This window comes from Synchiropus splendidus, chromosome 1 (assembly GCF_027744825.2).
Source record: "Synchiropus splendidus isolate RoL2022-P1 chromosome 1, RoL_Sspl_1.0, whole genome shotgun sequence".
NCBI lineage: Eukaryota > Metazoa > Chordata > Actinopteri > Syngnathiformes > Callionymidae > Synchiropus > Synchiropus splendidus.
Window position 1 is genome coordinate 10,649,939 of NC_071334.1, and position 142,831 is coordinate 10,792,769.

Consider the following 142,831-nt stretch of genomic DNA (forward strand, 5'->3'; position numbering starts at 1 on the left):
CCGTCCGACGTCGTGACAGGGAAGAGAGCAGGCCTCGGTCTCCCTCGTCAATCTTTCCCAAAGAGTCAACACTGGGCCAGACACGCACGCACACACACACACACACCACAATACAGTGCCAAGAGGTCTGGGGCATCCCGCAGACAGCATCCTGTTCCCAGTCAAAGGCTCTTGTGTCAGAGGACAATCCGGCTTCTCCGAGTCGGCTACCTGCGCTGGATCTGAATGTGCCCGACTGACTTTCTGTGTCTCTTCCTCCCCTCTTGTCCTATTCTCTAGGTCTCAAGTGGTCCACACAGGATGTCCTGGGAACCTGGCCACTGACACACACACAGCTACACAAACCTTGCCTTGATTTAGCGCTCACACCGTCTGACATGCACTTTACGGCATTTTCAAAACAGTAAAAACTGAAAACACACACACATGAAGACACAGTGTGAACAATGGTGGCGCTGAATAAGCAGCGTGCCAGAGAAAGGGCAAGTGGCATGGGAACAGATCACATTGCCAAAACCCTTACAGGCGGCATATTTCCACTTGTTTCTGTCGGGGGGCCGGGAACTGACCGTGTCGTCTCCATGTGCCACTGACCACAGCTTGCTTGGAAATTATTAGCAAATTTTTTTCCTGGCATATTTAAGACTTCACCGATACCGATGTTCCTGAAGAGGAGTCAGGCTTCGCAAAAGTTACGAAAACCAGCGAAGGAATGAATGATGTACACTGTCTCCTTTCACACCGCTCCAGACCCTCTGCTCTGTGTCGGCACATGTGGAAGTGTGTAACAGTGAGTGTGGAGAACGTGGCAGCATGCAGCCATCCCCCCCGAGGCTCCTCACTCATTACCCAGAGGTCACAGCCCACGCCTGGCCACTTCCTGCCCGACCTCCCTCAGGAGAGCCGGCCATGCTGAGCTGCCGCTCACACGTGCGGCTCACAAACAATCCCACTTCCTGTCCCGCATCCAGCCGGAGACGTGGAGCACGCTCTGGCTTCTCTCTGCCGCTCGCTGTGCTCACTTCCTGCGCTCTCACGCTCGCTCTTATTCATTAGCCTCCTGACTATTCACCCCGGCCCGGGCGGCCCAGCATTCTCCACCGGCCGCCTCGCTCCAAACTTTCCTCCCACGCTCCGTCATGTGACCAGGTGACTCATGTGAGGACCGTCTTTTTTCTCCAGCGCTCAACAGAAAATGTGCATCGATGGAAAAAATTGAATATCCAGAACAAACATACTACTAATAACAAAACATTAAAAAGGAGATTTTCCTTTTCAAATTTCATTTTGCTGGATGCTAAGGAGAAAACAGTGAAATCTATTCAAGAAAGACTACATGCCTGCTTAAGGCTCTCGGTCATAGTTTGACATTCAAGTCATGAAAACATCACTAAAGCAAGAAGCAGGCAACATTGTTCTGTAGTAAGTGTCAAGAAGTTGGGATGCCATTCATACTGGTTCCATGCCTTGGATCCTGGGATTTTCACTTCCAAGGAACAATTTAAGAGCAATTTTTCTGCAGATGAAACATTTATATCCACAAAAAGATTTTGAACTTTTGAATGACTCTGGACTCAGGAAAAGTCACTTTCTGATGATGTCATGCCAGCCATGAACCATACTGTAGTTGTCAGTGCAGTACTAACTGGACACTTGTTTGCGCGTTCCTGGACTGCGCCAAACTGCTGTGATACCAATGTAGAACAATGGGGTCGTTGAGTCCAGTCTCTCCTGTCAGACAGAAGAACCACAAAGACCCCAGGCTTTGGCATCAAAGGCCGTTTCACCACCTAAGGTGTACATACTGAGCTCCTAGAATAAGACGATAATCTTAAAAGTGTTGAAAGGGTACGGTTCTTGAGATATTTCCGTTTATGTTGCCTGTTATGCCAATGGAACATCAAGGCCATCCCTACTTAGACGACTTAGTTAGGTCCACGGGGCCCATGAAAAGTCCTTTGATCCACCATGTGACAATCCACGTCAAGTTGTTGTCCACCTGAGAGAGAAAGATAAGATGTGGTTCACTTTTCACATCACTCTGTTGCAAGAGATGGCATGTGATTGACAGTAATGTTCAGCTGGAGCATCAGCAGGTCGGCGACTCCGTAGGAAACTGGAAACGCAGCACCAGTTTTTGTTGGTCGGGAATATTGATGGTGCTTAAAAAAAGAATTCAGACTTGACATTTTATTGAATTTTGAGTTGAAAACAATTCATGTATTTCATGTATTTCAAGGCCTGTGTAAGGGTTGTCTATGTGCTGGTAGTGACAGAAGATATCAGTTTTCTTTTTCTATATACATGTGCATCCTTTACCGGGCGTAAAGAAGGTTTCAGGTCCTCTGAGAGACGCATCTGTCCTTGTGACTGATGTGTGAGCAGCGGCTGCTGAGGACACACATCAGTCGGGGTCACTGAACAACAGCCTTCTTCACGTGCGTCTCAGATTTTAAATCAGCAGCATCTGTCACTTTGTGAGATGGGACCAATCCAGAGATCAAGACGAGTCCAAAGCGAAGTCTCAAGACATCTTATTGCTGGCAGATGGTCTTTGTGAGATCAAGATTGGCCCCAAAAAAGAGACCCTGCACAAACATTATTCTTTACTGGTGCCGAGCCATTGTGTGTCCGGCGTCTGTCGCTGATGCAGGAATATCCTGCCAAATGAGAGTGGAGCTGCAGGGGTGTTGTAGCCCTCTCTGTCCCTTCAGGACCTGTTGGCTTGACCACTAACTCCTTTATCGCCGGCTACAATGTCTCTCCGGGAGTCTGACCTCTTACCTTCTGCACAGAGCCGAGCGCGGCCTGAGCCGGGTCAGAGCAGCACGGAGCTGGTGCGGAGGCCGGTCCATAGCTGTGAAGTGACCCCGGGCTGCTCCCCTGCGATGGGGTCAGTCCCGGGGCTCAGATGACCTCCATCTCCCGCTGAGAGCAGGAGATGAGCAGCCATTCAACTCAGCTGAACCGGGAGCTCGTGTCCGGCTCAGTGGTGACCGCTGGGGACCGAGCGGGTCAGCTGGGCCAAGTTCCTGCTGCTGGCCCCGGATCAGAGAGCCGAAGCATCTGTGCTCATTAGAGGGAAGGCTCTCTGTCCCGGAGAAAATGTGCGAAAAGTCCCAATTAGCTGGAATTAGGCCGCAGAGTGAAGCGACGCTCCCATTGATCATATTGATCAGAACTTCAGTCCAATTCCTGGGAAGCAGCAAGGCGTGATGTTGTGGAATGACATAAGCCGTGCGGCGTAAAAACACCTGAGGGACACCCAGATGGTGGCTCAAGTTCCTTCACACACACACATCCAGATATTCCCCCCAGGACGTCCTGGGTGATGGATGAGGCTCCTCTACCTGCCCACACCTTTAACCCTTGATGCGTGTGTGTGTGCGTGTGTGTGTGTGTGTGTGTGTGTGTGTGTGTGTGTGTGTGTGTGTGTGTGTGTGTGGGCTGATCTGCATTTCAGAAACTATTGAGTTCACAGATTGATGTTCGAGTGCAGATTTCTTGTGGGTAAACTCAGTGTAGAGCCCCGAAAACCTCGGATTTCACCAGCCCACTGCTTGTACTGCAAGTCCCATGATGCACTAGTTTTGTTTGCCAGTGGTGCTGAACTTTTGCATTTTCACTGTCAGCAACTTCAGAATGTTTGTTTTGGACTATTTCGGTGGAGTTTGTATGACTTCCTACTATCCAGCTGGCTCACCTCCAGGCACTCTAGTTTCCTCCCACATATCAACATTCCACATTCAGTTTTAGACACTAAAACAGTGATTTCTATTTCTTATTTTTTCGCCGACTTCCGCCTGAAGTGCTGATCACCTCCAGCCCACAGTCACTTGGGATTCCTTCAGCACCCGCTTGCACAAGATGCAGGTCACGCACAACTCCAGTTTGCCTCTCTGCCCTCCGGAGCTACAGGTCACACACCAAAATTTCCCGAGGTCAAAGGTGACACGATAACACAAGAGGACAGTTTGAGTCTTGTTTCACCAGAGACCCTCGTGTCCATCTGCCTCACGTCCATCCATCACTCAACTGCACATCCATCTCTCTCCGTCAGCGCTGCTTGGTGACCTCAGGCCTGCGGAGGAAGCTCTTGTCAAGATAGACTCCTTATCACGAGCAGCTCGGCCCCTCTTACCGTCATCCATCAGGAGAGCAACCAGCTGGACGACTGCTGACCTACGTCCAACTGCTGGAACGGTGAGGAGAGATAACGGAGACCGCGGTCTTTTCTTTGTCGAGCTTCTCTCCGTCCACCTCGGCTTCTTGACTGACCCCTGGATCTCCTTAGAGATGCCACCTTTCACTTTAGCCCTCTTATCCTCCTCACCTCCTCCACCTGCTCTGTTTGTTTGCCTCCACCAGGATCCCAGAAGGCTAAATTATGGATCAACACAGAAGCATCTATCTCCATCTCCCCTTCGCCGCCGCACTCACGCTAAAATAAGTGGCCAATTAAGTGGCCGGCGAGCGTGTGCGCCCGTCCCCATCTGACTGCAGATTAATGACCGGCCAATGGTTTCCCTCCACGCTCCCATTTATCAGGACCAGCAACTAGGTCAGCTGATGATTAAACGTCCGGACCGCCGGGGCCTCCTGGGGCCCAGGTTCTCGCACGGCTGTAGCTGTGAATTGGATTTAATTGCCGGCCCGTTCTTTTGACTGGGAGAGGAGACGCTGGCAGCGCGGTGTCCTATTAGCGGAGGAGGAAGACAGCAGAGCTGAGATGTCACACATCTGCTGAAGAGCCTCCTTTATTAAATCTCACCCACTTAGGTGGAGTAGGACGTTTTATGTGAAAGCCTTGACATGCTGTGATGAGTTGCTGCTGGGCTCCTGACTGAGAAAAGGAAACCTCTTTTTCAGTTGCAGAAACAAGTTTTCTAAAAGATATTTTCTATTTAACACCAGTTTGTCTGCATTTGTTGGTGGTGAGGTCAGGACTGCAGACCGCCCAGGCTGGGGCTCCTGCCTCTGCCTACCTTTGTATCTGGTTCCTAAAAAGTTGAAAGTAGCAGACTGGCTTTTGGAAAGATAAGTTATGAACAGTTAAGGAACTAGAATCAGCTTTATTGCCAAGGTCAGTGAGGACCCCACCAACTAGGAAAGTGCTTTGGTACATTGTGAAATAAAGAACAAAACAAACTTTTTTTTCTCTTTCAGCTTCTGCCTTCAGTGGTGGCCACAGTGGATCATCTTCCTCCATCTCACCCTGTCCTCTGCTTCCTCTTCTCTCAAACCTACAAACCTCATGTCCTCCTTCACCACCTCCATTTATCTCCTCTTTGTTCTTTCTCTCCACCTTCTGCCTGGCAGTTCCAACCTCAACATCTTCCTACCAATGTACTAGCTCTCTCTCCTCTGTACATGTCCAAACCATCTCCATCTAGCCTCTCTGACTTTGTCTCCTAAACACCTGACCACATGTGCTGTCCCTCTGATCCTATCCATCCTGTTCACTCCCAGAGAGAAGCTCAGCATCTTCATCTCTGCTACCTCCAGCTCTGCCTCCTGTCTTTTCCTCAGTGCCACTGTTTCCAAACCATACAACATTGTTGGCCTCACCTCCCTTTTGGACACTTTCCCTTTCATCCTTCACCCTTTTGTCACACATCACACCTGACACTTTTCTCCAATGATTCCATCCTGCCTGCACCCGCTTCTTCACCTCTTTATCACACTCTCCATGGCCCTGGACAATTGAGCCCAAGTACTTACAATCCTCCACCTTCTTTATCTCTACATCCTGTAACTTCAACTGTCCATCTGGCTCCCTCTCATTCACACACACGTGTATTCCGTCTTACTGTGGCTAACCTTCATTCATCTCCTTTCTAAGGCAAACCTCCACCTCTCTAGCTTATCTTCCACTTGCTCCCTGCTCTCACCATAGATCACAATGTCATCTGCAAACATCATCGTCCAAGGGGCTTCTTGTCTAACCGCATCAAAGAACAAAACAAACTAATAATAATACAATAAAGAAATAATAGAAGTAAGTAATAAATAAATAAACCACAAACAACAAGGAACTAGGATGAAAAGAATAGAATCAAAAGAATTGCAGAATCAAAAACTGCCCGGTGTCAGATGAATATGGGGTGATGTAGCTGCAGCAGGTGGACATCATCCAGCTCAGTGATTCTCAACTGGTGGCTCAGAACCCAAGAGCGGGTCGGGAAGCTGCTTTCAGTGATCAGTCAAAAAATAAAGTGCTGTTACGTGTGTTTTTGTATGTGAAACTATCGAGATGTTTGGTATTGGATGTGAGGTTCCTGCGCCATTTCTTCTTGGTTTGGGTCACACTGTATGTAGCGTGTGAGAGTCGCGAAGTCAAACCAGTTGGGACCCACTGATCCAGCTGAAGTGGTGAAGGAAGCATCAGGAAATCCTGAATGCATTTTGACTGTTGATTTAAATTTGAACAGTCCAAGACGTGGCACCACAACAGAGACAAGTGCAGCAGCCTCCACCATAAGGAGGCCCCTCCTCCCCCTCCACATCCCCGTCTCTGATGATGAGTCGGTTCGTGTCGATTCAGTGCTCAAGAACGAAGCAGTGACGTGACCACTTCATTGATCAGTGGTGTTTTCTACGAAAATGTGATTAGCTTCCGAGTCAATGAGGGACATTGGAGGCCGGCGGACGGTCCTAATACAATTAACATGTGTGGTCAGACTCGAAAGGTCAGAGAAAGACTCACCGCCGGCTGAGTGCTGGAGAGTCTTTATAATGGAGTTTCCAGTCAACAAGTGCAAGTGTGGGGTTTCGACACGTTTCCTGTTCATCATTCAACTGGACACTAATGTAGATTCATTCCACATTCATGAAGCACTTTGGCTCGAAGTATAACATTGAAACTGTAGCCATGACTCAGGGAAAGCTCAAGGGATCGATGGCGTCGGGTGCCCGCCGCTCTGACCCCGACCCTTTCTGACCAGACCGGACAATACCGGACTCTCCTCCGATCTCCCTCCGTCCTCTGAGCCGATTAGAAACCGAACCCTAGCCCCTGCTTTTGACGCCACCCACGTCATACAACAAGCCGGCGAGCGACTCGGCAGCCAGGGGCCACGGTCACCGGTCAGGCTGACCTCTGACCCCCGGCCATGTTTGGACACGTCCGCACACAATGTGAGCCCAAAAGCAGCTGATTAGAATATGGATGGATGAAAGAGGGCAAAGGGCTCCGGACTGTTGCGGGACTTGGTTATTGTGTGTGGTTGGCATGGTGACGTGGTCAGTGTCCGGCAGGCCCTCCCCGCCGCCGCTCACCTCCCCAGATGCACAGATCTAGTCCCGAGTCTCTTAGTCGGGGGCAGAAGGGAGGAATTACACCAGGGATGATCCCGTATTACTGAGCCGTTCCGCCTTTCAGGTCCGGCTTAGTTTTGTTGCTCTGGTTTGACCCCCCTCCCAGTGTCCACTCCCTGAGCCCTTTGATGTCCACAACACTGACCACCAGAATGATATGCTATTGAAATATAACCAAGTAGAAAGGAACCCGTGTTTATTTTATCCCGACATTATTGCCCTACATGTTTATAACAATATAGTTATAGAAAAACACCTCATCCTGAAAGAAATCCAAGTTGGAGTCATTTTGTTTTTCAAACAAACGGACAGAGTGCAAACATTCTGATGTGGCTTCATGAAACCATGTTAGAAATGATCACAACAACTGCACAACCATAAATACCTTGTTGCATCACCTTGTTTAAGCCTAGTCTGCAGCACCTTCGCTTTCCTCAACCGCTGGACCCGTCCTCTCTCCGCTCCGATTGGTTCTGACCCCAACAGTCACTGATGCTGACAACCTGGTTGCACAAATATCGTGGGCTCTTCTGAAACTCAGAAGTAGGAACCAGCTGTTTTTCACAAATAACACCAGAACGAATCACTGCTGTGGGCTGTTGCAGAGCAACACATGCTGAATATGCTCCTGTCAGAATGTTTTTGGAGGTGGATGGTTTGCTCAGTGGAGAAGGAGCAGGATTAATGGTGTCATAGTGTCTGTTTAAGTCCTCAGTGCGATGCACCAGCTTAACATGAGGAACATCAAAGAGTGACGGTGACCAAGACAATGTTCATAAAGGTTGCAGCGAATGGAAAAGTGCCTGGATGAGAAGAAGCGTCTCCACCACACTGATGGATGAAGTTCCAGCACTTCAGTATGGAGAAAGAATTAAAGATCAGATGTTGTTCCTCCCTCTGATGTTGGAGAATATTAATAAAGATTGTTAAATGTTATGGGGTGTGTGCAGTGTACCTGGACCACCATGGAACACAATATTTATTCATATTGAATTCCCCACTGGCTTCTCAAACACAGCGCCCCCTGTTGGCCTGCAGCAGTCTAGTGACCTGCAACCTGCGACTAACCTCAATAAGCATTTTGTGTGTGTGTGTGTGTGTGTGTGTGTGTGTGTGTGTTGGAATATGGCCGGGGGTCTGGCTCTGGCTCGGCAGTGTGTACTCATTCAGCACAAAGGTTGTGTGTCAGGGGTCAAAGGGTGTTTGGGGTGGAGGACGAGGTGGTCTACAGAGGGAGAGGGGGACGGACGGCGCTCATGCCCTGAAGGTAGACAGACAGACTGTTTTAATTGGACTCTGGAGACCCCGGAGATGGAGAGAGTGTTTGGTTGTGTGTTTCTGTTAAACTGTTGTGTCTTCAGAAATGGTATGATGATCATGTTTCTTTATCATCTTAGAAAATATTGGTCATAAATAAGGTAGATCCAGGACTTTTCGTCCGAATGATTGAAATGGTGTGTGTGTGAGTGAGTGTGTTGACTCAGAGACAGTCGCCCACATCATCCAGCTATTAAAGTCAGTGGGTTATTTACCTTCCTCCTCTTGAGTGGACGTTGTGTGTCCAGCTGATAAAAGGCTGCAGCTCCTCTACAGTGCTGAGTGTTGGCAGAGCAAACATTCCTGCTCCCTGATCACACGCGCAGACACACACACACTCAACGCAAACTTCAGTATTCATGACAATTAGGCCTCTTATGAGCGAGAAACAACAGAAGGAAGCCAGTGAAGAGGATTACAGCTGTTCTGTGGAATCACTGTGTCACACACAACACACACAACCGTTGTTGTTGTTGTCGTCGTCTCACGTTTTCAACTTGTCTGAGACCCATTCACAACACAGTATGACGGACGCAGTGCAAAGTTCCCAAGTCACATGACCAGAGTGTTAGAATGCATATTGCTCCCGTCAAATTAATGTGAACTAGTATGAGAAACGAAACAACTGAGCTAAGTAGAATAAAAATAATCCATAAGTGAAGTATGAAATAAAAAGTCACAAAAATACGAATACGAAATAAATATGAAGATGTGAATCAGCGGTATTAAGTCGTCAAAGTATTACAGGTCAAAGAATGAGTTAAAGAAAATGCTGCAACAGAAGTAGTTGAAAAGAAGAAAGAACATTAGTACTATAAATAGTAAAGGAGGATGAAGTACAACAAATAGGAGATGGAAAAAGTAGTTTTACTAGACCTAGTCTGAGTAGAGACAGTAAACAGTAGAGGAATTGTGGTTGCAAAAGGTTGCAGTAGTAGTAGAAAAACAAACTGTCAGAGAGTGGATGAAAATGAGTTATAGAAGTGATGCAGCGATGCGTGGCAGAAAAATGAAAAGAAGAGAGAAGTATTAAAAAAAAACAAGTTGATAGAGCAAACAGTAGTTGTACTGTGAGAACAAGTAGTGTAAAGGTATGGAATATGGTGCAACTGGGGAGTGATAAAAGTGATAAAATGAAGGAGTAGGGAAAAAGTGGACATAAAGAAAAATGATGAAGATACAGATGAGAACATGATGAGGAAAAGGATAGTAGTTGTACTAAGTTACAGGAGAAAAAAGGGTAAAGAACGAGTGGAAGTAATTGTGGTGGTAGTAACAATAATACTAGAACAAACCAGAGGAAGAAGGAGGAGGATAAAGAAGACGAAGGGGAAAAATAGCAGTGGTTGTACTAACTGTAGTAGCAGAAGATGAAATAGAAAAGACAAAAAAAGAAAGCTGTGGTAATAGGAGACGTATGAGAGGAGGTAGTAATGGAGGAAGTAAGAGGTAGCACAAAGAAGAGCAATATTTTACTGACTAATTTTGTGCCATTGTGTTCCTGCTGTGTATTTCCGAATGGTTTCACTGAAACTCCAGACCCAGGGACACGGACCGGAGCTCTCACATCCACTCACACACATTATTTACAGTCACTGTTAAGCCGAGTGCACAGTGGGAGGAAGCAGAAGGGCCCAGAGAAAACCCACGCAGCTGTGGAGAGGCTGCACAGCTCCACACAGGAGTTCAAATCTGTTCTGCAACACAACTGTTACACGCTCCCTGAAGGACGAAGAGGAGCTCAGTGGAGGTTTAGACTGACATGTCTATATGTTCAGGTGACCCCAGTCTGTGGTGAAAAAGGAATGGATTAGACACGCTTCTGGTGTGGGGCCAGCTAGTTAATGATACACCGCCTCACACCTTGCAAACACGCACAAAAGCACGGGGGCTTTGTCCAGACCTGCCACTGTTGTCCAGCGTCTCTGGCAACAGTCAAACACTCGGTGGGCAGCAGGGCAGCCGAGCGTGACTCTGACTGACTGGTTCAATATTTGCCGGTCCAGAGAGGAGGCGTGTGGAGGCTGCAGCGGGTCAGGAGGTCAGCGGGGCAAGGCGGTGGCCTTTCAGCGCGGACACCGCTGACCAGCAGGTGAACAAACAAGAGTGGGAGGACGCCACATGATCGGATGTCAGACGCGGAAGGGTCCTCTCAAATTTGGAGCTGCCGCTCCAATCCGGCGGTGTTGCTGAATGTTTTATTGTGTGTCGGGCTCATTCGCGCACAACACATTTACGGCGTGTTTTTCTACTCAAGCACTTTACCCCATCATGATTTCTGTTAAAAGACTGCTTGTACACAATGACCAAAAAAAAAGCATTTTGTCTGCCTAACCACGGGAGGGCGCCCTGGTGCAGATACTATAGAGCATTATTTCCGATCATACATCCGAAAAGTGAACCTAACGTGTTGACAAACCAGACTCAACAGGAAGTGAGACAATTAAACAGTTAAACACCGTCGGATTTGTAATGTTGCTCCGAATGTTGAGCGGGTTTAACGTTCTCCACTGTACAGAACATGACTCAAAAGATCTTGTCAAGAACATGTCTTCCGTAAAATATTTTTCATTCTGAAAATACTGCTGGATTTCTACCAAATCCTGGTAGATTCACCTAGCTCAATGCCATGACGTGACGTCTATAAAAATCGAGTGAGTCCATATCATGTGAACTAATAACAGAGTTGTAAACACACCATTCAGCACCATTGACGTGACCACGGTGAATAACTTCCTGTGAGAAACTCAAACATGAGTGCAGCGATCCCATAAACCCTGAAGAAGGAAATCCGCTCAGGTTCCATAAACACATGTAAAAACAGCCCTGAATAAAAAAACAAAATCTCATTGAGCGAGTTAGCTCAGCGACCATCGCGTATCAATCCCCAAAAAAGGCCGATGATCTCTCCACCAGCCAAGAAGCACATTCACCGTCGGCTGTTTGCTTTTGGTTTTAGCGCCGGCTGAGGAACCATTGACGGCTAGTCAAGTAATGTCACCAGACTGTTTTTGGTGGGGCTGCCTGTGGCACTTGTGGCCATGAGAGTGAGTCCCTGGTTTCTTCCCCCTCCTAACTCCCTGCCTGCTTAAGAGAGCCTGACTGACATGAGCGTTGTGGTCCGATACAATTTCAGCCTGGCAACGCAGATCTGCCCACAGCTCTCTGTGTTTACCGAAAAGCTCAGGCAGCTGATCCCGGGCCTCACCTGCTGGCCTCACTGGTCACCATCAATGGAGCCAATAATCCCGCTAAGTCCATGCCAAAGCAGAGCTGCGGCTCGTTCTGGAAGCTCCACTGAGGCTCCATTAGGAAACAGTTGTGGAGACGACGCAATGGTCCATGGCGACTTAGAGTTGATGAGGAGGGCGATTCTTCTTCATCAAGCCACTCATTGCTGAACCATCAGAACCGGGACAAAGTGTAATAAAATAGTTAGATTAAACTAAACAACTTCCGAAGAGATTTCCTACTCTTGTACAACTGAGGATATTTTGAAAATCACAGAAGATGCACTGAAAATGTGGGTACCATGAGAATCCGGAGGCTTTACTCCATGTCTGGTCGGATTTTCATGTGTATACAGTAAATGGTTTGAGACTGGTGGCCAGTTGAAACAAGAGAGATTTCACTTTTTTCCTGAAAAACAGCTCAAGAACTTAAGTTAACAGGGTGGAGTTGGCCGCACATTTGAGAGGCTCAGGCAAATTCAGAAAGTTCCATAGGTTTACTGAGTGCATCAAACAAGAGAGGACAAGTGGGAATACAAAACTGGAGAAAACCGTTTGTCTGTGACTCACCGTTTTCTCACAGCCAGTCAAGAAAAACAGCTTCACCAAAATTCAACAGTCTCCCACTGTAATCACGAGTGACGGTCCGATGAAGCTTCACGAAACAGTGTCCTCATTTTCAGAGGCAGCAAGGTGGCACTCTCTTCTCATAAACCATTTTAATGGAACCTCACGATTTTGAACCAAAGAGCGCCACCTACTGAGCTCTGAAAATAATGACACTGTTTCATGAAGCCTCATCAACACCTGACTTTTTCACTACATCTCACGCTGTTTGATGCAGATCTGATGAAGAGCTAAGAGTTGTGACAGATTTTTAAATCAAGACTCCAGGTGAAAATATGGATGGGCTTCATGATGAAAAGTGTGGGAGTCGCGATTCAACAATTGTAGCAGAGAAAAAAAGTGGCCAGCAGAGTATTCACAAGCATAAAGAGCCAAGCTCACATGTGAGAATCAATGCACTTCAACTCTCATTCACGGCACTTTTGGGATGAAATACACATACAAGTAGTAGAAACAGACATTCAAAAATGAGTTTAAGTCTCAACCATGTTGCTGAACATTCATGTGTTTGAGGGCTGACAAGCTAGATGGGTTTGACCAAGTTATGAAGTTTCGGATTCAGTCATGAGGTTGAGTGAGCGCATTGAAGAATCCTCGATCACAGTGTGGATGTTGGGCCCGATGCACACGCTTGTTCACAAGCGAATCTAACTGGAAACAGCAGCAAACTCACAGAGATGACAGCGAAGGTTAATGCCGTTTATCAGCCATTATTATTAGTATTTCCCAAAACAGCCGTGTGAAGTCAGCTCAACAAAGACCCACTTGTGAGGGTGTCCAAGTGGGAAGTTGTGTATTCGGAGGAAATGGTTTGAAAATACAGACATCGCTTCAGAGATTTATGAGCCGAGGCTGTTCCGCGCCACAATGGTGGAATTCATCAGTGACGTCTCGTGCTGCGAGAGCATGAGGTCATTTTATGGATTCATTCAGGCTGGTGGATGATGGGGTGGTGAGAACATGAGTGATCCGCTGCCCTGGCATCCCAGCGCCATCGCACACACATGTGCATGTCTCAACGCAAACAGGACCACGAGACCATTCACGCAGGGCCGCTACCCCACAAATGCATCCTCAGAAATAATTTATAGCTCACACCCAACAAGACGGAGGCTGTTTGTGTGCGTGTGTGTGTTTTGGGGTGTGACAAGGCGGGTCACTGACCCCTGTGACTCGGCTAAAATCCCTTTGGGCCTAATTCGGCAGAGGAATGGACCTCACAGTGCACTGGGAAGATGCCTCCAACATAATGAAGACAAAAGCCAATTGTGGCGGGGGTCTCTGTGGGGCCGACATGAGCGGGCCCCGGGGACAGTAGCCGTGTTGTCCGGTCCGACTGAGACTGAAGCCTGTTGCTTGTACCAGAGTGTGATAAGATCCAAGCTTCCTCTCCCACAGTGAGAGATTCTCACGCTGGAGGAGCAAACAGCCGAGCAGATTGAAGTTTTATTGTGGGACGGTGCCCGGGCTGAGATGTGATGTTCACATTCAAAGACATGAGGGAAATTAGATTTCAAACTTGGAGTCAAAACTGCTCAAGCACTCTCAAATATATTAAAATATACGAATGTATGAAACATAGAAGTTATATTTTCAGTCAACTGAATGGAAACATTTATTTAATTGCTATAAGTTGATCAATTTAAACAACGTATATGATCAAAATTAAACCCCTTAAATGCACTTAAAGCATCTTACAGTGAAAACAGTTGATACAATTTAGGTGCTTCAGCTTGGTCTAAAATGTAATACATATTTATAAATATTTAATTTAAAAAAATATATATGGTGGTTTGCAAAAAATATATGGTAAAATCGGGGATAAGTGAATATGTTTATTTTCTCATTAGAAAAACAGAAATAAAATAATAGGCAAGATAAGTCTCACAGAGAGACAGCACATCATGTCATACTCAAGCTAATACTGCAACCATCTACCACAACATTGTTGATTTCGCCACGTCCTCTGGAGTCTTTCCCCGACCCCCATCATATGCTCCCAGGCTCGGCCCGACCACCAGAACAAAGCTGGCAACAACAAGACGGCGAACAAACGGCGACACCACCGCCGCTGCCAAAAACAGGCCTGTCCCCTCGATTTATTGCCTTTTCCAAGTTGGGTTGAAGGTTTTCGTCATACAGCGACCACCGCCCCCCCGAGATGAACACCCCCGGAATGTCTGCCAAGAGATGAAGCGACAAGCGCTTTTTGATAGCGAAGAAAGAGTTCAAAAAATGAAGCTTTGTTTCCGTCCACATTTGACAGGTCTACCACCGTGGCTTTTGTGTCTACGGCATAAAGGCACACAAACTGGACCACTGTGCTGTTTGTGGCGAGCACTATTAGTCAACGTGACGGCCTTTGCAGATGCTAATGGAGTATAGTGTGTCCCGGTCAGACCCCCCCCACCTCCTCCCAGAACGTGGCGATCTGATAACACAAAGGCTTTGTGCTGGAGGTTGACTTTTCCCCCGCGCTTCTTTCACACCGCTACATTCTCATTAGCTTCTACTGACTCCACACACGGCGAGGACACGAGGTAGTTTGGGCCTCAACGCCCCGCTTCCCCCCCGCCGCCTCCGCCATCCCTCGGAGCGGAGTGGAGGTAACAGACAGGAGGAGATGACCTCCGTTCTCTGACTCACTCCTCAGACTCGGCTTCTACCTCAGGCGGCGGCGCTTCTGAAGTCTGGAGAAAACAGAGTTAAATATCTTCAGGTTCAGGGCAGAGCACTGGAGGGGAAACCCCAGCGCCTTAGAAACAGGGTCACCACAACAGTCCAACAGTCCGGCGCAACCGACTCACAGAGAAAGTGCCCCGATCTGAAGTTAGCCAGAGCAGAAGCAAAGGTGAGGGACCCCTTATTTACTTGCACCGGATCACTGCAGCGTTTCTGCCATGTTCCAACAACACAAGGTTAGGAAGAGAGTAGTGTCCATAGATATGACAAGAAGATCCAGATCACAACAGCTGGAGTTAGAACCAAGGCTCATGATACCAGCTGGCAGGGAGGAAGGAAAAGAAGGAAGCAAAGAAAGAATGAACTTCTTAAGTTCAAATAATACATTAATAACCACTAGAGACAGGGAGGTTTAGAGAGGAAAAATAATGTGGATCGGATATAAATGTACATTCGAAAATATTAAAATAGTAAAAAATAGAAATGCATTATATTGATTCAAATAGGCTGCATTTCAAACAGTGTTCAACTGTGAACCAAAGCAAACCAAAAAAATGTGTCATAAACGTACTGATTCTTTAATTTGTCGATTTTATTTTAGAACTCCTTTTCTCCATTTAGACACAATTTAATAAATAAAAGACATCTGATGACCATGCAAACATAATCTTTCTACAACATAAACTTTCTAACCAGCACATGGACAGGTGCTGACAGCGGGAGCTCCCGTCAACACTTCCTGTATGGGACAGGTGTTTCTTCAAATATACACAGGGAACTATCGAACAGTTGCAGTCAGATACGGTGAATCAAAGAGGGAGCGGGATATGATGACGGAGGAGGAGACGGACCTTGTGATGGTGATTTATAATGGAAGAGTTCAGTGAAACTGTTGACTCGTGAAAGCGAGTGTTGAGAGGTGATGAGGCAAAGAGGCAGCACTTTATTTTGTAGAACACTGGAAGCCATGGTGTTACATTGAGCTACTATTATTATGGTACAGTTAAGTAAACACACCACTTTTAAATGCTTCATGTTTGCTTTCCCCTGGAGACCAATTCAGATCAGACGAATTATCAAGTATGTGGTGATGCTGATTATTATGACATATAATGGGAGGGGCAAAATATTAGGAGAAATGTGGTGAGAAGAGAGCAAGTCAAAACCTGAGGGGAAAATTAAGTGCTAGGGAGTTGAAGTGCAAAATGACAAAAAAGGAGGGGTGACGAAAAGGTGCAAAAGACAGAGCAGGAGGGATAAAAGGTCTGTATTTATAAGGTTCAGTTTGACGATAATACGGTCGATTGTTGATGAGTGACTGTGGTGCACGGGTGTCCTTCAGGTCGGTTCATGATTCCAACTCCAGTCACACCCTGTACTGAGAGCGTTCCACCAAAAGTAAAGAGGTTGAGGTCCGTCTGAGTCCACTGATGCTGAGGTTGCAGGAAGTGAAACCACTGGAAAGGGGCGGGGCCAGAGAAGGGTGACTTCGGACATGTCACCCACAGTGCACGTAATTGTCACGAGAAAGAACAGATCCCCTTCCGGTCAGTAGAGAAGCTCGGGACTGACCGTAATATAGCGACGTGCGGAGAAGCCTGCTGGATAGCTGGCTCTCATTTCTCCTTGTGAAGAGCCTCGATGAACGCTTCCAGCTTCTCCTGGATCTCACGAACTTTCTCTGCAAGGACAAAGGAAGTCAATGTAAGTAAATGCAGCCATGTAGAGGGAAACACTTCAGAAATAGATGGTGCAGCTACGCGATGAAGTGACTGCAGTCTCACACATTCTCATACAGATCAAGTTAAGACATGGCAAACAGGGACATCACATAGCATAGTGGTTAGCATTCATCCTCGTGGTTCACCTCCAGCCTCTTGTGGATTCATTTTTCATTGAAATTATCAAACTATATAACAAGGCCATTTACTATGTTTTTAACAACCAATGAACAAGCCGTTCAATCTCTAACCGTCGAGTTAGTTAGTTAATCAACAGCCTGAATCCTGCCTTCACTACCTCGAATACAATGTTCTCTGCTGCTTCCTTTTCATTTTGTTACTCAGCAAAAACAATTCATGCCAACAGCAACGACTCAGCTCTGACCTGAAGGTTGACAGATACCACATTTTAGTGTGTTAGATAATGTAATGCCAAGGTATGGAAGCCACATGAAAATGGTGCCACTGTTCTCACACTTCACCTTCTGTGTCTACCCCACAACTGCTTCAGAGTTACGAGTAAAAAAAAGCATTTTAACCATCCCCTTCACGCCCCAGTGCATCCAACTGAAGAACTTAATTCTAACACAAAAACACTTTTGTCACTTGTGGACAGCACATGTACAGCATGTATTAACACACCCATCCAACATGACAGCATGTTATTTTGTCAGCTATACTCAACAAATCGTTGAAGCCCTAATAAAATGAAAATCCTAGATGTATCTTGCAAGAATTTTGAGAACATTTCTCACATGAAGAAGGGGCCACATCAAAAGGGCGCAGTGCTGTGCTCAAGGACACAAGGAGGGAGCAGAACAACATTCCACATGAAAGCAGGGAATCTACTGTCACTCCTTCTCTGGATGGAAGTGCTGTTGTCAGGAGGTTGAATCCCTCCACCAAACATGTTGTGTCACATGAGGCGTCTCAAGCGCCTTAATCGCTGATTAAACATCGTCTGCTGGCCAAGGGGTTTGGCAGCTGCGGCGCAGAGTCTGGCTGCTTCTTAACATCCTCCAAGCTTAAACTCAAACAACCGCGGAGAACTGCGCTTGATCAATCCGTCTCACGGGATCCATACATGGCCTATTGACTAGATTGCAGGCCAATATAAACAGCTTTGCGGAGGACTCCATTGAGCGAGATAAATCACGCAGGTCTGGACCTCTGAGCGACACCGGCTTAAGTGTCCGTTTCAAGGTGACAAATATGTGCGTGCTTCAGACGGAAACTGAATCTGGAGCTGCAGGGCTTTGAAGGCAGCACGACCGCTAAGGTATCGTGTTCTTGACAGATGAAAAGCACAGAGAGGCAGCGACACCCACCCACACGTCCTGAAACATAATCAGAGCTCACACAACTCCTGACCACTGAAAAACCATTAGGCGCTCGCCCTCCTCCCCTTCCAAAAAATTCTCAGGACACACTCCTCGAGGATGTCAGAATATCATGGGGAGATTATGATACTTAATGTGAGCCACACTGACAAGTCACCAGAGCAGGTGTGAGGCTACATGAAACGCAACACTGTAGAGCGCCACTGCAGCACGCAGGACACCGCAGGGCAAGGCTCACTTGTCATATTCAAATGCCCTTGATTCAAGGATGACTCCTTTCAGGCTGATCCGAATGTGACTTCCAACATCTGTTGGATGAAAAGAGAGTGGAGTGTGTGGTGTAACAGAGGTTTCTGGGTATCACATCATTAAAACGGAGGGAAAATCCCCCCCCCACTTCAAAGATGAAGACGAGGTATGTGGCGTGGATCAAGTGCAACCTGACCTGGACAGGTCAAACATGAATGATCCTGGGAAGTGTTGGGAAAGTTCAGCTGAAACAGCGGCAGGTGGTCTCGTACCACAGCTTTTACAGAAAGAAAATCTCAGACATTCATTTAAAAAAAAAAAGAAATACATAAATAAGGCCTCAAAACTCCAACTTCATCGTCCAGTCGAACACTGGGGTGCCTGTTGTTCTCCAAAGGAAATTGGGTAATTTACTGTCATTGCGACGATAACAAGCGCGGTGATCGAATCACAAAGGCTGCTTTAACTGCTCAACATATGCCCGGCATATAAATGAGAAGCTGGGGCCGCAAAGATGTTCTCACAATGACAAGTCTGGACGACACAAACAACACAACTATTTTTACTAGAAAAAAGGCTGTTGAGAACCAGAAGAAGTGTTGCAGATGATTCTATAAGCAAAGTTGGCCAAGATAAAAAACAGTTTCACACCGCTAACTTTGGTCCACTGTACCACAAGACACTGGATATTGATAGGTAAACATGTTGTTTCAGTGTCAAGAGCCATATCACAAAACAATCTGATGTTGAACCGAATTTGACTCTCCACTGATGACAAGCAAAATATGTGGGCCAAAGAGAAGCTAGAATCCCCAGTGATGTCACTGCTAGTAAACACAGTTGTATCTCCATCTTGGCATTTTTCTCTTAGCAGCAAGATGATAAATGATTTTCAAATGAGCCCAAGCGGCTTTAAGGAGCACAGAAGGGCACGGGTGACACTGAATGGTGTCTTTCAAAAAAAAAAAAAAAAAAAAAAAAAGCCAATATCCTGCAGATAAAAAAAACGCTGAGAAACAGACAGTTATTTACCCCACTACCATCTGTTTGCCAGTTAAAGGCAGCACAGAGGGAAGAAAGGGCAAAACAAGGCTTTCTTTCAAGCGCGCTGTGGAAATGAAACAGAAAACAGTCACCATGTTTCTCATGTGCAGTGGGAGTTGAGACCTAAAACTCCATTTAGACTCCTGTTTACCTAAGAGATGAGCCCCAAAACACAGTCATTCAACCGCTCACCCCTTTATCTCATCATGAATATTCCCATAATCCTCCGGCCTCTTTTCTTGAGGCCCCCTTCTTTAAGATGTTGGGTGCTGTGCAGGGTCCAGAAGGTGGAGGGACCCTCGTCCATTCAGAGAAGGAGAGAGAAGCCTTTTTTCCACCAATCCCCTCTTTCAAGGCCTTCTATCGGCTGATCTCCACATGAAATGATATCTCATTCAGCCTGCGAAGTCCACTAAGCCAGAGAGAGACTGGCAGGAGGAGAGCGGAGCCAGAAAGCTGTTAATTGACCTGTAATTAGACTGTGAAACTGTGAGGCCTTCTGGACAAGTAGTTGAAGGAGGTGAGAGGAGCGCTGGAGGAAGGGGGAGGACGGTGAGTCACACCATTTTACAGTGGGGGACTTCTACATGATCCTCAACAGAGTGAGAGACAGACACATTCTGACTGGATGTGTGAGAACGTGTCAAAAGGGAAACTTCACCACATGAGGTTCCGCTTCAAGGTCGAGGAAACCGTAGCAGCACGCTCGCGGGGTTTCATGGCGACAACAACGGTTGAGTGCGGTCACGATAGACAAAGTGTTCCCGTCGGAGACTGTCCGCATTTGTGAAACAAATTATTTATATCTTATAGCAGCCAAGGCCACAGCGCTACGCTCTGCTCTTTCCATCTGTGTAAGGGAGATCTGTTAATGTAACAAACAGACTGCGCAAAGACTTGAGGTCTCACACGTTCACATCCGACCACAAACTCCCACAGTCGCTACCACTTGGAAACATTTTCTTTGAAAACAGTCTTTTTGTCACAGGGTTCGGTTTTGACCTCCAATATGTTCAATGTCTTCCTGCCAAGAATCATGGATACCAAGATATTCATGGGCCAGAGAGAAGTTACAGGCCCGAGCCAGAAGAAAAGTCTTAAAAGGAAAACAAACTTTGCTGCTGTCAGTTATTAAAAGAACTTCGACTTCATGTTTTCAATGAAGTTGGATGCTTTTTCAGTAACATTTTGTCATTTCATTTAACTTAATTGTGACGAATAATGCAATGTATGACAATATTGTGATTTTAATGATGATCATCATATATTATTGTGATGCATTTTGTATTATGCGGTTCTTGACAATTTTCACCTAAAATACAAGCATATTATTAGGCAAAAATGTGGATGAATAATCATCACATATGTTGTGTAGTCCCTGCTGTTGCACTTCACTCTGTATTTAACAAACAGTTTTAAAGTCAAAATACAACCTGAATCAGTTCTTGATGTCTTGACAACTAAAAAAGCAGAGGGGGAACAAAACCCATGACCCAGACAATGTCTTGAAGGACAAAAAAACAAAACTGCACACCTCACGGTATGCACACTCGACATAAATCTGGGATGTTGCACGATAATCTGGGGAGGAAAAGACATTGATGTCGGTAACATTGTCAGCAAAGTGAACGATAAATCATCACTGCCAAAAAACAGATGTGGGAGTCCGAACCTGACGAGAGACATGCAGTTGATATCAGAGTTTGAGGTTACCCAGAGGCCAAGTATGGAAAAGACATCTACATGCATAGGTGACAAGTGGTGCTTGGATTTGTGAACAGGTGTCTTCACTTTATCTGAAGAGCAGATGTTGCTGGGAAAACACTCCTTCTTGGGGACTCAGCAGGAATGTTTGATGAGCAGAGCTATTAAGAAAACGTTGCAGAGTGGACTGTCACTCTCACGGTCCCATGGACCTTGACTGTCATCCAGCACATGGTTTTTTTCCATCATGGAACTCTGGTTACACTACTGACTGATAAACCGTCAGACATGGAGGTCAAGGACTGGCTGTAAACAAACATGCACTTAGACTTGCCTTAAATACTTTTCAGCAATAGTCATGATGCAATCTATGTTGAATATTTGCGTTGAGACTCCCTGATGACCATAACGGAAGTGACTGTGGAAGGAGATGTGATCCAAAGATGTCTTCAGGATCCCTATCTATTCTCATATATTACCAGAGAGATATTTATTTTCAGAGGAACACTGACTTCAGATCCTTAAATATATTTGGAGTCACTGTCAGTCAACTCATTTATTTTTCAGTTTCTTGGGTGGATGCAATATTCTGTCAAACGTACTGCCTTAAATGCTGGCCGTTCATAGAAGCCGATCATAATGTTGAATATACGATATTAAAGCATTACACCATCCAAGGACCTTCAGTGCAAACTGAACATTCACCAGTTCTTCATGCTCTGCAATAAAAATTAGGGAGTGTGTCAGTTTTTTGGACGCCGTCTTCACACGACATTGAGCAGACGAGATTAGATAAAACACAGAATTAACAGTTTCATGCGTGTCAGCAAGAAGGCAACTGTGGGTCTGTTGTTTTTGTTCTCTCCCAGGCACAAAGAGCGACAGTTTGATAGAAACTTCGCAGGATGAAGTTTTCAGCTCACTGGGAAAACTGTAACACGATGACAGGACTCGGAGCCAAAACTATCAAATCGGGCCAATTATTCAGCAGCAATTGAGAATGCGGTGAAGACAACTTTACTTCATTTAACACAGACGGCAAGAAAACGCGAGTTGCGCTAAAGCTTCTGTGTTACTTGATCACTCACTTCAGGATGAAGAGGCTTTCCATACTCACAATGGATATATAATGCAGGTTTCATTGGATGTTAAAACGGGAAAGCAAGTGTCATAAAACGGTACTTTTCAAACACTATAAATGCAACATTAGCGAATGTTTTCCTCTGTGAAGTCATGATCAGAAAACTACAGGGATGAATTGAGGCTTATGTTGAAAAACTTGGCAGCAAATCCAAGATTTGCCAATGAGCTCTGTCATGCTGCTCATACAATGTCAAAATGTTTCATCTAGACATATTTAGTGGCCCAATCCAACTCTGACAAAATGAGATTCAACAAGGCAGAATTTTACACGTCTTCTTGTCCTCAATGACCACATCCATGAACCTCACCAGTTGTCTACTACTCCATTTACCTGGTGCTGCCATCCTGCCACTGAAGTCCATTATAATTTTCAACCAGTTTAAAGTTCAGATGAAAGCTCAGATAACCAACACTAAGTGTTTTTACATGTCAGATACTAATGTTAAACAGCACATCAAAATACCACGTGTCACAATAGAGCAAATCAAAGGTGGCCCCTCTGATGGAAAAGAATGGGTCAGGTCTGAATGGAGATCTTGAGGAAAGCCTGGAGATTATTCTACAATGGCTTATCAGAGATGACACAACAACAACAGTCATGGCAATATAAGGAATGAGATTCAAGGCTGTAACTGAGTAGACTGAATTTATTAGAACAAGTCAAAACTTTGAGGGGCTGAGTGCGAGTCCAAGACTGAGAGCAAACCGAATACAGGACATTAGTACATCTGCCATTCTAAATCCTACCTAACTGCCAGAACATCAATGATCACAAATCCCTCCTAAGTAAGCTGAATTTCAACCTATCAGGAGAGGAAATATGTGTTTTATTGTAACTCAGATTTTCACATGGACAAACTGAGACCCCTAAAACATAACCTCCATGATTGGCAGAGAAAATTCTTGGTAGCAATAATGCAGCATTTTGGGGCAGCTCTCTTTTTCCCTTCACCTCTGCCGTAAATAAGGTTCATTCATGGGCACGAGGGTAGCATTCAAAATCCAGCCTCGCCGAGACTGAGACAGGAAGAGTCTATACACAATGAAAGACCATGATGAATAAGGTCTTGAGTCCAGTCTTGAGACAGACACCAGTCTGGAGTATCAAAACAATATTGATCATCCTTCCTAATAAAAGCTATCTTCTTTATGTCCTCCTTTATCGTATCCCTGAACCTAAGCCTTGTCTTCCTCTTGTTCTGCCCGGTACTTCCATTTCTTCTTCATACGACACGCTCCCTGTGGGTCTACAAGAGTTGTCCCTCTGATATGCTGATCTTATCCATCCTAATAACTCCAAATGAAAACCTGAGCATCTTAAATTCTGCAACTTCTAACTATGCTTCTTGTTTTCATGTCAGAGCCTCTCAAACTCATACATAATGGCAGGTCTCTCTGCTGCCCCGTAAAGCCTCCCATGCACTCCAGATGACAGCTTCTCTCACAGATCATCCTGACAGTGTAAACAAGTTCATCATAATCATATGTAAAATTTGTGATTCATATCACATCTCATATCATATCGCGTATTTATGTGAAGACAATCGAGACACCAGAAACCAATAAGTCAAGATACACCTATGTGAGAAAAAAAACATCAGAGATGCGGCAAGTACTATGAAACACTGCAACACCGGAGTGAAATGAATCGCAAGGCTTGTGCAAGAGCAGACAACCTGCGGCTCCTCTCTAAACGCAGGCACGTGCGCACAACACCTTGAGCTGATGCGTCATCCCTCACGACAGCGGCCAACACAGGAGCACCTCTGGCTGAGCCCTCACTAATCACTCCAGGGCAGGTTGCTCAAAAGAGGATCTGAGCAGGGCAGGAGATGAAAGGAAACGGTGGGAGAGTAAGAATGAGAGGGCATTCCAGCGCGCAAGCCCGGACAACTCCAGTGCCATTGTGCTCCACCAAGAAGACGAGAAAAAGGAAGAGGAGAAAGTGATTGCGTGCACAAACATGCAAACACTTTACACATTATCACTGACGTGAAGAGCTGCTGCTGTTGACAACTTAAATACCTTCACCCCCAGATAGCCTCCACATAAAAGGGGAAATCACAAACACTCAACACAGAGCCTGAAGGAGAACTGGGGCAGAGTGAGTATGAGATGGTTTGGATGTGGGAACGCTACAGATCCGAACAAGCCATACCGGAGACGACCTATGCATTAATTGTGTTTCTATATTCAAACATCAGGCAGTGGAACAGCACATCCGCTCCAAACAGGATTAGGGGAGAAATAAATAAGCATTTAACCAGCAAGTGCAGACGAGTTATGAAGATAATAATGAAGGAAGAATGAAAACTGCCACCAGGCAGTGTGTGATCACTTTAACTGCTGAAGTGCGTTCAAGCAGGTGAAGTGGCCACAAAATGTACTGATGTGGTGTTACACCAGTTAGGTTCTCACTGACAGTGTAAATCTATACACGATGGAAGAAAAGACAAACAACCAAAGTAAAAGCTGCAGAGTGTATGTGTGAGTGTTTGAAGCTATATGCCAGACAAAGTCTCTATTAATCTCACAAACCACACAAACAGGGCCCAGCGGGGAAGTGAGCGAGTGGCGATAATCTGTGCATCTCTTTCATGAGTGGCCGATGAATGTGACAGAAGAGCAAAGGTGGACGGCTGTGAATCACCGATGACAGGAGGGAGAATATCGGATGAACAAACAATCAAGGTAGGGTTTCCAGACCGACAATGTGGACGTTCAATGGCGGGTCACTTTAGCAATCATGGGTCAAAAATGGAGAGGCAAAACAATAGAGGCAATACATCTCTCAGGATTGGAGACACCCACAAGTTATTTATGTAACTTTAAGGTTAATAATCTGAAGCATAACAAGCTCAACCGCAGTTGGAAAACTGACTACAAAGTGAAAAGTACAGTATATAACAGAACAAAATCTTCTAATTTGTTAAAATCTGTTTATTTCTATTGTTATTTGTAGATTTAACATTTGCTTTTCGGGACATCATAATGTCGCTTTTTTGTTGCCTCTTCGGTGAACACCCCAACCCCAAAAAAAGCAGTAATGAAGACACCATGAAAAGACAAAAGGTAAAAATGTCAGCATCTGCAAGTTTCGTACTCGGTGCTCGTAGCCTGAATAAAAAATGATATTGTGGAAGAATGCAACAGTCCGATGGATACTCCGGACTTGCCGTAGATGGTAGATGAATGTGGTTACGACCGAGTGAGAAAATGCAGCTCCACATCGAAGCGACCAAGCACCACCTGAGGTTTACATTATCTGTCATATTTTTTGTAACTGGTCATGAGACACCCCATGTGGCATGAAAAAAACTCAGCCTGGTTTGACCTCATAGTATCTTCCAACACACAACATTATAAACCCATAAATAAACCTAATAAATGGCGTTAAAACATGACTATTTGGACAGCGTTATAGAACCTAGAAAGAAAATTTTCCTTAATTTCATCATTCTCGGCTCACGTAGGATCAGTATTTGTAACTTGAGCATGACTGAATGTGTCTTCCAGGGGAAGCTTAACAGCACATAGCCCCCAGGAGCACATTTCTGCCTTTGTTAAGTGTGTTTATCCATCTCCCACTTCTAATCTCCCTGTCATAGGCTTATAGGTGAGGACGTCAGGTGAAAGTGGACTGTTTCCCATCTGTCAGGGCATGGTAAAGGTAGACGGAATGAGTCGGGGAAAAACTTGACAAAAGCTGAAAAAAGGGAGACATAAACCTGGATAATGTAGCCGGCGCTATTAGCTGCTGGTCACGTCGGGTCAGGCTTTAGTCTGGCCCTGAAGCTATGTGACCTGTTAAGGTGATGTGACCTGTGAGTCCTCTCTATCTGAGGGGAAGAGCATCTCTGTGGGAAGACGATGTATCCAGTTAAGACTCCTGACACACATATTTGCAAGTAAAACGAAACCAAGTGGAAACAAAGCAGCTTCGCAATCAGAGACAGTTTGACACCAAAATGTTCACCTATATTCAGTACAGATTAAGGCACTTTGATGAAGTATATGTGGACACTGGCAACTGAATTCTAACATGCTTTTAAAATCATTGCCAGTAAAATGATTTAAACTCTGACTCTTGCCCGTCAACACTCAGCACCACCAGTTACACTCAAGTGCACTAAAGTTGCAATTGGCTTTTGCCCACAGTGAACTTTATTTTACAGACTTTGCTCAAAGAAGGTTCCACACTTCGGCCTTTGAGGCGCGTCACCGTGTCGACCCATCAGCCGTGCAGTTGGGTCTAGACTGACAAACCCTCATGCTCACACCCACACAGGCCATATTACAGAATAGCCCTGCAAAGTGAAAGTGTCAGACAGCTAATGACCCAGATCTTCCACTCCACCACTAACTCACCCTGACAGATTGACAAAGCTTAAACTCTGGAACTCTTTTTTTTTTTTTTTTTTTTTTTCAGTAGCGCTGAGGAGAAACTTTGCCATTCCAGCTGATGAATGAGAGCATACATTGATGGACAATTTTAAACATCCTGAAATCTACACAAAAGAAGGCAGGAGTTTGGATAATCATGTCTATTTCAGAACTAATGACAGCAGGCAGGTGCAGCTCTTCCAAAATGTGACATCATGTAATAGTATCAGTACAGTCTAACTTCATGCTGTAAAGAGTATTGCCAAATATATTAAAAACTATCAACCCTGATTATTACAGGAAATATGATCAAATATGGCCTCAGAACATCAAAAGAAAAAAAAAAAACAGACTCCTCTCTATCTGTTTTTGGTTACGATTAATGCCAAACTGAAAAGAAGTCTGTTGGTCTGACTCATAGAATCCTGAACCGACCCAAGCACAGAAGTGAGTGGGACGAGCACTGGGAATATTATGTTTGCATGGATCTGGTCAACGGCATTAAGAAACAGATTTTAACTGTAAATGATGATTCACAGTACAAACAAGAGCTCGGCAACTATTTTCCATGTCAAACTGGTTCCATTAAGAACGTGTTAGTTTTCTGACGTGCATGGACTCAGCTGGTAGCAATGAAAGACTTCATTTTGTCAGCAGAATCTCTGACATTCAGATTCATCTGCACAATATCAAAAGCATTACCCATGTGTCAGCTTGATTTCAAAGTACTGATCAACCTTAATGCAGAAGTTTGACTGGGGATACATGACTCACATTTACAATGACATTTTCACATAAAACATCTCAGAATAAAGATGAAATTGTGGACAAACCTAAGGCCTAATGTGGTTATGAACAATAGAATAGTACTAAAACGCTAAAATCCACCGCGACTATTTTCACCATACAACAACTCCCTAATTTCCTCTTGGAGAACGTAACTTGCAGCCGGACAGAAAATGCCGTGGAGTTGCGCAATGGTGCCACCTTCTGGCTGAACACGGTACGGGTAAAGTAAGGGCGAGCGACAAAAACAACTGCAAGGAACAAGTGACAATCTACTACATACTTTTTGTATACTGTCACAGATACGTAAAGTAAACTAACATAAACGCATGTGAGGATGGATTAGGGCAGCTGGGCTCAGGATTTAGGAAAAAGTTCCACATTTAATCCCGATCGCTTCATTAAAACTTAAGATATCTGTTAATCCTCAAACATAAATGACCTAGATGAACTTATCAGAACTCACTGGTTTGTGGTTTCCCCATGGTGAAAACTATTAGCAGCCTGTAAGTGCTACTGTAACGATAATTTCACAGTTGAACAAGCTTTATGACTTACTGAGATCCTCAGCTAGTTGAACTCTGCGACCAGTGATGAGCTGAGCCTTCTTCTCAGAGTCTTCTCCAAAATCATCCAGCACCTCTTTGACGTTTTTCTCCAACCGACGGACTGCCCAGATAAAACAAACACGTAAATCATAAAAGTCATTTGAATGTAGCTGGACAGAAACTCTACTGCAGATGAATTTACTCAGTTTACAGGAAGTTTTTCTTCGTACCTTCAGTGTTGGTGAGTTGCTGTCGTAGAGTATTGGCTGTGATGACCAGCATCCTCTGGATTCTCCAGAACAGGACCACATCATTGCACTCCAACTGGGAAAAAGTGCAGGTAGGTGACAATATTCACAACAAATAACTGCGAGAGGGTGACAACAAGGCCCTTCTCCTTACCTCAGAGTCGACAAAATGCCTCTGGTAGTAGTAGAAACCTCTTTTGCAGAGGCTGCAGTGAGACAAAGCTTTCTGCAAAAAGTGCCTTCGATAAAGCTGATGCCACGTGTCTTTGATCTATAGAAGAAAAAAAGTTTTGTTTAAGGAAACAAACAACAGTCCAATTTATCAGTCAAAAAAACGTTTTCCTCTCACCAGTACAGGGTCAACTTCGACGTTGCGAGCCTCCAAATTTTTTCTCACCGTGGTCACCTCGTCATTTGCCAAGTAAGCGGTGTGGTCGTCGTGCAGCTTGAGCAAGCGCTCCAGCTCGGTTTTTGTTTCGTTTCGGATGTGCTGTCAGGGTGAAACACAAAGAAACTGTTGAACATCTGCAGCGTGCCATAACTGGACCGTGGAAGTAAAGCAACCTGCTCTGGTGTTCTGTTGGTCCAATTCAGCCACCTCGCCTTCCAGTCAGGACCGACCATGTCCTTGATTACGGATTCAGCTGTTGGAAACACCATTCATTTCAAGCGCCATTATATTCATATCACATACTTGTTTATTGACCCCACACTGCATCCTGAACTCCCAAGTGAAGGCACTAAACTCACTGTCTTTGAGCCGCGATTGCAAAGTTTCCTCCATGAACTGGATCGCTGCATCCCACTGAGGTTTGTCTGTAATAGATCGATCTTCCAGTGCATTGTGTTGGATCACCCGCTGGCACAAAAAAAAAACAAGGATTATGATCATATTATTATCCACAATCCAAATAAGTCAGATGTCTTTTTTGTGGCCGACTGTTTACCAGGCTGTCCATCGCCCTCTCATTCCACTTGTGTCTTTTTATGCTCTCATCCTTAACAGCCTCCTTCAGTTTGTCAAATATGTCGTCTTGGTCTTTGCCTTTGTACTCAGCCATGAAGCGGGCAAACTCATCCTGCAATGTCTCCCAGGCAACCTGACACACATGGGAGAGGGGAAGAGATGACCATCCAATAAATTACTCTCTCGACAATCAGTTGCAGCAAACTCACTCATTCGATTGTTAATACTGGACTCTTGCCAATCTTAGCAATAGCAAGCACCTTACTGCGAGCACAACAACAAAATCAACAAATGGCAAGTCATACTATACCTCCAGAGCCTTGTGTGGAAGTTGCTTATCGGTCCACTGTTTGAGCTTGATGTCGACAGTGGTGTTGAAAGTCCCTGAGTCCATTGTTTGGGCAGCAGGCAGGTAGATGTTCTCAATCACATGTGTCGAAACTCGCTCCCACAGTTTCTTTTGCAGGATAGCTTCCCTGAGGCAAAAGAGAACTCCTTTTAGTTACATACTTTATTAATGCATTTTAGTGTTGCATGGTTATTTTTTAAATCAAGAGATTTAGCAAATGTCCTGCTTTTTAATCTGTCCAGTTGTCCAGCTCAATTGGGGCAAATGCTCCAGGGGGACAGGAAACAATTAGGAGCACTGGGGTGATTCAAGCTGCAATTGCACTTGACTATAGATCCCAAAGCAGATCCAATATTCACTGTTCTCTTTACACACTCTGACAATGGAACAAAACCCCTCACGAGTTCCCCTGGGTCCAGAGCCATGTTGCTGTTTTCTCATTTATCATAACTGCACGCTCATATTTCATTAAGCTCTCTCTTTGTTCACAGAAGCCCTCCTCAGTGTCAATAAGCGTGATCTCCAATAGAGCGCTGGCTGCTGGCTGGCTAACAGGGCCACCCCTGTTCCTGTCCACGGACCATTCATCAGTCTATTGATCTCAAACAACTGATGGCACACACACACTGGGGACGACAACTGCACCGCACACACCTCATTTTGCAACGCTTTCTGCTGTGAGTGAGGCTGTTGAAATTATTTGTTATGCAATAGATGAATACACAAATAAACCAAATGGCTCATATTGAACCTGATCCGTCAGGATGTTTACCAAGTTTAACAAAACAACTCAGAGAATGAACATTATTTCAAGTCAATCTAGAAGCTCCAGTTTCTTTTTCCTGATAACAACAGCAGAAATGAATAGTCGATACAGTTGACTATCCTCCATTTTTACGTCATCACACAATCTACAGCAGGTGGTAGAGGCTCAAGGACCATCACAACCCATAATTTTGGATGTATATTACAACACTACGATTAGATGTATAAGCATGTTCACAAATGGTACACGTCATATGCCAACAACTGGACTTATCATTAAAATAGTCAGTGACTAGTGGACTATCAAAAGTTGTTACTCCCAGCCACACAGACCACCAGATACCACAGAACTTCAAAAGCGTCAATGTAATGTGTCTGGTGCGGCGTTTGTCCGGCACTCAGTTCAATCACAAAAAGCCATGCATAAATCCATAGTGTCTGTTCACATTGGCTTGCACTAGTCATGTCCATCAAAGATGCAAAGAGGCTGGAGAACCTCTTAAAGGCTTTCTTCACTTTAGTAAAATCTTTTTGACAAACACCGCTCAAAAACTTGACGCTCAAAACTTGATGCTTAAAACTTGGAATTTGACCAAGCACTTACCAGTGCTGAGGTGTCACTTGGCTCAAGCTTATGACCTCATCCAAGATTTCATTTTTGACCTTCTCATAAAGTTCATTCTGTGGAGACAAAGTAAAGAAAAGGAGCCATTCAACTCAACAGTGTTCCACCAATCCTGTAGATAATGTACATGGTAAAACATCCTCTACATCTGTTTAACGGAATGGATAAACATCAATGAATCTCACCCTGTCAAGCTCACGGACACGAGGGTAATTGTTCTTCCACTCCGTCTCCAAGTTGAAACGTGACGCTATGAATTCAGATGAAAGGAGAATACGATTAGCGTATAACAACAACTTCATTCCGTCAGTGTAACATTCATCTCAACCTGCTCATACACGCTTAACTAGTCCCTGAGGACGAGAGGGAAATCACACGCTCTTTAATCAAGTTTTAGCTCACATCCACATGAAACCTTTTACATCCCTTTCCACAGTGGAGATGAAGCTAATTGTTATATGTGTGGGCCACTGTAGCAAGTATGAAGGCCAGCAGCGCATGTTTTGATAGGCTAGGGATCGATCTGCCACACAATGGGCCTGCGGGAACTAAGCCTCACGGCCATTAATCTCTGCTGCTGTTAGCAATGGACCTGTGAACGTCCAGCATCGTCTAGACTAATTGTAGTTGGAAGTCAGACTTCAAAAACGGATGTAATGTATCCTGCCATTTCTTTAGTTCTTTTCATTCAGAAATCTTCAAAGATGCGTTATTCAAAAATGAGTTTGTAAATATTTTGGACTTCATCAAAGTCCACATGATTTTGACTGATAGACATTACTAAAACAGACAGCTTACCTTTAAATACATCCGCCTGCTGCTCCACTGACTCCCTTACCATCTTCCAGAAGCAGTCAGAAACAGCTAGACTCAAGTTTTTTGTGGTCACCTGATGGGCTTTCAACATGCCATCTCTGCAAACAGGAGGAAACAAAATCTCAGAAAAACAAGATTGACCACATCAGCTTGCTGCATAGTACTCCTTGCCGTAGTAATCTGGAGTTCTGGAAGAAGTCCTCCTCATAGTCTTTGATGGAGTCTATACTTTCAGCACTGCTTCCTACAAAGAAGAACACAACACCACAACAGGTGAAATAAAGTCTTGAACCACTGGTTGAATATTAACGTAAAAATAGATCTAATTTTGGGAGGTTTGATGAGTTAAATAAACACAGATGTACAGTAAAACATCCCAAAAATATTGCCAATTATTTTATTTATGTTGCTGGCGTTTACCTTTTCCAGTCACTACAGCAAAGTAGCCAAGAGCCTTCATCGGAAACAGCTTTCCTTCAACTATCTGCTGAATCTGAAAAAGAGAAGTTTCAAAAAGTAGGACCTGAGTTCCCTCTAGTGGCGAATATTAGAACAACGGCATGTTGGTTTTGCGTAAAAAATATAGTGTTATTTTCTGAGACGATAACTGTCTACTTGGGTGGCTTAATAGAATGACTATGATGGAGCATTACCCTGCTTGGGCTGGCCAGGTTCTTCTCAGCCAAGTCGACTTTGGTCAGAACAAAAATGGTCCTCTTTCCATGGGGGTCCATCTGGCTAACCAAGTCGGTCACAATGCTCCTCTCTGCGTCTACACTGCCATCTGAGACAGAGAGCACAAGAGGAAAACAATGCAGATGAATTTTACTGTTAATTTCAACGTAGCTGGTGAGATACACCTAAAAGAATTATTGAAAATGTAACCAAATACCTTGAATACAGAGAATGATGGCATTGGGGTTCTGCATATAGGCCCTGCTAATACTGAAGATGGTTTCTTTTGTGTCTGTTGCCATCCCTGTGGTCACCGTCTGCAAAACGCTGGGTTTTAGATAAGCTTACAGAGGTCTCTTTTGACAATCAGCAAAAACAATCAGCAAAAACCACATATGCATCTCAAGACAGAGACGGAGAGAATTTTCCACTCACACTAATGACACCTGGTAAATCGACCAGCACCATCCTCTGGATCCCAGGACCTTTGACACTCAGGGAAATTGTCTTTAGAAGAAACAAATCACAATCATAAATAAGTGCCTGTTCCTCTGAAATGTTGGCCACAACCGAAATAAGAATGCCAACCTCTGAGCTGACCGTCTGTCCATCCTTCACACTCTTCCTCATCCGCAGCTCAATTTCATGTCTCAAAGCAGCCAGCTGTGCCACATGAACCAGAGGGTGATCAGGCCATCGAATGGTTACAACACTTCATTTATGCGGTGGAAATGTGTCTTACATCCTCCTCCTTTGTCAAGTCAAATTCTCGGCCACTGTCTTTGAACATGGCAACGTGGTGAGGACCTTCACTGAGTGTGACCTATAGACAGCGGTATTAACAAACATGTCACTACCCTTTCACATTTAAACAGCAAATTCAGTGCTCAGTCAAAGCCTGAATTAATGTCTTTTTAAATCGTTTGTCTTGGTAACAAACCTTAACGGGAGAGCGGGTCATCATCTCACCAGAGCCCCTGGGGAAGATTCTGGCCTGTGCAATCATCTCCAGCACACTGGTCTTCCCAGCACTCTGATCGCCGACCACAACCACCTGGAACAGCAGAAGAGGCTTTTCAGGCTCAGGCTTTTTCAATAAAATATGTCAAGTAACAATCAAGAATTGTCAGGGTAAGTTCCTTACAAAAATATCCATGCAAAGATCATTAAAAAAAAGCATGGAAGTTATACATTTGCAACTCTTAGTTACTCAACCACAAGATCAATACAGTTCATACTCACCCTTGGTAGGTGGTCCTGAGTGTTGTAGTTGGCATCATAGTCAGACAGGATGTCCAGAACTTCAGAGTACAAGTCAATCAGAGATTTCTGCAACACAGGTGAGGACACATCAAGATGACAGCGGTCTCTTTCATTTTTCACTTTGAGATTTGCACTCACCTTGATTTTCCTTTGGTGAATGCCTTTATCGTCCTTCTGCAGAACTACTTTTCTTAACTCCTTATTCTCCTTCTCCAGCCTCTCCAGCATGCGTTGATACTTGAGCTACAGAAACAAGTAGCGTCAATGGATGGAAAAGGTCATGTTAGCACGGTTATTCATGGCTGTTGATTAAACTTTTTGTCAGTAAGACAGCGTTGTTTACTTATTTATTATAATATTATATAATAAATAAATATAATATTTTTAACAAACACGCATCAACAAATATTAAAACATATGTAATGGAAATAATGTATTTATAGAATGTGAATATCCATATAATATTCTTGAAGCTGAACAGTCAAGTTTTATTGTGCAGAAGGAAAAGGGGCAACAAAATGTGTGCAAAATTTAATCTACGCGTCCATGGCGAAACAAAGACACAAAAGTCAAATCTAATACAACAATCAGCCTTAATTTTTAGCTGTTACAACTTAAACTGCACCTGGGTTCGAAGGAGCTCCTCTTGCAGTTGGTCGATCTTTTCTTTGTCTGATGACTACATTTCATCGAAACCAAACATAAAGAGGAAGAAAACAGTTAGCTTTGATTCAAGGAAACATCACAAGGCACCAAAACCACCACCAAACCACATGCATGTCGTCTTGTTCAAAAAGTTGATTGGGAGGAAATCACGCCCTGGACTTCATCACAATCATCCCAATACCACACACATCACAAAATATTTCCTCAAACTTGACGGGCGATTCAATAGCCTTTGGTCAATTAAGAACATTACTTGCACACTTGACAGGACAGAAACAGAAAGTGGGATGGATGACAGATGAGAGAGGGAGATTTTGAACAAACCACGCTACATTCTGAATCACCTATCACACAGCACACAGTAGGAAACAAGCTCATATATATTTTATGTATTGCCAATAACATACTCATGAAGGTTTGGGCAGATATAGTTAAATAGTTCCGCTTCATGGGAAAACAAGTCCACTCTTTCTACACAGCCACTTGTTACTGGTGCAGCACAGCATGATAATGCAGTTACGGTGTAGAGCAGTAACACCGAGGTGAGCATACAACTGCTGCGGACAGTTTTGAATGAATTCACATTTTTACCAAGACAATTGACTCCAAAAATCACTTCTACTTCTGACAAACAACCAACACTCCTCATTGAATAGAATCCCTTGTACATTTCTGCAGTGTTAAATGTGGGCAGGAAAAATTCAAGATTTCATACATCGTGGGGTGGATATAGTGAAGCACAAACCATGCAGCAAATAGCAAACCTACAAAGCATCATGCATCTGTGAGTGTTTTACGGGGGAAAGCAGTCTGACAGTCTGCAGCACTGACTATAAAGACAGTCTCAACCAATAAATATATATCCCAAAATACCCCAAGAAAACAAATTAAGACAGATTTTATTTGTTTTTATTGTAAAATGTTTCTGTGTCATGACTTTCATGCTCTTCGCAACCATCAACACTACCTCCTCGACCTTTCCACATCCAGTCACTTGTCCTCCAAATCCTTTCTGAGCCACTTCTTTGTCAATACACTTCCTCTTCCTTGCTGTCTCCTGGAAGACTTTGCCTTCTTTTGTACCTGTTTGTAACTGTCCTGTCTTCTCTTTCCTTTGCGTGCGCTCATATTTTAAGAGTCCTTATTCATAAAAATAGATAATAGTAAAAGGGTTTAGGTTGCTGGAACCAGACCAACACTGAAAATCTTTTATCCTTGACAATGTGGGGACAACACTTGGACACACTAACGAAAAGTAGATACAATGATATATTCTTCACATAAAGATATGATTTCCTGCATCAATTCTAACCAACAACTGAGGCTCAGAATGTGTGATGTATTTAAATTGTACCAAAGGCTCACTAAAGGTCCTACATATACTTGTTCTAATTCTATTCCTTGGTAATTACTGCCTAGCAAAACAGGGCAGGGCTTTGCAGGATTTCACCTTATGTTGCGGGGGGCTGGGGCTCGGAGGTGGACTGGGTGCACTGGGACGCGTACTATGGGAGGCAGCGGCCCGCCGGACCTCCTCCTCGTGCCGCTGGATCTGTTGCTGAATAAGAATGAGCTCGCCGAGCAGACCCTGCTGGGGTATGTCATAGTGAGAGAAGAGGAAGGAGCAGCGACAATGTGAATGGCCGGTCACTTTGCTGCCATGCTGAATGACGCCTGTGACTTTGGGCAGCGTTGCTGCTTTGTTTTGTCAATGTTTGCCGCCAACATCAGTGTCACCCAACAGACTGTCTCACTTATTCACGAAGGAGGAGACGCCAAACTTTGCAACACTGACAAGACGAGGAAGCTGATACAACAACCAGTTCCTCTCCGCGAGTGGCAACGACTCTGATCACACTGTGACTGTCATTTCAGTTTTATATCAGTGGTTAAGGTCTGCGAAGCAAGCAAGCAGAGGAAGACTTGTCTATCAAGAGTGAAGCACACCGAGTGTCGGCAAGTCAAAGGCATGTAAAAATGTACATCTAAGGAACACATACAGGTCAATGTTGTTCTCCACATAAATGCAGACTAACTGCGCAGCATCAGAAATGGAACACCTTTACCTCAGCATATAATTCACTTTCCACTGTTTACATAATATAAATGCAATTTTGTAGCAAACATAAACAAGACACAAACATTTGACATGAGGGCTGAAAATACAAAACATGGATATGACATGGATGAAGACAAAAAAGCGAGACCTTGTTTTGTTCAAACCTTTATATGTCAGAAGAAATATGTGAGTGAAGGCAACACCAGGGGAAAAGCAAGATGACGGGAATGAAAGGAAGGATTGTACTGATGACAAATATTAGTGTGCCAGAACAACTGCTGGACAAGGCAGATTCATCTTTTATCACCTTTGTGAATCTAAATAGTATTTCAGAATTTACCTAAATCAAGTATTTAAACTATTTTATATTATTAATGCATTAATTATTTCAACAATGTATACATTTATATAGCTATGTCAAACCTGAATTGAAAAAAAAAAACATGAATCTAAGCACAGATGTTTGGTTCACCACTTGGTCTTTCCTTGCTGATAATTTTTTTTGTCAATGACATTCCACTTAAATCAGCACTGACCCACATGTGAAGCTTCATAGATCTTATTATAGACAGCATTTTTGGCCACAATCTTAGTTGCTCAAATACCTTTAACTAAACCACTTCAGTGGTTCACTCATCTTCAATTTCATTCACATGGCCTGTTGTTCACTCACTGTATATATTACATCCCAACTTCAAAATCCCTTCACATCTGACTTTGTTTTACAGCCAGTCTATGACCAATTCAGGAGTAACCATTAAAAAGTATTTCAACTGCCATGCCACTGTCATAATACGAAGCCTATCATTCGTACAAAATGACAGCTGAGATTGGCTGATGCAACAAGAAGCTAAACCTTTGTAATGTGGGGCAAACGTTGTGTCTGTAGGTTCATCTTAAACTTGCCTTTTTGTAATGTTTGTCGCTGGCGTCCTGCGCAGCTGAAGCAGAAGAATCTGTTGCCTTCAGCTGGGAATCAATCGAGGCATCTAAAAATAAAAATGCTGATTTAGACTTGAGCAACAAATGAGTTTGATGTAATGTAATGTTGATGATAGCAGTCTAGAGGAGAAAGGTATTATCACAATTTAAACGTGAACATGGTGAGGAGAGGGAACTGGTGAGAGACAAGTAAATGTTTGGAAAATCTCTATTAAAGATTGTGATTTGTGTGGGAATGTACTTTCACTTCAAAATGGCAGATCAGTAAAATGGCAACTATGTAAACAGGAATAGTCCTCGAAATGACTCACTGCAGGTGTGGTTTGGTAATATGTTTTTAATATTAATACGTTTTTTTTGTTTGTAAAAAGGTTCTTCCAAACATCTGCAAAAAGGAGCTTCAGACAAAAGATAGGGAAGTGCTTTATTTGCCTTGCGGTGCTCACATAGATCAGCAGGAGAGAGGGTGGAAGTCAAAGGAGACTAGTAGGATAAAGTGTTACCGAGGATCATCAGATAAAAAGAAACCAGAAAAGATTAGAAGAGAATACGACTAACACTAATGAAGGAGGCTGTCAATGACTTTAGTTGACACCCAGCGTTTGCTTTTAAAATGCAGCTGACACCCGTTATTCAGCACTACACCCTGATGTTAGTAAACAGTAGTAGACTGAAAGGGAGAGAGCGCGACAGAAAGCAGGTTTACACACCTAACAACAGATGTAGACCAGAAGCTCCTTTGACTTCACTACCCAAACTCACACCTGTGAAAATGTGGAGGACAGAAGGGCGGGGAGGGAAGGATATATGATAAATAGCAATGTTAAAAAAAAAATGAAAAAAACGAGAAGCAGAGGGGTGTGGTCAAGGCAGGAGCGAATCGTGTGTGTTGTAAATTTAACCAAGGTTTGCTGTAACTTCCACCTTCCTCCAAACACAGACACACAAGATAAAAGCACCATAACTGCACAACAGCACGGTCACATGGACTGCGATAAAATAGAGGCAGTACAATTGAGGTTTGTTAATATTTAATCTGGATTACGAAGGGCAACACAATTCGAAAAATTAAACACAGGTTACTAATAGCGCAAGACTATTGGAAACTCTGAATCAAAACCATGTACTGAATCCAAAATGACCATGAAATTGAGAAATTACCTACAATTTTCCGAGTAAAAAAATATTTTGTGTTCAACAGGTGAAACCTAAAATAACGAGCCAAAGGAATGCAGACTATTTTACTCAGTTTTCCAAAAAATGAGTAAAATAGAAATTTCATTGCAAAAAGTATAGTAAAATACAGTTTGGCTCACCAGAAGACAAGAGACTCTTGAAGAAGGTGAAGTTCTCGCCGATCTTGTCCATGTCAGGAAGAAGTTTAACAATTTCCTCCATCTCTGGCAACGCCTTGGTCAGCTTTTCTGTTTTAGTTGAAATGTCGTGTCAGTTAAAATGTTTAAAGATATATATATATATTTTAAAAGAGATATTTGATTTTAACCACCTTCAGGTTTTGCACAAAATACATAATAAAACAATTTTACTTACCAAAATCGATTTGTTCACTAAGCTCCCAGACAAAGTCAGGAATGACCCAGTTGTATTCACTAAAATCTGGTAGCATATCTTTCCACTCATCGTAGGTCTGAAGGTGAAAAAGACAACGTTTTGTTACAGTAATACAAACATTCTTTATCCTGCATGTGCTGACCACATGCTCTTGTGTACAGTTATGTTAATAAGTGAAGCGAATCAGGTTCGTTGAGGAATTGCCATGGTGACTACACAAATAGACGAAAGTAAAGTCATACTGCGCCATACCTTTTTCGCTGTGTATCCTCCTCCAACAGCACTGCCCAGTAAAATGTATCTCAGCCTTAACAATCTGGCGGCCAAACGAGCCACCCAGAAGTTACGTTGCTGCTGGTAGCGATGGCCCCCTGAGCCTGGAGGTGGTTTAAGCTGCCGCATGGGCAACCGTGACATGGAGGTGAAGTATCGGGCTGCCGTGCGATGAGGTGGTCGCTGAGGGTTGGAGTTCGCTGAGTAGCGATGATGGATGGCACGGGAGAGCGGATGCAACTTCTGGAGCGGGATCCGAAATCTCAAGCCCATGTTGTTGGTTACCATGGTCCTGCAGGCAACGCTGATGTAGAGACGAAAACTGACAATTAATAACTTTTCCATTTACAAGACGCAACTGGGTGAATGACACTTATGACGCAAAATAATTTAATTACAAAACAAACCACCGACAATCTGATCTGAATAGAGCTCTGATAGAGATGAGAAATCGATCACACCAACAGCACTGCCAAGTGTCATTCCACACATTCATGTTATTGTTCAATAATATACAATCTAATATTAATCCAATGAATTAAAAGGTTGTGTAAGCACTGCGTTAATGTTAGCTCATCAGAAACAACGGCTTATCACGAAGAACTGAATCGGATGAAGTAAACACAGCTACATGGCATCGACTGTATCGGCAAGAGTGTTGAATGCCTTTTACCTCACGTGTTCACGATCATATGGTTTACCATAGGACCGTTATGTATTAGAATATGAGGTATGAGGTGACAACACTCGCTGTCCTCGCCTGTCAGAAGCTACAGCAGCGGTTGCCATGACATGCTAACGTTCGTTATCTTGGAATAAATGCTAACTTACCAGGCAAATTTACTTCCGACTCGATACATGGCGCTGAGCACTGGACTAGCAAAAGGTTATTTTATTTGGTCTTTAGGCACAGTTTAATTCATCTTCACAGACGGTAGACATTTGCCTGTCTGGTTTGGCAGCTCGAGCAGCTCGCAAGCTAACAAGGACAGTCGGAATGACAGTTGACTTCCTGTGTAACGGTGCAACCCAGAACTCAGTCCGGTTACAACAAAAAGTAGTTCCGAGTAGTTTTGAAACTCATATATATAGAAATAGCGCATACACGCCGTGGAGAAACTCACCTTATTAGCAGTTTTTCTGACACACCAAAAACGCTCTTCATACAATGCCATGTCTCAGCTGTTTGAAGCAGCTCCAGTGTTGGTGTGGTATATCCGGTCCACCCCATAGATTCGCTCCCAGTAACATTTTCAAACGTCTATTCGTTAAGAAAATGCTGTCAAACTCTTTGATGTACAAATTACAACAGAGACCTGAATCGGTTCTGACCATCAAATAGCAAAATGTGAGCTTTGATTTCATTTTTTTTGCTTTATTGCATTCCCTTGGAATTGGCCTTTGAAGTTTGGTTTTGCCTTTGCTGCCACACAATGTATACAATTGTAGTATTATCTCCAGTAAGGGGCTTTGACCCCGACTACCAGCTTTCATTTATGTCCGGCTGCAAGTCTAGCTTGCAAAGATTGTTGTTCTTGTTCAGCTTCTTCTTGGTTACATCCACCTTGACTGCAGCACTCAGGATTACACGTCGACATAGAGTCCGTCCACTGTATTAAACCACCTTGAACGTTCTATCTCCCACGTCTTGATTCCAAGAACTCAAGAACGGACGATCATATGTTCCAAAAAGACAATTTATTGACAAAAGAGATTGAAAAAAAACAAAACAAAACACAAATCAAGAATGTAATATATTATTTAGAGGGGAAAATAAATAAAAATAAAAATTGCACAAACAACACAACTCTGCTCTGTTGATCCCGAATCATTTGAAAGAAGATGAAACTAACGTAACTCCTTTTGTCTAGCCTACTCCTGAATAGGTTTTAATATTAAAATGGCCCAATGGTTGCTTTTAAAAATAATGATTGATTTAGTGCAAACTTGACAGCAGAGCAGAAATACACTTGCAACGAAAGCACCAAATTAAATAGACAAACGTGGTGTGAAGACAGTGGTCTATATCCTTGAAACCAACCACATTTCATAATGTTTGAGTAGAGATCTTATTTGTCCTTTTGTTTATGGAAGATCAACTTTTGGCATTTGATTTTAACAGCAAATAAAGTGGATAGGACAAACAGTATATATACACTTATAGTACATTTATGAACAGTAAAAAAAAAAAAAAAAAAAACAAGCAATGAATGAGGGAAGTAAAGAAGCCAAAAGGAACAGCAACAAGTAGATTCCCTTATTTTGTGTGATCGGTCGAGCAGCTTCTGAAACTCAATAGCGACAAAATCCAACACAATGCCCTAAAGTTCCCCCTAAATAGCAAATTCAAAAACTAAATTAAATACAATAAAAATATATAAATTAGCAGACAAGACAATTGATTGCAACATAGTACCAAAATTGTGAAAAAAAACAGCCCTTTGATAACCCAAAACAGTTTTGGAACAGATTGTTTGTCTATTATATACAAAACACAAATGTACATTAGAACATTTAAAGAGGATTCTGACATAACCTCAGTTCACTCCGAGACAACAGAAACAAAATACATACTTTAAACTCTTACACTTTTAAACAATTATTCAAATACTTTATACAGACATGATTATGTTTTTCTTTTTAAATCTTTGGAATCCATTACAATTGCATTTCATGTGGAGACAAGCTATGTATTTAACATTCAGTTTCAGCATTTAAAAAAATATCAATCCCTGAAAATAAATACAAAAACAGATAGAATCCATGTTTGAAATTTGTGTCCACTGATTTTGCAAATTGGCACAACCAAGAAGAGAATCACACAGACCTTGCTCCATTTTCTTAAAATATTATTTACAGGATCTTTTTAGACAATCATTTTGATAATGACATGGCTTCGAAGTTTTAATGACAATGGCATAACCAAAAATACATGGTGACATACTGCAGTAGTTGCTTTTGTTAACGGAAATTACTACCAAACGTACAGTGTTGTGAATTCTCAGAATATTGATCACTTCATAAGTAGCTACACTGGTTGTAAAAATAGGTCCAAGAATAATTCAGTGGACAGTTGGGAGCTTTGTTCACACACTTGTCGGTTTGTTGTGACATATTTGACGTACCGTGAAGGGCAGAGGTTTGATGCCCACATTCAGCCTCCATACATAGACAAGACAGTAATAAACCATTAATTATGAGAAATGCTGTAAAAGGATTATTTGCCAAGAGCAGCGAGCCAGAGAGATGCATTCAGCCTGGTCTTAATATACAGAGCAGAGTCTTCCATGGGAAGAAATGTATTCAGCTCGCCAATATTCTAAGGAAAGGCCAAGGACTTGCTTACACATTAAAAAGTCTATATTTTACAATTGCATTTGTAATAATGTGCGACAGACGTGACACTGAAAAGTCTTGCATGCTGATCATGTCAGGAGTTACTTCCTGTGATGAATTTTCTAGAGTTTGTCTATTCAGTCCTCGAATGATTTTGTGCTTCACGTCTGCTGCAAATTTTGCTCCATTTATGCAGAAAAAATGACAAAGCACTGTCTACGATTCATTCTGTAACACCACAATAAATGTGTTCCTTAAATTCATTTAAAGTCGTGAATGTGCAAAGTTGACAGCGGTTCTACATTGACATCTAAAAAGAGTAGTTTAAGACATTTATGTGAATACAAATAACGAGAGCTATCAGCTGTTATGCCTTCCTTTTGGAGCTAAATTCAGGGTTGAATCACAGGGAAAACTCCTTTTGAAATCATGCATCAATGTTCAACAACATGCTGCCAGCTGAAGCAAAGATCTCCAAATTCAGATCTTGTTTAAGGTCCCATGACTTCTGTCTGCCAGGTTCTGCTTTTGGACCAGAGTGCTGAGGCTTTACTGGATATTGGAATTGAGAAACACAAGAGTGGGAGATGCTAGGAGTCGATCATGATCTGATAGTTGGACCCTTTGTCCAAGTGAGGTTTCGCTTCTGTGGTGGTGGTTGGTTTCGGTGGCCAGTCTGGGTCCACGCTGAGCTCCTGAGCCAGATGCATATAGCGAGCTTTGGGGGCCATCTTGCGTGAGCAACAAATCCTGGTCAAACACTTGTACGCCCTCAAATCAATGGCTCCCTGAAATGCCATAACCACATCAAGAAAAACAAGTCAACATCAGAAAATGGAACCTATCAGTAAGCCGCTGCTGGATGCTGTGGAGATGACCTCAACTATCATCTGACACAGTGAAGGGCCACAAGTGAAAGCTAAACCAGACACCCATAACATTATGAGCACTTGCATATTGGAGGTGCTACAAACTATTTTGCTGCAAGAACTGCCGCCTGGAATAGTCCTGTTCAGGATCCAGAGAAAAAAAACTGTTGACGCACTGCTATTGGTAGAAAAATATCTGGTTGGATAGCCATTGATGCTTTCAGCAGAGGACAGGAGCCATGCACGTACCAGTCACTCGCATAATAGGCAGGTGAGCTCTGGAAGCGGATCACTTTGTTTCTTACAAACATCAATTGGTGGATGTGACTTCAACCCAGTCCAGAAATTGTCCATGTGTAGAAGACTGTTGATAATTCTTGACTCCTCCAGTCAAGAAAAGGTCCCCAAAAAATGCAATTTGGGCAGCAAAAACGGGACCAACTAAATACTGGGCAAGTGGTCACATGATGTTATAGCTGCTCTGGTTTCAATACATCCTCTTCGTCTAATTGAACTGGTAAGATACATGCAGTCACTACAACAGCAAGCTTGACAATCTTGAGATGACAGAAGAGTGAGTCACAAAACAAGCGTAAAACAAGTAAAATCTCTCATTGTACTTTACATCACCAGTTGATATAATTATTGTGACGTGGTGGGGGCAAAGGCAGGGAGCAGAACAGGTACAGATGTCAGGAGTCGGCAGAATAGAGCCAGAGATGTTCCTAAAATAAGTGATCGTGCAATAGCATAAAATAACTTGGGAAAACATTTATTTAATTATAATAATAATTATTAATTATATTCTAATAATATTAAATTAAAATGGATAAGCTGCACAGTCGTCTCAGAATCACGGTGGATCGCTTCAACACAAGCAACAACTACTAATAAATTCATAAACCTAGCTCACAAGTCGTTTGACTTGTTTGTGGCAAATATTTTGATATGTTTACTTAATATAAAACCTTTGAAGGAAAAAACAACACTAATTGTTTGGTATTTCTGTCAGTTCATGTTCCGTCTAATCTGATTGCAAGTAACATTTCTAGAGTGAGACAAAGGATGTTGCGTTTTACTGTGTGTATCATGAGCAACAGCTTAACAGGCATTAAAAGACAAGAATCGTTTAACACTCGTGTCCTGGCTCAAGTGATTTCATTTAAACAGTTCTATAAATGTCTAGTGTAACAGCACACCATACATTTAAGATAGTAAAGCTGAAGAACCCTCGACTAAACCAGTGTACTCATTGTAATCCTGTTGCAAAGATATGTCATTTAAGATAGTAGAAGACTTATTTTGGGGATTAAAGAGATGGACGCTCAAACATCATCAGGGTATGCAACCCTTGCCCAGTTCTAAAGACCCCCCATTCACAGTCTTCAGGTAGAGCTGGAACAAAATCTTTTTTTTTTGTCAAGTCACCTCTGAAATACTGACTCATGGGCACCAGACTTGTGATAATGGGCAAGAAGCAGCTTTCTCTGAATATTTGGGGGCAGTCTTTTACCAGTGACAAGTGGGAATGAGTCATCAGTCATGAGTTAACATGACTGATTGGGATAAAGGTTGCAGGTCGGTTATTCCAGCTCATGTGAACATTGTTTCTTCCCATCGTTTGAACAACACGAGTGACGCAACAAGTCGAGAGAGGACAGATCAGGATGAGATGGAATGGCTACATGCTGGTGTTGGTTAGAGGTTTAGTACAAGCATGGTGTGTGAAACGACAGACAGAAGAGGAAAAAAGAGCGAGGAATACCACACATGGGAAAATAGAAAAGCCAAAAAAGAGGGTGACAGATTTTCCCAACCTGTGGTGGCAGGGCAGCAGGAGTGTCGCCAAAGCTTCCCTGTTTGTCTCGGCTGAACACAAACTTCCATAAGACGATGTCAATGATGAAGGTCTACGGAGCAGCGCAGTGAGCGGGGGAAAGAATTACAGAGGTGCTAATTTGATTCATACAGCTTCAACTCTTTCAGCATGTGATTTTACTGCAGTGCCATATTACTGAGGATAATCACGTAAAGAAACATTTATTTTGTTACAGTGTCGATCACAAAATATAAGTTCACTCAAGGTGCTTGTTGTTCAGGTTAGAAATATTAAAATGTGAACTTGAGTTGAGAGCACAAGCAGAGATTTGGTGGGAATTAGAATTCAACATCAAGTGACAGAGATTTGTACTTGTGAAAATAAAAACATCAAATATTCTTTCTGCAAAGCAGTGCACGTATGCAGAGGCAGCTGAGGGAGGCAAATGTCTGACTGACGTGCTATATGACACATGATCTAACGATTGATTTGTCACGTACAGCTGGTATACTAGTGTGTGGTGTCACACACTAGTATACCAGAGATTACTCAATTTTCCACTCTCTAAACTAGATTAAAGTAGATGTATTCATATTCTAGTTCTTGACTATCACTAGATTATGAAGTCTAGTTTTAATCAGTCTAGTTTTATTCTATCACACAGACTTTTTCCTGGAGTCATTGTGTATAGGCCAATGTGGCCTAAGAAAAAAAAAACTGTGGCCTATACACAATGACACCATCCCAGCAGAACTGCGAGTTAAAAACTCTGTTGAAATTACTTTAGCCTTAGGAAGTGTAGTATTTACAGTACACATGAGTCATGAGTCACATTTGTTTCTGGATAATATTTTTACTGTTGTCATGATTCTATCATCATCTATGACTTCCTTTTCTGGTCTTAAACTGACCTGAAATGGCCTTTTATAATCCATGATTAGAAATAATGCTGATAATAACACAGCAAACTGAGCTCCGATATCGGATTGGAGTAGTACTCAGTACTAGTAGTACTTAGTACTCAGTAGATATTTAAATTGAGGTATTGGGATCGGAAGTGTTTATCAGTGCCAAGAGAATAATCATTTAAGAGTTAAGAATATCAAGCCTTCTTGGTCTAGAAATTGCAAAATCTGGACAAAAACAGATTATCATTATGTGTGTGTCCTCCATAAAGCTAGAATTTTTGAGTCATGACCTCTAGAAGGATTTCAATGATATAAACAAAATATTGTAACATGGTCATATTGCACAGCTCCAGGACAAGCACGTCTAGCACTGCACTGCGGAAGCAGACAAGCAACACCTTCATCATGCTGCAAACTTAGAATGAGTCATAACAACTAGCAAAATAGCAGAACTAAGCTTAAAAATAAAAATCCTGTCATCATTAAGAACGCCTTCATCCTAAAAAAAAAAAAAAAAAAAAAAAGTCGTAACTATTAGCAAATCTACATGTGTATCTTACCTCTACCAATATAGACACAGTAGCATTGGCTAGCACGATTAAGAAAAGTTTGATCCTCCAGTCAAGTGGAACGCACACTACCTGTACACAAAGAAAAACACATTTTCACAGTTAATGATTAATTTGGTGTAAGTCTTTCAATTATGCTTGTTTCAGAAAAATACATTCCATTACTTGGGATACATCGAGAGTAGTTTCATGCCTAAACATGCTCATAGCTTTCTGCAAGCATTTCAAGCTGTAAAGACAACATAGTGGGCAGTTGACTGAATGAATTATTTTTGCTGCATGATTCTCTCCATGCTTTTTCACCATATTTGAAACATCTGGTATATTGTTAAGGCACTGCAGAAAACATAACACAAAAAGGACAAAACAACATAATGAACAGAATTTAGTTGTGTGTTTACCTCAAGAAAGTCGTCGATAGCTGCGACTGGGGTGAACATGATGACGACCAAGAAAGTGTACAATGTCAAACAGGACAGGACAAAGGGCCCTGCACATAACAAACAAGAAAATATAGATAATTCATTACATACAGTACTCATAATGTTGTGACGAGTATCATAGCATCCATTGAGGCTTTTGGTCCAAGGTTTTAACTCACAGTTCTTGTAGCTTGGCTGCCGAAATGGTTTTCCTTTTGAGAAGACAATGGCGACAATGAGGTATTGAAAGCAAGACACATAAAATAGGCTTGTGTTCTCATAGTTTTTGATGTTGTGATCGTCCAGTTCTGTGTTGTTGAGGTCCGACATGTTCATGTGTGATGACTGGTTGCAGGCACTAGGGGGAGATAGAAACAAGTTGATGAAAAACAGCTCACAAATGATTGACATGGCAACTAAGTGCAACACTGATCAGTGAAATTGAAAAACTCACTCAGAAAGTGGGGTCCAAACTGTGTACCAAGGCTGGTGTCTAACCCAAATAAATGCAATGGTCTGGAAGCCCAAACAGATGAGGATTTGGCTGAGCACAGAGAAGAGAAGTGGTCCTGAAATCAGTCCTGACGGAGGCCGGCGTGACACCAGTTCTTTCCACGCTGGATTCAAACTCACTGATGAGGAACAAATGCAGGGGTTAATGATGAAGAAGAGAAGTGTCCATCATGTATACAGAAATTAAGGATGAAAAAGAAAACAAGCATCTTGATAGAAATCCTTCACTTACTAGTGAAAACAATCAGAAGGATGATCGCAATATCAATGAAAAGAAACTGGAAGTCTCCAAGATTGCTTTGAATCTAAAGAAAAACAAAGTGAATCTCAGAGACAAAGAACATTTGACGCAACTTGCAACGTCAGGTGCTAAAATGCCAATGTTCAGCAATTACATACCGAATAGAGGAGAGTGACACTGATGTACTGGATGATGCTGTACAGAGCCATGAATTTGAAAACACAGAAGGAGGTGATAAGAGCTGCACGTCCCTCCCTGAAAAGCAAAACGACATCCATAAATCTGACGATTCAAACCGACCAAGAACTGATGTGCCAAATGAAAAAGTGAAAATTGACTTTAATTTGTAGTCAACCAGTAAACAACACTGTCCACAAGACTCTACCGTGAGCTCTCTTTAAAAGGTTTCCACGCCTGATAAGTCACCCACAAATGGACTTTCATACAATTGCTCAAGGGCATTGTGGTCTGACTCTTCACGTGTACCTGTTGCTAAGTATAACCAATGTTTTTCCTTCCTGTTTATTTTAAGCATGTCCTGGGCCCAAAGTGTTAGATGTTTTACGATCTTTGTCATGCTTTCTGCACGTATAAATTCTTGTCGTTATGGTTATGAAGCTTCCAGAAAATTAAATTAACTAAACTTGTGAGATTGACTCTTTGAAGGCTCCAAAGCAACTGTAGTTTCAAGCCACTTTTTGTAACGTGAATACTAGTTTGGGAAATCACCCTAATGCGAGCAATTTGTGTGGCGCGTGTGATTGTGTGGCGTGGCACCTTCAATTACCTGATGAGGCTGGGGACGCAGGAGATGTTCGGTGTCCTAGAGGTGAAAGGAGAAGCCACAGAGGCTTCAAGCTCCGACAATGATATTCCACTATGAGCTCTCTTTAAGGCCTGTGAGAAAATGAAAATATTCACACAACAGACCACAAGTGTGGGGCTAAAAGAAATTCAAAGGTGCACAACATACCCCGCAGTCATTTGCTCCATCTCCACACATGCCCACAAAATAGCTACAAAAAGAGCACAATATTTTGGGGATTTGCATCCATTATCTTGAACATAGCACCTCTAGGTTACTGAACATCCCGACGAGCATGTACTCCAACATAATGATGGCAAAGATCTTGGTTAGGCAATATACTCACTCGACGCCTTGGAGAGCTTCAATGAGCTGTGTTTTCTGATCTGGAGCCATCCTGGCAAACACTGTCCCATGTAGCACCAACTACAGTGTCGAAGATTAACATTTAATGGGCAAACAAATGTCTTCACTGAGAACAATTTAAACTACAGATTCCTGGGCAGAGAGACTACAATATGACTAAAAACAACCCTTACCTTTTGAAGCATGTCAGGAAAATGTTCTGCAATGACTGCAAAAGACTTTCCATTCATTGCGAAATGATAAAGCTCTTGTGTTTTGGGCTCATCTATGCGGCAGACATCTTCCATGCTGATGTTGATCTCCTGATGTGAGTATTTAACAAAAACAGTAAACAACTGAGGGGTGTTGGTGTAAGGATAAATTCTTTCACAATTAACTCAGTATGAGCAGCAATTGTGCCTGACATTGAAATGCCAGAGTAACTTTTATTACATACGGAGCAGCATTAGGAACATGGTCAATCAAGCTAGGACTTGAGCCAATTACATTTCGACATGTACATTTTTTTTTCTCTTTTTTTTTCCCAAAAAGTGGAGCTCTTCTATTTACTCTACTTACTTCTGTATTTGTTAATGCACAATTCCACCAGCTTACCTCCAGAGCTGAAGCCTTGCTTGGTTTATCAGCGTATCTCCAGATGATTTTGGCAGATTGTCCATCATGAGGCGGCAGAGCATCTGCAATTATAACCGTGTCCTTGGGTGGAATCATTCCACAGTCTCTGGCCACTGATATAGCGGTTAGCATATTGTCACCTAAAAGAATATTAAACAATTACCAATACGCTGACATTTCAATGAGATTCCAGAGAACAAGATTAGGTGCAACAAGCAATGCGGCTTCATGAAACAGTGTCCTCAATAGGTGGAGGTGTCTGTTTAAAGATGTGAGGTTTTCATAGAATCCAAAGATCCTAGAGTGCCATATAGTAGGCTCCGTTTGATGAAACCTTATCAGCCCATCACGCCTTACAACTGATGACTAGAGCCTGGATTTCATGAGCAAGAAAACAATTAAAACCAATGATGAAATGTTACCAAACACACTATCATGTTTTAATGGAGCAGACATTAGACATTACTGGGTTCTTTTTAAGGAGCACAGCGATTTCATTTTCATGCATTTTTAATTTTTTAGATTTTTAATTCCATAGAGCTTCTCGACTGAACTTTAATTAGTTTATGTAAAAACTGTTGTCTCACGCATCAGTTTAAGATTTCTGATGTTTTGGCTTCATTGCTGCTTTTCACATCGTCAGGTAGCGTTGATGTAATCAGTTTGTTTATTACACATTTAGTCGTCTGTTGCTGCTTAATAGGTCACAAAATGTTTTTATGAATTTGGTTTTGTATGCTCGTGGGAATGAAGCTCACCAGTAACCATGACTGTACGGATGTTGGCCTTGTAAAGATTTTGCAGGACTCCAGGCGTTTCTGCTTTCAGCTTGTTTTGCATGATGATCAGACCAAGAAATTCCATGTTAGCCTCAATGTGATCTCTGAGGTTGGAGAAAAAGAAGTACACTGAAATTGTGAAAACAATCTGCCATCATCTGTACTAGAGCTAAAAGGTGAATAAATACCTGCCGATGTTCTGCACTTTGTGCCAAGTTAGTTTAGATTCAAGGCGACGGTGAGCCAGAGCTATGACACGGAAACCTTGCTTGGTGTATTCCTCCAAAACCTCTCCAAAGTTTTCAGGCACTGGAGAGAAGAATTGTGTATAATTCTGATAGAATTACAGTGTTTAATTTATTACTCTTCAGTGCTTATAATTTATGCATCAAATTTTACCTGAATCTTTCTTGCAGAGACTTGCGACCACCTCTGGAGCCCCTTTCATGTAGGCATCCATACGTTTCTCTCCGAGAAGACGAGCTACCACACTCATCCTCTGGAGTGCAGAGGAGAAAGGGAACTGCCGCACAATACCAATCTCATACGACGACTGCACATACACACGTTAAGTCAGATTCAGTAATATGTAGAAAGATTTGCAAATTAATTACAGAATTTGACATGACATTTCAGCAATGAAACATTACTCACCGTGAGCTCATACAGCTCCTAGATAGGAAAAGAAAAGCAGGTTGAGTAGCGAAATAAGTTCAAAATTGTAGCGGAATTTAGGAATTTTATTATTTATTAAAAAGTTTTTTTTAAACACACTGTGGCTTTACTAACCATCTCCTGGTCCGGTGACACCACAGGCTCTGGTGGCAACAGCTGCTTCGGTGGTTGAACCACAGTGGGCATAATGCGGTTGTGGAGGGATGTTTCTTCCTCAGTAGCCTCCTCCAAAATCTGAGAATTAACAGAGAAAGTTAAATCTGGGATCTCATTGTTTAATTCTTTCTCACACAGTAGTGACTGCGCAGCTAGTTCTGCCGGTGCTCTTCGACCAAGGAAAATTTCATTTAACTCCAGCGCATATCTTACCCAGCCTGTAGCCTCAAACATTTTAAGATCCAGCGGGTCTCCTGACAGCTGCCCCTCTATTTTGGTAAGCGAGTGGCAGGTGGCCATGCAGGCCACAAACTGGGACTTGACGAGGTTCTTCTTGTACGCATTTTCCTCTGACATGAGAAAACTGTGAAGACAGGAAGAGACTACATGACTCACTAATATGTGAGTTATGTTCTTAGAAGACTCAAAACAGAAATCTAATAATCACTGAAAAAAAAAAATACCAACAACACCAACTTTGTTGACCATTTTGTAACTGATATGGGAAAACAAGGTTCCATTACGTAAGGTTCATCATAGTGATAACAACCCTAACAAACCTCTGTCAGAATAATTTCTCAGTCAAACTTCATGTCCAAAGGTCAACAACACTTCATTGTGAAATGGTTTAATGCTCATGAATTCAACTCAAACTCAGCAAGTGCAGATTCCCACCATAAATATGACTGCATGCAAATACAGTCCACGTCACCATGACTTCTGCGGAAGCATCTTGGGGCATTCATAACTAAAAAAAAAAAAAAAAAAGGGCTCACCTGCCATTTTCAACTCTTTGGACACCCCATAGATCCAAACCATCTTCAGTTAGAGTTCCAGTCTTGAAGGATGAGCAAAAAGAAACTCTTCATGTTAGATAACAAATTTGAGGCATATGAGATCAGTAACTGGCACTGAGAGAGTTGGGAAAAAACAAAATGCCGAAACAATAATCACTCACCTTATCGAAGCAGACAAGATTGATCTGCCCGCAGATATTAATTCTTTGCGGGCTGATGCAGAAAATGCCTATGTGCTTGAGACGCCGTTGGGCATACACAATGCCAGCTGTCATGGCTGCTGGCAACGCTGGTGGCACAGTGATGGTGATGATATCAAGCGACTCAATGATGATGGTCTTCGCTGGGACCTGCAAAGCCAGATCAAGAACATTAGCAACGTTCATTCTGCATCACAGGTTGTTCATCACTTAAGCAAAAACCTTAAGGGAAAAGCCATTATATCAGTACAGTCATTATAAGTATATGAAACATCAGAACGTCTGAATTAAAACCACAGTTAAACCCATAACAATATTCTCCATATAACATGCACTTTGTTGGATTTCATCAATGAATTGCTGAATTTACCTTTTCCATGATGCTCAGGACAATGGAGTAAACAAACCCAATTCCAGCCACAGCAACCAGACACAACAAAAAGAGGTAGGCATCTCGGTACAGCTTGAAATCAGTGGGTTTCGGGTACAGTATGGAGCGCACGAGCTGACCTTTGGCTGTGCAGAAACCTGGGAGGGCAGGAGATGAAAAACATTGCAGATCAAAACAGACTATCAGATGTAAGACTAGGAACACATTCGCAAAAAGACAGATGTCCATTTTGAGCGCATGGCTATTATTATATATGAATACCACATTATCAAAGAACCTAATCAGCACTTATACCAGATGCACAAGCTCACATCACTCACCTGTGCGGACAACTACAGCCTTGACCAGTTCACCTGTGTAAAACCGGGTCTGGATCACATTGGTGCCACAGAAGAGTGTGTGTCTTTTATGCACTTCTGTGCTATAGGCACAATCAGGCCCATCCCCCGCAGGCGTGAGGTTTGGGAGGTTGGTTTTTGTTACAGGTACACTCTCACCTGATGAGAGCAGAGTAGTGTTAGCTTTCCATCACTCATCCCAAAAACAGACTTAACAACATACAGCAAATGACCTGAACATTTCTGCAAAACAACTTTCGCACTCGTAAAACCAAAACATTGCCATGAGGCAGCAGTGTCGTCAGAAGCACAATCTTTAGATTTGGAAAAGAAATTGCTTGTTAAACCTGTGAGCATGCTTTCGTTGACAATACAGGTGCCGCTGACCAGCACAGCATCACAAGGCATGATGGTCCCGTTGCTGGGGATAATGATGACATCACCAGGGACCAGGTCAGTAGATAAAACCTCCTCGATGTCTGCATCACAGAATCAGATTTTGTAGACAGGCAGACAAGACGAACCATTTTTTTTTTAAATTATAGTGACGAATATCATATGAGGTAAATCTGCATAACAAAAGACAAACTTTCAAACCTTTGTTGGCGCGGCAAACAGACACTCTGACAATGCTGTGTGCTGACACCATGTCGTGAAGCATGACGTATTGCTGAAGAAAAAAAAATACAAAAAAATGTCACAACAGTTTCCCGACTATGAGGCTTACACACAAATTCCAAATATAACGCATCACAGCAAGTGCCACATGTCGAGTAAAGGACGAAGAATTTATCTCTTACTGAAGCACATTTTGCACGTCATAACTAGATAAGGTTTTGTTGGTTATAACTGAGAGGAAATGTTAAATCAGTCTGCTTGTTATTCAGATTATTTCAAAAGATGGACTCAGCCTGAAACGCCTGAAAAATACAGAAAGCCCACCTTTTTGATGGTGTATAGAGAGGTAGCTATGGATATGACTGACATGATGACGATGGCCGCAGCATAGTAATAATACTCGTCTGCACTCCACAGAATCACACTGAAGAGTTGGAAGATATAGAAAGGATTGAGGACCTGTAAGGAGAGATTATTGTATCATCAAAGTGAAATAAAAATGTGGAACATAAACATTACTGACACACAATCATTACAAGAACACTGCCCCTTTGATGGTTTAAATAGATGCTTTATCTATGTACATGTTTTACCTCTTTTATAAGCAGCTTGAAAACAGAAGGCACTTTCACTCCAATTTCATTCACTCCAAAGAACAGTTTCCTGAAAGAGGTTTAACAGAGAACAGCAGCTCATGCTTTGGTCTACAATACATCAATGCCCTTATCTCTTCACACAATAAATTGAATAGTGATAAAAAAATAAGTGGTTGAGTTAGAATAGTGTCAGGAAGCCACTAAATCTCTAAATTACACTTGATCTACTTGCAAGCAAACTCAAAACTGAAATAAAACAAATTTGTTTGTCACAATCAGTCACGTGAATTTAAAAGTGCACCGCATTCCTAGGCTTAACATGACAGCGGGCTGCACGGATGAGCAAACGATCATGTGTTCAATGAGGCTAACCAGATTAAAATAAATCAGTTTACATACGCATCTCATTCGATAATCTGGCGCAAACTGTAGTACAGTCTTTTCAGGGTAATTCAAACTAAACTCACCTGTACTCTTGCTGGCTCTGAGAAAGACCTGTGCTGTGCTCTGAATGGATGGTGGAGCAGCTGACCTGCAGGTCCTCCAGACCACTATAAGAAAGAAAAGCAGCACTTATTTCAGCTCAAGCATAAAAGCCTTCATGAGACCTTTAAAGGACACTTACTTTAAAACTTCAAAATTTTGCATGCTGTCATTCCAGTAATACTTTGTGCTATGGAAGGTGAAATACCGAATCTGTGAAAGACAAAACGGGAAATAATGTTATGTGCAAAAGAAAACATTAAGAAAACCCATCCATGCATGAAATGATGCAACCAAAACAACATACTTGGGTTGGCTGGTATTCTGCAAATCTTTTAATGAGCTCCTGAGCAGGGCTGCCATTGGAGGGGTGGGAGGCGTGTCCGTTGGCCAAAGATGGCGAGGCAGAAGAGGAAAAGGAGTCGGAAGGGGTAGAGGCGGGGGAGGGGGAGGTGGTCTGGGTCTCCAGGCTGTGGAAGGGGTTTCTTCCAGGGGCTAGCATCACTCGAACTTTTGCCAAGAACCAGCGACGGAACTCATCCTGGTCAAGATAGAGAAACTTTGCATTAAAAAGAGTCAACACACACAGAACAAATTATTCACTTAAAACTTCACAGAGCAGTGTGACATACTGTCTACTTTAACTTAGGACAGTTCCTGTCATCTCCTCTGAGGAGGAGTAACACATTGACGTTTTAATTACATGTACATCTGAGCAGCTAAACATATGTGTCAATCACAAGAAAAAAAAACAAGAGTGGCAAGCCACAATACGAAAGGTGACCGGGAAATGGTGAACACTTCAAAAGCTATATACTCACTGTAGAACGCAGCAACACTACTTCAGCATCACGGGCTGTGGTGCGGGAGCAGGTTGATTTGACGCACCACTTTGGCATCCAGTAGAGCAGCAGCAGGAGGAAGCCACCAGTGCAGACCACTCCCAGGCCCACAAGGGCAAGCCGCCAACGGCACAGCCTGTAGCCCTGAAGCTCCTGCATGACGAAGAAAGTATATTTAAAATGTGGGTAATGCGGGGTAAATGTGGACAAAGTTTACCATCTCCTCCTCCTCCCCTTTGTTGAGGATCTTAAGGTCTTCTTTCTCCATGATGCGCAACAGTTCGCCAAGCCCTACCCCTTCCTTACTGAAAAAAAAAAACAGAAATAATTTGTCAAATACTAACTACGCAGAGTCAAACTATTAACCAGGATGCAGCCATGTAACAATGAATTCGCATCAGAGAGATGGGCACAATCACTTTAGTCAAAACACAGAAAGTACTCTCCATAAGCGAAAAAAACAAATGAGCAGATCAACAATCATATTAATGCTTTCCCCCAGAATGTATTCTAATGCGGTGTGGTGAAGGATTTGAATTTTTGATTGATGTTCAGAAAGTACATCTGCTGTAGCAGCTTCACTCCGTAAATCAAAAAATCTGAACAGTTTATAGATAGAATAAATACATTTTCTTCTGAGCAGGAAAACATGGATTTCACATGTAGGAGAAGAGTGATATTCAAACCTAGACTACATGACACGTGAAGTGAGTAAAACTGACACTGAGACATGAGTCGTTGCTGGCCTCGTTTGAACTTCTCAATAAGATATGGTGCAGACATTTTACAAGAAAAAGATTAGGTTTGTAAAGACAGAGTTCAAAACTGTTAACAAGAGGTTACAAACACACAATCTCTGTCAGTTCATTGACTCCATAAAACTTGTTGATGTAGATCAAGTTTCACACAGGTTCCTTTTTTTTCCCCCCCAACATTGGGTGTTTGCCCTAAAGACTAATAGTTTAAATAGTTAAATCCACACAATCAGTCTTCCATTCTGTGCCTATAAGCTGCCTCCAAGACTCGATCTTATCTGCAACCCTTGTGGACTTTCTTTGGCACCAAGCGAAATATTTTGCTTATGACCAAGCCCTTCCTACCATTTTACAATAGCACCCCGTCCAGACTGCTGGCCAACATGAATACACCCTCTTTAATCTTGGAGAAGGGCAGAGACAGGCACTGGTTGATAAGAAACCATTTCAAAAGAAGTACTCAGTGAACCATCACAACTGGAAGCATGTCAGAATACAATAACATAACCATATAGTAAATAACTCGAAACAACCTTATGTGTTGGTCTCAGATGAAGTACGTAATCCCAGGCAACAAAAGCACTCAGTTAAAATATTAGCCACTGTGCGATCCTGACACATGCATTGCTCAATTTTTATCTGGTGCTACCTTGAGAGCCAGGGACTCGATGCCCCAGGCGGTGCCCTTTTGGTTAACTTGCTCTCTCACCAACCTGGAACCCTGTGGAACAAACAAGAAGAAAACATTCAACATAAGTTTAAAACAACCTTTAAACATTAAACCAAACGACATTTACAGACAAACTTCACTGGTTAATGTGTGCAAGGGCTGGAATGTCAGTGGTTACCCATGCCTTAATGACTTAAAAATAATGGAGTAAATCTTCAGTTTTTCAAGGACATTAAGCTAAGCAAAGAGACATTTGGATTACATCGACATGTTGGAATTGATTTCTGTTAGACAACACAAGACAGGAGTCTGCTCAAGCTACATTCTAGTTACGTTTGAAAATGTTTCTTTAGCAAGTTCAAAATATAATTCATTTCATATCCTAAATTTCCCGTGATGTGAAAAGCAACAAGCTCACCAGTGAATCCCTTGTATGCGACATGCCAGTCATCTAGCTAAAACACAAAGGACCCCGTCAGTGGCCTCTAAGAGCCATCGTCGCTCTATATTTATAGATCCCTGTCAACGAGCCCAGAGTCTCATTGTCGTCTTCTGCTTGATTAGTCTGCTACCGAGGGCTCTGTTTTGGGAGGAAAATACTAGGCAACTGCAGAAAAGAAAATATACACAACGATTACATAAATATTCATTGTTTCCAATAAACTGTGACAATGATAAGATGACAAAGAAAAGCTAATCCTTTAAAACTATGTTAACAAGCCTGGGATATAAATAATGAACTTTATGAACGCCGGAAAGGAAAAAAAAAAATTCCATTTTCTTGCGCAATCAATAGCCCGCCATATATAGTACAGAGATCACTATAGGGTTGCCACAAGAACTGATACTTCAGTACCAGCACATGAAAAATACAACGGTCCTAGCTTGTTTCTGCACCATCAGCAGCGGATACACCAGTCGACTCTTGGAGGTGGCATCTAAGGCAGTATACTTGTGTGCGCACTGAACCGTCAGCGCCAGAGAAGCTCTCATCTACCGTATTCAAAACAATGGCTACTGCAAGTGTGGGGGAAAACACAACACTTGTGCTTATTGATAGGCCAGGCATTTCAAATTTGGTTTGGAGATACTTCGACTAATTATTAACTCACACAAAGCGACCTACAAACGGTGTCTCCGAAGTTTTGAGGCGAGTTGAGTTTTCACAGTGCCACAAAAGTGTTGTGTTTCCAAAAAGAGATGCTTCCCGAGGGTTGCTGAGCAAAAGCTATTCTAAGTCAAACTTTTTGGGTGGCACCAACCAGAAGAAGCACCACTGTCGCAAATTGCAAATCTATGCATTGCCGCATCAAGTTGTGCTTTGTTACCTTACTGACATTCATTATTGTCTAATAAAAATACATTTTGTTTTCAGTGGCACTACTAATATATTCTCCTTGTTAAAGTAATTTATTGTCATTTTACAATTCCAGAACCTTTTCTCTGTTTCCCACAGAACTAAAATGAAGGTTTTTCTTTTTGCAATTGTTACGCACTTCATAGTTAATACCCTATGCTCATTCTTCAAGCATTTGTAGCATATTGAGATGAAAAAAGGCTAATGCAAAAAATGTGAATATCAACTATTGTTTTAAAGATCCAAAACATGAGTGATTACGAGACAAGACTTTTCCCTTTGTCTCGTTCTTCGACACAGACAAAAAGGAAAGTGGGAACAATGCACCATGACCTAATGACAAGAGTCTATAATTCATGGAAGCATTTAGAGGAAAAAGTGTTTTGTTACCATCATGATACGCACTCAATGTGCTTTCTTTATCACTTCCCCTCCAACCCGTGGAGTATAATAGCAAAGCTTTGTTCCTCGGCGTGGGTCAATCAAGCTGTTTATCACTGCATCCGAGCACTCTTATTCAAGCGAGGTGAAATCACCGCCTAACCTTCCTATCAAAGTCGTATACTACCAAATACAATTTTTCATGGGATTATTAGAAACTCCCAGTTACTTTTAGTCAACATTCCAGAGTTTTCAATGAGGTCAAACTCACCTATCCACGCTTCAAAAATCCAAAACACTGAAGGGAAGTCACAGTCATGATGCTCCTATCACTCACAGCCATTCATCCAGTATTTCCAAATTGAAATGAACAATTACAAGTCAATGGACACAAGAGAGGCTGAGTATGTGGTCTGCAGTTGGAAACAAACCCAATGGAAATGAAGGCACAGTGCTGGGAAAACAATAATCCCACAGATCAAAAGTTTAAGCATGACCACATGCTTGTGGATTAACAGTGAATATGCTCGGCTGATTATCAAGAAGCCTTGAAACCTTTGAGAGGTTTTAATTCAGTCTTCCTTGCGGAAAAAAGAGACTCACCATTCTCATCATTATTCAGGTCATGATTACTAAAAGAAGAGAACTATATTTTACATCTGGCCATGAACTACACGCCAAACATTTCAATAAACAGTTGACATAACACTGTTATGATAACAATAAGGTTATGATTTACCTGATTCGTTCGCCAACAAACTTTCATCAGGTCAAGAGATAGGGTGTGTGTTCAAGGAGCACGCAAAGGATCATGAGATCAATGTTGCACTACACTGCATAAATACCTCTGTGGATTCCAGGGAATTACTTTTTTTTCTGGAAGCATCTTTGTCTATGAGGGAGAGGGACACGCATTTTCCTTCAGACGGAGCAAAGAGGGCTCAGTGGATCAAATTTGTATTTCAAGCTGCCGTCAAGTTCACCACAACGTAACTTAGTGAAGACAGGCATTTCAAATTGTATTTTCAAGAAAACCTACTCATCTATCAATCTATAGAAAGACACAAGCAAACTCATTTAATAATGAGGGAATAACTGGGTAATCACATTTGTAATACGATCAATGCGACTCGCCTGCCTTCAAAGGATTCATTATTCAAGATAAATGGTTTTCACAGTAGCTAGACAACGAGGAAAAGCTTTGGAGATGCACTGTAAGTGTTCTGTAGAGTAGAATCACATAAAATTATTTGTTCAAATGACTGGCATGACAGTGTGTGAGATCACCAGTCAGATTGGTACCAACTCCAGACAAGATGACTTATTTGGGCTTAGTGAAGAAGGAGCTGAGCCAAAAGGCAAAGCAATTCCACTTGCTGGTCCAACTGATCACCTATAGTCATGAGTATTGGATACTGAAAGAACAAGTTACAAGTAGCTCAAATTAAGTTTCCCGCAGGGTGGTAGGACTTTGTCTTGGAAACAGGGCGAGAAGCTCAGTTATCTGAGGGAGGGTGAACTGGTGTCCCGCAGCAGTGAGAGATGCCAGTTGGGGTGGCTATGGCAGATTGTCAAGATGTCTCCTGGATGCCTCCAAGGTGAAGTAATCCAGGGATGTCCAACTGTGGGGAGTCCTAGGGCATATCGAGGACATGCTGGAGAGATTACATCTTACACTTGGCCTGGGATGCTTTGGCATTTTGTTGATGTTTTATAGAAGGACAACATAATGCTCAGATCGTATTGTTGAAGAACAGAGAGTGACAAGCCATGTTTTTGAAATGGACCCTAACCCTCAGTCAGGCGAGGAAGGCTGGCTCGTGAGACACTTATTAAGATTGCTCAGTAAATCAGAGATCAGATAATCCACATATATTTGGGCTCACCATACAACGATGGTTCCCGATAAGTCAGACTTGAATGAATAGATGGCTGCAGCAGCTGAGTGTATGTGCTTTGAGGGAAGAGCTTCATTAGTGATCCATTGTGAATAAAAAAAATAAATAAAAATACAAGACACAAGTTCAGTTAAGAATATAATCATGTGAAACACTGAACTAAATAACGGATGTCATTGTTAAACTTTTTCTTGAATTAAACACGTGTTTAAAACTACGCTCATAAACTTATTTTCCTCGTGAATTTCCTCATGCTGCTTCGCCTGGGTCTGTGTTTGAGATGGAGCAGGTCATAAATCAGCTGATCAGACGACTGTGTCTGCAGTCTCGTCACAGACACACGGGTCGATCTGATCAAATCTCAAATGTTGAGTTTTTTTGTGTCAAAAGTACAAGTAAAACTACGATCTTGGGATGCACCAATCAATCGGGGGATTTATCAGCGCCGATATGGGCATTTGTGACGTCATCATGATGGGCTGATCACATAACATCAGACGATTATTGATGTATTTATTTTAATATGATGCTATTTATATTTACATGATAAGACATTTTATTCCTCTTACCCAAAGCCCAGATATCGGTATTGGTAACGGGACCATAAAAGTTGGATCGGTGAATCCCTAGTATGGCCAGTTGCTGAGTGTGTTTTTCAGTGAGCTGAAATAATCATAAGCAAACGCTATGAGAAATCTTTTTAAGAGGCAAAATGTACACAAAAAAAGCTGCAGTGTGAAAGCACCTTGTGACAAATAATGTAATGATAAAGATTTACACAACATTACATTTCTGGGATAATTTGCAGGTTAACAAAAGCGGTCGTACACAACACCACAGCAACACTGGTCAGTGTCAGTTTTCAGCTTTCCAAAAAGTGGGGCTTGGGCCATTTGACAGGGCATCACTGTGTATCGAGGTACAGGTTCATAGAGAGGCCTGGTACAAAGAAAGTTAGGATTTTGAAGGCATAAGATCAATCATCTGGGACATTTTCTGGACTGTCTTAAATCCCACAGCCTCAGGGCAAGCACATCAAACAGAGCTAAGCTGTGGAGGCTTTTTACCAAGTCAGGGTTTTTCTCATCTCGACACAAAATCAACACTGGCAGACCTTCTATCATGCCTGCCCTCTTGCAGCTTACCTGCGAAAAACCTTTGGTTTGACTAGAGAAGCTGACATACTGATGGAGTGGATGAAAATCAATAGCGTAGCTTGAAACAACGGTATTAACTTTGTCAATTTAATTTACTATGTAGAATACCAATCAAGATTTAGCTTTGAAGTGTGATTGAAATAAACATATTACGGCAAAGACCTTAAATAATCTATCCTCAGGAAACCCCTTTTACAGTTTAATGTATTTGCTGCTTCAAGCTTCCATAACAGAGCATTCTGTAAACTATAACTTATACAAAATTCGCCTGTCTACTTTACTGAACTGAGAAAGCAGAAACCTGTGGGGAAAGAAAGATGGTTCAATACTCAAATACTAATACAGATTTTATTTCAACATGAGAACACAACATGATGTGAGTCAATGCACTAATGGATTAACTAGCTCCTCATTAGAAGGTCATTCAATGTCAGACTATTTGTCCTAAACTGCTGACCTATGGACAACAGAAAAAGGATGACAGGCAGCAGTTAAAAAGGGGAAGACTTAGTTTCGCACTTCAACTATTCTTGTCAATCCCACACACGGAATGATAGCACACATGTTGAATTTGGCTGAGTTAGATTTTAATGATATTTTATTCAGAAATTCAAGTTAGAGACCCATTGGCTTCCGTTTAAACCACTGAACAGTTTGAACAACTCATGACGCTCAATTATCACTTGAGGGCAGAACAAACATTTGCACTAGATTGAGGTTGATCCCATGGTGTTCACTTTTCCACACCAGAAACACACTGCATGGCTTGTGAAGTCTCATAATCATTTGACCCTTGGTAAACAATGACTGGCTGGTACGTTGCCAGAGTAAATGCACATCTGAAGAGAAGTTATATGGTTCATGCCTCAGACAGACATCACAACTATTGTAACTTATTAAATGTCCTTTATTTGGCCCACAGCAGGGAAATTCATTCATGTTACGGCAGCAACAAGCAAAGACACTAAGGCATCAAAGACACACACCAAACAACAAAGATCCACAAAGAGCAAAAGCAAACATGAATCACAAAGCTGTCTCTCATTGCATATTTACACAAATTATATAAGTAGACATTAAATAAATAGGTAAGAAATTACATAAATAACGAATTGCATGAATACAATGGGCATCAATGAGTCCCATCAAGTTTTAATGGTATACAACCTGACAGCAGGAAATCGCTCCTTCATGCAGCGAGGATGGATCAATCTGCCACTGAAGGTGCAGCCCAGTGCTGTCAAAGTGGACGGGGTGAGGGGGATGAGATAGGTTGGCCATCATGGATGAAAGCTTGGCTTTCCTCCTGTCCTCCTGTCTCCAACCCCCTCCACTGAGTCTAGAGAGAAGGCCAGGACCGAGCTGGCCCTTTTAACCGGTTTCCTCAGCCTCTTTCTGTCCCTGTCCCTAATGCTGCCTGCACAGGAGACAACTCCATAGAAAAATCGCAGATGCCACCACAGAGTCATAGTAAGTCCTCAGGAGCCTTCCCTGCAACCCAAAGGACCTCAGCCTCCTGAGCAGCAACAGTCTTGGAGCCTCGACCAAAAGTACATGACACACATCCTAAAAGAGGGCAGCTTATCTTGTATTAGTGGAATTAAGTCCAAACGGAGGCAGCAAATGAGTCTAAGCATGTTTACTTTAAGAACACACAAAAAGAAAGTAAAAACAAGATGCAACTTGCGCAGACATCATTTGCAGGTGCACTTTGTAGCCAAATTCTCAAAATATTTTCAATGTCGCAGACCTAAAAGGAGCTATAGGTAAGGGTAAATTGATGATACAGGTCTTGATGATACAGGTCACTCATTGGCAGAGACTGAGCAGAAATTCAATGCATGTGTTTTTGGCTAAGTGACTTAAGTGAGGGCAGTCCAGTCTAGGAATGGTATAAACTAGTATAAAAAAAAGTGTTGGCAGTAATCTATAAGGATTTGAAACTGTCTTCTGTGTGTGTGTATATTATATATATATATATATATATATATATATATATATATATATATATATATATATATATATATATATACACAAACCCATGCAGTGATTATAAAAAAATATTTTTTGTATATTTCAGACTGACATATTGTCGCAATAAACTTCAAAGCTTCAAAGAGGCTGAAACTACAGGGGACACATGATCACAGTGAGAATGCAAAACTCGGCAGCCCACTTACAGCCAGTGCTTTGCGTTTTCTCAACTCTCCTGTTGGTCTCACATGCCTCTGATAGTCATCTTACTCCTGGCCCAGTCTGTATACCAGAAGGGAAGTTACTCATCTTGACCTTAACCCTGATGCTCCCATCAAAATACCACACACACAGATGCCTCATCTAGTGTAGGGAAATATACTTGAATTATGTCCAAATTAGTGAGTAATATCGTGCTGAACACTCAGTCCCCTCAGGTTGGTAAAGATATGTGAAGGAAATGTGTTGTAGAATTCACCTGAATTTCACTGCAACACCATGTAACTGTATGTCAACCTTAACAATATATGTTGCATTCACTGGTATATAAATCTGAAGATATAAAACCTCTATTTCAGTTTTCCAAGGTCTAGAAATGTGTAATGGCCTTTAACAGTCAGGGTTAAAATGTTTTCAAGTGGTTAACACCACGGCTTATACAAAACTAATGACTGAAATGACAGGCTAAGGAAAATACCCTGGTATGCAAACATCAAAGTTATTAAGTCTTTTTGTCAACTGACCACAATATCGTTTGTCATTTCAACATCAATCATTAACAGAATTCACAAAGCTCAGGAGGAATAAAAACACAACCAGGTCTAGAGATGTGATCTATGTAAAGATTACAACAAAAAAAACTACTCAATGAATTTAGATAATTTACATTAAACAATGGGCACATTACAGAATGTTTTAGGACTAATCATTAGATTGTTGCTTGTGAAGATTGCTTGGGAGTCTTACAAGGATTTGAGGTTTTCAGAAAACACGAATTAAAAAAATGTAAACAATTGTTTCATAGGTATTTGAGGAATTATGATGACCTCTGGATATTAAATTCACAACATTGATGCTTTATTTAACAGTAATTGTTGATCAAGGACTGATGAGTGAGTTGAAAAGGAAGCATTGTAAGAGCATGGCTGATGCAACGGTGAACCAATAAAACCTTGGCTGCACCCAAGTTATGACCAAATTGAGGAAACCAACATAAGGTAACAGGATACCATGGTGACAACCACTTTAGACACAACCATTTCTTGCAATGTGGGATAGGAATTATGCAAAAGGAGTAAAGACTAAACCTTATTTCCTAAGGAAAACTGTTTTGAAAAAAAAAAAGTCCTACTTTGTTGGACAAATATTCTAAATGTTATTCTCAATAATAATTATACTGGATTTAAAATATGTAATATCCCTATGTCGAATGAACTAGTAGTACACTGAATACAGTCTCAAAATGTAAATACACTTTTCAATATTTTTCTTGAAAATGGCTGTTGGATCACAAGCACGATGGTGCAGACAGTGTCACTAAAAGTTGCCAGTTGATCTAAATACTTAAAAAACGAAGTACCATGGTACTCAAAGGCAAAACAGTAGTCTCCACATCTAAGGACAGTGGGAGCAAAGATGTTAAAATACTTCAACGTAAAGTAACATCACATGACCTGCAAGAGAGGCATGTGTTAATGATCATTAGGTCATTTCAAGAGAAAAAAACTTGCCCGTCATAGAATAATCACGTGTGATAGGCATTAGCAAACTTCATTAAAAAAAATACGTTAATGCACAGGATTGTGTCATTTTCTTCATCACGAATGGGATTAACAAGACAATTTGGGGATTGAGCCATGTAAACAAAGCTGCACCATGTTGCTTGCAATTCAAAATACACATTTAAAAGGGGAGATGTTCTATGATGTTGTTGATGTGGATATGGTAATAATTCAAGAATGAGGCATCGTTGAGAAGACAGGGGTCTGGCAGGTGAATCGCTGGTTTATCCCGGGAACGCGCAGGCTAGGTGGCTAATACTAGCGTGCCTCAGTGTTGGCCAGCTAAAGAAGCACTATACGGAGGGGAAGTTCGTCTACTATAACGTGGTTCAGCTGCGCGTAGATACTAGCGGTTGTTCCGGCTCCCACAGGGTGGAAGCGGACCGCTGCGAGGACCGTTCCTGATGTAGCATTAGCGCTAGCCTCACTGAGTAACGCTAGCAACGGACACATGTGTGACGATGACAGACAGCCGAGTGGAGGAGACTCGCTGACATGTTCGACTCACCCAGAACCACCTGGACACGCTGAAGATCACCTCCGAGTCATTTTGGAGCGGGGGCCGCCGTTATCTGAAGGGAAACGTCGTTGAAGAAGAAGACGGACCGAGTTGAGCAGAAACCAACGTCCTCGCTCCAGAAGAACGGCGAAGGGATTTTCTGTTGACAGCTCAGTGAGACTGACGTCGTGAACTGGCCCGAACTGGTGGGAGAACGAGAGGATGTGACGTCACGTGACATCAGCGGGCGAAGACGTCAGTCGGCCCGCGTGCGCGCTCTTCTCGTGTCTGTGTTTGATCAGAATAAACGCATGTATTTCTGCTCTTTTCCCCCTTGTCATACTCGCCCGGTGAAAATGAAGGTTCCCATTAAACTGCAGTTTTCTTCCCTGGTTTGAATCGAATTATCTTTAGATATGAACCATGCTTCGGTTAGGATCACTGAATGTGGGTGAATAAATGACAGGCGAATAGAGCAACAGCAGACTTTTATCAGCTTGAAAGGCAAAACATCAAAGGCAACAACAATAACGATATTAGAAAGAAAGGACTTCATAATGTTACCTACCAAAGATTCTGATGATTTCTACTGATCTCTTTGTCAATAATGTTGGTAAAGTCACTAATTTACCCACCTCTTATTATACTATATATATATATATATATATATATATATATATATATATATATATATACACATGGACAGTGTTTTGTGAGAGCCCTCCTTTCTGCTGATGCTAGCACAGTGAAGTCAGGGAAAGAAATTATTGATTGAATATTTGATTTCATAATGTGAGCCAGCAAAATATGCTTTTCCCAATATTGAGTCAGGCTGATAAACCAGCTGCACCTTATCTTTACAGGAAAAAATAATAGCAATAACAGCAATAAAGGAGAAGATTTTTAATGATGAGGTTCTTCTCAGTTTCAAAGGTGAACCAAAAGTCCAGCCGGCTTAAACGAAGCTACATCGTCTACGTCATCTGCAGTCGAGCGATCTCTGACGTCTGGGCCAAGAAAAACAGCCGGCCCTGTTCCCCACTGGTGTTTCAGATGTCCTAATCCAGGCTCCTCTTCACTTTTGCAAACAGAATTCCATCTTTTTACATGGGACGCACAGTTTGTTTTCTTAAGGCCCAGTCTCACAAGGGACAGGGATAAGGCCAGGACACCGAACGACGCTTACTCAGCATGCATCATGACATCAGAATAAGACAAAGAGCTTCGACTAGTTCGACAGAAACTTACGGCTAGATACATTTCTTTTTCCATGACAGTTTGACAAAAAAATAAGTATACAGGTATCTTGAAAGATACAAAACAATTGTCATAACAATTGCATATCTGTCAAAAATGAAACAAAATTCCTTCTCAAGCTTTGCCTCATTCGATGCACTCACATTCATCAAGCAACGGTTCACTTGTATCAGGGAGGACGACATAATGCTTCATTATTGTTGCTCCAATCTGGGTATTGTTCCACTATCAGACATCAGGAAGCTCTTGCTGCTGAAAAAGATCGGAGCTTCTGGTCTGGTGTTATCAAACAAAGTGCTTGAGAAGACTGATGACAGAGAACTTTGGGGAAGCCTAGCCATCGAGTCTGTGGCTTATCTGTGCCGCCGTTTCTTTAGACTTCTCTGGCTCCGATAACCCTGACTGACTAACAAATTACAGGATATGACCTAGTGACCCGGAAATGCATTCTGCGGTGAATATAGTTTTAATAGAGCCGGGCCATCACAAAACATCTCAAGTGGCCCAGTGTTTGTCAAAAAAGAAAAGACAAATATTCCTTTTGAAATTTATTAGTGGCAAATGAATCATATTTTCAAATACGTATATGACGCAACCCTTCACACCACCATCTGTGGGTTGAGAGGAACTTCATATTGGCAGGAAGATGAAGGTTTCAGGTCATCAGTGCACTCTTTGGAGGGCTCTCTACCTTGCTCTCGTTTTTTATTATTCCAAGTTGTATTTATCTGCTCAAAATCCCACTGAAGACAAAGACGAGAGAAAAGGAAGTCATAGAATTGGTTGGTACATTGGACTGGTAAAAACGTTTACTGAAAAAAAGTTATTTGCCTCAGAAGGTAGTAAACATGTGTACAGTGAGTCAGTTGCTGTGGTCAACACTTTTCACAGGAATAAAATGAAATGGTGTGAAATAAACTGGGACAATGGAAACACAAAAGTAGTGATGGGCTGATGAGGCTTCATGAAACGGTGTCCGCATTTTCAGAACTCAGTCGGTGACACTCTCAAATTAAAAGTGCTGTGACGTTTCAGTGAAATGGTTGTTCATAAAGATTTTAGATCAGAGAATATCCAATCGCTTTAAGGCCGCATGGATACTGTTTTTTTTATTTTTATTTGTATTTTATGTGAGGAGCTGCTAGTTTCTGTATCAGCATCTAGAGTTGAAAGGGAAATGCCTGACCAGCTCGCACCCATCAAACATCATAACAGACCATAAATAAAAAGCAGGTGCACTTGTCTCTCGTAGAAAAGAAGTCAACGCTCCAAGACTAGGAATGGTGTTTAATCAAGTGGCAGAGCAGATAATTGTCTATTAACCAGCCTTGTTACTTTGATGGAAGTGTGTAATGGTTATTATCGTGTCCTCAAAAGCCCTTCCAGTATCGACCCAGCTGTCCTGTGTTCAGTCATATTGCATAACTTGGATTAAACATTAACCACTGTGAGAAATTATGTGGAAGGAAATGTATTCACTCAGTCACCTCGCAGCACGAGGACGTTGTTTTTGAAGAACATATCTGAAAGGCTCTAGACCAGACATTAACAACAACAGAGTGGTTCTTCAACTGGAACGATTCAAATGGTGTTGGATCCGTGAGAGGTTCTATTTGGCAGACAGTGTTAAGGCCCACAGTAGTGGTCGGCCGTTGGGGCGTCATGAAACAGTGACCTCATTTTCAAAGCTCATTAGGTGGCGCTCTCAGTTAAAAATAATACCCACATGGTCCTCTCGCAAGACAACTAAGAGACATGAATGCTCACGTGTGTAATGGGTCTGCTCTGGTGGCAACTCTCAGAAAGACGTCCAACAACACTATACCAAGATGGTGTGAAGATGGCATCCACAGCAAGCATGACCCAGGGTCATGCTCTTGAGGCTTCATGAAACAGTATCCACATTTTCAGTACCCACTAGATGCCACTCTCTAAAATCTTTGGATTTGAACTACCATTTCAATGAAGGAATGAATGTCTTTTTTTTTAAAGCAAGAGCGCCACCTACTGCGATCTAGAAATAAGGACACTGCTACATGGAGCGTCATCAGTCCTTCAGCACCCAGAAAAGACAGGCTGACTGTGGCCACTGTTTCGCAGGTATCCACAGGTGAGGGCAGGAATGATTGATACAACAAAGGTGTCGTCTCTAGGCTCAGATCTGTTTCGACCACCACAGACTGATGCTTTGTCTTCATGACTAAAAACACTGCACTGATCCTGATGGGCTGATGAGGCTTCATGAAACAGTGTCCACTGGATAGCACTCTCCATTAAGATATCTTAGAATTCAAACAACTATTTCATTGAAACCCCAAATCATTTTTACCCCAGAGCACCACCTACCGAGCTTTGAAAATGAGGACACAGTTTCATCAAGTCCGAACAGCACATCACCACGTTTCAGCCTCGACACTACTTCGATCATCCTCTCTGTTTACACCCATCATCCTTCTTGGTCCAACTCATTTGTCTGTCAGCTTCAAGCTCATCTTCCGCTCCCTCATGAACAAGACTGAAAGATAACCCCATGTTCTTGGATTAGGAAGAGCAGACTTCCATCCCTGCAGCTTCATATTGGGATTGCACACAGATCCAGGGATATTTTACATTTTATCAAACAATCTATGATCTACACATTATACAACTAAAACTGGAGTGCAGAAAATAATATTCTTCATGGAATATGTCATAGTTGGATTAATTTTTTGACTCAGTAGCAGCTTGCAAATCCCAAAAGCAATAGACGTTGAAGATTAGATCTTAACATTGTAAATAACTAACATGTAAACTAACTGTTCACTTCAAATAACAGGGACATGATACGTCAAAATGAGAAGGTTTTACCCTCCTTAACAGAGTTAATACAAGACCACACAACATGAGAAAATGAGATTAAACTGTAGTCCTGACAGTGGATGTTACTGCCTCTTGCTCCAAGCAGTTTTCTTGGGCTTTTTAAAGCAGATCACGCTGTTCATTATGTTTGAATTCAATTTGACCCAGCATCACATGCTCATGACAATATTGAATCAGTACATAAAAGAGGAATGCTTCTCAATTACACTTGTTAACTGTACATTTCCAGTCACCAGCTTTGAACAAAAAGATTTAACCACCTTGGAAAAACAGCAATGTTTTTTTTTTTTTCGGTCGAAAAGATGGTTGCTCAACATTGAGGAAACAAATAGGAGGCTGGATGAGAAATTATGGTAAATTAAGACATAACAGCGGTTCTAAACTTGAGTGGTGAGGAGGCCACAGCGCACTTCAGTGAATCACCTCGACTCACCTGCAGATCAGAGCTGTCATCTGATGATTCCCATGATGTGTCTGAAGCGCATAAACCATCAAGGTTTATTGACCTCACCGTCCTGACGGGAGGGTGGTGATGTGCCTCCTTCTGTCCACAACAACAAGAGGTAGTGTCAATTTGAGCCCGGAAAAAAATGACAGGGTGAGTCAACACCTTTGGAGAGATTTTTGACAACATCACTTACCTGTAACGCAGACTTGCTGTCCACGTCCAAATAGCCGCCCATTTCCGTTGACTGGTGATCATTGACGGAGAAAACATGAAGGTGACAGAAACAAACTTTTCAATCCAAAAAGTCAACCTCATAAAATCTACTGGCTAAAAACAAGTTACATTTGCAGCATAATCAGTGACCAAGAATAGCAATATTTCTTGCTTGCAATATTCAGTATTTCCTCATTCCAAAATGAGGGAAATACTGAAGTGAAAATGTACCGCGACTAGGAAACAACAAACTTAAGTTCAGCTACTTTCAAATCTTCAGGTGAGTTTTTATCAGAGCCCCAAATTAGGACCTAATTCAGCACGTCAGAGCTCAGCTTCTGTCACTGGCAGAGACTTGAAAACATTTGAGGGCATCAAAAATAGTTGCTGCTCCTGTTTGTCAAGTCTGTGACCAGGTTGGAGATAACATAACACTTATTCGCATTCAAGGCCAATCATCAACTCAATGGATTCTACAAACTTGATACACACACAAGGAACATTTTTCATCATCATTAATAATGTATCATCGGAGACCTCTGCTCAGATACAGCAGAAGAACATGCCTGAAGTTTGATAAGTAGGCAACTAATTTCTCTGCAGTTCTAAATCTCAGAATGATCCTCGACCACATTGATGGTCTCCACCAATGGCTACAACCTGGTTTTCAAAAATCCTAGCTGAAACCCTGCTGTGTTTTCAAATTCGATTATTTTTCCCTCGATAAACAGAGGAATTTTGCTTTGCTAAATGTCAGGATATTTCACAAAATTGCTAGTTTTAATTGTATTGTTTTTCAAGACATAAATTAGAAATTTGTTGCAAAAAAATAAAACTACAAATTAAATGAAGTAACACACATCACATCCCCACAGACCTGGGGAATACTGCATTATAACGATAACTTAACCTTGTTCCTCATTTTGTATCAAACTAACTATTCATCACCAATTTGGTTCAAAGGAAGCCAGCCTGACTGCTCTCCTTGCTGTAGGTACTGACCACAGGAAAGTCAACAGGAGAACCCAGATAAATAGGGCAGATAATCCCTGTTGCACGACTTCCACTGACATTTAAGCACCTTTGTGTTGACAGGCAAATTACTTAGTGGTGTCATCTTCATCTTTGTGGCAAACTTCCTTTTGGTAATGACGACAGAGGTGCCCAAAAGACTTATTGTGTCACCGTCTCTCATAGGCTCCTGCAAGGTTCCTTGTTTGCACCAAAAGATTAACACAAACTGGAAAGCGGAGGTCAAAGTCATGCTCATCAATTTTGTATAGTTTCAGCAGTCACTGTGTGACTGGAGGATACCAGGAGATCCAGGGCAGCTGTGCCCACTGCAGACAGGAGCCATGGCAGAGCCCTCAGGACAAGCCCAGGACTGCTGTTGTGAAGCAGAATAGCAGTGGCATAGAGAGCAGCAGCCAGTGAACACAACCCTCTGGTGAGCACAGGAGATTTTGGCAGTGTCTGTCCTTTGTGCTGTCGGGGGTAAAAACAAACATGACACCCTCTGGGAAGATTTAGCAAAAAAGGGCAGAAAGTTAAGTGAAAACAAATCACTCACCGCTGTGTAAAGCGCTGGAAACCTTGAGGATGAAGTGATGAAAAAGCAAAGCAAGCCAAGGATGTAGCCCAGGATCTCACTGTTGTCCTGCAAATGAATCGAGTCAAATTCAGCATGTTCATGGGATATTTGGTTAACTTTAACACTTAATGTTCAGTCAGAGACCTCATATGAGAAGATGCAACATGCAGTGTTAATTGTAACACTGACCCACCAGCGATCAAGAAGCTTGTACTACAAGCCAAAAATGTTGCTCACGCATGATAAAACAAAGGAAAACCCCAACTATAAAAGCCCAACTGGAAAACATATCAAGCAACAGGGAAGTGGATGGGATGACTGAAAGAAAAGGATAATAACTGCACGACAACAACACAAGTGAAAAACAAATGAGGCTGCACACGCAAGACAATTGACGAAACAGACCAGGTGAAGTCAGCGGCAGATGGGAGTGAGAACTAGGACGAAAAGCTAGCGTTTTTTGTCGTAAAAAAAAAAAATTTACTGTAGCTGACCTGCAGATCAATATAAAGGAGTCCTCGTCCACGGAAGTGTGTCTCTGCTCGCTGGCTGGTGAAACCTGACATCAGATAACCACCAGACACCACCGTGAAGACACATGTAGCCAGAAGAAGCTGCCTCCTGCGTCGCCTCTTCATCCTCCTCTTCCTCTCTATAGGAAAGCACAAACTACGATCAATGTGATGATCAATGAGAAACCTGGATTTAATCAAACATCTGGAATATAGAACTCACCAATTTGTCAGTCAAGATATAGCAACCCATGATCACTTACAACTTACTGGAGAGGTATACAGGGAAGACATAGAAAGATTTGGATTCTATGATTAAATACGATTGCCATTTTCAATTATTATTATTACCATATGTGAGGAACAGTTTGGCTTCATGCCAAAAAAAGAGCTTTGAGGATGTTCATGGAGTACAGAGAAGGTCAGAAGGAACTCCGTTGTCTCTTTGTGGACCTGGAGAAAGCGTACGACAGAGTGCCAAGAGAAGAGTTGTGGTATTGTATGAGGAAGTCTGGAGTGGCAGAGAAGTATGTTGGAGTGGTGCAGGACATGTATGACAGGTGTGCTGAAGGTGTCACAGAGGAGTTCAAGGTGGAGGTGGGACTGCACCAAGGCTCAGCTCTGAGCCCCTTCCTCTTTGCGGTGGTGATGGACAGGTTGACAGATGAGGTTAGACAAGAAGCCCCTTGGACAATGATGTTTGCAGATGACATTGTGATCTATGGTGAGAGCAGGGAGCAAGTGGAAGAGAAAGGAGAGGAATGAAGGTTAGCCACAGTAACACGGAATACATGTGTGTGAATGAGAGGGAGCCCAGTGGACAGTTGAAGTTACAGGATGCAGAGATAAAGAAGGTGAGGGATTTGAAGTACTTAGGCTCATCTGTCCAGGGCCATGGAGAGTGTGAGAAAGAGGTGAAGAAGCGGGTGCAAACAGGATGGAATAATTGGAGTGTCAGGTGTGATGTGTGACAAAAGGGTGTCTGCAAGGATGAAAGGGAAGGTGTCCAAAAGGGTGGTGACGCCAGCAATGTTGTATGGTTTGGAAACAGTGGCACTGAGGAAAAGACAGGAGGCAAAGCTGGAGGTAGCAGAGATGAAGATGCTGAGCTTCTCTCTGGGAGTGAGCAGGATGGATAGGATCAGGAAGCAGTAGATCAGAGGGACAGCACATGTGCTCAGGTGTTTAGGAGACAAAGTCAGAGAGGCTAGATGGAGATGGTTTGGACATGTACAGAGGAGAGAGAGAGCCAGTACATTGGTAGATGAAGATGTTGAGGTTGGAACTGCCAGGCAGAAGGTGGAGAGGAAGGCCAAAGAGGAGGTTTATGGAGGTGGTGAAGGAGGACATGTGGTCTGTAGGTTTGAGAGAAGAGGAAGCAGAGGACAGGGTGAGATGGAGGAAGATGATCCGCTGTGGTCACCTCTGAAGGAAGAAGCCGAAAGGAAAAGAAGATTTTCAACTATTGCATTATAACTGCTCTTAAAAATGCAATTTTAACGAATTACATTTTCATTTCTGTTCATTTACTTTACAAACACACATAGTGACCTTTGTGTTTCAAATGAAAACGCACCTGCCAGTGTGTTCCAGCATAGGAACACCGGGAAGCATCCGAAAATCATGTTCGCAGCGCTCACAAGCAGCGAAAATATTCCCATAAAAACCTAGAAAGAACAACAAAGTTGTAAAAAATTTTACAAGGATACAGTCGAGAATGAATCGAAATCTACCTGAATTTGAAGTTGCTTCGACAAGACCGCTCCGACGGCGCCGCACAACTCACCCAGGAAGCAGTAGGTGGAGGTGAACGCGTGACCCGGACGCTGGCTTCTTTGGCAAACAGAGCTAACGCGCACGTCGCTAGTTTAACCCTTTAAATGGGGAATTTATCGTCAAGAGTGGGAGTGAGACACATACCGAACACATGACAGCAGCAGCAGTAGCGCCGACAAGGCGGTGAGACCGACGGGGACGCAGTAGCCATTCGCACCTGAAGAAAAACATGTGTTGAACGACTCCACGCAAAACTGGAGTAGACTGGAAGGGAACGTGTAAAAGTTATCCTCTGGCTGGATGCCGTACAAAAATGTACTCATAACCATAGTTAAACAAAAACAACAGTCGTAATCGTACACGCGTGTGAATCATTCAGCTGTACTTCTGGCGCCAAATGTCGACGTCATACGCGAGTCCCGCTGAAGAAGGCGGAAGTCACCCGAGCGTGTCGTTATTTCGTAGTTATTAAGTATTGTAAATTATCTGGGTAACTCAATTTTATTTCTGGGTAACTCTTCCTTTACTTTGACCGTTTTTTGTTCAAGTATTTTCCGTGGGTCCCAACTCTCTTGACCGTAGAACAAGTTGCAATCGTTCGCCATGGTGTCAGGTAGGTCGCGGTCTGTTCTTACTCAATTGGAATGACAAGCACTATTCTTTGAAAATATAATTAAATGTTACAATCAAAAAAAAAAAAAAAAAAAAAAAAAAAATATATATATATATATATATATATATATATATATATATATATATATATATATATATATATATATATATATATATCTCAAATGAAATATTCAAATAAGTGAACTCATGTCAACGCTGTAACTGTAAACCTAATCTACATTACTGACTCAACATCACTTTCAGTATCCGGCCGTTGACAAACCACCACTCAGAACTTGCTTCCATGAGTGACTGACAAGAGTTTTAATCAGTTATATTACAATGTTACAAGTGACTGAAAAAGGTCTGAAAAGCACATGTCACAGAATCAAAAACTGAAAACCACATCTCTGAAGAGCAGGTAGTAAGTTTACCATGGATAGTGACTACTACTGACATGAGATGTGTTTCTGAATTGTAGCAAATATCTGTCTGACTTTCTTCCAACCCACTTGCAAGGGGATAGTTCTGTATAAGAATCTGTAGTTATACTTGATCATGGATTTTGACAGCACATCGAGTCAAGGCAGAATGTGAGGTGATGGCATTAATAAGTGATCATTGTTGATGCTTTTGAAATCTTAATGTTGTACTCACACCCAGCTTAAAAGTCTCAGAATCACATGAGTCCATTTCCCATCAGGAGGTTATCAAACCTCCATCAGTACACTGTGTGACCCAGTAGAAAGGAACACAGCAATGTGATGCTCACACCAGATTATCCACTGGTAAGTATCAGGCCAGCCTGACCCTTCAGGATTAAGGGGCCTGACATCTACCAAGCAACAATTAACTGCTCTGGAGTCACACGTGAATTCGACTTTAAGCTTGTCCTGCAGCCGAGATGATTCGTTCATGCGTCACACAGTTCTCAGGCGTCCAGATGCTTGTTAAGCCTTCGCACTTTCTCCTTCTTCTTTCTGTTGCCGTGTTTTTTCCAGGGTTTTCCCGCCGTGGGCTCAGCTGCAGCCTTGTCCAGTCCAACTGGCCCACTCCCAGGTTTGTAGCCCATGACCGACTGGACTCCCTTGGAGAGCGCGCGCACATTTTCCTAATAGACAAACAGAGAGGATCCCATTAAAACTTCAGCATTCATGCAGATAAACTTAAAAGAGAAGAACAGTTAAGTGGTACCGCGTGGAAGAACGTCTTATCAACGACATTCTCTATCCTCTTCACTTTGGTCCTGTTTGTTGCAGAAGAGAAAACGGTGTTGTCTATGTCTGTCTTGTGAAACTTGCTGTGCTGTGGCTGGAAGTCTTCAGCGTTGATGTGTGGAGGTGGGTGGCAGTACAGCAGCTTTCCCTGATAGAAAACACCTAAGTTTTTGTACTTCAGAAGTGTTTAGACCACAAAGTGACAGAACCTACATTGACATAATCTTTCAGGATGTAGCGAGCAGATCTGGGCTGATCGGGTTGGCCGTGCGATGTCATGAAGCCTCTCATATCTGGAATAAATGCAGACACCAGCAGTTTTGACATGCTCTCAGCAACTAAGTGGCAACACAGTTAACTTCATTTCATTCTTCAGACTACAGAAACAAATAGAAAATTTAAGGGTAAATCTTCCATACTAATCCTTTCCAATGCAATGGCGATGAAACACTTCAGCAAAGCAGCATGTGTGAACAGCTTTCCAGATTTAGTTTGTAAATTTAGAGATGCAAAATTGCAATGACAAACTTGTGTGAAGGAGTATGAGGAAATTAGATTTAATGTCACTTCTCCTCAACATATATCATTATAGATCAAACAGATCTTACCAGAAGATAGAAATAGACAACCTACAATTTTTTTAGGCCATTGTATTTTCTTTAACATATTTCACATAAGCATGTATGTAGCTTACCACCACAGGTGTGACTGAGGAATGAATGAACTATGGTTTCTGTAAAGTGCATTGGGTGCCTTGAAAAGAACTATATAATGTAAATCTAAACCAACATGATGAAACGTGAGTAAATCCACAAATTTTTTCAGCCCAGTCACATGAAAGATTACAGTGATTTGATTGTATGCTTCACAATCAAATGAAATGTTTTATTCTAATTTCAAATCACGTTTAATGTAGCCAGTTTCCTACCACTCCTGAATATTACACACACAATCTCCAACACTGTGAAAATCCCTGGATTCGACAACAAAGGGGTGGTGAGTTCTCACATCCGTATGCCATCAGTAGCTCCTCTGAGGTCGGGGGCCGGTCGGGGTCCTCGTCTTCTCGTGGCCGGATGATATTGATGCCATATGTGCCCTCAAATACATGTCGAGGGATTGTTTGACACACTTGAGTAATCTGTTAAGGACATTGGGAGGAACAGCAACTGATCGAATCTGGGAATGTAATTTCATGTTAAGACAATATAGATGCAGTACTGCAACACTTCCACTAGAGGTCTAAGGTACAGTGAAGGATATAAAGGACACAGCTGGTACGTGATCTCTCATCTGGTCAATGGGCAGGATTCCACAGCAGATCATCTCGGCTTTGGTGGAAACAAACGACGGCATGACCAGACCGGGACAGTCGCAGAGACACAGGCTTGGCTCCACGTACAGAGTCTGGGGAGGGTGGAGGTCAGTCCCACTGGCCGACACAATTTACACAATGGGTGGAAGTGAAAGCCTGTACCTGAAAGTGCTTGGTGTGTCCGGGCGTGGCTGACACCGACACCTTTTTATTCCTGAGAATAGTGTTGATGGTGGAGCTTTTCCCCACATTTGGATACCCCACCTTAGGAAAGAGTCATAATCGTGAATACACTGAGAGTGAAGCTGCAGGTTTCACCGTGTATATACATATAAGCGTAATTCATCTAAAAGAAATTCTGCCTGATCTGCTGCTGGGCTGTCGTCAGCCTAATTTTGCCTACTTCTACAAAATGAACTACCAAGCAAGCCAATTTTGTTACAATAGAATGGGGAAGAATATAAAACATATTAAATAACTACACAGGTATTCAACAGTCAGTAACATTTTGCAGTGTTCTGCCTTTACAAATAATCACTTGTGAAGTTTATTTTTCGTCATCGGGGATGCAAGGGAAAAAAAAACCTCGACTCATCAAGGTTGCTGCTTATCATTCTTCTTGTATTCTGAAAATATTCTATCATAATGTAACATAACTGATAAACTTAGATTTCTCCAAATAAATAAACCTTAAAATCCTTTCTCAGTCAGGTCTCCTACGAGTGAAGGCTCAAATCAAAAGGTGAGTCAGCATTTTCCATCAAGCTTCCTTGATTTTGCAACAGTGCGTAGGAGGATCTAAGACTTTGCCTTTTTTTATGAACTGGCTTTAATGTAAAGTTGTTTATTTTATGGTCACTTGATGGACTGGCGGCCTGTCCAAGGTGTATTCCTGCCTCTTGTCTAATGACTGCTGGGATACGCTCCAGCACTTCCCACAACCCTGAACAGGACTAAGCACTGACTAACTGAAGATGAATGTATGTATGACGACAGCCATGTTTGGTTTCCTGTTTGACAGATGATCTGACACAGATCACACTTGCACACTAGACATTACCTTCTGAAGACCATTTTGGAATTAAGAAATACTGTTGATTATATTAAAGGGAATATATTGTACTGATAAAAAGTGTAATTGTGTTTCAATAATAAATCAAATAATCAGAATTAGAAAGTGAGTGTGACAAATTCAAACCCACCAATCCGACTGTCAGTTGTCCATCTTTACACTTCTGTCCATTGTGAACGGACTTGAACATCGTCAGAAGCTCATCCTTATGTAGGAGACGACTGGAATTTCGGAAGGAGGATTTACAAGACTGAACAGGGTCCACTTCTTCTTCCCCCTCAGAGCATGTTTGCCAGTCCTCTTCCTCCACCGTGATCTGGTGTTCCACATTAGCACTGTCTGCATACTCCTCTTCATCATCATCTTCTTCCTCCTCCGGCTCCATTTCTTCATTGTTTGGACATCTCTCATTCTCTTGGTCACTCTCTTGCTCCGGATCCTCCACCTCCACACCCTGCAGAGTTGTTCGCCCTCATGTTCGATATTTCATGTTTACTCAGTCAAAGAGATGCAGATGGAGCATCACACTCACCTTTTCCTCCGCATCCAGTCGGTTGCCTTCCGCAATTGCAGACCAAAAAACTGCCCTGATTCCTTCTTTCTCAAAGTATTTGGCCCAAACTCGCCTCTGCTCTCTGGTCAACAAGTCAGCTTTGTTCACCAACAGCATGTTCACTTTGTCCTCTGACACTTCTTTGACATACAACTCCTGAAAAGTAAAGAATGTTGCTTTCAGGATTTTCTGATTTAATCAATATTAATTTTGAGTTGAAATTCTTTACCAGGTCAGGACATCTGAACAATGAAGGATTTCTGGCATCCACGATTTGAACAACCACGTCACTAGGAGAAAGACAAAATATGATGTCGGCACTTCCAAGACAGAATCAGCGCTTCTCTTCAGTCCATACCTCCTCTCAATGACTCGCCACAGTTGTCTCCAGAACTCCAGATTCCTCTCAAACGGTGTCAGTATTAGTTTCTGCTCTTCTTCAAGCCTGATAAGATTTCAGACCCAGTCATATAAAGTGGAGCAGATTCAGATTTTATGCATCGTAAGGAACTCACTGGGCAAGCTGCCGCCTCCACTCCAGGAAGCTATCTTTCTCTGCCATCTGGAGAGCCTCTGGACTGGTGCTTTCATCCCACTGGGGCCTGTTAACAACGCAAGGACACAAGTCTTTACGCGGCAAACATCAATCCACAGATAAAAGCCCAAATATTCAACATACCTGCGTGGTATTCTGAGGAAATTCTTGTTCTCTTCATGTAACTTTTTCAGCCGGATTTTCTCCTCGGATGTTAACAAACCTGCTCTTGCTTCCGCTGGTACAAACCTGATGTTGAGCTTCTCTAATAAAATGAGAAAACACATCACATTTAATCTTACAACGACCCAAAATAAAAACAAATCACTCAATTAGAAACTATATAAATAGAACTTGGAGAAAAGGTATGTCACACAACAGTTTCTTGCCAAGTCAACAAATAACACAACTGAAAAAGTCTACCACATGGCAAGTCCTATTGACACTCAAGACTGTATTCAAGAGGACGAAGTTTAGAAAAATACCAGGCATGTAACATTCAGTTCAGTTTCAATGACTTTTTTGTCTCTTCTTATACATTATTAAGTCAGAAGCCTTTCAATTACAATCTAAAACGATCACGAAAACTGATTACTACATCATCACTTAATATTTACTTACCTGCGACAAATTCAGTTCCAGCTAATTCTGCAGTGGCCAAAAAGTCATCCATGGAGCTTTGCTCCGTCACTGACTGAAGATTTAACCGACCCCAGTCGTATCCATCGTTGAGTTCACTGGTGTGTAGCTAGAAACATATAAACTAATTAACAGACGGGAACTCAAAGATAAAATATATATATATATATATATATATATATATATATATATATATATATATATATATTTGTGAGCGAAAACATGTCATAATAGGCTCCTATACCACACAACTACACGCGTGACAGCGTGACATATTTTGGATACGAAGACAACACGATCACGGGGGGAGACACGTTGACAGCTTATTGGAAAAACAATTCGAAGACTTCTCGAAGTTTACTGCACAACTTTTTCTGAGCTGTGTGCATGTCATACCCAGGTGTCTCCTCTTTTACCGCCTCGACCGGACTGAAGTCTCTCCTTGATCAACGCTCGACCTAGTCCACTGCTCCCTCCTGCTTTCTTCTTACCCATGATATTAAAAGCGTCAATTAGTGTGGAAGCTCAACGTGTTAATCATAAGAGACGATAAAATTCAGCTCCACGATTTAGGAAAAGACGACACATGTGCAAGTATGTTGTTGGTCAACCGGATGTGGAGCAAACCAAATTTAACAAAAATGTTTGCCTATATGAATATTTTACGTGTGTTTGAAAGATTATCTAAATGCTATTAGGGCGTATATTAACTCCAATATACGAAAAATAATTAGAAACTACGAAGCAGTTACTTTTAACTTCTGATTTTATTTAAGCGCTATGGTACGGTCCATCTTTGAGCGCAACCTTTAAATCTGTCGTCCATAAAACATAATCGTCTGACAATGGTTCCTCCTGAGTTGAGCCCAGGAAACAAAAACAGATTTTTTTTATTATCATTTGATAGATGTGAACGAGAATAAATTGCAAACCTGAAGTCTGTGGGCGGACTGTGTTTTTCTAAACTAAACTAGTCAAATAACGGTCAAACGAAACATGAACATTCTTCGCATTTTATTTGTAAATAAATTCAGTTCAGTTCAGTTACACGCCAAATTAAATGTATATGTTTATCATGATTAAAAATCGATTTTCAAAATAAAACAAACATAGTGATTGGTAAATTTAAAAAAAAGCAAAGGGGAAAACCATAATGACTGAGAATACATGCAAAATAACGAAGTGTAACAACAAATCAATTGCGGTGAGTGGTGAGTTTTCATTGAAAAGTATCAGTTTGTATTTTAACACTTTCACCCAAGAAAAACCAACACTGTCAGTTCTCTTAGAAATCAATAGATGGCAGCATTGTACCTGTATGAACGGTTTGTCCGGAGAACAGGCAAATTGTCTACATAAATCCTGAACTAAAAATATGTCATTTGAAATTCAATTTTATATGAGTGTAATGTTTTTTTCTGAGTTGATTGTTTTACATTAAAGCATACTGTACTGCCACGTCCCAATTACGATCTGCTTGCTGCTGCCCATAGTGATGATAATTAAACGAAACTCTTGGGAAAAGGAGACGCAATCCTCAGGTAACTCATCTCCACGACAGCCGCTACTAATCCTGGAAATGGAAACCAGGAACAGGGACGAGTGCAAACTAAAACCAGAGAATCGTGCCCCTGTAACAAGAACAGTTACCGTTTAATGTTCTATCTATAACGTTATGGAATAATTATATCGCACAACAACCAACACCAAATTTCACTTCAGAAACAGCTGGATAACATAAAGCTCTTATTAAACTATTTGAACTTGATATTTGACTTTTTTCTATTCCCATTAGAATGTTGGATTAAAGCACCCGACACAGAAAACTTTGAAGTCTTCTCACTTGGTTCAGTCCACACCCCCACAGTGAGGCATTGTGGTTCCGCCCAGTATATAAAGCTTCAACCTGCCGTTGATACGCGTGAGAGAGAAGTCAGCAGACTACGTGCGGGTTGGCCCACGATGGCCCAGAGAACTTTGCCGGCCGGACGCACAAAGTACGGAGTCTTTGCTTTCCGTTAGAGTAGCCCGCAGCTGACGTCACGGCAGACGATTTCAAAGCCGCGTGTCCTGAACGTTGACTTTTTGTTTGCTTCTTAGTGACCGGTGAGCGGAAGCAGCGCCAAGATGCTGCCGTGGAAAAAGAACAAGTTCGAGCTGATCGAGGAAGACAAGCTGTCCAAACAGAAGGGCTATGCGGTGAGCCTCAACTACTCCGCGCTCACCTCCTTCGCCAAGTCCTGCCCGGAGAGCGCGCTCCATCGGGTGGGCAGCATGTTCAAGTCCAAGAGGAAAAAGGTGAGGATCACCGGTGAGGATCCCACCTACACGGTGCTGTACCTGGGCAACGCCACCACCATCCAGTCCAAGGGGGACGGCTGTACCGACGTGGCGGTCAGCAAGATCTGGGGCAAGAGCGAGCTGGGCAAGTGCGGAACCAAGATGCGGCTCACCATCAGCGCGCAGGGGATCCGCATGGTGCACGTGGACGACCGGGCCAGGAGACCGGGACACCTGTACCTGCTGCACCGGGTGACCTTCTGCGTGGCGGACCCGAGGCTGCCGCGAGTGTTCGCGTGGATTTACCGGCACGAGATGAAGCACAAGGCGGTGATGTTGCGCTGCCACGCCGTGCTGGTGTCCAAGCCGGAGAAGGCCAAGGCCATGGCGCTGCTGCTCTACCAGACCTCCGCCACCGCCCTGGCCGAGTTCAAGCGGCTCAAGCGGCGGGACGACGCGCGGCACCAGCAGCAGCAGCTGATCGGGGAGCAGAGCATCCCGCTGGTCCCGCTGCGGAAGCTCCTGAACGGACAGTGTCTATACAAACCCCCGGTGGAGCGCAGCCGGAGCGCACCGAAGCTGGGCTCCATCACCGAGGACCTGCTGGGCGAGGAGGAGGAGGAGAAGAAGGCCATGCATTTCGAGTGCGAGGACATTCTGGAGCACCGCGGAGGCAGCGTATCCAACGGCAAACACTTGTCTCAGATCATCAGTGACCTCGGGGAGATGTGCATCGGGAACGACGTGCAGACTCTGAAGGCGGACCTGAGAGTGACCAGACTCCTGTCTGGTGAGAGCTCAGGGAGCGAGTCCTCCATAGAGAGCAACCAAGACCCCCCTCCTCTGAACTCACTTCATAGCAACTTTGAGGAGGCCAAGGTGCCCGAAACTGCCTGAGCCAACATGTTTGTGTCCAACTGAACTTGTGCCTCCGCTGATCAAAATATTTTGGAAAATGTGTGTGAGTGAAGGCTGGTTGAACTAAGAGAACCCTGCAGGACATGCTGCTCTAATTCCCCCTCTATTATTTAAGAGGATTTGTGGCCGCCCCGAGCTTGTTTACTCTGCCGTAAAAATAGCATTTTTCTTCAGAGAAATGTCCACAAAGAACTCTTTTCCAAGTGTTCCTGTAATGAAAGGGGGAGTAAGGTTTGTTCAGAAGAAAACACAGGGAAGTTGTCCTGTCTGTCTACATCAAGGATGGTTCACTGTAAATACATGGAGGTGTGTATGTTTCTTTGTGGGAGGACTGGCCCTGAATACACAATGTCATGAGTTGATGTTGTCAGAACATACATGTCTTATCTTTGCTGTGCAAAGACCACACACTTAATGTATGATGATGTACAGGAAGATGTTTTAAAATTGTTATTTTTATGGAAGTGGTTGCTGATGTGACCCTCACATCACGATCAATAAAGAAGTGAAAATCATGTTCTCTGTGCTCTTACATGTAGGTCAGATTCTGGGCTGGAGTTAGGAACATAACTCTTCTGACTTTTATTCATTGACTTGTTTCCTTGATGGGGTCACAGGGTTAGGGTGATGGGGTTTGTTCGAGGGACATCTAGACAGACAACCACGCACATCTAGAGATATTTACAGTCACCTGTCAGATGCTTTTTGGACTGTGGGAAGAAACCAGAGTGCAAAGAGGTGTCCTCTATGCATTCGGCCAGAGGTGGAATCAAACCTGTGACATCCTGGCTGTAAAATGGTGTCTAAATGGTTTAAATATTACATGTTACAGGACTGAAAAAAGATGCTCACTATCATCGGAGAAACAACATACTGGGGTTTCACTTTGATGTTCTGAATTCAGAACAGAACTTGATGACAGCTGTGAAGAATAAAGGTGGCAAAGAGGATGATCTATAAAACAAAGTCCTTTGTTGAATTTTCTACAGTCATATTGCATCATTGAAGATCTATTCAAAGTGGAATTAATATCCATACTAATAATAATTACGATGCACGATACACATTTTTTTTCCAAAACAAGTTATGTACAACTACTTGCATTTGAGTACTAACCGATACCGAGTGTTTACACCATTACACAAAGAGTCACTTTTTTTTCCATATATATCATTATTTGAACAACATTCCTCAGTATTTTTTTTCTGTACATGGGTCACGGTCACAAGTTTCATTGCAAACACAGATTTAACAATTGTCATAAACTGACTTTCAAAAACTGTACACTGCTGGAAAGTGGTATCGGTGGCCATTCTAGAGTATGACTGCGAGTATCGGACCGATACCAGACACCAGTATCAGTGCACCCTAATAATAATAATTACATGCATTCAAGGACATATTGTCACAAAAGGTTTTGACTGTCAAAAATCAATAGCATTCTTTGGGAGAAAAAAAATATTAAAAGCAAAAAGGAAGTGATTTTTAAGGAAAAAAAAACATAGGAAGATGAGAACAATAAATAAATAAATAAAACAAAACTATCTGCCCGATCCTGAGCCCCATCTCCACCAGTTATATATCTGATTTTTAATCAGACACACCACGAGGAGACACTAGCCAGAGGAGGTGGGTTCTTACGTCTCTTTTGGTAAACTGCAATGAGCTGTCGCCGTTGTGTGTGCTCCTTCTCACTGCCCTCTGGGGGGAAAACAGACCACACCGGGACGTCATCCACTGTCCCTGGCTTCACATGACTGAGGATGAAATGTTCACAGATGGATCAAACAGGCAATAAAATGTGAAAAGGAGGATGGCAATGCAACAGCTATCATCACGTAAGTGACACACTCACACTCTTCTTCTTCTCTCTCTTCGGGCTTCTCCCTTCAGGGGTGGCCACAGTGGATCATCTTCCTCCATCTCACCCTGTCCTCTGCTTCCTCTTCTCTCAAACCTACAGACCTCATGTCCTCCTTCACCACCTCCATAAACCTCCTCTTTGGTCTTCCTCTCCACCTTCTGCCTGGCAGTTCCAACCTCAACATCTTCCTACCAATGTACTGTCTCTCTCTCCTCTGTACATGTCCAAACCATCTGATCCTATCCATCCTGTTCACTCCCAGAGAGAAGCTCAGCATCTTCATCTCTGCCTCCTGTCTTTTCCTCAGTGCCACTGTTTCCAAACCATACAACATTGCTGGCCTCACCACCCTTTTGGACACTTTCCCTTTCATCCTTGCCGACACCCTTTTGTCACACATCACACCTGACACTTTTCTCCAATGATTCCATCCTGCCTGCACCCGCTTCTTCACCTCTTTCATCTTGGACACTTGACCTACTCATGGCTAATTTCAGTGTACCTGCATGTTCATCATCATCATGATCATGATCATGATCATGATCATGATCATCTTCATCAACATCATCATCACCATCCTGTGTCTGGTTACGTCTCCCCTGCTGGACACTGGTGACACGGCTGAAATGCGTCTTCAGTTCTATGGAAAGCGAGGGCGAGATCACAGCCAACCACCCGTTCAACTTTGCTCAAAGATCAATGTCCCAGACAAACTGTCCATTCTCATCCAACATGCGCTGATTCAATCAGTCCCCTCCATCTCCAAACAAACCAGGCCACATGGCTCTTCACAGGCCCTCTCTGTCTGTACGTAACAAGAACATTTTTCAGGCATGACCTTTGAACTTAGGTAGTCAGGATAATCAACTTTGCTTGTGTACTTGAAGGCACATTTTGGGGCAGCCACGGGGCTGCTTTGCACAGGGATTATTTTATGTTTTCATTATTAAATGACTCTTCAAATTAGCGTTCCAAAATCTACATTAATAGCCACGAACTTTGTGATGTATCCGGCCTGGAAAACATGTCCGGGCTGTCACTTGTTGATGACAGCACGCTGTACATGCTTCATAGTTGTCAATACAACAGTCACTCGTGCAGTGGCAGTGCAGTTGATGCTCCGTTCATGATCCTGAACTGAGCTGAATGAGTTGATACCAAAAGGTGGACCAATCGGGTCCAGTTCTCCTGTCACCATGGAGAAAAAAGACCAAGATTGATAGGTAAGATGGACAGACGACATTCTTCCCACAGACGGCCTTTTTATTGAGCAAGTCTGCACTTACCTACTGATGAAGTGCAGTGTTTTAAGTGCACCTTAGTGGGTGTTAAGTGCCGGTGAGCACAATCTAAAAGCATAAACACAGTGAAAAAGATTACATTCTATCTCCAGATATAGATGTAAATATAATTTATAACTTAATGAACAGCATTTCATTATTTTTTTCCTTCTTTGGGGGGTTAGGGTTCTACTTTATACTACACATTTTTTTTATTTGTTGACGACTTTCACAGACTTTTGCATTGCTTTTAAAAAATATAAAATATAAAATCAGGACATCAAAATCCCAATTATTAGATATCAAGGTCTTTCATCACACATCTTGAGGCCTGTTTCCATCCCATGTAGCTGGCTCAAGTTCCCCGCTACTTCATTAAAGCATTATAACAGAGGTGGGAAATTCAGTTACCTAAAGGGCCACATTAGAAACTGTAACTGTTGTGAGGGGCCATCATCAAAAGAAAGACAGTGATGAATACAAAACATGAAACAAAAAATATCCTAAATATTTCCTTAAGTAAGAAGGACACAATTAACCCAAAAAGATTAAATCTAAGTAAGGATATTAAGAAGTGTAAATATGCCATGAAACATCACAAAATATTTCATTTTATAGGCATTTAATTTGAACATAAATCAATGGACAAGACAAAAAGGCAATTTATGTCAAAAATATATTTTCAATATTTCTTCAATGTATTTTGAGGAACAAGAAAAACACACAAAATGAAAAGAATATATATATATATATATATATATATATATATATATATATATATATTTTTTTTTTTTTTTTACTGCTGAAGTGGTGGTGGTGGTGACTAAAAAAGAACAACAAAAAAAAAATTACAACATATCAGTTGTAGTTTTACTCATCAAAAGGGCCACAAAAATACAGGCATCGGGGAGCTCACGGCCCCCGGGCCACACTTTGATTAAAATTATGAATATAGAAAATGTGTCTAACTCCATGCTCTTTCAGAAAACACGAACACATTTCTGTTGGGCTCAAACTGCTTTCAACTCAAACTGAGTTCACGTTTACGGTCAAAGTTGGGCCTCCTCACTGAGTTCCTCAGACCATCAGGTGAAACACACTTCAAAGTTTCACCATGACCTGTTGTCAGTTTTCGTCTCTATCATATGTGGAAGGAAGGCACTGCTGTGGCCTGCTGGAGCCTTTTGTGTCTGTCACCGAAGAAGTGAAATGTAGACATCTGAGCAGCCTGGCTGGCAATTATGGAGCAGTTCACACGCGGAGTCCAAATCTCCCGTGCTGCATGTGACAGGTGGTCAGCCGTGACCGAGCAGCAGTGACAGTTTCTTCTGTGGTTACTGTCACTTCCCTTTCACACGGACAGGATTTTTGCTTATATAAGCAAGACCAGCAGACAGATAGTGATCTATGAATGTGCAGAGGGACTGACAGGCCCAGAAACAGAGGCAGACCAGGTTGAAGAAGACACGGGAAGGGAGGCGGCTTCAGACGCCGAGGATCTGCCCCGACTGCTCACCTGCTGCTGACACAATCCCATTAGCCACACAGATTAAGTCAAAGTGGTTTCCTGGAGGACAGGTAGGAGGGGAAAGTAGTTCCGACTTCTATTTGACACATCATATGTAGAATGCAAGACACTCCTCTAACACGTGAAGCCTCGATGTGACTGGTGAGAGTCCCTCTCCTGACACACATTCACATGGTCAGCGGCAGTTTTTTTGGCCCTAGTGTTTTACTCTGGCCCCATAAATCTGGAGCTCAGCACCTCCCTGACCTACATTCTCACACCACCTCCCTCGTGCCCTGCCTTCGACGAAAAACGTCACCACAAGCACAGTCATGCAGGCTTTCCTAGATTCCAGCCATGAAAAGATGTCACCGAGGGAACATCAACAGTTGAGTCAGAAGAGAGAAAAGGAGCATGCGTTCACATCAGGCACGTTTTGGAAAGTGACAAACTCTTTAGGACATGACGGGAACAGCACAGTATTGACACCAATCTCCGAACATCAATGTGACTCCAAAGCCCTTACAGAGAGACAGATTTAATAGAGTCCAGCACCATTGTGTGTCACGTGAGGGGTTCGTCTGTGTGACGTCGTCGCCCTCACCAGACAAGTTTTCAATGCTACTAGTGTTGTCGACCAGAACAAACCCAGACAGACAACCATTGGAGCTGAGTCGGAATCAAGACCAAATCTTTGACAGTGTTTTATTGAGATGCTTTTGTTCATTTTAGAGATACTGTGATGACAAATCGATGAACAGAGACCTCTAATTCATGAGCTCCATGCTTGACAGAGGTTGTTATTGATTACATGAATGTTGCATTTGGAGTGAGCTCGACGGTCACAGTCGGAGTCACAGTCTCTCGCTTTCCCCTCACATGAACGAGGTTCAATAATGAGCACGAAGGGAGCATTCAAGTGCTGCTTTTTCAAAAACAAAACAACTATTTGGTTAGTCATTTAACACATTAGGGAATTATAAAACAAAAAGTCACAGCAGCTGGTCTTGACAAAATCACCTGTCCAAGCTGGCCAAGGATGAGGCGAGGCATTCGAGACAAAACCTAAGAAATTGTGTTTTGAATCCAGTCTTGCTAGAAGGCTGGGACGCTCTCACCTAGTTCACACACACCTTTATGTGCCGTTGATGTTTAGAAAATACAGGATGATTTCACAGTGGGCAGGTGTGGAAGCAACGGTGGTTTTGAGCAATTGTTTTTTTTTCCTCTTTCTTTGCTAATTCAAAATAATGTGCAAATTCACACCGTCTCTCAGTTTGGCGATTTGTTCATGTAGTGTGATGCCAGATCAAGGCCATTGAGAGGTGCACTTCATTTGTGTCTCAGTGGCCGCGGACAGTAGCGCAAGTAATGAGGTGGTTTGTACTTTGTACCTGTGTGACTACTGACATTATGAATGAGAATGTGTTCAACTACGGTCGCTCTGGAAAATGTAATCTGATTGCAGTATTGAGCAACTTTGAAACGCATGACTGAACCCTGTTTGCTATCAAAACTGCTTAGACACAGCTAAGCAAAATTGCTTTACATGAGAATCAAAGTGTGTGCCAAATACTTTTAATGACTGATAAAACCAAGTTAGTTGACAAGTGTCGAAGGCATTTCTTTATTCTATTTCTTTCTCATATATCCATTATAATTTAAGGACATTTGACCTTCAATACAAAAACATGTCCAAAATCAGATTTTTTTTTTACCAGAAAGTTCCTGTAAAAATCAATATTATAGTGAGTATAACTCTTCTGTTAAATTAAACTTTAATAACTTTATTTGAGGATGTTTCACAGTGATATTTAGGATTGTTGTGATTCGTTCTTTGTTGTCATGAGACTCTTAAAAAAGTCAGCTACGTGAACATTTTTTTAAAATCTCCCCGTCCCAAGTAGGCGCTGTATTTCGTCCATCAACTCAAAAATACAGGAAATCACATGAAGGTAGTGGAGGTGTTGGAAGAACCAACCAGCCACAGTGCGGCTTTAAGTGTGAGTTGCCACGACTGACCAGCGTCACGCGCTTTAATAACGCTGGATCTGATTACACCTGCTGCAGGGCTGGAGTCACCCGGGGTGAGTCAGAGCACAGACACACATTGACCTTCTCTGTGGAGACAGATCAGTGCTAACGTGTCCCTGCATGTCTGTATCTTTGATTGTAATGGGACAGTAAGGGCTGATCTTTACACTCAGGCGACTCGTCTGATGACACGGTTTGTAACATGGAAACGTCTCATTAGCACGCTCCCTCATTAAAGGACTCACATGGTGGGGGTGGGGCTCTTGGGGGCAGAACTAAGGAGGCGGAGTTTGGCACTTTGGCTTGGATGTCCGCCGATGCAGGGGTTCTCAACCTTTTTGACCTCGAGGCCCACCTTTCCCAGAACAAAGGGCCCATTCAAGTAATAGAAATGATCAATAATGATATTTAATCTACTTACACATTAAAAAAACCTTGTGAAATGACATGAAACCATGTGATTTGTTCAAGTCCATTCAGCAGCAGAACCAGATGAAAGTCATATTCATCAAATTTACTAAAGAAAAAAATACACTTGATGCGAACTGTGGAGAAAAATGGAAAAACAGAATACAGTTCTGGATAAAATAAATATGATAAATCCATGTCTAAATATCATAACATAAAAAGTAAGATTTTTTTACTTAAACTTCATAGAAGATTTAAGTAAGTCCAATTGAAAGTATTGCCATAAAATCTTCTAAATAATTTTCGAAACTGCTTCAACAGGTGCTTTCATGAACAGTTTTTACTGTTCTTCATCATTTATTCTTCCATAGCTGTTACCTATCACAGATTTGCAGCTGTCAGGTCAATGCAGTGACACCTCCATACGTGGCTACTGTATTAAAGCTGAGCGTCTCGTGGCCCAAATGCGTGAAACCAAAAACTTATAGCAGCCCTCTTGGATGCGCTAGCGGCCCAACCATGGGCCCCGGCCCTGTGGTTAAGAATCATTGCGCCAATGTGAGGTCACAAACCTTGCTGTGCTATATCACATCAATACGTGAAGGCGAGTCCCTTGGTAACTAGTTGGATATGAGAAATATACTGTTATATTTGTCAGCAAAGCGTGCAGGGATAACTGACCAATCCGGAGGCAGGACATCTGCACTTATAAAGGTGACATGGCTGAAGGTGTCTTTAAATTATCCATGAGCAGAAAGACATAAAGATAGTCCTTATTGGTGGTGATGGCCTCACGAGGCATCATGAAGCAGTGTCCTGATAGTCAAAGCCACTAGATGGCGCTTCTCAGCTCTTTAGATTTGAACAATTATTTCAATGAAACCTGAGACTGAGGGGCATCACCCCTGAGATATGGAAATGAGGACATGGTTTCATGAAGCCTCATCAGCCCATCGTACTGGAACAGATGAATGTATATTTAATACAAAAGTGTTGTTGCAAATTCCCAGGATGCTGTCGGTTGAATCTCTGGTCTTTCATTGGGTGGAGCTCCCAACTCTTCCAGTAGTTTTCCAAAGAAGGTTGACTAGGTATTGTGGTGGTTGACACATTCATCAGGTTGACAACAATGAGGAGAAATATATAAACCGAAGGAGGGAAGGAAACACAGCGCTCCTCAAATCGCTGTCTCAGTGAAGTTAGTGGACGTCACGCAGTTTGTTGAAATGTCACGTGAGTCAGAGTTGTTTTTATCAATTAATAAAATGAAGTAAAGATAAACACTAAGATATTTCAACACAATGTATTGAAGAGGGAAGGAGAAGCTTTCTATGACTCGCATGACGGACAATAGACCCTCAAAACAGGCACATGTAGTTACAGAGTGTTTCATCATGGCGCTCCCAGGCATCACCCAGAGCTCAGACAAGGCTTGAGCCTCCAGTCTGAATCATACATGCTGAGTGTCTCACACTACACGTCCCTGACCGTCTATGTAGAGTCCTCTCGTGTAATGAGCCCCGTCTGTCTGCGAGAGGCCAACCCCCATGTGGCCGCGAAACTCTAGATCTCACAGTGTCCTATCTGTCCAGCCGCTGCCGCTCTTGTTTTCCACTTGCTCCAACACAAAGGCTCTGCCCCTGGAGAGTCATAGATTTCAGCAGGGTTATTTCGGTCTTTCCGCTTATGGGGAGGAAATGGAATAATAACAGACTAGAGACTGAAAATCACAGGGTGACCCTCTGATGTTCTTAGCAGAATGGTGAATCCAAGATCCCTCTTTGAGACTTTTTGTCAAAACAGCGGGTCAGTGAATCTCACCGGGACAGAAAGTACGGTTTTCGAAAACTAGAACCACTAATCTGGCCTGGATTCTGCAGTTTTCACGTGAATCATTTCCGAACCCTCTTGCAATTTTCCAATATTGACAGGAAACATCCAACACTTTTCTCCGCTTGCTCTCTAGGGAGGAACACATTTCAGTGCGAGTCAGTGTTGTGAGCGTTTGCAGGTGTTTCTTAGCTTAGCTAATGGAAGTCTGGCAGTTTCATGTCACACCATCAGAATCCGCAGCTCCGCTGAGAACTCCTAATGGTTTAAAGCAAAGCAACAGTACAGAAACACTTTCCTATGTTATTTACAATTTTAGAATGTTTCAGATCAAATTCTGCGATAAAAAATTAAATTCAACATTCATAATTCAATAAAAGCTATCAAATGCTATCATAAAGAGTAAGTTGGAATAACTCATTCGCACAGTCAGATGCTAAATCAGACCTGAATTGTGACCAGGCAGAAATGTTCCACTGCTTTCAGTGGAACTGTTTGTGATAATTCATTTCATTTATGTGAGTACAGAAATCAAGAGAGGTAAAGAAGAGAGTGCAGGCAGGGCAGAACAATGGACAGAAAAACAGCAAGCTTTATGAGAGAGACAACAACCTTTCCATCTGCAATGTGACCCCTGGAGAAATTCAACACCAGAATAGAAGGGTTTATGACTGACATATATGAAGCATGTGTTTTTGTGGCACAAAACATATCTGTCTCGGCCAAAGCCATCCACTCCCCAGTACCTCTCCAGCTGCAGCGACCACAGTGCGCTGGCCTGTTCCAGCCGACTGTGCCAGCACGTGGGAATCCAGCCAAGTGCCTGTTGAAACACCGTTGGGTCAGTATCTGGCATGTGACCCAACAGCTCTTAAACAAGGCCACCTCTTTGGACATCGAGTCCCGAGCTGAATCAGCGCAGAGAGGAAATCACATGAATCCAATCCGTCTGACCGAGTTTGATGTCCACTCAAGAAGGCCCACACTGACATCGGACCGACTCTCTGAACACCTCAGTTTGTATTCAGATCTTTTGGAACCAAACTGATCTAATAGTGGTCACCCTGCTCCAGACAACAGTCTCTTTGTCTGGTTAGTCTGGTCCGGGGAGCGTGGTGGTTCTTATATGGACAGATTCTAATCGTAGGATGAACACACACCGCAGTTTCTATTGTAACAAGTGCTGCACTGGTGTATCTGCTCCCGAAGATCAGAGCGGTTCATTCGTCAAGCATCCAGTCAGTTTGTTCCGCTGGCTGCCTGACCAGCTCACTGACTGACGTGCTGACCTCTGAATCCAGATGGGTTCAGTCCGGGGCATTGTGTGTCGGCATGCAGCCGCCTGCTATCGACAAGCTGTTGCTGCGAGAGAAGATCTCGCTCCTGGCTTGGACCGATCGACAGTTGGATTTATGACATCTTGCCAGAGTGACGTCTGCGCAGTGACAGCTGAACTTCCATGTGATCAATACCCAGCTAACCATAGAGAACCACGGAGGGTCCGTGGAGTGGACTTCTACCAGTCAGACTGAACATAACTACTGCTGCTACACAATGCAGATAACAAAATCAATCACTTTATCTTTGAAAACTAGCAACATGCCAGCATTTACTGCGGTCAGCACTAGTTTATCATGAGCAGCACTTTACATATATAAGCAGTAAGCAAAAAAAAAACATGACCTACCAAAAAAAACCATGACCGGAGTACTATAAGAAGTAGAATGATCACAGCTCATTGCTACTTGTGACTACACCACAACAAACAAAACTGCGACAACATCTTTTACTATGGCTAGTTATCTACTGCAATAACAACATGGGCAACCCCTGCCACAGTGATAAATGGTATTTCAACTGCAGCTATTTCAACTACTATCTTGTCTCTGCTGAAGTTTCTTGTCTAAAAGTGTTCCAAAGAACACACTCGTTCTACTGAAGTATCACAAAGAACATCTCGGTACCTACTGCACAAACAACATTCCACCATGTGATAAGAAGAATCTCTGTGGTGAACAGGAGATGGGTCAGCCCGGATCATCCCTGCACCACTCTGAAAACTAGCTGTAAACTTGGCTTGCACCATGGTGACACACAGTATTAATGCATTTGTAAAAATGCAACTTATTCTGACTGATTTTCTATTCAAATTGCGTCGATGACTTCAGGCGAGTGGTGATGTGTTGGATGATTGGACTGTCCCTCTTATCGTGTGTCTGGATTTCAGGAGGGTTGAAGTGTAAGAATCACTTTCCGACTTCTATTCCAAGACGATGTTTTGACAGAGACACATTTCAGCTGCAATGCGATCGGACTTGTCTGACCAGCTTCCCGCTGACACACATGACACTGCATGTAAACAAAAGCTCATTCCAGTTGTGGTAACATTGGGCATGCAATACTGAAATTGATCCGGTTTGTGCAGCTCATTTCCATGGGTGACGTGCTTTTCATCCAGTGTCGTTCTCATAGATTTATAGCTCATTATTGATAGGCTGTTGTAAGCTTTATTACATTTGCTATGTGAATGCTATGCATTCATACATTCAACAACAACTTCAGATGGATCGTCCTTTCACACTTAATGTGACACTTAGATAACGCTTGAGAGATGGAAGACCATAATAGGACCCCTCTAAGCAGACTGTATTTGTCCAGTGTGACTTGGATGAAGATAAGATCACATTTTATGACCAGTTAATACACAAATCTATGTCCTCCAAAAGGGTTCTCATGGTTTTCTTGCAAGTGAAATGATACACCAACACAACAGTCCAACACTGTTGGAGGAGACAAAGAATAAAACTTAGAACAGAGAAAAAATATAATAATAAAATATAATAAGACGTTATGTAGTGGAATATAGTGGAACATTCCAGCATGGTTAGTTTCATAGTACAACACTCCATGAGGGCCACATATTTAAAGTCAATATGTGGCCCCAAAGCTGCACAGCTCTGTGTGCAGGTGGACATGTTGCACTCGCTGTTGGTGGCTTTGCGTGCTCCGTATGGACCATGCTGCAAGCTTCACTGACTCTGCTCCAGCGTTTTGTGTTGATGACGCTATAAAGTGTGGCATACACAGAACACAACAAGAACCAGAGCACAACAGCGTCGTCGGTCATCCCTTAATCACGACACAAACACCATCATCAGGGCCTGTATTTTCCTAACTTTGCGTCTGAGCTGTCCGGCATGAAGCCAGATGGTTGCTCATCTCTTACAAGCCTGTGAAAGCCTCTTAAGACAGAGGGCACGAGCGCTGGGCGACAACACAGCGACCTTGCCTAATCTCCCCCTCGTGCCCATGTCTCCATGGAATTAGCATGTCACTAGGTCTCACTGGCCATTCACGTTCGGGCTCAGACGGCTGTTGCTATGTCCACTTCATAGCCGGCTCAGCCCAGGAGGTGGCCCTTTGAAGAGTCAGACTGTAGACCAGTCTTCCAGAGTCCCTTGAGTTCTGGCAGAAGAAAGGGATCTCTGCTGCACAAGTGTGCTAATCTGCAATGTGCTGCTCCATTGACACTTGAGCCACAAAACAATTTGTCCTCGCACCAAAGACAAACAAAAACAAAACACATATTTGTCTCCTCCAACTTGGTCCTGTCATTGATGAGTCACTGAAAACGCCGAGCTGCTTTGAGGCCACACCTACAGCCGATTCTCCAAACTCGACTGTTCTTAAGTGGCCGAGTGTTTAGCCACACCTGAAGGTGTGTAGCATAATTGTTGCTCACACACCCTTGTGATCACACACACTCGTGTCTGACTCACAAACAAATTTGTCGACAAAACAAAATCGCGTGATGTGAAGTGGTTCTGTTCAACTGAAAATATCAAGCTATCGTGGATGTTCTGCAACAGCCTGATTCATTTCATACACATTTTGATGTTGAACTTGAAACCTCCTACTTTTCAGTACAGCGACAGCAGCGTAACATTTTTAAGAAACAATGGAGAAACCTACAGGCACCAGAGTGTGCATGCTGCACGTGTGTCTGCAAATATGTGATAACCAACATACCGATGACATTCCTGCAGTGACCTCTGACTTTCCTTCGACATTCCTCTGTTGTTTTTGTCTCCAGTATGAATCATGTTGCTTCCCAAACACAACAGTTCAACAAGACTGTGCTGTTAATGTTTTTTTTTTTTTTTTTTTATACGATCGCACTTTGTTTGGTGCTTCTCACCAGGTCAGTTAGTGCAGCACTGTCTTTTTAAAACTGCGTGTGTGAAATCATTTTTCATTTGGATGCCAGACTCATTTGTCTAGTTAAAATAATGAAGGCTGAGTCAGTGTCTGCAGCTCTGGCAGCTAAAACCGGCGGTGGGGAGGCGTTCCAGTTACCTTGGAAGTGGGAAGTCGGAGCTGGGAATAACAAAACAATTTAAGTAAAACAAAATGTTTTTGCCTCACAAGCTACATATATGCGATACGAGGACGACTCATTTCCTGAAACATTTAAAGAAACAGTGCATCTACAGCCTGCAATTAATTGTAAGCTCTTACTAATAGTTTTATATGAATTTATATATGTATTTAGCACTAAGTCAAACAAGTCAACAAGTATAATGAGTAAAAGTAGTTGCAAAAAGCCACAAACTACATTTGTTGAAGAGCAGAAATGGTTGTACTACTAGTTTGTAACTACTGCCAGGCCAAAAGTTTCTATTTAATTTTGTTCAATTTTGAAAACATTGGCGGAATAATATGTAGACATTGTTACCTACAGTGTTGAGGATATATCAAATCTGTTTTCTAGTAAACAACAAACAAAATATTTGTCTTTGTTTGTGCCTGAATACTGTCACCATACTGTTATGTGTTGTTGGTTGTTTTGTGATGTTAAGTCAGGGTGCGTTAGACTGTATTTGTTGGTCTTGGTCTAGTCTACGTCCGGTTTTATTTTGGTGTGGTTTTGTCCTGTCATCCTGTGTGCATCTTGCCTACCTCTAATCCTGTCATTGAATGCACTTGGTTTCTTGCTTCGCTCCTCCGTTCCTGTGTTCATTGTTGGTGTGTTAGTGATAGGTTGTTGAGGCTTCATGAAACAGTGTCCTCATTTTTAGAGCCCGCTAGATGGCGCCCTCTGCTCTAAAATCTCAGGATTAAACAACCATTTCAAGGAAACTTAATCACATTATTAAACTGACAGCGCCACCTACTGAGCTCTGAAAATGAGGACACTGTTTCATGAAGCCTGTGTACTGTCTTGTTGCCAAGTCATGCGTCATGTCAAGTCCAAGTCACGCCAAGTCCATGTAATTCACCATTAAAATTGTGTTTGGAATGCTTCCTAGTGAAGCGCTTTTTGTTGACATGTGGCATTTTAGTTGGACTGAGTTTTGGTCTCCTTGAGTTCATCGTTTTTTTTCCTGGATTAAAGCATTGCTCTCGTTCTGTCTCTTGCATTTGGGTCCTCACACAGACAGTTCCGTAACACAGTCCTTTTTGAAACAGTAAAAAAGATTTTTCATGATAATATTAAGAGATTATATCAACTTTTAAGGGTGAAAATTTTGACCACTGTACATGTAGTTTCACTATCTTGTCCCACCGCGAGGAACAAACAAGAGATGAATTGAATGACTCAGCCAGCTGTGTTCCCAAACAGTGTGACAGTCATGATGAAGGAAACAAGCCAAGACTGTATACTGCCTGTGGAGCTTTGTGTATCAAGACTGGGGAGTTGTTCATTGATTTCGTGAACAGAAGTGCCGCTCACAGAACAATTTAATGACTCTGAACTGAACTTGTTCTTCATGATCACGAGAACAGGAACATTGTATGTCTTGATAAACTAGATTGGTGAATAGGTTTAGCTGATCCTAGTGTTTCCCAGTCAATTCATTCATGAAACAAAGATATATATATATATATATATATATATATATATATAAAAACACCAAACACATCAAACATTAGTCTTTTAAAAGCTCTCTTTGAAATCCAACTACTTTACCTTACATACAATACCATCAAAAAAAAAACCCTTTTAAAAACAGTGCGACTGGCAGTCAAGTCGGTTTCTATGGCAGTGTGGTGGAATATTCGACCTCATAAACACAGCTAGTGACTGTGTCGCCACTTTTTCTGCCCCCAAGGTTATCATCAGCGTCGAAGATCAGGCTTCCTCTGCTGCCCAGCGCTCAAGTAAACACCCATAAATCTTTAATTTGGCAGCTGCTGCGCTGTCAAATATGCAGTCATTATTCTGTTTGGGGATCATCCAGTCACATCTCAAGAGCGGCTGTCATTCAGGGATTGTTCATAATCTGGCGCATGCAGAAAAGACCGCAAAGTTGTTTGTCATGAAAAGCAAAAAAAAAAAAAAGTCTTATTCCTCCTCCTTCTTGTCTCGCTGTTCTTTCAAGTCACTGTTTATCCTGTGCCTCAGATCCTGTGTACCAGATTTTTCATCATAGTCACAACAACAAAAGGCTGTTTGCATGTCTGTGTGTGAACGTGTGTGTCCAACTTTCCGTAAAAGACGACAATGGCACAGAGGCCGCGCACAGTATCCGAGCAGGCCTCCGTCATTTCCTTTCCGTTTCCTTCGTTTTAGTCGCTGGCGGCCGTAGCAGGCTGCCCCCTCTTTCCTCCACCTGGAAATGAACACACAAAAGACAGACACACACAAGGATTTCAGACATGCTGCCGGAGCAAAGCCAAGCAAAGCTATTCACACCTGCACATGCTTCACACAGAGAACAACAGCGATGATATGCAGGACTTTAATTTCAACATAACTGCAGTGATCACAACAAAACAAGACCTGCTTTAATTCTGTAATGAGACAAAAACCTTTTAATGGCACGTGAATGTAAGATGTTGCTTGTTTAATCAGGTACTGGCACACGATGAGGTGACGTTAATGTTTGACGCACCTGAATATACAGCCAAGCTTTTTAACTTCCCTTTGAGGCGTCTGAGGTTCTAACATGAACATTAGGCCCATTCTCGTGTGAAAACAATCACAATGAACATCATTGTTTTTTAAAACAGTGAGAATAACAGACGTGGGTTTGTAATAAAACATTACTATATTATTATAGTATTAGAAAAGAAAGGCAAGATGGCTAATGTGACAGACTAAAACACTGATTCATGCAGGTTGGAAAGTTTTTTATATGTATTTTAAATCTGATTTATTACTCATTACTATATTTTAGCGATCCAATTGTCCTGCATATGAAGGAGAAATAGCCAATTGCAATATGTAATGTAACATCTATCTAATAAACATTTTATGATGTGCTGACAAGTCGAGATTTCTGAAATAAATAATATAAAATAAAATAAAAAACAACGGAACGGAATGAGGCCAATCAAGAAGTGATAGAGAAACAGAGGGAAATGTTTTGTTATTTACTGAAATACGCTAGTTTTTAATGCTGAGAAGTAAATCTACCTCCACTCCAAGCCTTCCACACGCGGTCCGGCTCTTCATATGTCCGGCGTGACTATTATGATGCTCTTTCTGGGATTTTTCTGCAAATAACATGGAGAAACCCGTCATGTTCATGTCCGCCTCCATGATGTGTTATGTGTTGTCCGTTTTATTTCAATGTTTCCACTTTGTTTTAATATTTCTTATCACATCAGATATCATCTTTATAAAGATATCATTTTCTGATGCCGTGGTGGTTGACATTTAAGCAGTGGCGGTATATATGTGATGGAAACCCTGCCCATACTGTACGACCCAGAATGTCCCTACCCCCCTCAAGCAGAGGTTTAAAAGATCTTGCCTGGAGGAATGTTACAGTATGTGAACCCCAACCCTGATAGAAGTGGAAATGGGGGGAAAAGAGTTTTCACCTTCCGAATTGAGACCCAGGTAAAAATCAAAACCGCTCTGCTGAGTGCCTATAGAAATCACTACCTCACACTACAGCAAAACACAGTTTGGTTTTGTATTACAAGTACATGCTAAGGAGACAAAAACAAAGCTGAATAAATGCACGACCAAGATGTCACACCTTTATATCAGCTCAATTGCAATGGGATTGTCAACACGTTTGATCTGCTTAGCTAATGGATTGCATCACAAAGATGGAGTCTAGTGTGAACATTCTGTGTCCCAGAAACTGATTCATGTCTAAGAAATGAAACATGGCCCGCTCAAGGTGCGTGGGAATATCTCATGACTGGTTTGATGCAGTCGGTTGGTATTATTAATACAGTAATGACTTGTGTCTCATCATTTCAGAAACATGTCTCATGCGCTGAATCAGCATATTTTCACGCAACGTTGGAATGTGGCGTGTCAGGTGCAGCAGGTTATCAAGTCAGCGGGACGTGGAGAGAGGCTGTTGTCGATGTGGGCGAATGTTCCCAGCTACTCGGGTCAGTTCCGGGGCAGCTCAGAGCACATAATGTGAAGCCGTGACCTCTTGTCTCCTCTAAACCCTCCTGGTATGCCTTCATCATATATGTGCACTGTATGAGTTTAAACAGGATCAATGGGAAATCTGTCCGCTCTCAGGGATGAACTCATCTGACAAAGCGACCTGCGAACACAACCCGATGGACGTGGGAAAGCAGAGGAGTCACGGTGCAGTGGACTGGATACAGAGGATCAACACGTCTCTCTGTAATGTGTCCCCGATGAAGATGAAATGGACAGGAACTGTTGTTTGCTCTCATAAGCAGATGGCTATAGCAAGTCCATAGCCTGTAGCTGGTTTCACAAAGTCACTGCTGATAAAAACCCCGGGATTAGAACAAAGAGCAAGTTCATAAATTCGGACGGTTTAATGTAGGTAAAGCAGTAGTTGTAGATACGTCTTGTGATGAGCTGGTTGCGAGAGCGATGTTGAAAAGATCTGTGTGAGTCACGGAGAGATGATGACAGAGATAGCAGGTCTGAGGCTTGAGGTTACAGTCATGACACGGCTCTTCATGTGACAGACGGTTACACTGCCAGTTAGTGACAGTGAGACACTGGAGGCCAGTCGAAGAGGCATTCAAGTCCAAGTCACATGATTGTTAGCGACGACTGTGAGCAGGTTGACAGAGGTGCTTTTTAAACCTTGTAAATAGTTTGTAAATCTTAACAGGTGATTTGAAACACTTATACCGATGCCTACATGTATGTGACTAAACCTATAGATCATTGCTTCCTTGAATACAAGGATAAGTAACTTGTTTATTTATTTACACTGAAAATGAACATGAACATGAAAACACTGAGTATGTAGACACAGCATGCAACATTATCACTGTTCCCTCAGGCACAGGTTTTGGTTAAGGAACAATAGCATATGTAGTGTCTCCCCCTTTAGTCAGTCCTTCTCCCTCGACCTCATCAATGTGAATGTGTCGTATTGAACTGCATGATTTAACCTTTAAGTAGTTCCCACCAACAGTGTGTCCAGACATGATCGCAATAGTTTAGTTACATATCTTTGTGTTCCTGTTAAGGATATATATTACCTCAAAATACTTAAGTATCGAAAGTATTGATATTTTGGTCTGAGAATCGATTTTAGAGAATCAAGATCTGGTATCGGAGGTGTAAAATTTTTCAGGATCGATCTGCACATCACTACTTTCTGCTACTTGACGTGTTGCCCATAGTTTCAGGATATGCTGGAGAAGAAGGAGCGTGTGCTTCAATTGACAACCAAATGTGTTAACATGCAACACTGGCGGCTGAATGTAATAGCATTTGTCAATAGGAACTGGAGATAGGATTATTTGATGTTCACCTACCCACCAGCCAGATGAGACCTTCCACATTGCTATAAGGAACATGGAGGCGGTTGAGTATGAACCTGATGGACGACAAAACATACTCACAGGTGACATAACAGGATGGGTTTGACTAGTGGTCATAATGTTATGGTTGATTTATGTAGCTCCACAAAAACAGCCCTGTAGTTCTAACAAGATTCTTTGGTCAGTGGCACACAAGCAAAGCAGCTTCCCTCAAAACTGTCAGCAACACACGGCTCCTGGCACAGAGCAGTAATAGGATCAAGCTTCACACTGCAGAAAACGCTCACGACCGGAAACGTATCGCGATGTTTTCCCGCGGGTCCTGGTATCAAGCTTTGTAAAAATACCACCCCTTCAAAAATACCACCCCTGACTTTCACCTGTTTACGAGGCACTGTGGCGTGAGGACGTGCTGGTATGGCAGAAATTCAGTGAAAATGAGGTCGAGCTGGGTTGCGAGAGGCCAGAGGCAAATTCCTCCGGGTCCAGTTCCCTCCTGTCACCAGAAAATCATGAGTCCTCGCTCACCAGTTTAACCTGCTCACCGTTGAAAAGTCGGGACCGGAATGTTCAGCTACCGGAAGAAAGGATTCCGCTGAGCGGTGGGAACATAGAGATGATCAGAGTAAAGAAGTTCAGAGACAGGACAGACAGTAACCGAATCACAGCAGATTCCACTGCGCGATTGAATCTAAATGATCAACTTTGTTCAAGAAATGAAGCTATGATCAGTGAGAATCAAAAGAATAAATCTTCTGGGGACATTTTAATCCTCGACCTGCAGGCTAATAATACAGACGTGAATATGCCCATGAATTCTGATTCACTGTTTCGACTTGCCCTTGAATGTCTCACATCCAGCCCATAAAGAGGAGAGGCAGTGAGAGCCAGACATGAATGAAATGAGCGAGTAGAGAAGAGGAAACTGGGTCAGGGATGAATCTTGCATGTGCATTTATCGACTTAAACAGCCACGGAAAGAGAGACAACACCTGCACGGTTTGTGATGCATCACTGTTGGTTGGTGTTGTTTTTCTCAGTTTTAAAGCAAGGGACATAAATGCAAGGTTTTTATTTATTTATTTTATTAAGTTCTGTCTTTCTCAGCATCAACAGGTCTCTTTAAAATAAAAAAATGCTCTGAAGTTTTTATTGATATATTTAAACTCAATGTGATTCTTCTTTAATTTTGTGGACTGATCACAGCAATGCGGAGAGTGCAAGCATCAGTTTGCTGTGTGGAGGAGCAGCGTTGTTATTCGATGGCACTTGAATCAGGGAATGAATTGTGATTAAGTTCCTGAAGTGGTCACATGGTACAGCAGGCTCGACAGCTACGTCATCAGAAAATCACAGAGAGCAGAGATGACACACCACAAATGGTGCTGAAAGATTATTTAGCAACTTTCCGCATGTCCTCAGTTCAGACCACACGCCAACTGGAATGAAGGCCCAGTACAGTCCCAGTATGTGTACTGTTACACCACTAGCATCTGACTTGGTTTTTCATGAATCTTCCCTATATGTTGATATATTCCTCCACCTGTTCAGTAACCAGATTTTTGTACAGTGGTACCTCAGTTCTCGGCCACAATCCGTTCCAGGAGGCCGTTCGAGAAGCGATTTGTTCGAAATCTAAATCGATTTTTCCCATTACAATAAATGGAAAAAGAAATCATGCGTTCCAAGCCTTAAAACAGTCTTTTGTAGGAGTGAATGTAGAGTGTCTGCTGCAGGTGCGCTGTTCCTCTATGTGTGTGGCCGCTGCATGTGGGAGGGGTTGCCGAGTGAGTCTCTCCAGAAGTGAAGAGGTGCCCGGTGCGTGTCCAGCTCTGAATGTGCGCTTCTGTGCAGTTTGGCTGTGACAAAGTCATAAACCAAGTCACGCTCTGTCCCAGACTCGCCTCATCCCTGTCCCAGCTCCAGCCCACAACAGGACATCAAACCCTGGAGGAGAGGTGTGGAGAGCGAGCACCTCCCCTGTGACACTCTACCACGGTCCAGTGACAGGAAAGATTTAACACCTCAATATGAAGAAAAAACAGACAGTAAATGTAGCTAACGGGACACGTCTGCATACAGAGGCTACGTTATACACAATAACAAAGCATGTTGTGGGTCAGCTGATTGGTCTGTGCATGTTATGTTTTTTCCGGCTTTTATAGGGGGCGTTCGAGTTCTGGATCTTCATTCGAAATCTGAAGCAAAAAAATCTCGAAATTTTTGTTAGAACTCCAATTTGTTCAAAGTCAGGGACGTTCGAAAACCAAGGTACCACTGTATATATAATGAAACATTGTTAACAAAATAATTCCTAACATCTTATGACATGGGTTTTGTGAGGTTGGATACACAAGTTGAGTACTTATACATTCTTCTTTATCATGTTTTTTTTTTTTAATTTTCCCCATACATTATTTGAATTATATTTAAAATTAAAGTTAGCAAGTTTCTGTGTCTTCTATGCCTTAAAAATACTGTCATCTGTCCCTCATTTTAGGTCATTTTAATGTGACATATTTGGTGCATATTTTCACCAGATATAAACTAATAACACTGGATGTTCCATTGACGTAATGATTACATGAGCGCAAAAATCTCATGAGCTATACACTTTCAAGAATCCCAACCTTCATCATTGCACACTGCAATTTCACTCCCAGTAACAAACTAGCATAAGGTCTCGATCCTGAACCCTGCGGTGCCGAAACTCATTTTTTGTGCTTCTTCTTTCTCCATGGTGACAGGAGAAATGGACTCAACAACCTTATTGTTCTGCTTTTGGTGTCATTCCAGGCACGTGCAACAGCCCCTTTTCTCCAGCTTAGGGAAAGTGCCCTTTTTGTTGGAGCCCCCTTTCTTAATTCTCAAGAAAAATAAAAGCAGTTCTGAGCAACTGACCCTCCTGTCGGCTCATATTCTATGTAATTGTTGCTCAAAATAGTCGACATCCCTAACTAACTTGGTGGCACTGACCTCAATCTGCAACAGCGCAGCGTACGATTCCACGTTATTTCTGGCTTCCTCTATTTTCATTGCTGAATCTCCTGATTTAAAAATACTTCATCAGCAGCTTTGTTCTAAAAATGACACCGAAGACGTTCGTGTACCCAGATGAACGTGTTATTCTTGTGTGTGCATGGGTGCATCCATGCACACGCACACTTTTTGAGGAAAAGAATGGGAGAGAGCGAGCGGCATTGTTTTTGCGTCTGGCCTCTGTGTGTCTTCGGCATTGTTGTTGTGCAGCGGCTTCCTGTCAACCACAGCAGCAGAAAATCTCTTTTATCTGAGCGGAGGGATGGGAAACGTGGATTTACAGCGTTTGTGTAGCTGAAGACACAGATGCTGACTTTCACTAGAAGCAGTTTAAAAATAGGCAGAGGCAGCGGACACCAAGCTTTTGGGGAGTGAAAGGACGGTTGGGCGGGACACACAGCATTGTTGTCGTCAACTGCTCATCCTATCCATAGTCCTGCAACACTGCTCCACCAGGGGTCTACAAGTTTTTGTTCCAGCCAGTGTCAAGAGAACACCTTTTTTTCACCAGGTGTCTCAAGAGGGTGATCAGAAGATCAACAGCTGTCTGCTTCAGATGACACCGACATTGGTGCTTGCTGGAATGGAACAGTTTGAGACCCCTGTTCTAAACAGTCAGTGACATCTTTGTGCCTGACATTTTAAGAGACACAATTGGAAGCATAGACGCAAGCTGGATGCTAAAGACAGGTAACGGCACCTCGGCCCTGGAGGAAGCCGATAGTCCGAGACTTTTGAAGATAAATCTGTGGGCAACACGTGAGCATCTGTGACAGAACTAAGTACTAAGCTTTGGGCCTGGGCAAAGACTCCTCCCAGGAGCTTCTTCACATTCTCAGGGAATCTCAGTCAATGACAAAGCTGAATGTTGGGAAACATTGGGCCTTCCTACAGGACCAGAAGGCCACCTCCAAGTTAAACCATAGCCTGGTTGCAGACGAAGGGCTAGAACATTTTAGACTGGCCATTGCTGAACTTGAATCCCATTGGTGAGCACTAGTTGGGCTTGAAAGTAGAAGCTGCTGCACACACAGCTCAATGAACTGGAGGAGGAGGATAGTAGGAGAGAACTTGTGTATAGCTATTTCACATCTGAAGAACCTTGACACATGCATAGAGAACGACAATGGGTTGGGTTTTGGTTTTTCGTCAATGAGGTCATCGCGCAAAGGAATGCTACAAAACATTTTGTGATAATGTAAGTTGTTTCATCTGTCCTTTGATAAACGATCTCAAAGTGGCTAAGACAGTGGCTGCAACTCTACTGAAAAAGGAACTGTGAAACCACACCAACAATAAACAGAATCAACTTCCTTTCAGCTGCTAAAATAAAGGCTGAAGTTTTAGGGTTAGATCTAGTTTATTCATTTGAACTGGACCTTCTCCGGAGCATGAGTCCTGCTGAGGTTGTCTGAAAGCACACACACACAGGCTCCGGCACACAGACACACAGCAGAATACAGACACAGGAAGTGGGGCAGATAAACAGGCGTCGTGGCCGACGGCGTGGAGGCTCGCACAGACTCCTGCGCTCAGATGTTTCCCTTGATTCCCCATGACCTTTGACCCCCTCTCTCAAGATAGAATGGTGACAATTTGAACTGTTCTTAATGTCTGCAGAGGAATTTGAGGAATTTTCTCTTCCTAAAGATTAACATCTAAACACATCTACGCATAAAGATAATGGAGACGAGGGAGGGGGGGTCCAATTCAAGACTTATATGGACTTTTTGCTTGAGTTTTTTTAGACATCCATCTGCACTAGAAATGCATGACTTGCATCCTGATCGATAGATCCAGATTATACACGGTTATCCCTAAAGCTATTTTAAGCGTTTAAATGTTTAAAAACAGGAAATGCAAGAGAAATCTATCAGGCGTGTTTTCAGGTCAAATGTGTCGGCAGGTTCACAACTTGTCCATTGTTGAACCCAAAGGCCTCTCGCAAGCCTCCACACGGACAATAGCTCCATGTTGTAAACAGGAAACTAAGTTGCAGTTTTGATTCTGTGTTTGGAAAGTGCAGACGCTATTTTAGCCTCATCGCCAGGGTTATCTCTCCTCGTCTGTCTTTTCAGTGTCACTCTCATCCATCACTCCTCTACAATTTGTCAGATAAAGACTTTATCTTCCATCCCAGCGTCAGCCGACCTCACACTCACAACTTCATGTGGAAGAGGCGCGCAGCTCTTTAAAGTGGTCACTTACTTCCGCTCACACGTATCGGGCTCAGTCATAATGGAAAAACAAGGGCTGTAGTGAGATAATGAAGTGATCTGGCCGCTTCATGAGCAGGATCAAACGCCCCTCGCAGAGCTGAGGATCCAGCAGAGCAGGAAGTGTGACCACCTTTGGTACGCTGAACTTCTGTTTGCACTTAAAGTCATCTGGCTCACAGCCTTATGAACGGTGACTCTGGGTGATTCAGAGCTGCAGGGGGACCTCATGCACATGCACACACACACAGACACACACAGGTGATGTCATGATACTTCAAAGTTATCTTGCATGGCTCGCTGGAATGGAATGGAGAGCAGGATGTGATCTATGCATCATAATGTGGAAAAAGATCATAGTTATTTTACCATAATTGTTTTCAGTCACTGTAAAAGTCAAAAGTCAAACATGACAGGTGTAAAATAGTTCACAGATTCTCACAGATTATAGACAGATTTATAATAACTGTCTATGAAGTATTCTGCAAACTTTCATTCAGCGCTGGAAAGACCCTCAATAGGGGATGAAACAAGCACCATAATTCGGTATTAAAAATGAAACTAAAAATCCTGCTACATTTAAATTGAAATGAATATGTCCACTTTAATTCATTTGTTCTTTTCCCAATTGTTTCCGAATTATGGCCCTCCTTTTGCACCATACTTCCATATCCTGCAATTTTCCAAATAAGAATAAAGTAAACCCAAATGGCTTTGTTCTCTCATTTTTCTGTATGAACATTATATTAAGCATAAGAGTACATCTTTACTGAATAAGCCAGTGTCTTTTTTACTACTGTGATACTGGGTGCTTTTGCCTTTCAATAACACAACACAAGGACAACAAAATCAAAGCAATATCTAATCTATATTAGATATTTCTCCCCATGTTTTCTGTCAACATTAAAAATGAAACTCAAACTCAAAGCACATTTAATTATCTGTACGGTTGCTACTTGCTGCTTCCACGAAAACTAATTTGACAGAGATTAAAAAGGCTTGTTCAGGGCGGGGAATCCCTCTGAGAGCTGTCGACGTCTGAACGTCGAGAGAAGAGGACGCCGTGTATGTGGTGATAATAATTGTAGGTTAATGACATCCATTTAAGCTGCGAGGGGCTTAGATAGTTGGGTTTCTGCTGCGTCACTCTTCTTGGTTGTAGTGATTCAGGGCTGAGAAATGGACAGAACACTCTCACAGGGTATTTTGAAGAAATTGAAATTGTATATATATATATATATATATATATTTTTTTTTTTTTTTTTTTTTTTTTTTTTGCTTTTTTAGAAATACAAACCTGTTACTTACAAATACATTGTGATTTATTTCACATTACAAACAAAAAACAAAACAAAAAGAAAACCCAAATAAGACGGGTCCTTTTCGTTTACTTTTTTTTTTTTACATCTTGAGGCACAAGCCAGTACCAACAAAGCATATTTTCCCGCTGACAATGTCAAATTGCAGCATGAAAAGTCGGAGCAGATCATCACCTAGTGGGCGCCTAAATTGTGAGCCTTGGCATGACAAAGTATAGGATTAAGTCATGATCTGATGCTGGAAATAGAAAGGTGGTAAAGGTGAATCACTGGTATTTAATGAATTGTAGTGCAGTGCAAGATGCTGAGGTGAACCTAGTAACAGGGTCGACCATCCAGGATCCAGCCAGACAAGTGAACACCTGAGAGGGATTCAGGCTGCTCGGGATCACTCCTCAGTCACATGAGGACTTTAAGAAAACACGTCTCTGTCGTCATAATGACATGACAGTTTAGGTACACATAGTCATGGTAAAGTAGTATTTACTTTTTCCAGGTGACACACAAGCTCTCAGTGTTTAACAATGAGGCAGGAAAGAACAAAACATGTTGACTGAGTCCATATCAATGACATAGATATATTTTCTTATTGCTGATCCCTGGGAAGGTGTTGCGGGCACCTCTGTCAGGGTGGGGTGCCATGGGGCAGACCCAGGAGTCAGAAAGATTAAACATGCCAGCAGGCCTAGGAACGACTTGGTATCCTACCTTTGGAGACTGTGGACCAGTGAGCAGGCAGAAGAATCTTCCATGCTGAGACTGAGTAATGGCTTTCATATTTAAAATCCGAATCCATACAAAGCGCCAAAGTACAAACAAATTGCTAATAGTGTAAACACTGCTGAATGAAACGCAACAACAAAAAACACTTTGGCTCTTACAGCATCAACTGTTTGTTTTAGACATAAATGTGAGCGTGATGTGCCCCGCTGTCTATTCAGGTTGTTCCTTGCCTCCCGCCCTGAGTAGCTGGGACAGCTGGTGAGCCCATCTCTCCAAATATAAAGCTGTTATAATCCAAACTGTACTGTCGTTTCTCAGCTGTATGAATTCAGTCTCTTGATCAAACACACTGAGTCTAAAGCACGTCTTGGCTGTAGTCACAATAGAAGACGTGTCATCACTGCGTTGACACCTGTCTGCTGGCTTCCATGTGTACCATGTCACACGTGCACATGCTCGTGCAGCTCAGCGTTCCTGGCCAGATTTACACCCACATTCCTGCTGACAGACAGGCTGCTGCCGGTGGCCTCGCCCTCAGCAGCCTGATCTGACTCCTCTCAGACCGTGCCTCGGCTGATTAGCGGCACATCTGAGGCAGGACTCAGCCCTGCTCGGCTCTGACTTGGCCTCCACGTCTGGGGCTATTTTCAGCCGCCGCCCAGACTCAGGATGCAACCCAGAGCCAGAGAAGTCAAAGCAGGCGATGCCGGCTCCCCTTCGGCTGCTGGCCTCGGATCCGGAAGTCTTCCTCCCGACGACGCTTAAACCAGCAGACAAACAACATTGGGACACTGACTCAGCCAGAAGCCACTGGTGTGGAGTGACAGGACGCTGTGGGGAGGACAGCGTGATGGGCAGTCAACAGAATATGGTGACCATGTGATGTGAACGGAGGAAACAAAGGTTTTGGAAGACAAAGGAGGAGATTTGCCACGTGCTCCTATAGCAACTCTTGTCTACGACTCAGAAAATATGTGATTAAAACAACTGTCACTAGGAGTCACCTGTGTCTCTTCCGGTGAACCGACAAACAAAGAAAGGGCAGGAAATTGTAATCGGGGTAATGTCAGGCATTACAAAAAGGTCTTACACACTGCTCACCCATAATATAAACTACATGCAATGATGGTGTGTAGGCAGTCGTGTGACAACTGTTTATTTTTCTCTTTTTAAAATGCAGAATATTTAAGTGCAGATACAGTACCTCAAAGAGCAATAAAGCTTTGACTGAATGTGGTACAAGAGCACCAGCAATGAAAGGGTTTTTTTCTTCCATGAAACATTGTAGGCCTTTGCTGTTGCTACCTGTTGAACAGGTGTAAACAGAGGGGGATGATCACATGTGCACTTCTGTTACCACTGGATTCAGCTTGGTTTTTAGTTTGCTAGAGAGACATCCTTTTGTGTCTTTTTTACTACTGTGATACTGGGTGCTTTTGCCTTTCAATAACACAACACAAGGACAACAAAATCAAAGCAATATCTAATCTATATTAGATATTTCTCCCCATATTTTCTGTCAACATTAACAGTAGGGAAATTCACAGCAGCAACAGTAAAGACACTAAAGACATCATGGACTGTAAAGACAGGAAAGACATTAAAGACTGTAAAGACACTTTGCACATCCAACCAAGACAATAAAACCAAAAAAACAAACAATTGAGTGAATAAATGACAATAAACAATGTGTGCCCCCAAAGTTTATTATCTTGAGATATTTCATTTGTTATGTCATCAAGTACGACAATGGAATATCTGAATGGAATATCTGTATCTATAGGATATTCCAACCCTGTGATACTGAATTACATCAGAATCAGAATCAACTTTGTTACCAAGGTCAGTGAGGATCACAGCAACGAGGAAAGCAAAATAATAACAATAAATAAAATGTAAAAATAAAATAAAAATGAACAATAATAATAGAACTAACCAAGAAATAAATAAACCACAAAGGGCTGTTCAAGAATTCATCAGTCGGATCAATAAAGTACAACAATAAAATACAAAATTTGCATATAAAGACTGTAGCCATATCACAAGTTGCATATATCCACTCACTAACAGATACTTCAGCTCTATTTGAATACAGTGCAGCAGTGTGCACTCTGTGTTGCTGTTCACGCTCAGCACACGCTCCAACACATTTTGCTTTGACTTGAATGTCCTTTTGTCTTTCGTAGTGTCTGCACGGCTCCTCTGAGATCCTGATGTATTATTCTCTAAAAGGTTTCGCTGGCATCCGGCCAGCCTCCCTGTACTGCCCCTCCTGTAGACCATGACATCATCCTTGTGTTGTCTGCCTACAAGAGCAGCGGCAACATGTTTACCATAATCCTAAAGGCAGCGTCGACCGCAGTCTACACGATGCGATTTAAGCCATAAGTGCTAAACCTCAACTCCTCAGCCGGTGAGACACAGTCTTCCGACACACACGGCTGTGTCCTCCTGACAGTTGTTGATATTTTCTCGTCTCCTCCCACAGTGCAACTTTCTCTTTGAAAGAGGTTGACGACTGGCTGTTTGACGACTCTCCCCTGAGAATAAATAAAACTCTGTGTTCCACTTCTGTGCTCACGTCTGATCTGATGCCGTTGCTGGTTTGACACCTGGCGATGTGTGTCTGAGCCCGAAACATCTGAGGCTTCTAAAACGCTGACAGTGACTGACATTCATTCACAAGCAAAACTTTTGCACAGAAGTTATTTCTCACGCACTTTCCTTGGGCTTCAGGGATGGAATTCTTCTGCTTCGGAGCAGCGATAAAGGATCAGTAACAAGGTGAAAGCTGTTTTTAATAGGGCACTGATCCATCTGAGTGGTGAAGTGTGACACCAATGGACATTGTTGCTCTGCTTTTATTGACATGCTTAGCTGTGAGATATGCTGGGACTGCGTGAATATCCGAGGACAGAGAGATGTCACATCCATTTACACACAATCCAGACTTGCGTTCCTCTGCACACTTGTGTTACATTTTTATTTTGTGTGTTTGGTCTTTTCATGAATTGTACGTTCAGAGTGGGATTTACATTGCCGTTTGGTTAAACCAGGTCTTCAGCGTGAGTGACTCATATCTGCTGGACTTCAGGACATGGATTTTCTCGTGTTTCACCCAGCGACTCCAAACGCACCACCTGTCGAGCTGGGAACTGTGAAGGTGGAAGTCAACTTGAGTGATGTGTTTAGGTATCAATGATCCCAGGAGTCTGGAGAGCTCAGGGGATTAGCCACCGTCTGCACCGGGGAGCCCCCTGGTGGCCACAAACGGCACATCATAAACGTTGTGCTGTTCGTCTGGACGTAGAAGTAGTCAAGACTGGATTAGAGTCTGTTCAATGAGAACCAGTCGCAGTTGGAAAAGAGCTGCTGGTTGAATCTCCTCAGTACAGGAGCTGACATTCATACCTAATGGAAATTGAAATGTATTTCTAGTTCTATATCCCCATTATATTTACCTATTTTCACTGTTTATTGTTTGTCTTTCTTTCCACATCTTGTCCCACAACTTTTATTTCATTCCATTTTTTTTTTATTTATTTCCTTATTATGCCATTCTATCAGCCAGATGGCAAACCAGCAGAATAAACAGCAACAGTGGTTGAATACATGCAATAACTTGCTCCCACACATAAAAAATTAAGAAGCACACTGACAAGGTAATAAGAAATATAATGAAAAATCCTGGATCCAGACTGTGTTCCGGATTCATCCCAAAACTCAATCATTTGTTCCTTGTTCCGTATTTCCTTGAAATTTCAGCCAAATCCATCCATAACTTTTCATGTTATTTTGAACACAGACAAATAAATAAAGCCCTTGATAAACATAACCTCCTTAGTGGAAGCTGCCTTTACTTGTGGACGCGTGTTCCGTGTAAAAGGGAAATTAACAATCGGTTATGAATAAATATGAGTCAGACATGGAGCGACGGCGGGTTGACTGACACATCCCAGTTACAGAGAATTGAACCTCTCTGTTTCAGTGGCTGAGTTAGCAAAATGTAAATCAATGAGCTACTTACATAACTCGAGGTTGCAAAAGTAAAGTAAAAAAGTGAACTGAAATGACTTCACTGACTCCTGACTTAACCCTTGTGACCAGGCTGGAAACGACGCAAGCAATTGTTGTAAGTTCCCTCCTGCTGCTGCGGAAGACAGAAGAAACTTGTGATGTGACGCCTTGTGAGGACAAGATGACGAAAAACGGCTCATCTGGTGAAGGGCTGACTTCTCGTATGGATTCGCTTCCTTTTCAGAATTTCTCCAGAATCTTGCGTAACGTTTTCTGACCATCGACTTCAACTATAATCTTCCTATTTTATTCATGTATTTTGCTAGTATTTTGAGTCTATTCAGAAAGATCATTTTGATTTCAGTTTGTTTTTAGAATATTATTTGACCCCATTTATAGACAGTGGTTCTGACACGATGACAAGAAACAGAGGACTGAATTGGGAATGAGTATATCAGAGGAACAGCTCATGGAGAAAAGTTCAGACACAAAGATATGGAAGTGAGATGGAGAACACAGATGGATGTACCATGTAAAAGACAAAGGTAGACCATCGATGACTGTGTAGATGAGATGAAATAGGACGTGAAATGACCAATCCGTTCCTCTTCTGAGCACAAAACTGGCTCCGCTGTGGTGAACATTGGTTGTTAAAATGTGTCAGTGACGGTATAAAAACGCTCCACGGTTTGCCACAGAAGCTATGAAGTCTGTAAGGAGGTATGAGGACAAATTTTCATTGCCCGGAACTCTGCTGGTTGGGGCTCCATGATGGTCCCTGAATTGGTTTTGAACAGAAAGTGTGGACAAGAGCAGGTTTATGTTTCCTCACAAAACAGTTGGTCACGTCTTGGAGGCGGTTCAGATGAGAAACAACAACCATTTCCATCGGCGTCTCATAGAGGCGCTGCTACAGTAATGGCTTGAGAGAGAGATCAATTGCTGCCTGGCTGGTTTCCATCCTCGGGCTTTTCAGAGAACTGGCGTACCGGTCAGAGTGTGTGTCACCATGATCGTGAGACTGAGGCGATGGAGCTGTGACTCTGACCGACTCTACAATCTAGTTTAGGAATCATCAAGTGGCAAGTTAAGCAGATCAAAGTGTCAGTGTGACATGAATATCTTTTCAGTTTTATAAACGATCTCAATTCTCTGCCATCTGTTGCACAGATACAAGTCGTCTCTTGCAGCAACTTCCATCACCAGTTCCATTCAATTTTATTTAATCTAAATCCCTGAAAAAAGAGAGAGTCCCTGAGCCAGAGTGGAGTCTTCGCCACTGTGATGAAGCGTGCAGATTTCATGAATCAAAGAACTATGGTGCGAACAGACGGTGTAATGTTAGTGTCAAGTCAAGTGTTGAAGTCATGCCATCTCAAGGTCTAGCGGTTCAAATCCCTTGAGAGATTGAAAGACAGAGCAGGTGGACTGGAGAAGAGGAGAAGGTGAGGTTACCAAACCCTCCCTGGTGAGCGTGACAACCAGACACTGGATCAGTGGCCACCAAGAACTCCACTTTCCATGCGAGAGTTTTACTGTTTATTGCTGACCTCAGCTAAGCTGCGACACCCCAAAACAACCCTTCTTATAATCCTTTTCATGCCATGCCACAGAATCGTTTCGTTTTCCAAACCAGAGTGGTTTTTCTTTGTGTTGCATAAACCCGGCGAGCTAATGTGCGCTCTGCAGCTCTGTCCGCTGGAGCATTCGGTAACAAGCTGATATTCCAGGTAAATTGGCAACAGGAGGCCGTTCATCTCCGTCCAGAGAAGTTTTATCGCCGCCATCCCTCCGACAATGACGGGCGTCAGTCCATCATCAGCCCAGGCAGAAGCTGTTTTGCTGCGGACCGTCAGCAGATGGCCCTCAGTTATCTGGCCCGAGGGAGCAAGACATCAACTGAGGATGAGATTAAAACATGTGAAAGCTCTGCAAAGGAGGAGTGTAAACACCAGGACGGAGAGGACATTCATCTTTTGCTCAGCCTGCCAGCACGGGTGTTGAGGTATCAGCCAGGGCCAGGAGCCACCGGGATGATGAATGGCACGCAGCATTAGAATTAGAACGGTCCATGGAAACTAGGGGTGGGATTTGACTAAAAAAATAATCTAGTTCATGAGAGAATTTGTGATGAATTAATCTCAATTAATGGCAGTTTAATGGCATAAGAATATTTGCCACAAGAAGCCACATTTTTCAATTTGAATGATTTGGTATATTACTGAATCAGATGATGGAGCCACACATACATTTAAACAACAAAATATTGTTTGTTTTGCATCAGTTTGACAAATCACGATGGTGGCTATATTCAAGTTTTTATATCGCCTTATTTAAAATAAAGCTCTTTTAATGTCTTGAAAATATTTGTACAAGAATTTCAACGTTATAAGAATTTCAAGTCCATTCAGAGTAGTGGAAACCCTGGCCATTGTGTAGTCAAAAACCTCCCTGAACAAAAGCAGACACAAAAGCAAACAGATTCTTTTGTTTGCTTTTGTTCAGGGATTCCTCCATGTTTGTTGTTGTTGTTATCATCCTAGCTGCCACGTACAAAGGTTCCCTGTTGTCTGGAGAGCAAACTGTTAAATTAAATTAAATTAAATTAAATTAAATTAAATTAAATTAAATTAAATTAAATGTTGGACATCATCAAACTGGATCACAGAGCCATTTTGTGCTCTGTGCTGACGTCACAGCATTCGCTAGCTAAAGTGGCGGAGTGGGAAGTGTCACCAGGTGAAAGGGCTTTCTTGCTTGTCAATGTCCAGCTTCAACTGTGATGTTTTTAAAAAATACAGCCATACATCACTACTGAATCTTACATCTATCTGAGATTACAGGTTCGAGTAAACAAGGGTGTTGTGCTCTTCATACACTTGTGTGTTCGCTGGCAAATTAACTCTAAACTATTGAATGGAATTTTCCAGACAATGACAATAGGAGTGATAGCTGATGACTGAATTGGAAAAAGATTTGTGGATCCACAAAGGATTCGTCACTCTGTGTGGAGAGTGCTGCAGCTCCCCAAACTTCTTTCCTCAATTTCTGTTGTGTAAGCAAGGTCCCCGACACTACTGCCATCTGCTGCTCAATTGAGCTCCTTTCAAAACAATTGTTTTAAATGCTGTTGCGAAATGATGCAGTTAAAATAAGCGTTAGTTATTTTCGTCCTCTCTGGGAAGCAAATTCCGACAAATGATTCGCATCCATTTCACTTCACATTGTTGCTGAATTTTCCCTCTCTGCACATCACAGTAAATCTGGGACCAGTTTTAGGACCAACCCTTTTTAATATGTACACATTTACATGTGGTTTGACACCAGCTCGGTCTCTGTAGCTCCTTTATTCATGTAAGTTACTTGATTTTATCACTTAAATCCAGTGTGGTAAAGGTGACTGAATGTTCAGGCCATTTGGACATCAAAACCTACGTCCAAGTTTGTGCAGCTCATTGGAAATGTGAGACACTGGGACAGCTGTTTCTATAGAATCAACACTTTAGTAACCATCCAGGATCACATGAGCGGGATAAAAAAAAAGTTAGAATAAATAAGCAGCAGTGGACAAGTCGCACCTGCAGTAGCTCTTGTTAGAAAGTCCTTTACACCAGCAACTCACAGGTGTGAAATCTAAGAGCAACATAGACAAAAATAACCATCAGCCCATCATTCTGTTTATGTAAACTGTCGCTGGCAGGTTGTCCATGTGTGCTGGTCTGTGTCAGTGTTCCCTCAACTGGAATGGCGTCGACAGGCCCTGAGGCAGCACTGAATACCACAGTTATGTAACCTGCACACACACACGTACGCACACACACTTGCTAATACTAATGTAATTCATGAATACAAATAATTATGGATCTGCTTTTCGTCCATATTTGCTCTCAGAAGGGAAGCAGTCACACCTCGGAGACACGTGTCCTGCAAACAGGTTTAATTCTGAGAGTGACTGACTTTATCTTCCGCTGACATTTATTAATAATTCCTGGGCAACGTGGATGCCACCGCTCCTTTTTGTTCTTTTGTCACGCAGCGATTGATATTTGGAGAAAAGACAAAGATAAATCTTGTGCTTTTATTTGAATGGCAAATGAAAAGGGCTTTAATAGAGAAGATAAATGACTTGGAATATCATTATTGAGCCAGAAGAAGCGTTGAATTGCAATCGAATTAACCTGTGTAAAGACGCAATGGTGACATACACAAACGACAGGTTTCTATTGAGAAATATAAAGTATCAGAAAGGTCATTCGTGTTTGTCTGCTCCACAAGTGAAAAGGGACTGATGCTTTCCTCAGTCTGCCGCACTACGCAGCAACATTAGCTCCAATTTACTTTCCCATGACTGAACCTGAAATACGGAGGGTTCAACTGCTGGTCACATCCTCCTCACCAGCGTCTCTAAGCCTTCTCTTGGTGCCATGTCATTGTTGCTTGTCGGTCCCTTGGCATCTCCAGGACCTGCTAACATGAGAGCAGAGCAGCACAGATTGTCTGGCGCTCTTCATTTGTTCACATCAAGTCCCTCAGAGAGCCTTCAGCCCACTGAAATTTTAACAGCTCTTACATCACCTACAAGCTGTGATCCTGGTTTTGGTAAGTGTCTCACTCAGTCTGGAGACTCCACTGAGTCCGGAACTATTCCATTCGTCCAAGAACTCTCTGTTCTGCACCAGTCCTGGTTTACACACAAACGTGGCATGAGGAGTGAGCTTCCTCCCGTGAGCCTGCAGGGGCAGCAAGGATGTGGGGTTTGGAGAACGTTAATAACTGTGAAACTATAGATGAAAACTGAGGATTACAGTCAGTTGCAAAAGCAGCTCACGCGTGTCTGAGTGGTTGTGGATCCCAGTGCTTCTGTAACCACATGAAGCCTGAACAATGAATAATGTGATTCCTCAAATCATAACCTTAATCTATGAAATATAAAGCTCAGTTTCACCAGTCACTTTAGCCTGCTTTCGCCCACCCTTCTACGCGGCACGTGCATCATCAGGTCATTCCCCATGCCAATCGCTCATTGTGCCAAGGGTCACAATTCGCACTTGAACGATTCTGAATCGATTCATAAATGTCCAAATTACGATTATTCAAATGCATAACAGACGGTGTGGAAAGAGGAACTCACTGGTGCATATAAACAAACATGGAAACTATTTATGAAACGTCATAATAAAAAAATGTGGACTAATTTTATCTTTTTTTTTCTTAGCATGAATATTTATTCATTTATTTTGTGCGCACTTTTGTGGGCACAACACTCATCATATTATCTTCAATGCAGCTTGGCGCTTTTTTAAGCCAAAAATTGACATTATTTTTGATCGTTTTTACAAACTAATTCACCAAGGTCCTTATTTCCCCTAATGTTGTTCCTAAGCCAAAAATGCTTGCAACTTTCTCTACATTTAAAAGATGAAAATCTGCCGCAAAATCAGGCATTTTTGGCTGAAAAAAAAAATAAATAAATAAATCTCCAAAATCCTGCGAGGGCTGAATTATTGGCATCAACCACTTTAAGTTCAACATTTGCTGTCAGGAAATTGTGAATTGAAGCATTTATCAAGCCATTTTTAGTGAAGTGGATCCGATATGTTCGCATTATTTTTTGCGCTGAACCGAATTGCTAACTGCAACAGACGAATATCAGCTGAAGATCATAGTCAGCGACGACAGCCCTGACATTCCACTGACATAAACAGAAACAGCTTGTGATTCATAGACTTATTAATTCATTCATCTTAAACCTAGAAAGTTGAGACTTGTGTGGTGAAACAGCAGTCCACATCCTGAACCAAGCGGTGCGTCTTCTTCCTCCACGGTGACATGACAACTGGACTCAAAAGTAGAACTCTATTTCTTTACCTTTGGTATTTGCTCCATCCATCTATTCTACTCAACTCGGTCAAGAGACGTGCAAACAACCAACTGTGCACGGCGTGACATCATGAACAAGCGACATATTTTCCAGACCGGATCCATTCCCAATGTTCATGTTTTTGTGTCCATGAATGTGTTGTGTAAAGTACAATAATACTGAAATTTAAAGTGTCATGAATTCATGAAAAATAAAAAAGTCCCTGCACAAAGCTGCATCGCTGCACCCTACAGGCCGGACACAATCTGTACCCACAACGGCATCATGATCTATCGAACCAGTCCGACGACGACAACAACAACTCCACAAGTTTTTGTGATGGCTTGAGCACGACCCCCACAAAATGTCTGTGCATGTGCCTGGGAACACTGCAAAGATTACAAGAGAAGCATAAGTTTCAGCATTTCACCGATCAGTGACAGGAAGGTCACTATGATTTATAAATAATAATATAATATAAAATAATATAAATAATATAAAATGGTCCTTCTTTAAACTTGTGTAAACATATAGGAGGAGCTGTTTTAAGAGTAAAAAATCCATTGTGCTTCCTTAACATTTGACCCCAGAAAGTCTAAACTTGATCTGGATTTAATTTAAAGAAGTGCAGAAATCTAGTGCACATCTCAGCATGCCACCTCCTGCATCTTGGTCTTTGAGGAGTGATGTCTCTCACCCACAGAAAAGTCTTCAAATCTAAACTTTAAGCTCTAGAATCTGAGAGTGTGTCGTTGGAAATAGAACAGGAAACTCACCGGCACATATATAGGTGAGCGAGGTGAGGAACTGGTCTTCAATTATTGAGGATAGTCATTCATCAGGGTGGGAATCACCTTGTGTGTCCCCGTTTCTATTCAGGTCTGATTCCGGGCACTTCATCAGTCCCAGACAGTCGGAGGTCGACTATGTTTAGAGGCTCGTGGAAGGGAAATCACTCATGAATACCATTAATACCAGGCGTAGATTTAGCGTCTCCACTGATGCGGATTCAAGTGCTAACTCTTGATGTCATCCCTGTCACCATAATGGTCACATGACCAGCCTCCCGCTGGGAGGTCCGGGCACGTTTGGATCTGCTCACATGTGTGCACAATGAAGGGTGTTTTCACAGTAGATGGTGAAGGACAGGTGGAAGAATGAACTGATTTTAACATGCAAAAAAATTAATAAAATAGGTTTTCTGTATGAGCCACCCATTCATAAACATGAAGGCTACTACAATATATCCTTCTTGACTACTTTCAACAAGGCAGTTGTAAAAGGAGCTGCCTGAAAAACGGACAATAAAAAGTGGACTGGGAGAACACAAACAGGAGGCCTGCACACAGAGAACAACAACAGGGAGAGGAAACATCTGCAGAGATGTTCACGGCTCATGGTGGAATTTCCGCCAATGGTCGATGAGTCATAAAATCTTTGCATCCTTCATTTGATGGCAAAACCCTATTTAAAAAAAAAGATTATATAATTTTGTTTTTCCCACCAAGTCACAGGACAACTGTAAAGGCTGGTTTGTTAAGTCATCACTGGCAACTCAAGAGAATGAAACCATGAATAGCACGACACAATGCACGGCTCTCCAAATATAGTCCGGAGCTGTAGTATTTGAAGTATTTCCTTAGTTTGCAGAGTGAGGGGAAAAAGTAAAAACACCAGTCAGAGTGGAGAGAAACTTGCCCTGTGACATGCTGCAGGGCTACATTGCTACACAGTCACGCCCAACATTTCATGTCCATTTCTGCAGCATAACTTTATGTATTATGTTATGTTGTAACATAATGCAGCAGCTGAAGATGATGGATGTTATTTACGTGACACTTTTAGACAAAGTAAATAAAACATTTTAATATCGATTAAATACCCTGACATATTATCAACGTTCAAATAATTCAAGGTTTTTAATGAATGCTAATTCTTTTATTTACGCTGCAGAATCACCAGAAGTATCACCAGAGAACACAAAAGGTTTATCGTGCATCTGCAGTGAATTCACTTCTAATGTCAGTCTGACTCTGACCACTAACCACCACATCATCAACGAGATTGTGTCACAGTAGCAAAGGTCACTATTCAATATTTTGTTTGTTTTAGTTTTATTTACTTACTAATGGAGTTGCTGGAGAATAATTTCGACTAGCAATGACAAAAAAATATTCATTTTCTTGATTCTTAATTTTTTTTTCTTAATATTTATTCATTTTTATGTTTTATCTTTTATTTACATTTTCCTCTTATAGGGCACACTTCTGTTTGAATTCAAGATAACTCATGTTAAGAAATAAAAAAGTTCTGTTTTTTTTTCCACAAACAACAAAAAAAAAGGAACACATTCTATGGGCCACTTTCCAAAGAGACAAATTCTCGCCATATAAATATGTATGCGATGCGATGCGGTGCGGTGCGGTGCGATGCGGTGCGGTGCGATGCAGTGCGGTGCGGTTCGGTGCGGTGCGGTGCGGTGCGGTGCGATGCGGTGCGGTGCGGTGCGGTGCGGTGCGGTGCGGTGCGATGCGATGCGGTGCGCTGCGCTGCGATGTAAACAGCAACAACAGCAAAAGACTGCCTATGAGACATGAATGAAGAAGAATGGACTGAACTATGGTGAACCAGCACAACATATGGTTGACATGGATGTGAACAGTCACATCATCAAACATCTTTCTTCTCCGGCCACCACTGTGTCCTGTCCTGGTCATGTTGTGCAGGAAACTGGAGGGAACACTGGGTCTCACTGGGCTCAGCATGTAAGAGAAAGTGACTTAAACTAAAAAAAAACCATTTCTGTGTTTGCAATATGTTAGTGTTAGCCTGCACATTTTTTTAATTGACAGTTACGAATCTAATTCGCTGTTCAATGTTCACTCAACAGAATGGTATTTCAAATGACGTAAAGAACATATTGGAATATATGGGATGTTTTATCAGCAAGAAGCCCTGTGTTCCCAACACAATTTTGAACCAGTCTACGTGTGCAAGACGGGAAAAGACGTGGTTGAGAAGTTGGTTCACGGTTGGAACTAAAAAAAGATGGCTCTGTGTCGCAAACTGTGACATCATCTGTGGACAAAGTGGTGGAAATTCAATTCAAGTTGGAAGTCCTTGGAGCGACTTGTCATTTTGCTGGTGAGCTGTACACTTCCGTCTGAGTTTTTAGAGCCCTCCCACTTCCACTTGAACCTGGGCTGGGTCAATAGTTCTGAGAATCCCGAAAAGCACCGGTTCAAAAACCAGAATTGTGTCAGTGTGCAAGGCCTCATAGAACCTAATGAAAACATGTGAGCAGACGTGAGATGACTGAGCAAATGTCACCGATCACATTCTCCCACCAAGTGTCGTAGAAGCTGCATTCCCAAGTCCCTTTCCCCGGCTTGTTTAGCTTCAAGCTCCATTGTAGACTTGAAATGCCATCATAGACCTCTGATTTGGTCCCATTTTTATTTATTCTGGAGGTGATCACAGAGCTGATACAATGGGATCGTAGGGAAAGTTGCAATATGAACATGAGCATGGTCCTGGCTTTCAGAGAGCTGAGGCTAACACTGAGTAATTCTGTGCATCAATAAATAAGAAAATACAGGTAACAAGGAAAATAATGGGGTTAAATGTGATGGCAGATGAATGTATCACTCTGTAACCTGGTTCCAGAAAGAACAATGTTCTGTTTGTGTTGCAGATGATTTCAGAGGCGCCACATTTGAGCGCTCTCACATGATCTGCATTTAAAGGTGTCATTGTGCTGTCGCTCGCTGACGTCCATCAGTCATTGATGTTCTTTCATGGTTGAACAAAAATACATTCAGAACATCAAACAAAAGCGGAAAGGAGAGGAGCAGCCTTCCTTATAATTGGGGTGGAGATGAGAGTGTGTACTGCTGTGTGGCACAGCCACACACCTCACGCTGCCTCCCCGCCGTGGCCTACATACCTGGCCCATTCAGAGGAGCAGCATCACACGTGAGCTCGGCCTCACACCTACAGCCTCCCTGTTGTCGCCGCCTCGGTCGCCGTGGAGAAGAGAAAACTCTATTGAAGAGAAGAAAATGTGTCTGACCCTCACCTCAGCAGCACTTTTACTATTTGTTGTCATCTTTTCAAACCAGGTCAAGTTTGGAGAGGGAAGCAGGGATGGAGACGCAGCAAGTCAGAGTGGTTTCCTTCTGTTCGCATCCGTCCAAGTTTCTCATGCCATATTTGATTAATGGTGACAGATGGTCGGTTTGTGACATTGACACTCAAATAATGGAGAGAAAACCTCAACAAGTTCATCCATTATTTGCAGCTCAGTCGAGCTCTTCAAGCTCATTCCAATATCGCTGTAGTTTTACAGATTCTTTGCAGAGGCGTAGAGATATCTTCAATGAGATGCTGAGAATATGCACTATGCACAGGTTACAGTAATTTCCTGAATAATAATAATAACAATAATAATAAATCGCACCCGGAAATTTAAGAAGGAAAATCGATCTTGCTCATACGTAAGGTGCAGCGGTCTATAAGCCGTGGATGCAGTGGTGCTGTCTGTGCCGTAGAAAGGTCAGTGGTGCACCCGACTTCAAAGACTGGTTATGAAAACTGGCTCCAGCATCAAGACTGACTCATGAAACAAACTGTGCAATGTTCTGATCTTGAATCATGAACTCCTCACATCTTTGATTCACATTAAAGCCCTCAAAATGCGCTGTTTTCACTCGCGTGCCTGAAGTTCCGTCACCCCAGCGGGTCTCAGCATCTGCTTCTCCACTCTAGACCTTCAGGAGATCGGCTCTGTTGCCGGAGCTGCGAACATGCAGGCGGAAACAGTGCATTTTGAGAGCTTTATGGGTAAATAAATGCCTCCGATTTCATCTGATTTCAGCCTGTAAAAATCCATGTATTAACCGCGCCGTTGTATAAGCCATAGGGTTCAGACCACGAGAAAAAAGTAGCGGCTTATAGTCCAGAAATTACTGTAGCTAAATCAAAATGACTTTCATGTTTACTGGACATAGCAATGTATTCGAGTGTGTTGTTTACAGGACATTATCTCGCTGTCAGCTTTTCTGGTGTTGGAGTCGAGAGATGAGTCCAGACTGAGACCAGTGCAAACACAGACCAAGACCAAGAGACTAATATCTGTTCCAATGATAACACATCAGTTCTTGACTTACTTTGAAAATAATATGACTGTTGCAGTAAGACATGAACGTGTGTTTCTGTATAACTAACAGAATGACGCGCCTGTATTCAGTATTCAGTTTCATCTTGGTCTAGGTTTCGCCCCTCCTCATTGGTCTTGGTCTTGGTTTCGCCCCTCCTCATTGGTCTTGGTCTAGGTTTCGCCCCTCCTCATTGGTCTTGGTCTTGCCTCCAACACTAGACATTCCAGTCGAAATGTTAAACATCTATCTCTGTCCTCTCAACTCAGCTTGTCTCAGTCGGACTCCCAGATGGCACGTCTGCATCACCCACTTGACTTGATCTTAGTCTTATCAGTCAGATAAGACTAAGATCAAGTCAAGTGGGTGATGATTCAAGGGAAGCAACAACTTCAATTGTGACACAAGGCAAGACGAAGGAACCAGTTCTGCATGTTTCCTCATGTTTCAAAATGAAATTTACTCCAGTTTATAACACAACACATCAAAATCTCTGCTGCCTCAAACTCAACCAGTGAGCACTGCAGGAGGCCAACAAATAAGGTCAATAAAACCAACCAAGCAAATCCTCTTAAAATGTACTCTTACAGTGTGAGGTACAAACTTTTCCAGGCAGAGAAGCTCAGTAGCTGTAGTAATATTTACCTTATTTAAATGCAGCCATCTCCCTTTAATTCATCTTTTTATTGTCTTTTTCTTTCCCAGAGTGACATTGACTTCCGTTCCGATCGACTAGCAAGACCCGAAATCCATCACACTGTCACTTTGTTCTCATCTTTCTGGTGATTTCAGTTCAGCTCATCGCAGGACCAGACAGAGAAGTTCTCAAGGACCAAGCAGCTTTTCTGTCAAAGCATGAAGGGCAGACATGCTTCTCTAATTCAAGCAGATTTAAAGGTCTCTGAGGAAAGGGAGCCAAAAGTGGAGATTTACTACCTTGAAAGGGGCAAAAGTACTTCCCTCGCTCTTAGTTAAGAACTGCTGAATGTGTTTGATGTGAATGGTTTGATGATGGGTGGCCGTTTGATGTTAAAGCCAAATGTTTTTATGATCCCTGAAACGGGAGGTCTGTTAGCAAAGATAATGAGATGGAGGAGAGAGCGCCGCCTAGAGACCACCACCCTCAAAGGCCTGAGTGAGTGGATGGAGAGGTGAAATCCATCTCTTACTAATGATGATTCCATGATTTCATTCATGACCAATGAATAAAAATGATGGATAAATATGACCAGACCATGTGAGAAAAATCACTCTCATCTCAGCCTAGAGTGAAAGTGTGTTGCATTCCATTAACATGCATAATATACAATATATTATGGATATTTTGTCAATTCTTACCTGTAAAAAGTCTTGCTTGAAACGATCGCCTAGAACACAATAGCCCTCATCCCACAAAGAAGCAGTACTAACTATAATGAAACACTCAATTTTTTGCAGATTTATAGAAGAGATTGTCAGTATATATATGATATATTTGCTATTCACTGTTTTTATATGGTGAGATTAAATCGGGGGATGGTTTTAATATTATTATTATTATTGTTACTTAAATGAAACACAATGAATAACCAGTGAATTCCTGTAAAATCTTGCTCAGGGGGTTGAAATATTGTGACCTGGTTTAAAAGACCTTGGAGGTCGCTGTGAGAAAACAACAGCTGATTCTGTACGCTAGTTTGGCCTCCCTGATAGAAGATGACATCATCTGGGAACGGATCTATTGGCGCCTCCTGGCCCCCCCTGGCCTCCTGTGCCCCCACCCTCCTAACCCCATGTACAGTCAGCCACGATATCAGCTTGAGCTAACACTTCATGTTCGTGTCAGTGGTGGACAACAGATCGCTGTCATGACGTAACTGTTCAGTGGAAACACCACTTGGAATCGATCTCTGTGATGAAGCTGCTTTGTGGTTGGCTGTGAGTGTGTGGGGAACATCCTAAAATGACTTTTTTATTCATCATATCATTATTTTTTTTTAAATTTTTATAGACATATCCATTACTTCTATTGACATATTTCCGTGCAGTTGTAATAACCGTTATTTATGCTCTTTTTAATTCTCTTTATACTGTTTAACAGGTGCTTCCCTTAGAAGCATGTGTTTATTTTATCACACACAGGAGTGTGTTTCGTGTTCCATTTTTTACTTTATTATATTTTACAGATTTTATTGACCCTTCAACAAGTGTGTGTGACAGAGAACATTTTAAATTTTAAAATTTATTAGTTTTATTATCATTTAATTCTGACTTTCAGCTCTGTCTGATCATGTTTTTCAATGATACCACACAATATTCAGTTTAAATCATTGGTTCTGTGTTGTTATGTCTTGTTCATTTAACTGGTACCAGAGGCATGATTGAAATGATCTCATGACAAATACATCTGCGGTTAAGCAACGAGTCTCTCCAACGCACAAAAGTCTCAATCATATTTTGTGTTCTCCTTCAAGTCACAATAAACATGTAAATTCCACTTTCACTGTCCTTCCTTTTCCCAGCTACTTTGCAGTGACAGCAACAGATCTGAATGACTCAATGGCCAAAACCCAGTGTGATCAACAGCCTTGTGTTCTGTTCTGCTGATATAAATCTGTGATATCCTGTCTGACCGCAGTAGTGCTGAAACCACTAGACCCCTCTGGAACACTATAGGAGAGTCTGGTGGGTGCGGGAGAACCCACCGAGAGGATCATCATCTTCCCAAACATGAAATACCGGCTCATAAAAACCTAACAATTCCCAATAATTTAGCCTTTCTATGTGGAGCAGGTATGTTCTCACTGTTCCCTCCAGTTTCCTCCCACAGTGAACAGGCACAAACTTAACACAAGCTTCCTCAACCTCCTCATTTCTCTTTTCCTTTAACTTAACATAAAAAGATTTCATTTGTCTGGTTGAGGAACAGACACCACCACAAACCACCACTGACTCTTGCTCATGAGAATTTCGGTTCATCATTCAGGTAAGGTGAAACCTGGTCAGTGGCTCTGAAACACAAACAATCCTGCTGTTCTTCAGTGGCATTAATAGTTAACAGTATCTGGTGTGTTAGGGTATAGCTCCGTGATATCAGTGGAAGGACAACTTGTACCACATTATTATTCAGAAATGTTGGCTGCAGGAATTTCCTCACAGGAGTCCGCATGCAAATCTGCCACCGAATGCAAGCACTCTGGGTCCCCTGGGACCACAGAGGCTGGTGGTGGGAGTCTCACGACGTCGTATTAAATCGGACAGAGGAACGCAATATTTTCACTCCATTCAAACACCTAAGCATCAACAGCATCAGCAAAAGCTTGTGAAGACTTTACTTGTGCTTCAGGTTTGCACGTGAGCAATGGCATACTTTTGGTTTTTTACATCATATTTATACTGGCAGGATTATTTTTTTCACACAGTTTAAAAAAAGTGAATTGTGTCACTAGTTTATTTTGAGGAGTGTGGCCCTTTTGTTGAAAGAAACTGATCCAGGTTTGCTCTGTTACCTGACTCCAGGAGAAACTAGAACTGGCACCTTAAGAAAACCTGACCTTTTGTGGCATGAACTTGTAGAGTTAATGGGGTTTTGTCGGTTGTCACATCATACAGGTGAGTCGCAGGGACTTGCGTGCAGCTTCACGTTAAAACCCCTCTCGCAGCCACTCAAAGCCCATGGAGCCACGTGATCGGTGTTATAGTTAGATCACCTGAACCGGGTGTGAAACACTTAAGCTTGTTTTGTCTGCCGCGTCTGCCAAAGAGCAACTCAGGGGACCGACTGAAGGACAACTCAGGATTATCAGTAGTAAAACCTGTGGCTCAACACCGGTTTACTGGCAAAACTACCAGTTGTGTCCACTGGTTGAATGGTAAAGATCATTGCACTGGCTTGTGTGAGCCACATGGCGAATAACAGCAGCTGAATCTGACATTCAGAGCGCTTTACTTCCCTTTAGGTTTGTGCTCACCGTGACCAAGCCTCTGGCGGCATCACTTGGTTTATGTGCCTTGGGGGGGGAAGTCAATAAATTGTGCCCGACAATAGTGCAGCAAGGCACGAGTGGAAACAAGGCAAAACCCTGTGTTAAGAGCCACTTCTTTTTCGGTGTCCACCATCTGCCCAAAGGAAACAAACCTGGGAGCCACAACAGTGCGTTGCCACGGTTACACTGACTCTGATTGTAACGCACAGACACATCACATTTGCATAATCACACAACAATATCAAAAGGCTGGTCGTCTATTAGAGCCAGTTAGAAGCCTCGCTGGAGAGAGCTACAGTAGCCCAGGCGGGAGAATATGAACACATGAACAAGTTTATTTCAAGTTGGCATGTGAGAGCATGGCTTTGATATTAAGGATCATTCGTATCTGAAGGAGTGAGGGTCAAATGGAAGAGAGTTCAGGTTATAGATGTTACGCTGTTGGGACGAGGCTGCTATCAGGGAAGTGGGAAGAGTTCAGTGAGGGAAAGACAAACATTTCTGTTCTTGACTGGTTTGGCTGGAGAAAATGTATGGTGTCATTCAGCAGCTGACATCATCAGTCAAACCTGTGTGTCGTCGGCATAGTAGTGGAACAACATGTAGTGAAGCTGGATGATTTGACATGTAGATTGAAAACAGAATGGGGCCTACAATGGAACCTTGTGGCACGCCGCTGCAACATTAGCTCCGCTTAGTATCTGCTGCAGAAAAAGCAGACTCTGAAATAACTGTGTTGCCCTGGTCACCACACTGTTAAATACAATATGGATGTAACTACCTCCTATTGGTGCAATAACCTCCCCAACAATGTTTCTGTTTTTGTTTGTTTGTGCAGTTTACATACAGGTCATTCTTTTATTCTGTTTTCTGCACTTTACTTTTCTTTACTTAGTAGTATTAGTTTTGCACTCATTTGTATTTATTTAGTATTTATTGTAGTGCTGTAAGTTATTATTATTATGCAAGTATTATTATTGAAACCGGAAGCCAAGCAACAACATTTCGTCACCATGGTCTCACTGCTGTGTTTTCTCTGTGCAATGACAATAAAGGAAGTCTAAGTGTAACATTGCTGAGGATGAAGAGAAGTTCCCAGGAGATTGAGGATGTCAAACAACTCAGAGGAATGCCTTTGATTCCCACCCAGGAGCGGAGGCGGCCCAGTAAAATTCCATGATCAACAGTGTTAAAAGCTGCACTGGGATCTAAAAGAATTGAAATGGATCAATGAATGAAAGTAGGTCAGAAGAAGGGCAGTTGCATGTGCTGATGTATTTTTTCCAAAGCATAATTTCAGCTCCTAAAATGCATCATTTTTTCAAAAACATTGGCTAAAAAAATGAGAATTATTAGTCACTGGGTTTCTTAAAGAGAGGTTGGACCATTATGGGGATGTATCTTCAGAGAGGGACTGACTATCCAGGGACAAGATACTGACCCCGGCAACACCAAGAATCTCCCTCAGAAGTGTGTGAGAAGGAGATCAGGGCTGCCCTTGTTTGGCTTCATACGACATATGGTGAGGTTAGGTAGGTTTGAAATAGTTTGGTGGAAATTAGTGGTCTAGTTCACTCTTCATATTTCATTCCAGGAAAACATCCACCGCCTCACATCATTTCTAAGATCCATGTCCCTCGAACAAGACACTCGGACAATCAGGAACGAAGAAAGTGAAATCCTGCCTGAGTGAAAAATCTATTTTGGGGGAGAGTGGCATCGCGGTCACGGTTCTCAACAATGAAAACAATAACATAACTATTATCTCCACGTGTTGCCGCAAACACACAATAAAAAGATGACACAGTTTGAAAACCGCTGTAGTGAATGAAGAGCCGTCCAGATTCAGAGACATATCGAGTGTCCAATCATCACAGTTTATCTTTCCTAGTATTTTTCCACATCTTCTTTAAAAAAAAAAATAAAACTTTGGACAGCTACTGTTCTCATAGGTTGGCAACACGGTCGAGGATCATGGCATAGAGGTCTCAGTACGTAAGACAAAGTGGCCAGAAGTGGATTAGAAGATCGGTCAAAACATTTCGCCGGAATTCCAGTTATTGTCATGACGGACAAAGAAGTGAAACAGTGTAGGTCATAGAGGAGCAAAAACACATTCCACACGCATCAGAACAGACTTCATTTGGCAGCAGCTCAACTCTTTCCACGCTTGAGTGCAACAGTTGACCTAAAAATAAGATCGCAACATAGTTTGACAAGGCAGGACAGCCTCGATTCATTTTTCCTTTTGACTGAAAGACGAGGGACCGGTCATGATCTTGTCAGGAGGCTGACAGTCTCCATAGTCATGTGACACAAGGTCTTAATGCTAAGCTGTTTTTTTATACTGGATATGATTTCCTTGGTTGTTTGTGTCCACAAACAATTTGGATTATGTAACTTCACAAATGGAGTTGGAGAGAACCGAAAAGTGACCCGACAGGTCACTTTTTTTGTGTCATCTTTTTGCCCAAAAGTGCCTTGTTAATGCACACGAAAAGCAGAGCCTTTCTCTGTCATGCTAATGTGACCTTTCCAGTGATGCTGCTATTAGTGCAGCACTTCATCTGGAATGGACCCGTAATGAGAAGCTGGCGCTTTACTACACCTGGTCCAAACCGTGTGCTGGGTGGAAACTTTCTTTGGAGACAGAAGATAATGTACTGCTCATGGTTGCTCGTCCTGATGACCTTCAGAGGAGCTTTGTTGGATCATCAATGGACCAACCATCATTTCTATCCAAACAATAGACGGATTCAGCTGCTTCATGTGGGTGTAGTTCTGACCCACATAACTCCAGTCCCAGGAACAACCAAGTGTCATCCGGGGAGATGGAGACAACTGATGTTTTAGATTTGGCAGTGAAAGGATCAGGACTCGCAGTCGTGAGTGACAGAATATTCAAGTGTTTTTTTTATGTACTTAATGCAGTACAAATGAATCACTTTCAACAGGGAAAACAACACATCCTAGCAAGGCCACATCCGGCCAAGGCTGCCATTTTATAGGGCCGACAACTTTCAGACCATAATGTACTGCAACAGCTGCAACTTACTACCTCTTCCCTTGTGTTGCAGCACGCATACAGCAACAATCACACACACACTTACTGTGCAGACAATCTCCAGTCACCAATTCATTATCTATGTGTGTATGCTTCTGGACGATAAACACAGAGTTGCTGGCGGAAACCAAGCACAAAGAAGGGGCAAGATTTTGAAATGACTTTTGGTGAAACAGATGCATGCAATTGCTACCTGACCAACCTCTGAAACTGAATTGAAATGAAAGGGCAAAGAAATGCTTTGTGTGGCCAGAAGGACATTAACATCTCATCCATTTTTGCACATCATAAGATGAAGAATTTTCTTTCCACATTCTGTTTTCTTGTCGCCTGCTTTCTGCCTCCTCACCACACGTGATACTTCACCTTGTCAGACCACTTTAACAACGGGACAAGAGCAGCACACACATCCACACACTCGCAGATTATAGACTGTCAACGCAGGTTGTATTTGTTTTATCGTGCAGACGAACAGATGTGATCACCACACTGCAGTGAATAATCTTGAGTTAACAGCCCGATACATCTGCAGCTGAAGGGAGGACGAGGGGCAGATATCAGCGCTGCAATCTCCTTTGCTCGATCACCCGGGCAATAAACCCACTCTGGACAACACAACAAGGCTTTTATTATCCGGTCTGGGTTCTAATTCACACATTGGCAGCATATAATTCTGAGTCATGGGAAGTCAGGAGAACAGTGTCCAACATTTTGGTGTAGAGAAGGGATTCATGGCTCGATGATGGGAGGAACCCAGAAGTTTAAAGAATATCATAGAGTACGTTCTGTTCGACCCCTGCTGTTGACAGCAACCCTGTGTCATGTGACTATTTTGGCCTCAGGAAATGAATGTGAAACACTTTTGTTGGAAATAGTGAGCTACTATGGAGAACTATAAACAGGCCTGTAGCCAGGGCGGTTGGTGATATGTTCCTTGTAAAGGGCTCATCCGAAAAGTGCAAAGGAACAGGGATGACCTTTGAACTCTGCTAGTCAGCATCATACCGCACTGTCTTGTTTGTGTACTTTGTGGCACTGCCATCCCTACTTCAGTCGTCAATTCATTACAGTGATAATACTACCACTATATGTGCCACATTAGTCATTTGCATATTCTTGTACAAAAAGGCAGTCAAGCTGACAATATAGTAATATCAGGCATAGTTGGCTGACACTCATATAGCGGTTATTGTGTCATGTCCGTGTTTCTCCATGCTTTTATTTTTGTGATTCCCGGTTGTTCCTTTGTTTCCCGACACAGCTGGCGTACATTTGATCATCAGACTTTCCACAGATATCAACTCCTCGACGCCAGCTTGTGTCACCAGGTGGTTTCTTCGTGTTCCAGTGGTAAACTCTCCTCTCTCGCTCCTCCTCTTTCCTTCTCCGGTAAATGTCCGTGTGTGAGTATTTTGTAGGTCTCACTTTTGTTCTCTCATTGATATAGTTATTTCCTCGTGTGTTTGTGTGTTTTCCACCACTGAGCGTTTTATGCTAATTGGGCCTCGTGAGTATCTTCCGAGTGCGTATCCGTTCTCCCCGTTTTATTAGGCTTGATAATAATTCGCCTCTCTTTTGTTCCAGGTTTTTCACCAACCCTTTTGTATAGTTCCCGGTCCTGTTCTGGTTCCAGTTCCTTTCAGTCCTCGTTCCTGTTTGTCTGTGTAAAATCTCGCCTATGTCCATTAAATTATTGATTTAATCTTGTCTCCGTGCCTTCTGTTGTCCAGCACTCATTTGCACCTGGGTCTAACCTCAGACAGCCATGACATATTGGGTTTAATGCAATGTGAATCCTGTTTTGCTTGAACCCTGTTTTTGCATTTTGGACCTGACACGTTCTGTACTTACAGAACATTTCACTCTGTGACTGCGATCTTTGTCCAGTGAGGAGTGGCAGACAAGGTTTCAGAGCAAGTGATGAGGCCTTATAATATAGACCTCTTTTCTTTTCACTATTGAGATGTTTGACACAGTTCTGCGGTTTTATAACATAATTTTGCCCTCTGATGAATAATCCAAATAAATCACAGCAAATGAGATTTTATTCTGTGCTTCACGACTCTCAGGGTCACAATAGAGCTATGCGTTTCAGCTGAGGTTGGCAGGTACATTTCCCAAGAAGCATTACATTCTACCGGCGTGAAGTGAAAGAGTCAAGTATCTTGGGGTCTCGTTCAATGGATGGGGGGAGAGATGTGGACTAGGCAGGTGCAGTGAAGAGAGAGCTGAGCCAGATGGCAAGGCTCTCGTTCCAACCCTCACCTTGGGTAGTGATTATTGACCGGCTGAAGAAGCTTCATGAAACATTGTCATCATTTTCTGAACCCAGTAGGTGGCGCCCTCAGTTGAAAATTGAACTGAAAGGACCATTATCCTGGAAACTGCAGTCCCTCCTCACAGAGAGGAGCCAGACAAGGTGGTTGGGCATCTGGAAAGGTTGCCTCTAGGACGGCTCCTTGGGGAGGTGTTTTCGGCATGTCTGTCTGGGAGGAGGCCATGGGGCAGACCGAGGACCAGCTAGCCTGAGATTGCCTAGAAATCCTCCCGGTGGGGCTGGTGGAAGTGGCCGGGGAAAGGGGCCTCCCTGCTGTGACCTAGCTAAGTGACGAGTATGGTATAACACTGGAGTACACATGGAGTACATACAGAGTATAGTCAAGATAAAGATGTTTACGTTTACATCTGGCTCTGTTTTCCACAAAGGGTTAGGACACAGACAATAAGACTTACAAACTCCAACACAACATCCAACACCACTTTTTATCAGCAAAACTGGATCCTGCACTGATAAGAACCACTTTCACAAGTTTCAGGATTTGTTTACAACCCATGAAATCCATTTTCAGACTTTCACCTCCTGTCCTTCCTGAGCCCCTTTCTGCCCTAAGCTGGTTCTGATCCTCTTCTTGTGCCTCCCTCATCTTTCCCTCATCCATCAATCTGTTTCTCCAAAAGACCCACGGAATCCCATGCAGTGAACATCAATGAGCGTCGGTGCGGACGATAGTGAAGGATTCGTGGCTGAAAATCCAAGATGAAAGTCGAACACTGGAATCAGAATGATGTTGCGCCCTCTCTCTATATGTTCTGGCCCTGATCACGACTGTCTTAGAAGCAGAGTGATATAACACAAAAATATGTTTGATTTATGTCACTACAGAACATAAGTGTTTTTGGTTCAAGTGGAAATGATTTGTTTGACGAAGCAATAACTCATGAATTATCATACATATATTGAATTAATACAATTATCAAGGGCTGTGCATGAGCCGCAAAAGAACTTGAATGGTTCCACCATCCATGAAAACTTCACTTCACATTCAAATGGAGGTGTGGAGGAGCTAGTTGCAATGTTCAGCTGCTGTCTGGACGGGAGGAACGTGCCTGGGCCTGGGTGCAGAGCTCTAACCTGGACCTGCCGTTGCTCTTGCCTGATGTGAGGTGCCCACTGAATACAGCAGCTCAAACCTGCTGCTTTCCAAAACTGAAATCTCAGGGAGTCACAGAAGGCTGCAGCAGAAAGAGAAGTGAGAAACTGATGCTCCCCTGCTTGCTACAGGTCACAGCCACAGCAGCAAAACATCCCCAGGGGGCGGTGTAACTTGAATTCTAGAGTGATGTCAACTCAGCCCAAACTGAACTAGACCAAAGTATTAATGTGAGTTTAATTCTGAATGACCCAACTAGCGCTCAAACTTAAGTGCTGGCTGAATATCAAGCACTTTAAATACCCAACAGACAGATAGATGCAACTTGCTGGGTAGTATTTCACTTTGAACAGGCCTAATGTTTGTTGAATCAGGAAACATAGCCACAATTACATGTATTTGAAATGTGTTCAAAAGCACATCCAAACAGTTTTCCTGTTCTCATGTTAGCCTCATCCTCACTCTCGTGGCGTCATATATTGATGTTGGAAAAGTGGCGTCCTGTACTGACTCCAAATGCAGCCACTCGAAGATGAATCTCCGCCTTTTCCTCGATATAACTGTTTTGGTTGTGGTTTAAGAAAAAAAATGAATTCAAATCATTTGTAAATATTAGTTAGAAAACATAAAACATCAACTAAATCTGGGTTGTTTGAAGTTTCCAGGTAGTGTATGCAGCTTGATCCTTGGTAACGTTCTCATCCCAGAGACAAAAGAGAAATGACTTTTAAAACAAGCGTAAACATGACCATTCATTCCCAGCCAGGGAGTGAACATTGTCTCGATGTTGTTCCTTGTCTCTGCTTGTTTTCTGACGTTGAACAAGGCCTTGCTTATTTTGGAATATCAGGGCTAATTTTAGCAGCATGGTAGCTAATCTGATTTCTCTGAAGCAGGTGGGGGTGTTTACACGACCACTGCTCTCTCTCTCACACACACACACACTTTCACCCAGGAGCACCACAACAGCATTATATGGAACAAGTCACCGTTTACTGAGATCAGGCTAAATGGATTAGATGTCCCTGTCACACACACACGTGTGTGTGTACTTGAGCAAAGCAAAACTTGCCGATCAAGGGACAATTTTCTGTAACACATATCCCGAGAGGCATTTATGGTTCTTAAGTGAACAATAAGTGACGCAAGAAGTGACTTGTTTGTCTGACTACAACTGGCATCCATGTTTTCGTACCCTGCAAAGGGTTCAGATGGATATTTGACAGCACCACTTCTATGATCTGCTTCCTCTTCTGTGTCGCCTTTAGTGATTAAACTGGTTTTTCTTTGTTTTTTTCCAATCCTTGGAGTGAAGTGTGTTACCCTGAAGTCACTCACCTATTACTTAACAATTGAACTCAGCAGTATTTAATATCTCAAGTTCTTTAAATGGGGCAGACAACGGAGTTGAGAAAAACTTTCTTTTATTTAGCTACATCTTCATGACAAAAAAAAAGATTATTCTGAGGTGCAGTCTGCAGAGGGACAATGTTTCAAACGTATCCATTTTTTCAAGAAGTAATATATTAATACATTCCATAAGCACCTTAGAATACAAATCAAAAGGGAAGAGGGACAAACAGCCCATGACCATCAGAGCCGACCCTTCTCACCCTGGACATGGACTGTTTGTCCCCCTTCCTTCTGGCAGGAGGCTGCGGTCAATCCATTAAAACATTGAATTTTGTTTTATTGTATGTGTAATTATTATTATTATTATTATTGTTGTTGTTGTTGTTATTTTGTTCGTGATGCATGTTATTCCAAAGCATTTTCCTAGTTGGTGGGATCCTCACTGACCTTGGTAATAAAGCTGAATATGAAAGGACCATCCAGAATCTCTTCCACAAGGTTCATTGTGTTTGGTCAGGACACATGTGATTCTGCAACACTCAGTGATGGTCTCCAGACTTAATAAGCACTTTGTACTTCGCACATAAGGGCTTTGTGCTGGTTGGGGGGAGAATAAAAGAACCAAATGTTCAGTCCATTTTTCCTCCCATAGCCATCATGCATTAAAGCAAGCGAAGTGTGTTTGTGTTTACATTTTCAATATCAGTTATTCAACATTACTGTCGGTTACCAAACCATTTACTGCAGGTTTAAATGGGGAGAATAAATGGTCAGACCTACTCCTGGACTTTTGTTATTTCGTTTTTCTGCCAGTTGATGAGAGCAATGTGCAGGTGTCTTTGGACTGAGCGGATGAGAGGTTTTGACAAAGCAACTAGCCGTAATATGCATTTTATAAATTATGCTGCAAACTATCACTCACACCACTGTCTTGCTCCCGGCCAGTTTCTGTTGAGAGATTTGTTTTTACCCTCAATATATAAGTGCATATCAAACATCATTGCCAGATGTGGACCACCCATTGAGGCCCTAGCGTCTGTCATTCCACATAAACACAACAAACCAGCTGCAGCAAAAGTCGATGGCTTCCCACTTTCTGAAGATGGGTATTAGCCGTTTTTACGGGTAAAAATATTCACATAGATTTGTATACGTAAAAACAGAATGAAAGAATGGATCATGAAAACCACTGGGTACCCGAAGAAAACAATGACCCAAATCATCATCCAGGCAGCTGTTATGAAAACTACATGAGAAGCATCGTGGACAAGGCAAGAACAATGTTGTGCAATAATAATACGATTAGCTGTTTCCTATCCCAGGACGCAAATATACACTCAGCCCAGCCTGCTGTAATCCTCATTTCTGGGCTGTAACTGAGACAGAGTCTTGAGTAACAGGAGCACAAAGCTGGCTGTGTGTGAGGGTAAGCCAGGGCTGCTCGGGGTTCCAGATGTAATTTCCACGATCGAGGGTCATGATACGACTGTGTAACATGAAGATGTTGTAGGACAGCAAAGATGGAGGGAAGACAAGGGGCTCATTTAGCAGGCTCGCGCCGCTTCGGGTCCCAGATAGAGTCTGGATCAGGACACGCCAGAAGGAAGGAGCCGCTGCTTTTTTCCTCTTCTCTCTTTGCTTTTACATGAGACTCCTCAGAGAGGAAACACCAACATGTGCAGTTGGAATCTGCCTCATTCAACACTGTCAAATTATGCAAAGCTGAAGCCACAACTTAACAACTGAAACATGACCATACAAAAGGTTTGGGGGCTTGTACCAAGCGATGGGCTACTGGGGCTACTTCATGAAGCAGTGTCCTCATTTTCAGAGCGTGTGGTGTCATTGAAATGGTTGTGTGGGGGAGCGTGCATGAGACAGAAGACAACCCTCATCTTGACAGCACAAAATGTGATTTGACCTGGCACATATGGACGTGAAGCGTATAGAGCAGTGGAAAACAGTTTTTGGACAGCTTTAAAATTTGACATAATCTCAAATATCATCATGAAAGATTGTTGACAATACGTGTTTCAAATGGTGTGGCTGCATTGTACAGACACAAACAAATGCAATTTTTGTTTGTTTATAGCTTACAGTTTCTATATATCAATATATCAGCCTCAATATTGTCGGTATCAGGAGTGGAGAATGTGATAAATATAAAATAAATATAAAATGTAAAATACAAAATATATATATATATATATATATATATATATATATTACACAAATATTTTCAAGACATTAAAAGAGTTTTTGTTTAAACAAAAATAAATATAGCAACCATCGTGATTTTGTTAACCATCGTTGCTATTGTCAAACTGATGCAAATAAACAATATTTCATTGTTTAAATGTATGTATGGGTCCATCATTTGTTTCACTAATATACCAAATTCATTCAAATTCAAATGTGGTTTCTCTCCATATTCTTATACAGTTATAATATCAGATAATATTCTATATCTATATATCTATATCTATATCTATATCTATATCTATATCTATATATATATATATATATATATATATATATATATATATATATATATATAGACAGTACCAGTCCTATATATCTAAAAACTTTTTGCCATCACTGCATGCACAATAGTGGATAGTCACAATGGTCAGACGGCCTCCACCGTGTCACACACTAAGTGAACATTCATGAAGTGGAAGTCAAAGAAAGTTAAGTCTCATTTGTGGACCGTGTGTGGGAACAAAACAGCCAGGGCGCCGCACAACAACCCGTCGGCTATTAATGACTTACACCCAGCGTTAATTAAAGCCCGTCTCTATTTTGGAAGACAAAACCTGCCGAGGTAGAGCAGAATCTCCAACATGCAATATAAATGAGGTGCAAACAAATGGCCCCATTACAAGATTTCGACTGGGGCTGAGGTGTTACGTAAGACTTTGTCGGATGAAATGCGGCTTTGTAGAGCATGAATAATTCGTTTGCATGGACTTAAACAACTTAACAAGTTACATAACCGCTTGAATTTTGATGCATCGAGAGTGTGTAGCAGCCTTGTTTGTTCATTAGCCGAGGCCATGTGGGGTGTCATGCGACATGCATAAGTATGAAAAACAAGTTCACCCGGGTCGAAGTGTGTCCGCCGATTAGTCAAATGTTGCAGTGTGACATAAGGCGAGGCTGGAGGGATCCATTTCATAGCCAGGCTAGACTTGACATGAGTATTCATTCCTGGCCGAGCGACAACGCTCCGTCGCGACAGAGGCTCAGCCTCATAAAGGAAAAAGCGGGCCGGGTCATGAGATCCCGCAGGATGCTCATATAAAAGTTTGAAATCTCATAAAAGTTATCAGTTGAGTTTTCATCTCTGCTGGGAGTTTCGCTTCGGCTCCCGCGGTCTAATTATTTTCCAAGAACAATTGATCCTGCCGCTCTGATGCAAGCTGCGCCCCCAGACAGACCTCTTAGCATTTAGCCAGGCGGAGGGTTCAGACCACAGCAGTCTGGATAAACACCCACTTGATCATCAACATTTAATGAGAACACATGGGTCAAAAACCAAGTGGCACCTGCAAGAAACAGCCTCCGCTGTAACCTTCCTGGTTGGACAGTAGACAGACATAACACAGGTGAGGCTTGAGGGTGATCGATTTTTAAACATGCATTTCACACAAAGCTTTTTTTTCGCAGCTTTACTGGGCACAGACATCATAAAAAAGGTTCATAAGTTGAGATGCATCTCAAAAGCCAACAGAATTGACCATGGTTTAAAAGAGGTTTGCATTCATGAAGTCTTTACGAATGAAAGAAGACAATGTAGCAAATTGTTAATAGTATAAACAGTTCCTATCCTTCATCCATTCTCTTCCTCTGTTCTCCTCTAAGATTAAGTAAAGAAGTCCAGACATTGCTCCCTCATGAAACATCCTCCATGTCATCTAGGGGACAACTAATATCTGGGCAAAAGCAGAAAAAAACCTCTAACAGTTGGACCTGTCCCACACAGTAGGTTGGCTTGTCTAGATGCCTTGGCCTGAATTGCTTCATCTTGAGTCAGAGGAGAAGGTTCTGCTGTACGTGAAGACTGTTCACCCAGTTTCTTCAAGACTCCAAACAGCTCGTGGTCAGTGCTTATGGCAGCAGCTTCTATCCATCATCTTGTGCTTTGGGCTACAACTCAATGACCATGGAACATAGGTCCATTCTACAGTGTGGCAAGCCAGTCAGAGGCTACATTGTTTACTGTGTTGCTGAAAAGAGCCGTAATGAGAGCTGTAATGCTCACCTGAACAGCAGGTCATGTGACTTAGCGGCAGTATAGCGGTTAAAGCGCACGCCTGTGTGTTACAAGGTTGCTGGTTTGCGTCCGGCGTATGTCTCCTGTGCATGTATTTTTAAAATTCATACATTTTACCATGATTCTCCTCGAAAAATATCGGGCGGTGTAGATAGAAATGTGTGCGCCATTTATGAAACGTATATATTTTTACGTGGCTCATGCCACCAATAACGTGGCCCTGGTCTGTGTGTGTGAGCGACGCTGCAGACTGGAGCGTCTCAACTTCACTCCACTGAATTGAACGTACTTCACGATGATCAACAATGAATAACAGGTGAAACACATTCCACACGTGTAGTTTGGGGAATGACAAAGTGAAACATGGAACTAAGTCATGGAAATTGTGTTGATCGTGGATCTGACGCCCCTAGTCTTAGGACCGCGACTCACATCACCATTGAACGTGCTCCACACACGTTTGTTTTTCTATCCTTGTGGGGACATTGTGAGGTTTCTCATTGCCTTTATGCTTTCCCCAGCCTCTCACCAACCTAACCAACCAAAACACATGGCCAAACCAATTATAATGACCCAGTTATTTTGAATTCTTCATCCTCAAATTGAGGCTTAACTTTGTGGGGCCCAGCCAAATGTCCCCACAAAGTCATACAGTCCTCACAAGGATAGTGTTTTGTCAAGAACTGGTCCCCACAAAGCAGGATAAACAAGCCAACTCAGACATGCAAACACCTTTATGCATCCATATAGACACGCACACAGGTTTGTCACATCATATTTTGTGGGTCCGCTCATTGCCATAACCCTTTCCCCAGCCTCTCACCCTAAACCTCACCATCCAAAACACATGGCTAACCTTAACCAGGACTCTGAACCCAACTGAAACCCGACTATAATGACCAAGATATTTTGAAGTCTTCACCGTCATATTGGAGCTTGATCTTGTGGGGTGTGGCAAAAGGGCCCACAAATGCCAAGGGCCACGGGAGGGGGTTTTCTAGTGATGGGCTGATGAGGCTTCATGAAACGGCGTTCTCATTTTCAGAGCCCACTAGATGGCACTCTCCGCTCTAAAATCTTTAGATTAAACAACCATTTCAAGGAAACTTAATAACACTGTTAAACTGAGAGCGCCACCTACTGTGCTCTGAAAATGGGGACACTGTTTCATGAAGTCTCATCAGCCCATCACTAGTGTTTCCCTAAAATTGATTCTCACTTGGATAGATACGTTTAAACACACACACACACACACACACACACACACACACACACACACACACACACACACACACACACACACACACACACACACACACACACACACACACACACACACACACACACAAGCAGGTGTGTTTCCAAGAATTGGTTCTCAGAAATAAAGCTCATACAAACACCACACAGAAATAAATCAAAGAAAAAAACTTGCTGATCATAGATTATAAAAACTTGGAAAACTTCACAAGATTTAAACATAAGACCAAAGTATTTACAAGTACACGACCTGACAGACTAGTGAACAAAGGAGGAGCAACCTGATGCTAAAATCACAGCACAAAAGGCGACGTAACTCTGACAAGGTCAGGAGACGGTCGACAGTGCTTCAGCTATTTGAATGAAAAGTCTGTCGACCGCTGAAATGCTGACAGTTCCATTACGCTCCACTATTTTTTTCAATCTCTGACACCTTGAATTTCCAAACAATTAGGCCTTTTGCATCTGAAAAAAATCACCATCTAAATACTCCATTGATGCTATTCACGTCAGAGATGAGGAGAAAACAGAGCGCTGAGCGACGGAACAGCTCTGACTGCAGCATTAACGGAATCGATCATT

The 142,831-nt window shown here is 42.5% G+C and overlaps 5 protein-coding genes across 22 annotated transcripts; 1 reads left to right on the top strand and 4 right to left on the bottom strand.

Annotated features, from left to right (window-relative positions):
- Window positions 1-15,744: 15,744 nt before the first annotated feature.
- On the bottom strand, window positions 15,745-40,616 carry opa1 (OPA1 mitochondrial dynamin like GTPase). Of its 8 annotated transcripts, none has more exons than XM_053850997.1 (30): window positions 40,436-40,616; window positions 39,291-39,615; window positions 39,018-39,114; window positions 38,783-38,890; window positions 38,177-38,230; window positions 37,431-37,513; window positions 35,916-36,053; window positions 34,425-34,478; window positions 33,938-34,042; window positions 33,779-33,865; window positions 33,477-33,590; window positions 33,279-33,359; window positions 33,125-33,199; window positions 32,972-33,043; window positions 32,754-32,853; window positions 32,515-32,645; window positions 32,282-32,354; window positions 32,033-32,105; window positions 31,844-31,959; window positions 31,231-31,295; window positions 31,025-31,101; window positions 29,617-29,782; window positions 29,287-29,439; window positions 29,090-29,198; window positions 28,904-28,983; window positions 28,689-28,829; window positions 28,494-28,610; window positions 28,322-28,415; window positions 28,102-28,212; window positions 15,745-16,854 (listed from the first exon to the last, which is right to left on the bottom strand). In XM_053850997.1, the coding sequence occupies exons 1-30, from the start codon at window positions 40,540-40,542 to the stop codon at window positions 16,790-16,792; spliced, it is 3,171 nt and encodes a 1,056-aa protein (XP_053706972.1). In that variant the 5' UTR covers window positions 40,543-40,616; the 3' UTR covers window positions 15,745-16,789. The 8 variants fall into 8 exon arrangements, with proteins under 8 accessions (XP_053706972.1, XP_053706882.1, XP_053707316.1 ...); XM_053850907.1 differs by having other exon boundaries at window positions 35,916-36,056; XM_053851341.1 differs by lacking the exon at window positions 40,436-40,616 and adding an exon at window positions 40,143-40,315.
- An 874-nt stretch (window positions 40,617-41,490) lies between these two features.
- On the bottom strand, window positions 41,491-66,560 carry atp13a3 (ATPase 13A3). 3 transcript variants are annotated; one of them, XM_053867599.1, is made up of 34 exons: window positions 66,131-66,560; window positions 57,054-57,125; window positions 55,867-55,954; window positions 55,629-55,802; window positions 55,115-55,348; window positions 54,950-55,020; window positions 54,792-54,875; window positions 54,322-54,391; window positions 54,053-54,187; window positions 53,708-53,780; window positions 53,458-53,589; window positions 53,093-53,269; window positions 52,752-52,909; window positions 52,343-52,531; window positions 52,161-52,222; window positions 51,598-51,748; window positions 51,343-51,462; window positions 51,208-51,225; window positions 50,953-51,106; window positions 50,742-50,862; window positions 50,533-50,657; window positions 49,754-49,914; window positions 49,333-49,461; window positions 49,140-49,219; window positions 48,962-49,004; window positions 48,776-48,885; window positions 48,147-48,243; window positions 47,980-48,052; window positions 47,689-47,866; window positions 47,414-47,592; window positions 47,214-47,302; window positions 46,804-46,884; window positions 45,334-45,426; window positions 41,491-43,435 (listed from the first exon to the last, which is right to left on the bottom strand). In XM_053867599.1, exons 3-34 carry the CDS (start codon window positions 55,915-55,917, stop codon window positions 43,238-43,240), a joined length of 3,810 nt encoding a protein of 1,269 aa, XP_053723574.1. In that variant the 5' UTR covers window positions 55,918-55,954; window positions 57,054-57,125; window positions 66,131-66,560; the 3' UTR covers window positions 41,491-43,237. The 3 variants fall into 3 exon arrangements, with proteins under 3 accessions (XP_053723574.1, XP_053723582.1, XP_053723590.1); XM_053867607.1 differs by lacking the exon at window positions 66,131-66,560 and adding an exon at window positions 63,035-63,745; XM_053867615.1 differs by lacking the exon at window positions 45,334-45,426.
- A 1,372-nt stretch (window positions 66,561-67,932) lies between these two features.
- tmem44 (transmembrane protein 44) lies at window positions 67,933-75,179 on the bottom strand. Of its 9 annotated transcripts, none has more exons than XM_053843877.1 (10): window positions 74,995-75,179; window positions 74,788-74,875; window positions 74,578-74,668; window positions 72,984-73,141; window positions 72,469-72,555; window positions 72,213-72,383; window positions 71,980-72,138; window positions 70,879-70,929; window positions 70,671-70,781; window positions 67,933-68,121 (listed from the first exon to the last, which is right to left on the bottom strand). In XM_053843877.1, exons 1-10 carry the CDS (start codon window positions 75,006-75,008, stop codon window positions 67,978-67,980), a joined length of 1,074 nt encoding a protein of 357 aa, XP_053699852.1. In that variant the 5' UTR covers window positions 75,009-75,179; the 3' UTR covers window positions 67,933-67,977. The 9 variants fall into 9 exon arrangements, 7 of the variants coding, with proteins under 7 accessions (XP_053699852.1, XP_053699845.1, XP_053699837.1 ...); XM_053843870.1 differs by having other exon boundaries at window positions 74,788-74,849; window positions 74,922-75,179; XM_053843862.1 differs by having other exon boundaries at window positions 70,671-70,778; window positions 74,735-74,849; window positions 74,922-75,179.
- Window positions 75,180-75,697: 518 nt separating this feature from the next.
- lsg1 (large 60S subunit nuclear export GTPase 1) lies at window positions 75,698-81,512 on the bottom strand. Its single transcript, XM_053878273.1, has 14 exons — window positions 81,117-81,512; window positions 80,703-80,829; window positions 80,226-80,346; window positions 80,062-80,148; window positions 79,905-79,991; window positions 79,776-79,836; window positions 79,526-79,702; window positions 79,124-79,447; window positions 78,084-78,185; window positions 77,879-78,013; window positions 77,615-77,747; window positions 76,820-76,899; window positions 76,584-76,754; window positions 75,698-76,500 (listed from the first exon to the last, which is right to left on the bottom strand). The coding sequence occupies exons 1-14, from the start codon at window positions 81,213-81,215 to the stop codon at window positions 76,321-76,323; spliced, it is 1,884 nt and encodes a 627-aa protein (XP_053734248.1). The 5' UTR covers window positions 81,216-81,512; the 3' UTR covers window positions 75,698-76,320.
- Window positions 81,513-82,624: 1,112 nt separating this feature from the next.
- On the top strand, window positions 82,625-84,871 carry fam43a (family with sequence similarity 43 member A). The gene is made up of 2 exons (XM_053881790.1): window positions 82,625-82,717; window positions 82,821-84,871. The coding sequence occupies exon 2, from the start codon at window positions 82,848-82,850 to the stop codon at window positions 83,895-83,897; it is 1,050 nt and encodes a 349-aa protein (XP_053737765.1). The 5' UTR covers window positions 82,625-82,717; window positions 82,821-82,847; the 3' UTR covers window positions 83,898-84,871.
- The last annotated feature ends 57,960 nt before the right edge of the window (window positions 84,872-142,831 follow it).

Excerpts from the sequence above, each read along its gene's own strand:
- opa1 (XM_053850907.1), bottom strand. The coding sequence starts at position 40,542 with ATGGGGTGGACCGGATATACCACACCAACACTGGAGCTGCTTCAAACA. Across the intron at positions 37,514-38,176 it reads TGGTCTACATCTGTTGTTAG|ATGCCTCGATTGATTCCCAG; the intron begins GTGTGTAAACCT and ends TTTTATTTTTAG. Across the intron at positions 29,440-29,616 it reads TTCCACACAAGGCTCTGGAG|GTTGCCTGGGAGACATTGCA; the intron begins GTATAGTATGAC and ends CATGTGTGTCAG.
- atp13a3 (XM_053867599.1), bottom strand. The coding sequence starts at position 55,917 with ATGGAGAAAGAAGACCTTAAGATCCTCAACAAAGGGGAGGAGGAGGAG. Across the intron at positions 53,590-53,707 it reads TGTTTGCCGCGCCAACAAAG|ACATCGAGGAGGTTTTATCT; the intron begins GTTTGAAAGTTT and ends TCTGTGATGCAG. Across the intron at positions 48,244-48,775 it reads TGCGTCCCCAGCCTCATCAG|GGAGGGACGTGCAGCTCTTA; the intron begins GTAATTGAAGGT and ends TTTGCTTTTCAG.
- tmem44 (XM_053843854.1), bottom strand. The coding sequence starts at position 75,106 with ATGGTTATGAGTACATTTTTGTACGGCATCCAGCCAGAGGATAACTTT. Across the intron at positions 70,782-70,878 it reads ACAGCAAGTCTGCGTTACAG|AAGGAGGCACATCACCACCC; the intron begins GTAAGTGATGTT and ends TGTTGTGGACAG. Across the intron at positions 68,122-70,670 it reads ATGACAGCTCTGATCTGCAG|TGGGATTTTGAGCAGATAAA; the intron begins GTGAGTCGAGGT and ends CTTTGTCTTCAG.
- lsg1 (XM_053878273.1), bottom strand. The coding sequence starts at position 81,215 with ATGGGTAAGAAGAAAGCAGGAGGGAGCAGTGGACTAGGTCGAGCGTTG. Across the intron at positions 80,347-80,702 it reads TGGAACTGAATTTGTCGCAG|AGAAGCTCAACATCAGGTTT; the intron begins GTAAGTAAATAT and ends TCATTTTATTAG. Across the intron at positions 79,703-79,775 it reads TGTTCAGATGTCCTGACCTG|GAGTTGTATGTCAAAGAAGT; the intron begins GTAAAGAATTTC and ends TTTACTTTTCAG.
- fam43a (XM_053881790.1), top strand. The coding sequence starts at position 82,848 with ATGCTGCCGTGGAAAAAGAACAAGTTCGAGCTGATCGAGGAAGACAAG.